We start from the raw sequence: 121816 nt of genomic DNA, 5'->3' as shown, positions 1-121816 counted from the left end.
CGCCACAGGCTGCCAGTGGCTGTTACGTAGGTGGGACGCTAGCCCATAGAGGTTAAATCACATCGCCTGTGGAGAGTGTGATCACACAGTCGTCCGGAACAGCTGATACTCTCATGCGTGTTTCAGTGTTACTTGCCTCGAATCGAGCATAGAAGTAATTTAGCTCGTCTGGTAGGCTTGTGTTACTGGGCAGCTCTCGGCTGTGCTTCCCTTTGTAGTCTGTAATAGTTTGCAAGCCCTGCCACATCCGACGAGCGTCAGAGCCGGTGTAGTACGATTTGATCTTAGTCCTGTATTGACGCTTTGCCTGTTTGATGTTTCATCGGAGGGCATAGCGGAATTTCTTATAAGCTTCCAGGTTAGAGTCACACTCCTTGAAAGCGACAACTCTACCCTTTAGCTCAGTGCGGATGATGCCTGTAATCCATGGCTCCTGGTTGGGGTATGTACGTACAGTCACTGTGGGGATGACGTCATCACTGCACTTATTGATGAAGTCAGTGACTGATGTGTACTCCTCAATGACATCGGAAGAATCCCGGAACATATTCCAGTCTGTGCTAGCAAAACAGTCCTGTAGCTTAGCATCTGCTTCATCTGACCACTGTTTTATTGACCGAGTCACTGGTGCTTCCTGCTTTCATTTTTGGTTCTAAGCAGAAATCAGGAGGATAGAATTATTGTCAGATATGCCAAATGGAGGGCAAGGGAGAGCTTTGTACGCATCCCTTTGTGTGGAGTAAAGGTGGTCTAGAGTTTCTTTCCCCGCTGGTTGCACATTTAACATGCTGGTGGAAATTTGGTAAAACTGATTTGTTTTCCTGCGTTAAAGTCCCCGGCCACTAGGAGCGCCGCCTCTGGATGAGCGTTTTCCTGTTTGCTTATGGCGGTATACAGCTCATTGAGTGTGGTCTTAGTGCCAGCATCGGTCTGTAGTGGTATGTTGACAGCTACGAAAAATACAGATAAACTCTCTAGGTAGATAATGTGGTCTACATCTTATCATGAGATGCTATACCTCAGGCGAGCAAAACCCCAAGACTTCATTTGATATCATGCACCAGCTGTTGTTTACAGATACATAGACCGCCACCCCTTGTCTTACCAGAGGCTGCTGTTCTATCCTGCCGATACAGTGTAAAACTCGCCAGCTGTATGATGTTCATGTCGTCGTTCAGCAACGACTCGGTGAAACATAAGATATTACAGTTTTTAATGTCCCGTTGGTAGATTCATCTTGCTCGTAGATCATCAATTTTATTTTCCAATGATTGCATGTTTGCCAATAGAATGGACGGCAGTGGAGTTTTACTCACTCGCCTACGAATTCTCAGAACGCAGCCAGACCTCCTCCTTTTTCTCTGTCTTCTCAGAACGCAAATGACGGGGACAGTTGACAGTGCAAAAACCAAGCCACGAGGTCGAAGGAATTGTCCATAGAGCTCCGAGACAGGATTGTGTCGAGGTACAGATCTGGGGAAGGGTACCAAAACATTTCTGCAGCATTGAAGGTCCCCAAGAACACAGTGGCCTGAGCAATCGGGGGAAAAGGGCCTTGGTCAGGGAGGTGACCAAGAACCCGTTGGTCACTCTGATAGAGCTCTAGAGTTAATCTGTGAAGATGGGAGAACCTTCCAAAAGGACAACCATCTCTGCAGTACTCCACCAATCAGGCCTTTATGATGGAGTGGCCAGACGGAAGCCACTCCTCAGTAAAAGGCACATGACAGCCCACTTGGAGTTTGCCAAAAGGCACCTAAAGACTCTCAGACCATGAGAAACAAGATTCTCTGGTCTGATGAAACCAAGATTTAACTCTTTGGCCTGAATTCCAAGCGTCACGCCTGGAGAAAACCTGCCACCATCCCTATGGTGAAGCATGGTGGTGGTAGAATCATGCTGTGGGGATGTTTTTCAGAGGCAGGGACTGGGAGACTAGTCAGGATCAAGGGAAAGATGAACAGAGCAAGCTATAGAGAGGTCCTTGATGAAAACCTGCTGTCATGACGTTGGCCTCTGAGTACAGGGAGGACAGTTGACCCCCCTCCCCCCCTTTGCATCATCCCCCAACCTACCTTCCCCCACCCAGTCCCTGTGTGAAGGAGTGGTAAAATTCCAGGAGAGTCTCTGGCCACATGGCCCATAGAGAGACACAGGAAATTCTTCCAACTCACAGAATTGGGGAGCCAAGCGACATTTGTGTTCTGGAGAAGGTATGGAAGACTGGTGAAGAATCCAGCTACGAACTGGTCCGCTTGGTACAATTTTGTGATACTCAGAAGAGACAATATAGCCATATTACCATAAAACGGTTTATATAATAGCCTCAGCCTTGAATTCACATGGTTGTATAGAATGTATTAATAAGGATAAAGCTATTTGTAATACATTGAGATGCTATGTACTGTTGTTAATGTGATAGAATTATATTTCTGTACCAAGCTTAACTCAGTCATTTGACAAGCCTGTTCTATGGTCACTATAAAACTATACCCTGATTTACATTTCTCCAGACCCCGGCCTCCACTCCATTGCGAGTTGGCCAATAGGTTTGACCATCCAAGTACTCTACTGAAAGTGAACTATACCACGTGGTTAACTTTTAGACTATTGATACTGACAGAATAAGAACAAGTCTTTGATATTAATTATTAGTCTGCAGCTAAGTAAATTATATCATTGAACGCGAAGACCAACGAAACATCCATTCTATGACGACATTAATGAATGTCGCTTTGAAAGATCCATCATAACCGAGAGAGAGAACGCGGACAAAACTCTCCAACGGGGCGACGCTCCAACAAGGATCCCGACGACACACTGAGCGTAAATATATATTGATTGCAATTGTTCCCGAATGAGTGAGCGTTCAATTGTCAATTGTTAATATGAATGAACTCTGTGTACCTCCTCAGCTGCCCTTTATGACCCATTGTTCAACAAGACACCAGCCATGCCTGTTTAGACCACTAGGGCACATTACTCTACCAATTCTTTGTGATGATAATTACTGTCTGTATACTTTATGTGAATTACTTAGTTTAGTAAATAAATGATTTTAAGACAATTGATGTATGGATGACTCTTAGTAAAGACTGGGTTCGTGCAGATACAACAATTTACGACGTTTGGAATGAGACTGGACGCGAGGTAAAATACACCATTTAAACCAGAAGATAATCGGCCTATACTATAATAGAATATAATATATAATGTTATAATATAGGAAAGTTAGATTAGGAAAATTATAACTTTGTAATCTGAATATTTTCCTTGGTGCCCCGATCTCCTAGTTAATTACAATTAAACGATTAATCGCGTGATAATAATTACAGGAAGTTAATTGATAAACATGTCTTCAGTTTAATGGTACCCCAAAGACACGACACTGCTCAAGAGCGCTCAGGACCTCAGACTGGGGAAAAGGTTCACCTTCAAATAGGACAACGAACCTTAGCACACAGCCAAGACAATGCAGGAGTGGCTTCGGGACAAGTCTATAAATGTCATTGAGTGACCCAGCTAGAGCCCGGACTTTAACCAGATCGAATATCTCTGGAGAGACTTGAAAATAGCTTTGCAGCTATGCTCCCCATCCAACCTGACAGAGCTTGAGATGATCTGTAGAGAACAGAATGGGAGAAACCCCAAATACAGGTGTGCCAAGCTTGAAGCGTCATACCGAAGACTCAAGGCTTTAATCGCTGCCAAAGGAGCTTCAACAAAGTTCTGAGTAAAGGGTCTGAATACTTATGTAAATGTGATATTTCCATTTTTTATTTGTAATAAATTTGCTAATATTTCATAAAACCTGTTTTTGCTTTGTCATTATGGGATATTGTGTGTAGATTGATGAGGGGAATTTCTTTTAAATCAATTTTAGAATTAGGTTGTAACCTGACAAAATGTGGGAAAAATCAAGGGGTCTGAATACTTTCCGAAGGCACTGTATATGGGCCAGATTACGATTGAGGAAATTACGCCTTTCATATGCATGCCTTTCCAATGCACTTCCCATTAGTTGGTATTCAGACTTGCCTTATGAAAGTGCCTAAGTGCATTTATCTTGCTTTTATGTCAAAAATGTTATAAAATGATTTGCATTTTAATGAGGGAAATAAGTATTTGACCCCTCTGCAAAACATGACTTAGTACTTGGTGGCAAAACCCTTGTTGGCAATCACAGAGGTCAGACGTTTCTTGTAGTTGGCCACCAGGTTTGCACACATCTCAGGAGGGATTTTGTCCCACTCCTCTTTGCAGATCTTCTCCAAGTCATTAAGGTTTCGAGGCTGACGTTTGGCAACTCGAACCTTCAGCTCCCTCCACAGATTTTCTATGGGATTAAGGGTCTGGAGACTGGCTAGGCCACCCCAGGACCTTAATGTGCTTCTTCTTGAGCCACTCCTTTGTTGCATTGGCCGTGTGTTTTGGGTCATTGTCATGCTGGAATACCCATCCACGATCCATTTTCAATGCCCTGGCTGAGGGAAGGAGGTTCTCACCCAAGATTTGACAGTACATGGCCCCGTCCATCGTCCCTTTGATGCGGTGAAGTTGTCCTGTCCCCTTAGCAGAAAAACACCCCCAAAGCATATAATGTTTCCACCTCCATGTTTGACGGTGGAGATGGTGTTCTTGGGGTCATAGGCAGCATTCCTCCTCCTCCAAACACGGCGAGTTGAGTTGATGTCAAAGAGCTCCATTTTGGTCTCATCTGACCACAACACTTTGTCCTCTGTTGTCCTCTGAGTCATTCAGATGTTCATTGGCAAACTTCAGAAGGGCATGTATATGTGCTTTCTTGAGCAGGGGGACCTTGCGGGCGCTGCAGGATTTCAGTCCTTCACGGCGTAGTGTGTTACCAACTGTTTTCTTGATGATTATGGTCCAAGCTGCCTTGAGATCATTGACAAGATCTTCCCGTGTAGTTCTGGGCTGATTCCTCACCGTTCTCATGATCATTGCAACTCCACGAGGTGAGATCTTGCATGGAGCCCCAGGCCGAGGGATATTGACAGTTCTTTTGTGTTTCTTCATTTTTGAATGATCACACCAAATATTGTCACCTTCTCACCAAGCTGCTTGGCGATGGTCTTGTAGCCCATTCCAGCCTTGTGTAGGTCTACAATCTTGTCCCTGACATCCTTGGAGAGCTCTTTGGTCTTGGCCATGGTGGAGAGTTTGGAATCTGATTGATTGATTGCTTCTGTGGACAGGTGTCTTTTTTACAGGTAACAAGCTACGGTTAGGAGCACTCCCTTTAAGAGTGTGCTCCTAATCTCAGCTCGTTACCTGTATAAAAGACACCTGGGAGCCAGAAATCTTTTTTGATTGAGAGGGGGTCAAATACTTATTTCCCTCATTAAAATGCAAATCAATTTATAACATTTTTGACATGCGTTTTTCTGGATTTTGTTGTTATTCTGTCTCTCACTGTTCAAATAAACCTACCATTAAAATTATAGACTGATCCTTTCTTTGTCAGTGGGCAAGCGTACAAAATCAGCAGGGGATCAAATACTTCCCCCCCCACTGTACATGCAGCTTCTCTTCTGTCATTATATGTTGCCCTAGAGGACTAAATAAACCCTTGCTCACCAGAATAATAAGAAAATTTTTCAAAAAGCAGTTTGACCAGTTGTAAGCTGTGAAAACTACCCAACATGTTTCTGATAAGATTTCAGTTTGGCTTGGATGCATATTTAAAGTGGTTGAAATACGATCAGCTTTTATGATGCTGATAATAGCACCTCTACAGATGGTCCCTAAATGTGCATTAACATTCTTTCAAGATGCTGAAAGAAAGAAATCTCTCTACTCCTGTGTCAAAATGTACATTTGGTGTGTACTTTTACTGCAAGAAATGTTTAATTCTGCATGAGTTAGTCTTTAACATTACATGACAGAGGAGGCTGGTGGGAGGAGCTATAGTAATGGCTGGATTGGAATTTTTGGGATGGTATAAAACTCAAACATATGGAAACCACATTTGACTCCATTCCATTTATTCCCTTCAAGCCATTACAACGAGCCCCTCCTCCTATAGCTCCTCCCACCAGCCTCCACTGGAGAGGTTATAGACCTACAGTCAGTGACCAGATTTAAGTTTCCATTTAACCCATCAGAACAGCAGGGTACAGTTCTCTTGACGTACCATAGGCCTATTTGAAATCCCCTTCTTGTGACTGTCTAATTTGTATAGCGCCTCACAATCACACATAACATAAGCACTGCTATCATCGTCTTTTAACACTTAAAATCTTTCCCAAACATTACTTTTCTGGCTCTCCCTTCTCTTTATTTTCAACTGCATATTTTCTCTTATTGAATTCAACTCAGACATTGTCCTTTTTGCCTAAGTGGATCAATGTTAACTTTTACTGGCCATTCCCAAAACCATTTGGCTATTTGGCATGGGTACTTCTGTGCTTGCAAACTCCCTTAAAATACCTTCACTTTAAAAATTAGAAAAAAGCTACAATATACACTAATGTTCAAAAGTTTGGGGTCACTTAGAAATGTCCTTGTTTTTGAAAGAAAAGCTATTTTTTTGTCCATTAAAATAACATAAAATTGATCAGAAATACAGTGTAGATATTGTTAATGTTGTAATGACTATTGTAGCTGGAAACGGTTGATTTTTAATGGAATATCTACATAGGCGTACAAAGGCCCATTATCAGCAACCATCACTCCTGTGTTCCAATGGCACGGTGTGTTAGCTAATCCAAGTTTATCATTTTAAAAGGCTAATTGATCATTAGAAAACCCTTTTACCATTATGTTAGCACAGCTGAAAACATTTGTCCTGATTAAAGAAGCAATAAAACTGCCCTTCTTTAGACTAGTTGAGTATCTGGAGCATCAGCGTTTGTGGGTTCGATTACAAGCTCAAAATGGCCAGAAACAAATAACTTTCTTCTGAAACTCATCAGCCTATTCTTATTCTGAGAAATTACGGCTATTCCATGAGAGAAATTTCCAAGAAACTGAAGATCTCGTACAACGCTGTGTCCTACTCCCTTCACAGAACAGCGCAAACTGGCTCTAAACAGAATAGAAAGAGGAGTGGGAGGCCCCGTGCACAACTGAGCAAGAGAACAAGTACATTACAGTGTCTAGTTTGAGAAACAGACGCCTCACAAGTCCTCAACTGGCAGCTTCATTAAATAGTACATGCAAAACACCAGTCTCAACGTCAACAGTGAAGAGGCGAATCTGGGATGCTGGCCTTCTAGGCAGAGTTCCTCTGTCCAGTGTCTGTCCAGTTGACCAACTACAGACAAGGGGGCATAACTTCGGCTTCCCTCAGGTAAAATAAACCTACCAAACACCAAAACGTCACAGAATTTTGCCATAATATATGTGCAAACTGTTTTGACTGGTAAGCATGCGACAGGCTTTAGAATGCTATCCGGAATCCTTGGGACGTCTCAGCCCGTTGAAGTTGGTTAAGTTTAGTAAGGGCAGTACTTGACTTGGACTGATAAGTTCCGGTACTCATTTTGGCTTTATATTTCAGTGCAGGAGCTCCACAATACTTTGAGATAATATTCTATAAGAGGAACAGGAGCTCAAGCAGTAGAACATTTGAGGTGCAGGTACTCAGCTCCAGTGAGCTCCTGCCCAAGTCAAGGGTAAGGGTTAAGGTCAGGGTTTAAGGTAGGGAGGCAGAATGAGCAAATGTGTGCGCTTATTTTAAATGGAAAATTTCAGCATTATTGTGTGGAAAAAGAGAGGAAAAATGTGTTGTTTCTTTTTTTTTTATTGAGAAGAGAAAGAGCACGTAGGCTGCAAAGCTCCCTGAAATCAGATTAAGAGCAGTTCAACAGATCAAACAGTTTCCAGCAGAGTCGTGCCACTGGGATTGGCAATTTACAAAGCGCAAGACTCAAATGTGATTCATTTAAACAGCGGTGAACAGAAGCGTTACTTACAAACAGATGAGCGATGTGCTTACAAAACACAAATCAACAAGCAATGATTAAAAAATGTCTACAGTTGTCCCAAAAATAAAAACATCAAACATACTTATTAAATAGTTTCCTTTCATTAATATATATTACTTATTTACTCTCTATAGAGAGTTAGTTTTTTGCTAATGCTAGTAAAGCTGTAGTCTAATACAAAAGTACTGCTTTGAATGAAGCCTCCCATGAGATAGTGACTGTCTCAATACTGCCCACTAGCTTATTTTCCTTATGTCCTGCCCTCCATGATCACTGACATGTCAGGTGACAGGACAAGACTGGTGAAAGCCATTAGTGGAAAAACCCTCCTGGTCCTTCAAGCCATTTGTGGTCATGAAGGAAAGGAGTAAAAGAAAGGGACCCATAGAGGAGTTGAGAGACAACCATCCACTGACCTGCCTAGAAAAGTTCACTTGCAATAGGAGACCCCCTGGGCACCACTGTTGGCTAATGCGAGACACACACACATTTTTCACAATGTAAATAATGTAAAGTATGAGAGTACCTTGAATTACATTTTGTGTTGTGCAATGTTTCGCAAACGGTCATTATTATAGAGGATGTTGCAATATCTTTATAACACCCTGTTATTAAAAGCATTCAAAGAACAATGCTATCAGTCCAACTAGGAATGGCTGGTACAGCTACAGTACAGCATAAGCTTGTACCAAAGACGCAATGTTCAAATCTCCATTCATTCAACATTTCCATTTTACTACATACTATCCATCAGAAGTATTTTGCAAATAAAAAGTAATCATTTGTTATATGCACATGCCCCATTGTGTAATATTAACATAGTTACAGTATATTTTCCTTGACCGAGTGACAAAAAAAGTGAAAGTGCCTGAGATGCAGTCTTTTCCAATTCCATAATGCCATCTGTGCACCAAACTATAAGCAATATACAGCAAACCAAAAGCATTTAATCGGATTGTGAATAAGATCATTAGAGACAGGTGGCATTAAACAAATTAAATGCTGCATGCATCCAAACATGAGGCATTCAAATAGTTACACAATAATAGCTTTAGTAGAATGAATAGGAAATCCCTAGGCAATGCAGACATGGTATATAGTTAGAACTCATGGGCTGCATTTACATAGGGAGCCCAATTCTGATTTGTTTTCAATAATTGGTCTTTTGACCAATCCCATCAGATCTTTTTCAAAGCTGATCTGAGTGGTCCAAAGATCAATGAGTGAAAAAAAGCAAAAGAATTTGGCTAAAAATGCAGTCATAGAGGCACGGATACTTTGTTCCAGAGTTTGTGGGATGAAACGTCATCAAATCCTCTTCTTTGGTTTAAAAATAAATAAGAAGCTTTTGAGGAAGCCTTTGGCTGGGTTTACACAGGCAGCTACTAATTGGTATTTTGACCAGTCAGATTAGCTGCGAAAAAGATCTGATGTGAAAAGATCAAATTGGTCAAAAGACTAATTAGTGGGAAAAATATCAGAATAGGGCTGCCTGTTTAAACGCAGCCTTAGTGTCATATCATATGACCTGTGGACATGCCTTAGCAGTAGAGATACTGAGGTCACGTGGAGGTAAGCAGAGGGGAAACATTGGACAGGGAGAGACAATTAGATAATAAGCGATATGGTACTATCTCCACATTTCCCTCCGATAGGCTAGGTGGACTTTTAGGTGCCTAGGGGGTAGGGGGGCTAAAGGTTGTTTCTGTCCAGTCGAGGTGGTTGGGTTGTAAAGCTGTGTGTGCATACAGTAGTGATTCTACAGGGATCGGTGAGGGTAAATATCGTGTTTTCGGGGTCTACAGAGGGAAAATATACATACATAAGTGATAATTAGGGCCAAGAGTTTTTCCTAACCACATGATCTAATCAGGAAAAAACTATGGGCATTACTTATAGTTTACAAACTTGGGGCCTAGAGGTATTCCAGGTGCACACATCGGGGTGTGTGTAGGGGCCTAAGTAAACGTGTTTGTATGAGACGTGTGGGTCTGCCCCATCAGGATGTCCAGGACTGCATGTTGCGCAGCATAGCCTCAAAGCGCTCCATGTTGGGGGCATAGGCGTGGGCCAGCTGGTCGGTCAGGCGGCTGTATAGGCTAAACGACTTGAGCTCCAGCCAAATGAAGCCGAAGCGGTCCTCATCAAACAGGATAAAGAGGCCAGGCGTGCGCTCCGGGCTCGTGAAGCCGTGGCCGGCAATCAGGCCTGTCCCGTAGAAACTGAAATCGATGAAGAAAAAAATCTATCAAGATATCCTGTTGCGTAGCCTACATGTTGCGATCCAATGTTTCAGATGGCCGGAGTGTTGTGCTTGTAACACTTGAGTTGTGTGGGTCTGACTCCCACATGGGCAACATATACTGAATACATGCATTAACTTTAAGTCCATTTGGATGAAGGAGTCTGCTAAATGACCATTATATTCTATTACAAGTGTACATGCATGTGTGAGTATCTCATCTCACTCTGCTATACAGCTAGATTTCACAGGCACTCTTGGCTATACGAGGACATTTGCAATACAACTTGAACACGTGTGAGATTGATGGACTCACCACATCTTGCAGGTACGGGGGTACACCTCGTTGCGGGCCATGACCCCCAGAGGCAGGACAAAGGGCTGGGCCTCCGAGGAAGCACTGCTGCTGCTGCTACTGGGCCCAGGCTGGGGGCTCTCTGATTGGGCTTCCATAGCCAACTCCAGACCCTCTGCCCCGCCACCATCCGCAGCAGCAGCCCCCTGGGGGGCCAAAGCCCCATCTCCAGCAGCAACCCCCTGGGGGGCCACATCTGGGCTCTGCGCCTCCTGCTGCGCCTCCTCATGCACCCCCAGCACCAGGCGAGACAGCTCCTCCACACTGCGCTGGTGCTCGAGGTCCGGAAGGTGCACAGGCCGATTCAGGTCCACATCGAGCGTTAGCTGGCCTGCTGGAACGTTGGGGTCCCCCTGGGAGGGAGGAGAAAGGACAGGGGCATGTTCAGTAGGGGGAAAAAGTTTTGAAATGGAAGAGGTACTACCCAAACATCGGTAATAAGGACGTTTGATGAGACAGCCTACAGGGAGGAGATGAGGGCCCTGGGAGTGTGGTGCCAGGAAAATAACCTCACTCAATGTCGACAAAACAAAGGAGCTGATCGGGGACTTCAGGAAACAGCAGAGGGAGCACCTCCCTATCCACATCGACGAGACAGTAGTGAAGGTGGAACGTTTTAAGTTCCTCGGCGTACACATCACAGACAAACTGAAATGGTCCATTCACACAGACAGTGTGGTGCTGAAGGCGCAACAGTGTCTCTTCAACCTCCGGAGGCTGAAGAAATGTGGCTTGTCACCCAGAACCCAGACAAACTTTTACAGATGCACAATTGTGAGCATCTGTCGGGCATCACTGCCTGGTACAGCAACCGCAGAGCTCTCCAGAGGGTGGTGCGGTTTGTTCAAAGCATCACCGGCGGCAAACTACCTTTGACCTTCCCTACAGGACCCGATGTCACAGGAAGGCCAAAAAGATCATCAAGGACAACAACCACCCGAGCCACTGCCTGTTCACCCCACTATCATCCAGAAGGCGAGGTCAGTACAGGTGCACTGTTCCAGATCTCCGGCAGCCTCTGGAACTGCCGGTCTGCGGCCAACAAGGCTGAGTTCATCTCAGCCTATGCTACCCTCCAGTCCCTAGACTTCCTGGCGCTGACGGAAACATGGATTACCACAGATAACACTGCTACTCCTACTGCTCTCTCCTCGTCTGCCCACGTGTTCTCGCATACCCCTAGAGCATCGAGCCAGCGGGGTGGTGGCACTGGAATCCTCATCTCTCCCAAGTGGACATTCTCTCTTTCTCCCCTGACCCATCTGTCTATCTCCTCATTTGAATTCCATGCTGTCACAGTTACCAGCCCTTTCAAGCTTAACATCCTTATCATTTATCGCCCTCCAGGTTCCCCTGGAGAGTTCATCAATGAGCTTGATGCCTTGATAAGTTCCTTTCCTGAGGATGGCTCACCTCTCACAGTTCTGGGTGACTTTAACCTCCCCACGTCTACCTTTGACTCATTCCTCTCTGCCTCCTTCTTTCCACTCCTCTCCTCTTTTGACCTCACCCTCTCACCTTCCCCCCCCCTACTCACAAGGCAGGCAATACGCTTGACCTCATCTTTACTAGATGCTGTTCTTCCACTAATCTCATTGCAACTCCCCTCCAAGTCTCTGACCACTACCTTGTATCCTTTTCCCTCTCGATCTCATCCAACACTTCTCACTCTGCCCCTACTCGGATGGTATTGCGCCGTCCCAACCTTCGCTCTCCCTCTCCCGCTACTCTCTCCTCTTCCATCCTATCATCACTTCCCTCTGCTCAAACCTTCTCCAACCTATCTCCTGATTCTGCCTCCTCAACCCTCCTCTCCTCCCTCTCTGCATCCTTTGATTTTCTTTGTCCCCTATCCTCCTGACCGGCTCGGTCCTCCCCTCCTGCTCCGTGGCTCGACGACTCACTGCGAGCTCACAGAACAGGGCTCCGGGCAGCCGAGCGGAAATGGAGGAAAACTCGCCTCCCTGCGGACCTGGCATCCTTTCACTCCCTCCTCTCTACATTTTCCTCTTCTGTCTTTGCTGCTAAAGCCACTTTCTACCACTCTAAATTCCAAGCATCTGCCTCTAACCCTAGGAAGCTCTTTGCTACCTTCTCCTCCCTCCTGAATCCTCCTCCCCCTCCCCCCACTCCTCCCTCTCTGCGGATGACTTCGTCAACCATTTTGAAAAGAAGGTTGACGACATCCGATCCTCGTTTGCTAAGTCAAACGACACCGCTGGTCCTGCTCACACTGCCCTACCCTGTGCTTTGACCTCTTTCTCCCCTCTCTCTCCAGATGATTGCCTACGGAGCTGTGAAGGGAACGGCACCTCCATACCTTCAGGCTCTGATCAGGCCCTACACCCAAACAAGGGCACTGCGTTCATCCAGCTCTGGCCTGCTGGCCCCCCTACCTCTGAGGAAGCACAGTTCCCGCTCAGCCCAGTCAAAACTGTTCGCTGCTCTGGCACCCCAATGGTGGAACAAGCTCCCTCACGACGCCAGGACAGCGGTCAATCACCACCTTCCGGAGACACCTGAAACCCCACCTCTTTAAGGAATACCAGACCCACCCCCTTAAAAGATTTAGATGCACTATTGTAAAGTGGTTGTTCCACTGGATATCATAAGGTGAATGCACCAATTTGTAAGTCGCTCTGGATAAGAGCGTCTGCTAAATGACTTAAATGTAAAAAAAATGTAATGAAATCTCGCGTCTTGTGACGGCCGGCCGCCCAACAACCTGCCCACTTGACCCTATCCCCTCCTCTCTTCTCCAGACCATTTCCGGAGACCTTCTCCCCTACCTCACCTCGCTCATCAACTCATCCTTGACCGCTGGCTACGTCCCTTCCGTCTTCAAGAGAGCGAGAGTTGCACACCTTCTGAAAAAACCTACACTCGATCCCTCCGATGTCAACAACTACAGACCAGTATCCCTTCTTTCTTTTCTCTCCAAAACTCTTGAACGTGCCGTCCTTGGCCAGCTCTCTTGCTATCTCTCTCAGAATGACCTTCTTGATCCTAATCAGTCAGGTTTCAAGACTGGGCATTCAACTGAGACTGCTCTTCTCTGTGTCACGGAGGCTCTCCGCACTGCTAAAGCTAACTCTCTCTCCTCTGCTCTCATCCTTCTAGACCTATCTGCTGCCTTTGATACTGTGAACCATCAGATCCTCCTCTCCACCCTCTCCGAGCTGGGCATCTCCGGCGCGGCCCACGCTTGGATTGCGTCCTACCTGACAGGTCGCTCCTACCAGGTGGCGTGGCGAGAATCTGTCTCCGCACCACGTGCTCTCACCACTGGTGTCCCCCAGGGCTCTGTTCTAGGCCCTCTCCTATTCTCGCTATACACCAAGTCTCTTGGCTCTGTCATATCCTCACATGGTCTCTCCTATCATTGCTATGCAGACGACACACAATTAATCTTCTCCTTTCCCCCTTCTGACAACCAGGTGGCGAATCGCATCTCTGCATGTCTGGCAGACATATCAGTGTGGATGACGGATCACCACCTCAAGCTGAACCTCGGGAAAACGGAGCTGCTCTTCCTCCCGGGGAAGGACTGCCCGTTCCATGATCTCGCCATCACGGTTGACAACTCCCTTGTGTCCTCCTCCCAGAGTGCTAAGAGCCTCGGCGTGACCCTGGACAACACCCTGTCGTTCTCCACTAACATCAAGGCGGTGACCCGATCCTGTAGGTTCATGCTCTACAACATTCGCAGAATACGACCCTGCCTCACACAGGAAGCGGCGCAGGTCCTAATCCAGGCACTTGTCATCTCCCGCCTCGATTACTGCAACTCGCTGTTGGCTGGGCTCCCTGCCTGTGCCACTAAACCCCTACAACTCATCCAGAACGCCGCAGCCCGTCTGGTGTTCAACCTTCCCAAGTTCTCTCACGTCACCCCGCTCCTCCGCTCTCTCCACTGGCTTCCAGTTGAAGCTCGCATCCGCTACAAGACCATGGTGCTTGCCTACGGAGCTGTGAGGGGAACGGCACCTCCGTATCTTCAGGCTCTGATCAGGCCCTACACCCAAACAAGGGCACTGCGTTCATCCACCTCTGGCCTGCTCGCCTCCCTACCTCTGAGGAAGCACAGTTCCCGCTCAGCCCAGTCAAAACTGTTCGCTGCTCTGGCACCCCAATGGTGGAACAAGCTCCCTCACGACGCCAGGACAGCGGAGTCAATCACCACCTTCCGGAGACACCTGAAACCCCACCTCTTTAAGGAATACCTGGGATAGGATAAAGTAATCCTTCTAACCCCCCCCCCTTAAAATATTTAGATGCACTATTGTAAAGTGGTTGTTCCACTGGATATTATAAGGTGAATGCACCAATTTGTAAGTCGCTCTGGATAAGAGCGTCTGCTAAATGTCTTAAATGTTAAATGTTAAGGTGCATCAAAGTTGGGATCGAGAGAATGAAAAACAGCTTCTATCTCAAGGCCATCGGACTGTTAAATAGCCATTACTAGGCGGCTTCCACCTGGTTACGTAACCCTGCACCTTAGAAGCTGCTGCCCTATATACATAGACTTTAAATCACTGGTCACTTTAATAATGGAACACTAGTCACTTTAATAATGTTAACATATTTTTTCTTTACTCATCTCATATGTATATAATGTATTCTATTCTACTGTATTTTAGTCTGTCACTCTGACATTGCTCATCCTAATATTTATATATCCCTTAATTCCATTCTTTTACTTTTAGGTTTGTGTGTATTGTTGTGAATTGTTAGATATTACTGCACTGATGGAGCTACAAACACAAGCATTTCACTACACCCGAAATAACATCTGCTAAACGTGTATGTGACCAATAACATTTGATTTGGTTTTCCATTTCAAAAACTGTTGGTTTGGAAACATTAGGGGCCAGTTGGGGTGGGAGCCCAGCCGGGGTGCGGTGGAGGTGGGGGACTCACGGTGAGCTTGGTGGCCCTGGCGCGAGGCCCATGGAAGCTGAGCATGATGATCTCCAGGCCGTGGCTGCCGTAGGTGCCTTTGAACAGGCCCGGCTGCAACAGATCAGAGGGCAGTCGTGGAGGGAGGTAGATCCGCCGGTACGTCAGGCAGTTACTGTCAGAAAATAACATTACAGCATCATCAACATTAATGAAGCCAACTAGATGGTAATTTTCCATGACGAAAAATTGTGCAACTTGCTTCAGCTCTTTGAAAAAATATTTTTATGGTGGTGGAAGTTTAAAACATTTTACTTAAGTGAAGCGGTGAAATACTGTCAGTGAAATATATACAAAAAAAATCTGGTCTGATAGACAACATTTACTTTAGAGTGTGGGGCAGTTGGATCACATATTCCATCACAAATAATACTACTACACTTTCAAATTCTCCTACTAGAAAACCAAAGTATGTACAAACTGTAATAATTACGCATAAGGAATTAGAAAAGTTTTATGCTATCATTTGGGGAGGGAAATTCAATGGTGCCTCTAGTAGAAGAAGTTTAGAAGTTTGTTTTAGCTATATTAACTAGAGGTCTTCAGGGATATACCTTAACCCGATTACCAACCAGATACAGTGGGGAGAACAAGTATTTGATACACTTTTTTTGCAGGTTTTCCTACTTACAAAGCATGTAGAGGTCTGTAATTACTTATGTCATGCAATAAAATGCAAATTAATTACTTAAAAAATCATACAATGTGATTTTCTGGATTTTTGTTTTAGATTCCGTCTCTCACAGTTGAAGTGTACCTATGATAAAAATTACAGACCTCTACATGCTTTGTAAGTAGGAAAACCTGAAAAATCGGCAGTGTATCAAATACTTGTTCTCCCCACTTTATATGAACAGCTCGGATCCAAAATTCTGCAGTTGACCCTCGGATCCCGGGTTGGATCACGCTCGGCGGCCACGGACCTCGGATTTGTCGGAAAATATGTGAAATATTGACCAGATCCGAAATTATATTTGAAGACAACATCCTGATGAAAATAGGCTTAAATATCCTCTTTAAATCACATTTGCTACGCATGGCGGTTGGTTCAGTCAAAAGCATTATGCTCTCCTCTGCCTGTCAACCTCTCTTGGTCTGGATGGAGCTTTCCCTATAGCAAACTTGCAACATTGTTTCAACTGGGCCCTCACCGTTTCCCGCGCCAATGAGCTCTGAACAGACATAACTGTAAATGTTCAGATAGCCTATTTTATGACATTCCCACTGGAGATATGGGATCAGCAATATGTTGCTATTTCACACTGAAGCACGGTGGTTACTTAGGCCTATCGAGAAGGACCCACTGGGCTCAGACGTCAGTTCAACGTCTAGTTTGGATTTACATTCGGTTGAGTTGTCAATCAACAACAAATGTCACCATGGCAATGGAATTAGGTTAAAAGTTTGGTGAAAAAAAAGAGTCTAAATGCCCTTACATTGATTACTTTTTGCAAACACAATCAGTTTTCCACATCACTTGACTTGGGCGGTATCCAGATTTTCATAGTCATGGGCTCGTTAAATATCTCATTCCAAAATCATTGGTATTAATATGGAGTTGGTCCCCCCCTTTGCTGCTATAACAGTCTCCACTCTTCTGGAAGGCTTTTCACTAGATGTTGGAACATTGCGGCGGGGACTTGCTTCCATTCAGCGACAAGAGCATTAGTGAGGTCGGGCACTGATGTTGGGCAATTAAGCCTGGCTCGCAGTCGGCGATCCAATTCACCCGTAAGGTGTTCAATGGGGTTGAGGTCAGGGCTCTGTGCAGGCCAGTCAAGTTCTTCCACACCGATCTCAACAAACCATTTCTGTATGGACCTCGCTTTGTGCACAGGGGCATTGTCATGCTGAAACAGGAAAGAGCCTTCCCCAAACTGTTGAAAACAAAGTAGGAATCACAGAATCATCTAGAATGTCATTGTATGCTGTAGCGTTAAGATTTCCCTTCACTGGAACTAAGGGGCTTAGCCCGAACCGTGACAAACAGCCTCAGACCATTATTCCTCCTCCACCAAACTTTACAGTTGGCATTATGCATTAGTGCAGGTAGAATTCTCCTGGCATCCGCCAAACCCAAATTCGTCCGTCAGACGGCCAGATGGTGAAGCGCGATTCATCACTCCAGAGAACGCATTTCCACTGCTCCACAGTCCAATGGCGGTGAACTTTTCACCACTCCAGCCGACGCTTGGCATTGCACATGGTGATCTTAGGCTTGTGTGCGGCTGTTTGGCCATGGAAACCCATTTCATGAAGCTCCCGACTAACAGTTATTGTGCTGACGTTGCTTCGAGAGGCAGTTTGGAACTCGGTAGTGAGTATTGCAACCGAAAACGGATGATTTTTACAAGCTATGTGCTTCGGCGGTCCTGTGCTGTGAGCTTGTGTGGCCTACCACTTCATGGCTGAGCCGTTGTTGCTCCTAAATGTTTCCACTTCACAATAATAGTACTTACAGTTGACGGGGGCAGCTCTAGCAGGGCAGAAATTTGACGGACTGACTTGTTGGAAAGGTGGCATCCTATTATGGTCCCACGTTGAAAGTCACTGAGCTCTTCATTAAGGCCATTCTACTGAAAATGTTTGTCTATGGAGATGGCATAACTGTATGCTAGATTTTATACACCTGCAGTAATGGGTGTAACTGAAATAGCCAAATCCACTAATTTGAATGGGTGTCCACATACTTTGTATATATAGTGTACCTTCCTTCTCTTATTTTCTGGGATTTACAGTATTACTGGCATGGCACACAAGGGGGTGCTAAAAATGAAAGAAAAGCCCATTGGGCCTCTATTAGCAGACTGCTAACAGAATTTGCACAACTAATAGCGAAATCACATAGACGCTGCTAGCTAAATGCTAACGAGCAAAAATTAAAAAATAAATTGCAAAGACAAGCAAATCCAAAGTTATACAAGCATAGCTAGTAGCTACCGAATATTATTTTCTGTGAGTTTTATTTATTTCACCTTTATTTAACCAGGTAGGCCAGTTGAGAACAAGTTCTCATTTATAACTGCGATCTGGCCAAGATAAAGCAAAGCAGTGCGGCAAAAACAACAACAGAGTTACACATGGAATAAACAAACGTACAGTCAATAACACAATATAAAAAATCTATATACAGTGTGTGCAAATGAGGTAAGATCAGGGAGGTAAGGCAATAAATAGGCTGTAGTGGCGAAGTAATTAGCAATTAAACACTGGGGTGATAGATGTGCAGAAGATGAATGTGCAAGTAGAGATACTGGGGTGCAAAGGAGCAAAAGAATAAATAACAATATGGGGATGAGGTAGTTGGATCGGCTATTTACAGATGGGCTATGTACAGGTGCAATGATCTGTGAGCTGCTCTGACTGCTGATGCTTAAAGTTAGTGAGGGAGATATGAGTTTCCAGTTTCAGAGATTTTTGCAATTTGTTCCAGTCATTGGCAGCAGAGAACTGGAAGGAAAGGCGGCCAAAGGAAGAATTGGCTTTGTGGGTGACCAGTGAAATATACCTGCTGGAACGCGTGCTACGGGTGGGTGCTGCTATGGTGACCAGTGAAGAATATGAAGCGATGGCCAGCCAACGACAGCATACAGGTCGCAGTGGTGGGTAGTATATGGGGCTTTGGTGACAAAACGGATGGCACTGTGATAGACTGCATCCAATTTGCTGAGTCGAGTGTTGGAGGCTATTTTGTAAATGACATCGCCGAAGTCAAGGATTGGTAGGATAGTCAGTTTTACGAGGGTATGTTTGGCAGCATGAGTGAAGGATGCTTTGTTGCGAAATAGGAAGCCGATTGTAGATTTAATTTTGGATTGGAGATTTTTTATTTATTTATTTACCTTTATTTAACCAGGTAGGCAAGTTGAGAACAAGTTCTCATTTACAATTGCGACCTGGCCAAGATAAAGCAAAGCAGTTCGATACATACAACAACACAGAGTTACACATGGAGTAAAACAAACATACGGTCAATAATACAGTAGAAAAATAAGTCTATATACAATGTGAGCAAATGAGGTGAGATAAGGGAGGTAAAGGCAAAAAAAGGCCATGGTGGCAAAGTAAATACAATATTGCAAGTAAAACACTGGAATGGTAGATTTGCAGTGGAAGAAAGTGCAAGTAGACATAGAAATAATGGGGTGCAAAGGAGCAAAATAAATAAATAAATAAATAAATACAGTAGGGAAGAGGTAGTTGTTTGGGCTAAATTATAGATGGTCTATGTACAGGTGCAGTAATGTGTGAGCTGCTCTGACAGCTGGTGCTTAAAGCTAGTGAGGGAGATAAGTGTTTCCAGTTTCAGAGATTTTTGTAGTTCGTTCCAGTCATTGGCAGCAGAGAACTGGAAGGAGAGGCGGCCAAAGGAGGAATTGGCTTTGGGGGTGACCAGAGAGATATACCTGCTGGAGCGCGTGCTACAGGTGGGTGCTGCTATGGTGACCAGCAGGCTGAGATAAGGGGGGACTTTACCTAGCAGGGTCTTGTAGATGACCTGGAGCCAGTGGGTTTGGCGACGAGTGTGAAGCGAGGGCCAGCCAACGAGAGCGTACAGGTCGCAGTGGTGGGTAGTATATGGGGCTTTGGTGACAAAACGGATGGCACTGTGATAGACTGCATCCAATTTATTGAGTAGGGTATTGGAGGCTATTTTGTAAATGACATGGCCGAAGTCGAGGATCGGTAGGATGGTCAGTTTTACAAGGGTATGTTTGGCAGCATGAGTGAAGGATGCTTTGTTGCGAAATAGGAAGCCAATTCTAGATTTAACTTTGGATTGGAGATGTTTGATGTGATTCTGGAAGGAGAGTTTACAGTCTAACCAGACACCTAGGTATTTGTAGTTGTCTACCTATTCTAAGTCAGAACCGTCCAGAGTAGTGATGCTGGACGGGTGGGCAGGTGTAGGCAGCGATCAGTTGAAGAGCATGCATTTAGTTTTACTTGTATTTAAGAGCAGTTGGAGGCCACGGAAGGAGAGTTGTATGGCATTGAAGCTCGTCTGGAGGGTTGTTAACACAGTGTCCAAAGAAGGGCCAGATGTATACAGAATGGTGTCGTCTGCGTAGAGGTGGATCAGAGACTCACTAGTAGCAAGAGCGACATCATTGATGTATACAGAGAAGAGAGTCGGCCCAAGAATTGAACCCTGTGGCACCCCCATAGAGACTGCCAGAGGTCCGGACAAGAGGCCCTCCGATTTGACACACTGAACTCTATCAGAGAAGTAGTTGGTGAACCAGGCGAGGCAATCATTTGAGAAACCAAGGCTATTGAGTCTGCCGATGAGGATGTGGTGATTGACTGAGTCGAAAGCCTTGGCCAGGTCAATGAATATGGCTGCACAGTATTGTTTCTTATCGATGGCGGTTAAGATATCGTTTAGGACCTTGAGCGTGGCTGAGGTGCACCCATGACCAGCTCTGAAACCAGATTGCATAGCTGAGAAGGTACGGTGGGATTCGAAATGGTCGGTGATCTGTTTGTTAACTTGGCTTTCGAAGACCTTTGAAAGCCAGGGTAGGAGAGATATAGGTATTTAACAGTTTGGGTCTGAAGTGTCTCCCCCTTTAAAGAGGGGTATAACCGCGGCAGCTTTCCAATCTTTGGGGATCTCAGACGATATGAAAGAGAGGTTGAACAGGCTAGTAATAGGGGTTGCAACAATTGCTGCGGATCATTTTAGAAAGAGGGTCCAGATTGTCTAGCCCAGCTGATTTGTAGGGGTCCAGATTTTGCAACTCTTCCAGAACATCAGCTATCTGGATTTGGGTGAAGGAAAAATGGGGGAGGCTTGGACAAGTTTCTGTGGGGGGTGCAGGGCTGTTGACCGGGGTAGGGGTAGCCAGGTGGAAAGCATGGCCAGCCGTAGAAAAATGCTTATTGAAATTCTCTATTATAGTGGATTTATTGGTGGTGACAGTGTTTCCTAGCCTCAGTGCAGTGGGCAGCTGGGAGGAGGTGCTCTTTTTCTCCATGGACTTTACAGTGTCCCAGAACTTTTTTGAGTTTGTGCTACAGGATGCAAATTTCTGTTTGAAAAAGCTAGCCTTAGCTTTCCTAACTGCCTGTGTATATTGGTTCCTAACTTCCCTGAAAAGTTGCATATCGAGGGGGCTATTCGATGCTAATGCAGTACGCCACAGGATCTTTTTGTGCTGGTCAAGGGCAGTGAGGTCTGGAGTGAACCAAGGGCTATATCTGTTCCTGGTTCTAAATTCTTTTAATGGGGCATGTTTATTTAAGATGGTGAGAAAAGCACTTTTAAAGAATAACCAGGCATCCTCTACTGATGGAATGACTTCAATATCCTTCCAGGATACCCGGGCCAGGTCGATTAGAAAGGCCTGCTCGCTGAAGTGTTTTAGAGAGCGTTTGACAGTGATAAGGGGTGGTCGTTTGACTGCAGACCCATTACGGACGCAGGCAATGAGGCAGTGATCGCTGAGATCCTGGTTGAAGACAGCAGAGGTGTATTTAGAGGGCAGGTTTGTCAGGATGATATCTATGAGGGTGCCTGTGTTTACAGATTTGGGGTTGTACCTGGTAGGTTCATTGATTATTTGTGTGAGATTGAGGACATCTAGCTTAGATTGTAGTGTTAAGCATGTCCCAGTTTAGGTCACCTAACAGTACAAGCTCTGAAGATAGATGGGGGGCAATCAATTCACATATGGTGTCCAGGGCACAGCTGGGTGCAAAAGGTGGTATATAACAAGCGGCAACGGTGAGAGACTTGTTTCTGGAAAGGTGGATTTTTAGAAGTAGAAGCTCGAATTGTTTGGGCACAGACCTGGAAAAGTATGACAGAACTTTGCAGGCTCTCTCTGCAGTAGATTGCAGTAGTTCTATCTTGTCGGAAAATGTTATGTGGACTGTGGACATTTACAAGCGAAAGTGAATTGTGCAAATGAACAAAGTTGTGATGCCTGCTTTTCTGAAGAAAGAGCGACATGTACATGGAGCAAAGGGGAGAAGAACGCTAGTAGGAACCACAGGGAAAAAAGGCAGTTGTACAGACAACCCATCCAGTGGTCTTTGACTTCTGGCAGAAAGACATAAGATATGTTATGGCAAACATTTAGTATTGAATTGCATTCAAGTGTAACTTCATCTCCTCATATGTGCCGCACAACAGACTCGCCGAACTCTATTTAACTAGGCATGTCAGTTAAGAACAAATTCTTATTTTACAATGACGGCCTACCAAGGCCAAACCCTCCCATAACCCGGACGATGTTGGGACAATTGTGCGCTGCCCTAAGAGACTCCCGATCTCGACCGGTTGATATATAGCCCCGGATCGAACCAGGGTCTGTAGTGACGCGTCTAGCACTGATGCCTCTCGCACTGAAAACTATGAAATATCACTTTTTTTGGTTACCATGCGTGTTAAAAAAATCTAAATATATTTTAGATTTGAAATTCTTTAAAGTAGCCATGCTTTGCCTTGATGACAGTTTGGCACACTCTTGGCATTCTCTCAACCAGCTTTGAGGTAGTCACCTGGAATGCATTTCAATTAAGCAGCACTGTAGACTAGCAGCACTGTAGAAACTAATACATTACAACGGAACGATTTGATTAGTGTAGTGTTAGCTAGCTACATAGTTGTCTTTGCTGTCTTTGTATCTAAGATAATTGTGTAGTTTTAGAGTAATTATCGAGGTTAGCTAGCCAGCTATTTTCGTCCGCCGCGACGCCGTTCTCCAAACTTAGTAAACACACCTAGTCAACATCAAACCCACTGCTAGCTAGCCAACCTTTACCGACTAGCAGCACTGTAGAAACTAATACATTACAACGGAACGATTTGATTAGTGTAGTGTTAGCTAGCTACATAGTTGTCTTTGTCATAGTTTGATAATTGTGTAGTTTAGAGTAATTATCGAGGTTAGCTAGCCAGCTATATTCGTCCTCCGCGACGCTTTTTTCCAAACCTAGCCAACTTTTACCGACGAGCAGCATTGTAGAAACTAAATACATTACAAAGGAACGTCTTGATTAGTGTTATGTTAGCTAACTACATAGTTGCCTTTTATCATGATAAGGTGTAGTACTGAAAATATCGAGGTTACCTAGCCAGCTACACTTTCAAACAAAGTCAACAACGCAGCCACTGATAGCTAGCCTACTTCACCAGCCAGCAGTACTGTATCATTTTTAGTCATTTTAGTCAATAAGATTTTTGCAACGTAAGCCTAACTTTCTGAACATTCGAGATGTGTAGTCCACTTGTCATTCCAATCTCCTTTGCATTAGCGTAGCCTCTTCTGTAGCCTGTCAACTATGTGTCTGTCTATCCCTGTTCTCTCCCCTCTGCACAGGCCATACAAACACTTCACACCGCGTGGCCGCTGCCACTCTAACCTTGTGGTCCCAGCGCGCACGACCCACGTGGAGTTCCAGCTCTCCGGCAGCCTCTGGAACTGCCGGTCTGCGGCCAAAAAGGCAGAGTTCATCTCAGCCTATGCTACCCTCCAGTCCCTCGACTTCTTGGCGCTGACGGAAACATGGATTACCACAGATAACACTGCTACTCCTACTGCTCTCTCCTCGTCTGACCACGTGTTCTCGCATACCCCGAGAGCATCTGGCCAGCGGGGTGGTGGCACTGGAATCCTCATCTCTCCCAAGTGGACATTCTCTCTTTCTCCCCTGACCCATCTGTCTATCTCCTCCTTTGAATTCCATGCTGTCACAGTTACCAGCCCATTCAAGCTTAACATCCTTATCATTTATCGCCCTCCAGGTTCCCTTGGAGAGTTCATCAATGAGCTTGACAAGTTCCTTTCCTGAGGATGGCTCACGTCTCACAGTTCTGGGTGACTTTAACCTCCCCAAGTCTACCTTTGACTCGTTCCTCTCTGCCTCCTTCTTTCCACTCCTCTCCTCTTTTGACCTCACCCTCTCACCTCCCCCCCCTACTCACAAGGCAGGCAATACGCTTGACCTCATCTTTACTAGATGCTGTTCTTCCACTAATCTCATTGCAACTCCCCTCCAAGTCTCCGACCACTACCTTGTATCCTTTTCCCTCTCGCTCTCCTCCAACACTTCTCACTCTGCCCCTACTCGGATGGTATTGCGCCGTCGCAACCTTCGCTCTCTCTCTCCCGCTACTCTCTCCTCTTCCATCCTATCATCTCTTCCCTCTGCTCAAACCTTCTCCAACCTATCTCCTGATTCTGCCTCCTCAACCCTCCTCTCCTCCCTTTCTGCATCCTTTGACTCTCTATGTCCCCTATCCTCCAGGCCGGCTCGGTCCTCCCCTCCTGCTCCGTGGCTTGACGACTCATTGCGAGCTCACAGAACAGGGCTCCGGGTAGCCGAGCGGAAATGGAGGAAAACTCGCCTCCCTGCGGACCTGGCATCCTTTCACTCACTCCTCTCTACATTTTCCTCTTCTGTTTCTGCTGCTAAAGCCACTTTCTACCACTCTAAATTCCAAGCATCTGCCTCTAACCCTAGGAAGCTCTTTGCCACCTTCTCCTCCCTCCTGAATCCTCTCCCCCCTCCCTCTCTGCGGATGACTTCGTCAACCATTTTGAAAAGAAGGTTGATGACATCCGCTCCTCGTTTGTTAAGTCAAACGACACCGCTGGTCCACTTTCTACCACTGGTCCTGCTCACATTGCCCTACCCTATGCTTTGACCTCTTTCTCCCCTCTCTCTCCAGATGAAATCTTGTGACTTGTGACGGCCGGCCACCCAACAACCTGCCCGCTTGACCCTATCCCCTCCTCTCCCCTCCAGACCATTTCCGGAGACCTTCTCCCTTATCTCACCTCGTTCATCAACTCATCCTTGACCGCTGGCTACGTCCCTTCCGTCCTCAAGAGAGCGAGAGTTGCACCCCTTCTCAAAAATCTACACTCGATCCCTCCGATGTCAACAACTACAGACCAGTTTCCCTTCTTTCTTTTCTCTCCAAAACTCTTGAGCGTGCCGTCCTTGGCCAGCTCTCTTGCTATCTCTCTCAGAATGACCTTCTTGATCAAATCATATCCTCACATGGTCTCTCCTATCATTGCTATGCAGACGACACACAATTAATCTTCTCCTTTCCCCCTTCTGATAACCAGGTGGCGAATCGCATCTCTGCATGTCTGGCAGACATATCAGTGTGGATGACGGATCACCACCTCAAGCTGAACCTCGGCAAGACGGAGCTGCTTTTCCTCCCGGGGAAGGACTGCCCGTTCCATGATCTCGCCATCACGGTTGACAACTCCATTGTGTCCTCCTCCCAGAGTGCTATGAACCTTGGCGTGACCCTGGACAACACCCTGTCGTTCTCCACTAACATCAAGGCGGTGACCCGATCCTGTAGGTTCATGCTCTACAACATTCGCAGAGTACGACCCTGCCTCACACAGGAAGCGGCGCGGGTCCTAATCCAGGCACTTGTCATCTCCCGCCTGGATTACTGCAACTCGCTGTTGGCTGGGCTCCCTGCCTGTGCCATTAAACCCCTACAACTCATCCAGAACGCCGCAGCCCGTCTGGTGTTCAACCTTCCCAAGTTCTCTCACGTCACCCCGCTCCTCCGCTCTCTCCACTGGCTTCCAGTTGAAGCACGCATCCGCTACAAGGCCATGGTGCTTGCCTACGGAGCCGTGAGGGGAACGGCACCTCCGTACCTTCAGGCTCTGGTCAGTCCCTACACTCAAACGAGGGCATTGCGCTCATCCACCTCTGGCCTGCTGGCCCCCCTACCTCTGAGGAAGCACAGTTCCCGCTCAGCCCAGTCAAAACTGTTCGCTGCTCTGGCACCCCTATGGTGGAACAAGCTCCTCACGACGCCAGGACAGCGGAGTCAATCACCACCTTCCGGAGACACCTGAAACCACCGCTTTAAGGAATACCTAGGATAGGATAAAGTAATTCTTCTAACCCCCCCCCCCCCCCCCCCCTAAAAGATTTAGATGACTATTGTAAAGTGGTTGTTCCACTGGATATCATAAGGTGAATGCACCAATTTGTAAGTCGCTCTGGATAAGAGCGTCTGCTAAATGACTTAAATGTAAAATTAACAGGTGTGCCTTGTTAGAAGTTAATTTGTGGAATTTCTTTCCTTCTTAATGCGTTTGAGCCAATCAGTTGTGCTGTGACAAAGTAGGGGTGGTATACAGAAGATAGCACTATTTGGTAAAAGACCAAGTCCACATTATGGCAAGAACAGCTCAGATATTACCTCAATTACCTCGACTAACCGGTGCCCCCGCACATTGACTCTGTATCGGTACCCCCTGAATATAGCATCGCTATTATTATTTTACTGCTGCTCTCTAATTATCTGTTACTTTCATTTGTTATTTTTTTACTTAACACTTATTTTTCTTAACTGCATTGTTGGTTAAGGGCTTGTAAGTTAGCATTTTACTGTAAGGTTGTATTCGGCGCATGGGAAAAATAAAATTTGATTTGAAATTAGCAAAGACAAACAACAGTCAATCAAGGTCAGTCAATCTGAAAAATGTTAAGACCTTTGAAAGTTTCTTCAAGTGCAGTCGCAAAAACCAGCAAACGCTACGATGAAACTGGCTCATGAGGACCGCAACAGGAAAGGAAGACCCAGAGTTACCTCTGCTGCAGAAGATAAGAGGTGGTGGTGTGATGGTGCTTTACTGGTGACACTGTCAGTGATATATTTAAAATTCAAGGCACACTTAACCAGCATGGCTACCACAGCATTCTGCAGCGATACGCCATCCCATCTGGTTTACGCTTAGTATGACTATCATTTGTTTTTCAACAGGACAATGACCCCCAGGCTGTGTACGGGATATTTGACCAAGAAGGCGAGTGATGGAGTGCTGCGTCAGATGACTTGGCCTCCACAATCACCCGATCTCAACCCAATTGAGATGGTTTGGGATGAGTTGGACCGCAGAGTGAAGGAAAAGCAGCCAACAAGTGCTCAGCATATGTGGGAACTCTTTCAAGACTGTTGGAAAAGCATTCCAGGTGAAGCTGGTTAAGAGAATGCCAAGAGTGTGCAAGAGTGTGCAAAGCTGTCAAAGGCAAAGTCTATGAAGAATCTCAAATATAAAATATATTTTGATTTGTTTAACACTTTTTTGGTTACTACATGATTCCCTATGTGTTATTTCATAGTTTTGATGTCTTCACTTATTCTACACTGTAGAAAATTGTAAAAATAAAGAAAAACCCTTGAATGAGTAGGTGTGTCCAAAGTTTTGGCTGGTACTGTAAGTATTCAGACCCTTTACTTTGTTGAAGCACCTTTGGCAGCGATTACAGCGTCGAGTCTTCTTGGGTATTACGTTACAAGCTCGGCACACCTGTATTTGGGGAGTTTCTCCCATTCTTCTCTGCAGATCCTCTCAAGCGTTGTCAGATTGGATGGGGAGCGTCGCTGCACAGCTATTTTCAGGTGTCTCCCCAGAGATGTTTGATTGGGTTCAAGTCCGGCTCTGGCTGGGCCACTCAAGGACATTCAGAGACTTGTCCCGAAGTCACTCTTTTGTTTTCTTGGCTGTGTTCTTAGGGTCACTGTCCTTTTGGAAGCTGAACCTTCGCCTCAGTCTGAGGCTCTGAGCACTCTTTCCTTCCATCCTGACTAGTCTCCCAGTCCCTGCTGCTGAAAAACATCCCCACAGCATGATGCTGCCACCACCATGCTTCCCCATAAGGATGGTGCCAGGTTTCCTCCAGACATGACGCTTGGCATTCAGGCCAAATAGTTCAATCTTGGTTTCAACTGACCAGATAATCTTGTTTCTCATGGGTCTGAGAGTCTTTAGGTGCCTTCTGGCAAATTACAAGCGGGCTGTCATGTGCCTTTTATTGATGAGTGGCATCCGTCCGGCTACTCTACCATAAAGGCCTGATTGGTGGAGTGCTGCAGAGATGGATGTCCTTCTGGAAGGTTCTCCCATCTCCACAGAGGAAATCTAGAGCTCTGTCAGAGTGACCATCGGGTTCTTGGTCACCTCCCTGACCAAGGCTCTTCTCCACTGATTACTCAGTTTGGCCGGGAGGCCAGCTCTAGGAAGTCTTGGTGGTTACAAACTTCTTCCATTTAAGAATGATGGAGGTCACTGTGTTCTTGGGGACCTTCAATGTTGCAGAAATGTTTTGCTACACTTCCCTTCCCCAGTGCCTCGACACAATCCTATCTCGGATCTCTATGGACAATTCCTTCGACCTCATGACTTGGTTTTTGCTCTGACATACACTCAACTGTGGGACTTTATATACACACACAGGTGTGTGCCATTCCAAATCATGTCCAATCAGTTGAATTTACCAAAGCTGGACTCCAATCAAGTTGTAGAAACAACTCAAGGATGATCAATGGAAACTGGATGCACCCGAGCTCAATTTCAAGTCTCATAGCAAAGGGTCTGAATACTTATGTAAATAAGGAATCTGTTTTTTATTCTTAATAAAGTAGCAAACATTTCTAAAAACCTGTTTTCACTTTGTCATTATGGGGTATTGTGTGTAGATTGATGAGGGAAAAAAATATTTGTATACATTTTAGAATAAGGCTGTAACGTAACAAAATGTGGAAAAAGTCAAGGGGTCTGAATACTTTGCAAATGCCCTGTAGATTTTTTGGGGTTGATTCAAACAGTTTTTGCCCAGTGGGGAGAGGGTTGGGGTGATTTTTCAAATACAGTGAGGAACTATTGTCATTCGCAATGGATGTAAAACACTCTGACTTTCAGTGTGAGGTGATGAAAAAAATACTTTGAGAAGTTCCGCAGCTCAGAAATACTATGCTCAGTCATCCACATATAGGAACTTTTATAGGCCTACATTTGCGCACAGGATAGGTACTTCTACGCGTGCTGAAGCAAAATATCCTATATAAAAAAATACATTAACAAATGAAGGGCAAAAAATTCACACAATGATGCGCACGAATTAGCGGAAGACACATTCTGGAGAGAGATGCGCCTATAGTGAGTCTTCAACACACCCCTTCCCTTCTTCTTGTGTCGACATTTTAAATTAGGGATGTAATTTATGACAGGTCCAGAATAGAGGCTGGGAAACACACAGCATTAAATAGAGCCATGACAACATGGAACTCTCTGCCATCCCAGGTAACTCAAGCTAGCAATAAAACCAGATTCAAAAACCAGATAAAAGAGCACTTCATGGCACGATGGAGACTGTGAAGAGAGACATTTTTATTTATATGTATTGTATTATGTAGTAGTGTTGTGTATATTAAGTATTTTATTTGTTGTGGTTTGTTTCCTGTTTGGACCCCAGGAAGAGGGTATAATTGGGGAAGCTAATAAAATACTAAGCTGTAGTGTAAGTAGTGGCTCATAGGGCATGGCCCTATCTCCTGTTTCTGTAGCGTGGGGCAGCTTGATGTAAAAGTACACCTCCTGGACAGTACACTAGTTTATAGCAGGGCCTTACCCCTGATCCATCTCCTAGTGTAGACCACAAGTAAATTATTTTAGATAGGTCTACAACAGAAAATGCATGTGAAACGTAAACGTTCACTGCCTACCAGACAATTCAAAACAATTCTGCTGGCTTGCACATCAATAAAGCTTCATTTTTAATATTTCAGATCCATTTGGGTCCAATACAGACCCAACCCAATTTGGATCCGATTCCCTCTCATCTAGGACATATTTTGGGTCTGATGTGGTCCACCTCGGCTCTGAATCGGGTAATGATTTTAAAAGAAATGACCGGGTCCTGTCAGTGTCGGATGGGAATTTCACAGATCCAATTTAGTTCAGATCTCAATTTCAGGATCCAAGAAGACCTCTAATAGTAACCTCTCTTCAACCATACATTTATTTCTTAATCGAATGATAAAGCTGTTAAAAGAAAGTTATGACTGGATGGATAGATCAATAACTAGGATATACAGTATAAATAAAGGCAGAGATAAAGTAAGGACAAAGGATGAAACACCTAATGGATGAAGAGATGAATGCAAAGATAGGATATGGAATATGAATAAATTGACATTTTCAGTCAAATGGGAGTTGTGAATGTGTTGTGCACAAAGAATGTTTGAAATCAAAAGAACGTCGTCTCCAATCCTACTTCCGGGTTATAGTCAAGAAATGTTACAAGATTTCTTGGTTCTAGTAGGCAGCGAGCACAGAATTTTAGCCTACAGACCAGTCCTAAAGATAAAAGATAACTACATGCAGTGGTAGGCTAGTTTAGTGGGTTGGAGTAAGCTGTGTGGCATAATAAGTCTGAACATCGTTATAATTTGACGGTTCTGAAAAGTTCCATGGCAGTTAATTCAACAGTGGGAAGTCAGCTAAATTAGGTGATGCGATTACTAAAACAGCTGTACCTCTTGATTAGTAATAATATAATTATTTTCTGATTCCAGATTTAAATAGTAAAGAAGTCGAACAAGATGCCATACCCTTTAAGTTTTTGTTAGTATGCATAGCAATGGCACCGTTTAGGCTGCTCAATGATGAGACATGAGAAAGCTGTTAGTTGACATTAGCTAGCTTATTTTCGTCAATAAACTCCTACAAACAGCTGTAAAATAATTCTGTTCTGATTCCAGATTTGAATAGCAAAGAAGTAGAGGAAGATTTAATACGCTAAAGGTTGTCTGACTTGTTGGAGGAGTGGTAAAAACAGCAATTCTTTGGAAAAAGTTAGATTTTTTTTTAATGCAATTACTAAAACAGCTGTACGGTTAAATCCGTACTGGATATTTTTTGATGCTGGCCTTCTAGGCAGAGTTGCAAAGAAAAAGCCATCTCTCAGACTGGCCAATAAAAAGAAAAGATTAAGATGGGCAAAAGAACACAGACACTGGACAGAGGAACTCCACCTAGAAGGTCAGCATCCCGGAGTCGCCTCTTCACTGTTGACATTGAGACAGGTATTTTGCGGCGACTTGTGAGGCGTCTGTTTCTCAAACTAGACACTCTAATATACTTGTTCTCTTGCTCAGTTGTGCACCGGGGCCTCCCACTCCTCTTTCTACTCTGGTTAGAGCCAGTTTGCGCTGTTCTGTGAAGGGAGTAGTACACAGCGTTGTACGAGATCTTCAGTTTCTTGGAAATTTCTCGCATGGAATAGCCTTCATTTCTCAGAACAAGAATAGACTGATGAGTTTCAGAAGAAAGTTATTTGTTTCTGGCCATTTTGAGCCTGTAATCGAACCCACAAATGCTGATGCTCCAGATACTCAACTAGTCTAAAGAAGGCCAGTTTTATTTATTCTTTAATCAGAACAACAGTTTTCAGCTGTGCTAACATAATTGCAAAAGGGTTTTCTAATGATCAATTAGCCTTTTAAAATGATAAACTTGGATTAGCTAACACAACGTACCATCGGAACACAAGAGTGATGGTTGCTGATAATGGGCATCTGTACGCCTATGTAGATATTCCATTAAAAATCAGCCTTTTCCAGCTACAATAGTAATTTACAACATTAACAATGTCTACACTGTATTTCTGATCAATTTGATATGATTTTAGTGGACTTTTTTGTTGTTGCTTCATTCAAAAACAAGGACATTTCTAAGTGACGCCAAACTTTTGAACGGTAGCGCGCACACACGCGCGAGAGAGAACGAGATCTGGCCACGGACCCCCTGCAGTACCTGCACACACCCCTGACCCAATTTTGGGAACCCCTGGACTATGTCATAAGGAAAACCTACTCGTATTGGCTTGTGTAGATGAACTTCATGAGTATGAGCTCCTGCATGTGCTCATGGAAGATGTCCTCCAGTGTCCTGCCCCACTCCTCCTCAAGCCACGTCCGAAACTCCTGCCAACAGAACATCAAAAACCCACGGTCATGCCCACTTACCGATTCGCCCCAATCCCCTATTGAAATCAACTGTCACCACAGTATCTATCCTGTTACAATGCAAAGCAGTCACTCTTGCCTGCTTGAGCATTATTTACCATCTGCTGAATGACTTATTTCAACACAAATCTTAGACAATTGAAACACTTTCAGTATGATAGCTTTGAGGTTAAATGTTTTTGGGAAAAGTGCTATACAAATATGTGATTGTAGTTGTCTAATTAATTAATGAATTTATCAATCAATCAGAGTTGCCTCAGCCATGTGAGAACAATATACAAACTGTTGTGAAGTTACAAGAGATCGTTCTCTCCTCCTCACCTCCTGCCTCCCCCCTGGCATGCGGTGATGGTCTGTCTGGTTGCACTTGGTCGAGAACTCGTCCTTCTTCCCAGTCTGAAAATAAGATAAGACATCCCAGTTTTTATCATCAAAGCCATGGAAGACAGGGGACTACTTCACCACACAGTGAGTGCACCGGCTTACACATTACAAAAGGATAACATCAGTGATGATTATGACTATTTAAGCACAATAAGCGCATCATTATTTCCCTTATTATCGATGAATCAGTTTCCACCACGTCATCCCTTGTGTTACATTACATTTAAGTCATTTAGCAGACGCTCTTATCCAGAGCGACTTACAAAATGGTGCATTCACCTTATGATATCCAGTGGAACAACCATTTTACAATAGTGCATCTAAATCTTTTAAGGGGGGGGGGGTTAGAAGGATTACTTTATCCTATCCTAGGTATTCCTTAAAGAGGTGGGGTTTCAGGTGTCTCCGGAAGGTGGTGATTGACTCCGCTGTCCTGGCGTCGTGAGGGAGCTTGTTCCACCATTGGGGTGCCAGAGCAGCGAACAGTTTTGACTGGGCTGAGCGGGAACTGTGCTTCCTCAGAGGTAGGGGGGCCAGCAGGCCAGTGGTGGATGAACGCAGTGCCCTTGTTTGGGTGTAGGGCCTGATCAGAGCCTGAAGGTATGGAGGTGTTGTCTGTCTCACCTAACAGTCCCTCTTATGGGCACTACAAAGTTAGAAAAGCTATAGCAACAAAAACTTGTGACAAAAGACATGCAACATTTTAAAGTAGTCGACTGGGTGGGACTTGCTGGTTCAAAGAATGCCATCCAGGTCAGCAGATCAGTCAAATTATACTCCTGAGCAAACATTAAAGGGGCAATCCACAGTTGCTACATCCATTTTTTGACTTATAAATTAATGATACAGTATATACTAATTGATTAAAATAGAACTTAGAAATGTCTCGTAAGCTTAGTTCAACTGTCAAACCCCATCAGAACCCAAAATATCAGCTTGTTTAACTCAAATGTTTGTAAACATAAACACCATATAGACTCAAAATATGGTTAACACCATAATTTTGATATTGTGGATATTGTCCTTGCATCAATAGCTCATGAATTTAAGAGTGGTTACATTTCTCCAGGCCTATCCCTCAGATTTCTGCCAACTGCAGAATGCCCCCTCTAAAAAGAACTGCAGGTGGCTGTACAATAAATCACCAACGTTGGTTTCACGCCCATTCAAAGCACAAAAGAAGAAAATGGACTCACTTGGACGTCCCCCTTGTGAGGGCCCTTGTGTCCGTACATACACTCCACTGCTGCCTTGTTGCTCTCCAACATGTGGATGCGGAAGAGTGGCCGCCGCCTCATGGGATCCTCGACCCGAGGGTCGTGGGGGGGCAGATACATCCAGCCAAGGATGAAGAGCCCGTCAACCTGGAGAGGGATGGGTGTAGTACAGAAGTAAAGGGAGAGAAAAAAAGGAAAGAGTGATCACCACCTAACACAAATAAAATGTTGTGATGGAAAAAGACTCATTTTTACAACCAGGTGGGCTGAACAATTTAAAATACACTTTTTGTTTTTAACGTGACAAAGAAGGAACACAATAGTGTGTGTGTACTGATTACATACCACCACGTTGAGCAGCCCTCCGTATGGCCCTATGTCAGGCTGCCAAAGACCCAGGATGTGTCTGTATGGGTGCAGCACTGCAACACAACAGTGCAACAAAGGGTTAAACACTAAGTGGTGAACAGTTCAATCACAGGGTATCACAGCAATAGATAACAGAATTTGGACTGAGAAACTGATGACAACTCAACCCACCATAGTCGAGGTCTGACCTTAACTCATGGACAGCAGATATGGCAGAGGGGACACATTGTTATTGTACTCACATGAGAAGACGGGTGACACATGAAGCTATATCAAGGGCATGGTTTCCATTGTTCCAAAAGATTGCATGATGTAGACATATTAAACAGGGAGCTGTCACCAAAGACTAACCATGTTGACTAGCATGCTAAATGCACACATCACACATACGGTGATTTTTTTCAGTACCAGTTCTAGTAGTCAGATGTCCCAGTTAAGGTAAGGAGCAAAGTGCATTCACTTCAAAACCACATCACACAGTCAGTAAACAAATGGTATAAGTCACAACCGGCTGCAACAACATAAAACAAGTCCGTATGGGAGTCAGTCACACACTAGCACACGCGTGTCGATACAGTCAGGTCAGGCCTGTGCAGCAGTATATACAGTGCTTGTAGTTCATGTGCTCATAGTCCGGTAGGAGCTTCATAAAGAGGCCAGACTTAACCTGAAGGTTCACACCTGGACAGTTACACCACAACAGTGGGCAGACTAATCAATATGCTCTTGGAGATTGGTGAATATGCAAATACCAGTCAAAAGTTTGCTACTCATTCCATTTTTTTTTTTTTACTATTTTATACATTGTAGAATAATAGTGAAGACATCAAAACGATTAAATAACACGTATGGAATCATGTAGTAACCAAGAAAAAAAGTGTTAAACAGATCAAAATATATTTTATATTTGAGATTCTTCAAAGTAGCCACCCTTTGCCTTGATGACAGCTTTGCACACTCTTGGCATTCTCTCAACCAGCTTCATCTGGAATGCTTTTCCAACAGTCTTGAAGGAGTTCCCACATATGCTGAGCACTTGTTGGCTGCTTTTCATTCACTCTGCGATCCAACTCATCCCAAACCATCTCAATTGGGTTGAGGTTGGGTGATTGTGGAGGCCAGGTGATCTGATACAGCACTCCATCACTCTCCTTCTTGGTCAAATAGCCCTTACACAGCCTGGAGGTGTGTTGGGTCATTGTCCTGTTGAAAAACAAATGATAGTCCCACTAAGCGCAAACCAGATGGGATGGCATATCGCTGTGCTGGTTAAGTGTGCCTTGAATTTTAAATAACTTACAGACAGTGTCATCAGCAAAGCACTCCCACACCATCACACCTCTTCCTCCATGTTTCACGGTGGGAACCACACATGTGGAGATCATCCGTTCACCTACTCTGCGTCTCACAAAGACACGGTGGTTGGAACCAAAAACCTAAAATTTGGACTCCACCGGTCTAATGTCCATTGCTCGTGTTTCTTGGCCCAAGCAAGTCTCTTCTTATTATTGGTGTCCTTTAGTAGTGGTTTCTTTGTAGCAATTTGACCATAAAAGGCATGATTCACCCAGTCCCCTCTGAAAAGTTGATGTTGAGATGTGTGTTACTTGATCTCTGTGAAGCATTTATTTGGGCTGCAATTTCTGAGGCTGGTAACTCGAATGAACTTATCCTCTGCAGCAGAGGTAACTCTGGGTCTTCCTTTCCTGTGGCGGTCCTCATGAGAGCCAGTTTCATCATAGCGCTTGATGGTTTTTGAAATGTTCCGGATTGACAGACCTTCATGTCTTAAAATAATGATGGACTGTCGTTTCTCTTTGCTTATTTGAGTTGTTCTTGCCATAATATGGACTTGGTCTTTCACCAAATATATTTTTTGGTTACTACATGATTCCATGTGTTATTTCATAGTTTTGATGTCTTCACTATTATTCTACATTGTAGAAAATAGTAAAAATAAATAAAAACCCTGGAATGAGTAGGTGTGTCCAAACTTTGGACTAGTATGGATATATACACATACTGAACAAATATATAAATGCAACATGAAACAATTTCAAAGATTTTACTGAGTTACAGTTCATATAAGGAAATCAGTCAATTGAAATAAATAAATTAGGCCCTAATCTATGGATTTCACATGTCTGGGCAGGCGCGCAGCCTTGAGTTGACCTGTGAGGGCATAAGCCCAGCCAATCAGAATTTGTTCTTCCCCACAAAAGGGCTTTATTACAGAAATACTCCTCAGTTTCATCAGTTGTTCTGGTCTCAGAGGATCCCGCAGGTGAAGAAGCCAGATGTTGAGGTCCTGGGTTTGGCGTGGTTACACGTGGTCTGCGGTTGTGAGGCTGGTTGGACGTACTGCCAAATTCGCTAAAATGACGCTGGAGACAGCTTACAGTAGAGAAATGAACATTCAGTTCTCTGGCAACAGCTTTGGTGGAGATTCCTGAAGGCAGCATGGCAATTGCACTCTCTCTCAAAACTTGAGACATCTGTGGCAATGGATGGATTATCTTGGCAAAGGAGAAATGCTCACTAAAAGGGATGTAAACAAATTTGTGCACAAAATCTGAAAGAAATAAGCTTTTTGTTCATATGGAACATTTCTGGGATCTTTTATTTCAGCTCATGAAACATGGGACCAACACTTTACATGTTTATATTTAAATTCAGTATATATCCATAGTTCTGTACATCCTTCCGTCTAGTGTCCTGTCTGTTTAATTAGTCAGTGTGGAAAAAGATGCCTATTGTAGTCTGTAACTATTGCCCAGAGTTCTTCCAGGTCAGGTCACAGGGTCTGGTCAGGAAAAACTTAAGGTCCAAATAATATAATTTATTTTTCCATCTTGGGTGGAAAAACATGGAAACTGTGTTTGATACCATTCCATTCACTCCATTCCGGACATTATTATGAGTCGTCCTCCCCTCAGCAGCCTCCACTGTTAAATACCTCCCAAATTAAATGTTTAACTGTTACTGAGGTCTAAATCTTGTAAAACAACAGGGGGGTTAGTTCATTTGAATATCATACTCGATTTATTATTTAAAAGTGGACCATCATTCAAGTCAGGAGTGTGTCCCGAAGTTTATGGGTTTATTGATCCCCTCGCCACTCTCTGGAAGTCACGCTCTGAGTTTTGTCAGCAACATGGTTCAATGAAGGACCCTCCGAGCGAGTTGGTAGGGGCGAGGGAGTGGGTTGGGATTTACAGAGAGACTCACATTTGGCATAGAGCTCCCGACTGGACACACCCACCACTTCTATCTTGCGCAGGTCTTCCCTCATGCCAAACTCTGTGGGAGAGAGCGAGAGAGAGAGAGAGCGAGAGAGAGAGAGAGAGAGAGAGAGAGAGAGAGAGAGACAGACCATAGAGATAGATAGATGACTCATCTTTGTATCTGTGCCATTATATAAATTGACTACTCCATTTTGAAGTAGTCAATTTACTTCTTCACAATTGGCTAATCCCTCCTGATGACACAGTTGGACTTGACTCCAACAGGGTCACCAGGAGGGATCAGCCAATGAAGTTGGATGTCCCACCTAGTTGCCTCCATTGAAATAGTGGAAGCCCTCAACAGCTCTGCCCATGCCAATATGGACTTTTGGCCACTGGAGGCCTGTATCATTCTCTATAAAACAGACATGTGACACTGAAGGACAAAGTAGGTTGTGACAGTACCCTGGTCAAAGCTAATTGTGCATACAGATCTAGTGACCAGGCAACTGTGCAATACATGATGGCATGACAATAAAAAGTCAGGCGTTGGCTGAAGCAGGGGTTCCCAAACTTTTTAACTGGGGGGGCCCCCCTTCCAGCATTGTGGAACAATGTGTATTCATGTGATATTTGAGTGATTAAAATTGACAACAATATATATGGGCTAAAAAACCTAAATAAAACATTTTTAGCTGACATGGGCTAGTTGATCTGGAGATTTCTGACAAGTTATAAAACAGCTCTCTAAGGTATGCAGTGAAAACAATGTGGGGGGACCCCGCAGCCACCCTGCCGACCCACAGTTTGGGAACCACTGGGCTAAAACACATTCAGATCAAGCCCCCCAGTCTTGTATGAGATATGCACATCCCACATTTCAAAAGCAATACTGACCCAATAATGGATTGGATACTACGAATGTAGTAAGAAATCTAAATCCAAAACATACATGGTATATACCAGGCAAATTCAAATCTAGACCTTGAAGCCAATTCCTCTGCCGATTCATTCTTCCCCTCTAATCAAGGACTGATTTGGACCTGGGACACCAGGTGGGCGCAATAATTATAAGTTAAGTCAAAACCAGCAGTACTCTGGACCTCCGGGCTCCGATTTGAAGAGTTGACAGGAGGTATAGCTGCATGAACCCTTTTACAGTAATGTATGTCTATGGGTTATGATATTAAGATGGGGTTGTAGAAGACAAGGATAGTTGAGGCAATGTAGTCTTTCATAATGGTGTGTTCAAAGCAAAGGTTGGAACGGTGCATTGCATAACAGCAATCAAAAGTTCCTTCTCGGTGCCCGTAGACTGGTCGATAAGAAAGCTTTCAGAAAAATCTTAGATTGAATCTCTCGGGACCAAAGCACAATACATAAATAGTAACTGCAAAAACAAAAACGCAATACCCGGACCCTTCCCTGGCCCAACGTATAGACTAACCTACGTCCCAAATCATATAGGCTACTGTCAATTCCCGTTTGATAAAACGCCACATTTTGCATAGGACATGATAGAAGAATATCTGCAATGATGAGCGATCACCGCATTATTTACCCTCCGTGCATCGCCTTCTCCAGATGGTTTCCGTGTTGAGGATTTGCCTGAATGTCTTGCAGACGAGCGCAAGGTTTGGAAGCTCTGTGCCCGGCAGCGAGGAGAATATTCCCACCAAAAGCTCTGGGGGCAGATCCAACAGGGACTGCGGGTTCGGTGGTCCGGTGCTTGCACTTTGCCCATACGAAAGTCTGACATTTGCACGACCACATTCAGCAGTGGCTTCATGGGCCACACTCGGCCCTGCCGCGGCCGAGGGGTTTTCGGGGCCGCCAGTGACGGCTTGTGTCTTGCCCACAATCCGCACCCCTTCCTCATCGTCCATGTCGGAGTCACTTCCCTGGTCCTGTTGATTATGCCGCTGTCGCCGCCTGCACCTCCGCGACTGACCCACTCCGCAGAGCCTGGCACACACAGCCATCCGTAGAAGTCACCAAAAGGGTAACATTACATCACCACAACAACTGTACTAGCTGCAGTTTCGATTATCTCCCCCGTCCTTGCGTGCCTGGGCGGAAACCTATGACGCAAAGTCGACGTAGCTACGTAGGGACTTTCAATTGAATTGTCAATAAGGTTTCAACCAGATAAACGTGGATATACTGTATGCATATCTATGCATTTACACGCTTTATAAATGCGTGATGGAATGTAGTAATATCTGTTTAAATACAATTTACCTAGATGCGGGGGGAAAAAACGTGCTAGTCAGGAGTCAAACGCGTTATCAATTGGATATAACATTAGTCGAGGTCATGCCACCAGGAATTAAGAAGTTTAGCGAATTCGAGGGGCATTTGCTACGAAGGATCAACATGTATGGAATCCCGACACGGCTGACGTATTTAACCTTGAATTGTTGTTTTATGCTTTATTTTCCTTTAGTGTGAAAATCTTGAGAGTAGAATAGCATCGGGTTTCTTCCGACAGTCCTCGTTCCTCTTACCCCGTAAATCTGTCATCATCCATAACTTTTTATTGTGAAAACCGGTCTCTTTTGTCAAACCGTTCACCCTCTTCAGGATTCGAATTTATAGAAGTGTTGCCTAAATGTGGCCCAGCGTCGTCTGGGTTTGGCCGGGGTAGGCCGTCATTGTAAATAAGAATTTGTTCTTAACTGACTTGCTAAATAAAGGTTAAATAAAAACATACAAAAAACACCACAGGGGTTAAATCTTGTTTATCTCAAATAAGATAAATGGCTTAATCTATACATTTAATATCAAGTTCACATCTAAAAACCTAATGTTAGATAAGTTGTTTTGATTGTAAATCAATTGAAGACAGAATTGGAGGAAGACATGAGAATGACAAATATACAATAATTGTTTGAAATCAGTGCACATAGCACACAAGCAGGACACTTAAATAGTTTATACAATGGAGCATTCAAAAACGGACATTAATTGATCAAAATGTAATTAGAGAATTCAGCAAAGGGCTTTTTTGCTCAGAGTGAATTAAGAGGAAGGGGGGCATACTGTTGAGTAATACATCAATGAAAAATTATGCTGTATATACAGTTAAATAAACACCACAGAGGGACAAACAATTTAAATCAAATAATTACAATTATATATAATTTACTGAAAATGGAGAGCAACTGGAGTAGAGCAGAGGATGGGGTGACTGAGGGACAACCGAGCATAGGTGTGGAGGTCAAAGACAGGCCCAGTCAGGCACAGGTGTGGAGATCATGAACAGAGGCCCAGCTGGGCACAGGGTGTGGAGCCACAGCTTTTGTGGAGTGATAGATAACGATGCTTTGTGGGTGACAAGTTGTCGATCTGTTCAGAGGGTCCCTGACTCAAGCCCAGGTTGGGGCAAGGAGAGGGATGGAAGCAATACTGCTACAGAGAGTCAGTAGAAATAGTCTCTTAAGGTGCAGGTGGATAGCCAGGCTTTTCCACTGTCTCATGGCCTGGTGGTGGATGCTCCGTTATAGTCTGCCAGACGGAAGCGGCGAGAACAGGCAATGGCTGAAGTCCTTGGTGATCTTCCAGGGGACAGTGCAGCTGCCTTTACAGGTGGTGATGCAGCCAGACTGGATGCTCTCAATGGTGCATTTGTAGTAGCTGTTGTCTTTCAGGACAAGGCTCCCATCTGGTAACTTTTTGAAGATGGGCCACCATGTCTGCTATGGAAATAGGAGGGAGGATGAGTATAAGATGTACAATTTAAAACAGTGAGCTGATTGGATGTATAGATGGAACATTAAATGAATGGCATCTAACCTTTACCTAACATCTTAGCTTGCTCAGCACATTAGACAACACACACAGAAGTGCATGTTTATTCAATATAAAGGTCTTGCTAGCTAGCCACAGTAATGTTTAAGTAATTTCAAAGTATCCAACGTTAGATAGCTGGGTGTGACAAAACATAGGCCTACTATGAAATCACACAAGTATGGAAATATTGGGTCTGAGACTATTTTGATGATGATGTGACAAACTATTTAGACAACCTGTCAAAACACACAGCTTGCTACTGTTACTTTAAGTACTGTAGCTAGCTAAGTTGTTAGCCAACTGTACTAACGTGATGTAGCCTAATGCACTGATGTTACCTGCTAGCAAACAAGACATTCCACAGTTTAAGTGAATGTTTTCCCATATCTCGTCCGTCTGTTAAAACGTTACCTTGACACTGTCAGATAAATTATCCAGCTAACACCTGGTATACAACGTGGAAATATGCGTATTTCATTAGTTCATATAGCTAACTAGCTAATCGTTGGAAATTCGGGTTGCTAAATTTAATTAGTTAGTAGCTAACTCGTCTGCTTTTCTTTCTTTTTTTATTGTAAAGAAATAGACATTTGTAGGCAGCACATGGTGGGCGTTCCATACACACACAGAGCCAATCACTGGCATGCAAACATTGACAACAGGAAAAGGTTTGCTGGCGGGAATTTCGGTCGTCACTAGTTACTACAGCTACAAAGTCATCAATATGGCTAAATCCAGACTATTTCTAAAATGCATCTTCTTAAAATCTAACTTTAACCCTAACCACACTGATAACCTTATGCCTAACCTTAAATTAAAAACAAAAGGGACCTTTTTGTTTTTATACATTTTTACGATATTGACAATTCTGACTTTGTGAATGTGGTAACTAACTAGTCACAACGGAACTTCAGTTTGCTGCTAATTCGAAACGTTAGTAGGAGCTGGCATGCTAGCTACTGGTGAAATTGTCCGAAAAATAAAAAAAATAAACCGTTTTACTCGATACAATACAATTAGGACCCGCAAAGGTATGTTCAACCAAAGTAGTGGTATTGTAGTTTCACCTGAAAGTTCGTTCAATAACTTTTATCACACGACTGGAAGCGCGATAGCTAGCTATCCTAACGTGAGGTAGTTCATGTTATCTTAAAGCCAATGATTAGTAATGAACTGGCAGTGGTGTACCTAGCTAACTTTGTCAACGTTGTTATAATTTAACACCCTATTGGACATTGTGCAATACACTGCAAATCATATCAGAAAGTGTATGTCTTCTTTTACCTTGTAGACGTCCAACATGAGAGCTGACATCATGGAGAAGATAGTTTCGTTGTCTGATGGAGAGCGCATCCCTGAGCTGCAGCAGTACCTCTCATCCCTGACTGATGACCAGGTTACCAGTCAACACACATTTTACCAACACCCTACAACACAATTATGATAATGTATATTGTAATACACATTATTCATTTGACTACATCTCAATAATGTATTAATTGACACATTGTATTACTACTTTGTACATAACTAGGTATTGCATAGTCCCCAGATCTGTTTGTGCCATCTTGCCAACTGTCATTGTCATGCCATGTCAATTCCATAAGAAGTTTCCATAATAGAGCAGAAACAGAGTGGCAACCAGGCTAAACTATTTACCCAACTCTTGAATAATCTGGGTGTTTTCCCTCTAGCTGACCACTGTGGTCACAAACAGTGCGTTGAAGGGGAAGAGCATTGGAGCCATGGTCAAATCCATATTCAAAGGTAACCATGTGTGATATACAAAAAATGTTTTGACACTATGACCCAGGCCTTTGTCATTGTACCATGGTATTTCCTTTGGATGCTTCTTCAATGTTGGAGTATGGTGTCTCAAAGTGTGTGTGTTCTCTCAGGCTCTCTGCCCAGTGCCCCAGAGGGGGCGAGTCGCAGGCTGCTCCTGTACCAGCACTGCATCCCCCTGTGTGAGTCTGGAGATCTCCAGACAGAGGTGGCATCAGACATCATTGGACTGCTGATGCTAGAGGTACAGTGATATTTCTTAGAAAGGTTGTTTTGCGTGGGGCCATTAATTAGGCTACGCAGTTTCATAGGCAGATTTATTTATTCACAAACCGGAGGAGGGTTGTTTCTGCCTTTTTTTTCCCATGTTTAAACTTAAGTAATTTGGTATTGATAATTAGACTCATCTGTTCCAATAACCCTGTCCCTGTATGTTCTCATCCTAGACCCACAACCTGCCCGGCCCCTCTCTGGCACAGCTGGCGTCTCTCTTCGTTGATGCCATTAAGTTGGGTAAGATGGGCAGTGGCAAATCCCTGGAGCTCTTCCCCACAGTCCTCACTGCCCTGGCTGCCACTGAGGCTCTATCCTATGGCAAAGGTACAAAACCAAACTCAAAACCATGAATGCAGAAACCTGACCTTACAGAATTGTCTAAATCGTCTTCTATACCCTTATTTTTTGCCCTGATATATCGACAGGTGAGCTCAGTGGGGAAGAGTACAAGAAGCAGCTCATCAACAGCCTCTGCTCCAGCAGGTAATAGGGGGGCGATTCCACAGTAACAGAATTACGCATAGACTCAGATTTTTCATTTAAAATGTGTGCCAAATAAAAACCATTGATTTAAAAGTTTAACAAACTATATAATTCCATGCACAAGGACTACTTTTAACAATTTCACAGAAACGTTTACAAAAACATATTTACTGGAAGAACTGCAGAGGCAAAGTTTGGTATCAGAATTTCGGTAAAATCTACCTCTGTATTTTTCTGTGTCCACGTTTTCTAAAAACACTGTTAAATATCTGCTCCGAATTAAGATTCAGAATGTCTGCAGAAAGAATGCAGTGTCAGCTATCACATGACACTTTGAGTTTGAAAAAATCGATTTTGGTTATTGAACTACAGTAAGCAAAGTGGATTTGCGCTAACGGAATTTTATCATGGGTCCCTAATCTGTACTACACAGAAATGCATAATTATGGATATGAATGTCATTCTCTTCATGGTGATGTATCCTAAATAGGTACACAAATGTATAAATATGCAATATCCTCCTTTGCATATTTGGATATTATTCTAGACACAGCCTATTATTTTAATGAGCTTTGCCCCCTAACAAGTCTACATTTGGTTGGTCCAGACCAGACCAAATCTTAACCAATCATAGATGTCTATGTTTCACAAGTTTGGACATCAAAGTACAGCTCAGTAGAGTACAGCAGAGTACAATACAGGACAATTCTAGTGTGTTCTACTGTGCACTATACTGAACTTTACTGTACTGAACTATACTCTACTTTTCTTTACTGTACTACATTTACATTTAAGTCATTTAGCAGACGCTCTTATCCAGAGCGACTTACAAATTGGTGCATTCACCTTATAATATCCAGTGGAACAACCACTTTACAATAGTGCATCTAAATCTTTTAAGGGGGGGGTTAGAAGGATTACTTTATCCTATCCCAGGTATTCCTTGAAGAGGTGGGGTTTCAGGTGTCTCCGGAAGGTGGTGATTGACTCCGCTGTCCTGGCGTCGTGAGGGAGCTTGTTCCACCATTGGGGTGCCAGAGCAGCGAACAGTTTTGACTGGGCTGAGCGGGAACTGTGCTTCCTCAGAGGTAGGGAGGCGAGCAGGCCAGAGGTGGATGAACGGAGTGCCCTTGTTTGGGTGTAGGGCCTGATCAGAGCCTGAAGGTACGGAGGTGCCGTTCCCCTCACAGCTCCGTAGGCAAGCACCATGGTCTTGTAGCGGATGCGAGCTTCGACTGGAAGCCAGTGGAGAGAGCGGAGGAGCGGGGTGACGTGAGAGAACTTGGGAAGGTTGAACACCAGACGGGCTGCGGCGTTCTGGATGAGTTGTAGGGGTTTAATGGCACAGGCAGGGAGCCCAGCCAACAGCGAGTTGCAATAATCCAGACGGGAGATGACAAGTGCCTGGATTAGGACCTGCGCCGCTTCCTGTGTGAGGCAGGGTCGTACTCTGCGAATGTTGTAGAGCATGAACCTACAGGATCGGGTCACCGCCTTGATGTTGGTGGAGAACGACAGGGTGTTGTCCAGGGTCACGCCAAGGCTCTTAGCACTCTGGGAGGAGGACACAAGGGAGTTGTCAACCGTGATGGCGAGATCATGGAACGGGCAGTCCTTCCCCGGGAGGAAGAGCAGCTCCGTCTTGCCGAGGTTCAGCTTGAGGTGGTGATCCGTCATCCACACTGATATGTCTGCCAGACATGCAGAGATGCGATTCGCCACCTGGTTGTCAGAAGGGGGAAAGGAGAAGATTAATTGTGTGTCATCTGCATAGCAATGATAGGAGAGACCATGTGAGGATATGACAGAGCCAAGTGACTTGGTGTATAGCGAGAATAGGAGTGGGCCAAGAACAGAGCCCTGGGGGACACCAGTGGTGAGAGCACGTGGTGCGGAGACAGATTCTCGCCACGCCACCTGGTAGGAGCGACCTGTCAGGTAGGACGCAATCCAAGCGTGGGCGGTGCCGGAGATGCCCAGCTCGGAGAGGGTGGAGAGGAGGATCTGATGGTTCACGGTATCAAAGGCAGCAGATAGGTCTAGAAGGATGAGAGCAGAGGAGAGAGAGTTAGCTTTAGCAGTGCGGAGAGCCTCCGTGACACAGAGAAGAGCAGTCTGAGTTGAATGCCCAGTCTTGAAACTTGACTGATTAGGATCAAGAAGGTCATTCTGAGAGAGATAGCAAGAGAGCTGGCCAAGGACGGCACGTTCAAGAGTTTTGGAGAGAATGGAAAGAAGGGATACTGGTCTGTAGTTGTTGACATCGGAGGGATCGAGTGTAGGTTTTTTCAGAAGGGGTGCAACTCTCGCTCTCTTGAAGACGGAAGGGACGTAGCCAGCGGTCAAGGATGAGTTGATGAGCGAGGTGAGGTAGGGGAGAAGGTCTCCGGAAATGGTCTGGAGAAGAGAGGAGGGGATAGGGTCAAGTGGGCAGGTTGTTGGGCGGCCGGCCGTCACAAGACGCGAGATTTCATCTGGAGAGAGAGGGGAGAAAGAGGTCAAAGCACAGGGTAGGGCAGTGTGAGCAGGACCAGCAGTGTCGTTTGACTTAGCAAACGAGGATCGGATGTCGTCAACCTTCTTTTCAAAATGGTTGACGAAGTCATCCGCAGAGAGGGAGGAGTGGGGGGAGGGGGAGGAGGATTCAGGAGGGAGGAGAAGGTAGCAAAGAGCTTCCTAGGGTTAGAGGCAGATGCTTGGAGTTTAGAGTGGTAGAAAGTGGCTTTAGCAGCAGAGACAGAAGAGGAAAATGTAGAGAGGAGGGAGTGAAAGGATGCCAGGTCCGCAGGGAGGCGAGTTTTCCTCCATTTCCGCTCGGCTGCCCGGAGCCCTGTTCTGTGAGCTCGCAGTGAGTCGTCGAGCCACGGAGCAGGAGGGGAGGGTACTCTACTGTGTTGTTCAAATTGGTGAATCCAACTGTGGTTTGTGACTACTATGATTTCCCATTGTAGCCAATTCAATTGCAGAAATTCCATTACCGATTTAAAAATATATATATATTTTTTTTTTAAATACAATTGGGTAATGAAATTTAATCACTTAATAATTCATAAACAAAATTGATATCAGTAAAAACACGAACTAATTGATAGGTTTACCTTCTGTCATGAGGGAGAGAAAATATCTTCGATAAGTGGGTTTTTGTTACCGGAATTAAGGCAAAGTTTCTTAAACTTACAGAAGGCAGAAACATTTATCCATCATTTAAATTTGTGGTTATATTAGTTGTCGGGGGTCATTATTTCAACATTATTGTGTTTTGATGTATTTCTTATACTTTTTAAGACTTTCTTTTTTTCTGGTAGATGTTTTCTGAGACCCCTTTTCCATCTGTTTGAGCAGAAATCAAGGCCTTTGCTTATTCCTAATTTTTTGGATGGAAAATGGTTGAAAATGTATATATGCCAGCACATCCCAAACTCTGTCCTCGGGACCCCTAGGGATGCACGTTTTGGTTTTTGCCCTAGCACTACACAGCTGATTCAAATACTCAACAAGCTTTGATAATGTGAATCAGCTGTGTAGTGCTAGGGCAAAACCAAAACGTGCATCCCTAGGGGTCCCGAGGACAGAGTTTGGGAAACCCTGATATATACCTTAATTAAAAATAAATAAATATATATATATATATATATGACTTAGCTTTCATTTGATATGCTCCTATGAATTTCACGTTGCTGCTCATGGGTCCTTTTTCATGGAAATGACCAGGGCTAGCAATTGCCAGGGAACTCCCGATACGATATTATCACGATACTTAGGTACTGATACAATGTGTATTTAGATTCTCACGATTCTATATATATTTATATATAAATATTGCGTTTCAATACTGCTATTTTATTGCAATTAAATGTTTCAAACATATTGCTCACCATATGTCTGTTGCAGAGGGACAAGAGGGAGCTTTGAGAACACAAGTTTTGATCAGTCATTTAAATAAAATTGCTGGAAGCAAATTCTCACTATTTAAAAAGATGGAGAGCAAGCTATGCCGGTACAGCTGACTAGCGCAAAAATAATATTGCGATATATTGCCAAAAGTAATATCCCGATATGTAACTTGATTAAAAAAATAAAAATAATAATCTTATCACTAGCAGGTAAGGTCCTGGATTACACTGGAAATGACATTGAGTCAGCTCCCTCATGACATTGAGTGACACTCTTCTTCTAAGGGTTACCATACAAACAATTAATTCAGATCCTGACACCAGTCTTATAATGGCTTGTGTTTAAGGTGCTGTTATAATAGTCTCATATCAGAGCACTGTTAAGAGGGATATATTTCATATAAGGATATTTGATGTAAACAGTTGGATGTACTTCAGGGAGCCATGGTTGCTCACTGATATGGCACACAGAGCTTGTGGTCAATGCAACTTAGATGTATTTGTTCTGTGTTTACAGATGGGACCCACAGTGTGTGATCCACTTGACCACTATGTTCAGGTAAACCTGAAAGAATTGGGCTTCACTTGGTTTCAATAGAAATGTTTGATGTTAGTCGATGAGTGCATTTGCACTAAGTTAATGAGTGCATCAACACCCCGCCTTAAACAATCTTCTCCAGGGATGTGCCCTTGGCCCCAGAGGAGCTGCAGTTCCTGGTCGAGAAGGTCCTGAGGATGTTCTTCAAACTAGACCTGCAGGAGATCCCACCTTTGGTCTACCAGCTGCTGCTGCTGGCTGCTAAGGTGTGTGCGTGTTTGTATGTACAATGTCCTATATGTTTCCACATAGCTTGGTGAATGAACAACCTCTTGTGTTTGTGTTGTCTACCAGGGCTGTAAGAAACAGGTCCTGGAAGGAATCATCAGCTACTTTAAAGAGCAGGATCTTCGCCAGAAAGAGGAACAGAAAGATGGAGAGTGAGTGAGCATTATGACACCAATAATCCACAATGTCTAATTCAATGACAAGCTGTGTGTGAACTTCCTTGATGAGAAGACTCTACGATCTCTCTCTCTCTCTCTCACACACACACACACACACACACACACACACACACACACACACACACACACACACACAGGAGTATGGATGTGGAGGTTCAGTCCATTCCTCAGGACCAGCTGAGGCATGTGGAGGGCACAGCCATCCTGCATATAGTTTTTGCCGTGCGGCTTGACCAGGAGCTGGGGAGGGAGTTCCTGAAAAGTGTTAAGGTCCCACATACACTCTCACGTACTGTCTCACCCACCCCTTAAATAGATTGACAGTAATGATAAAGAAGGGGGGTTTTATTGGTGTGCTGTTCATACTGCTTTTGGAGTGAGGCTTTAAATTGTCTATAAATTGAAAATTGTTATTATCCAGATATTCATGAATTCAGTCACCCGTATGTATGTTGAATAGTGTTCAGTGTGGTGCTTAGACAGTGTTGACTGTGTGTTTGGTCTCTGTCCTCTGCAGGGGTCCCAGGGGGAGCTCTGTCCGTTCAGCATTGCTCTGCTGCTCTCGGTGGCCAGGATTCAACGCTACGAGGAGCAGGTAGGAACCCAGACAACCTCCAATCACAAAAATTATCTTTCTCAATTTGTCTTTCCTATGTTCCTCGCATCTTCTCTTTGCCTGCTTCTCAAAATGCATGGGAGGAGAAGATTTAGAGGGGAAGGAGCTTGAAACTACGTCTCCAATGAGGAGACTGTACGCAAGGAATCGAGGAAAGACCATTGGGGAAAGCCTCTCACCCTCCCTTCTCTCCTAACCCTCCCTGTTTTACCCTTTACCCCCTCCCTCCCTGGTGGTGTAGTTGTTTGATTTCTTGAAGGGGGCGATCACTAAGGGCTTCAAGGATGAGCAGCTGCAGCAGGGCTCCAAGTTCCTGCAGGACCTGCTGCCTCAGCGCTGCAGCTTTGCTCAGATGATCCTGGACACTGTCAAGAACAGGTCAGGGCTCGTATTCAGAAAGCCGTTTGGAGTAGGAGTGCTGATCTAGCATCAGGTCCTCCCTGTCCATATAATCTTATTCATTATGATCTAAAAGGGAGAACTGATCCTTACTCCAGCATCACCTCAGGGGGATGCTAGTGTGGTAACTAAGGACCCCATCACTGACCTTTGACCCCTGCAGTGTGTTTGGCTGGGACCATGTGACCCAAGGGCTGGTCCAACTGGGCTTCATCCTCATGGACGCCTTTGGCCCCAAGGCAGGGCCGTTCGGGAAGACTGCAACCGAAGGGGCCAACGCCACAGCCAAAACACCCACACAGCAGGCCTGTCGGCTGGGGGGACAGGTACTCTTGGAGGGCTTCAAGGTACGGTGACTATGACCTCCTCCCCTGGATCATTTAATGTAGACTGACAGTGATTAATGAATAGGTTATATAAGGAACAGGATCTGAAGTGACAGCCACGTGCTAATGTCATTATACTGATTATGATCAATCTGTTAGTTCTCAGCTGAAGCACTATATCTGATTTGGGATGATTCTGATCCCCAGTTGCCTTTCAAAGAGCTGATTTTGTTAGGACTAACCTGGTTAAACCAGACTGAATATTTCGCTCAGTGAAACAATGGTGAGCGCATAATTCAGTCTGCTTTAACCAGGCTATAATATTAGAGTGCTGTAACAGGCAATGTATTTTGGAAGACTGAATATTAAAGCAGCTCTCCTGTAAGATATCTCCTGTTCATCTGATATTTCAACCACTTTCTTTGGTTTATTTGAACAGATGCATGAGCCAATCAGGGGTGAGATTCTGGAGCAAGTCCTGAACCGATTGGTCACCAAAACGGCCTCCCCTGTCACTCATTACATAGGTAAATATACTTATCTTGTTCTCCTTGCGCTCTGATGGGATAGGTGTATTTTTTGGTTTGTTGCTATTTGGCATTAGGCCTTTTGCATACACATGTCCAATCCTCTCAGATCTCTACGTGTCCAGACGGTTGGGGCTAGGGATTGTTTCTGGATGTTGTCTGATTTCCCTCTCATCTTCATCATCAGATCTCCTCTCGGACATTGTGGTCTCGGCTCCCATGATCCTTCTGGAGTCATCATCCAAGGTGACAGAGACGTTTGATCACCTGTCCTACCTGCCACTGGCCACCGTGCAGGGGCTACTCAAGGCTGTCCAGGTAACACACACACACACACACACACACACACACACACACACACACACACACACACACAACACACACCAGGCCCAGTGCAGGGGCTGCTTGTGTGATCTCTCTCTCTGTGGTGTCCCCAGCCTCTGCTGAAGGTCAGTATGTCCATGAAGGATGCTCTGATTCTCGTTCTGAGGAAGGCCATGTTCTCCAGGTAAGTTCCCCCTCCCTCTGTCCTAACCATACATAGCTCTGATCAGAGATGGGGCCGTAAGTATCAAGTGTCTCAGAGTAGGAGTATTAATCTAGGATCAGGTCACCCCTGTCCATGTTGTCTTTTTCATTGTGATGTAAAAGGCCAAACTGATCCTAAATCAGCAATCCTACTCTGAGACACTTGATTCATACAGCCCCTGGGCTCGTACTCAATTAATCTTTCCTGTCATGTGACCCCTGCAGCCAGTTGGATGGGAGGAAATCTGCGGTGACGGGCTTCCTGCTGCTGCTGAAGAACTTCCGGGTCCTGGGTAGCATGGCTTCCAGCCAAGCCAGCCAGGCCATCTCCTCCAGCCAGGTGTGTGTGTCTCGGTCTGTCTGATATTAGTGTCTTGATATCAGTACCACCACTCATAGTGACTGAGTGCACACTGAGTGTACCTCTGCACTTTCGTTCATGTATTCAAGCCATTATGAGGGAATTTCTATTGGTCCATTCACCTGTGACTTGTCCTGTGCCCAGGTCCAGGTGGACGTTCACTCCCGCTACAACTCTGCTGCCAACGAGGCCTTCTGCCTGGAGATCCTCAGCAGCCTGCGCCGATGTCTGGGCCAGCAGGCCGACGTACGACTCATGCTCTACGAGGTCGGAACCCCCACACCACAACGTCTAGCCTGGTCCCAGATCTGTTCGTACCAATGACCATTACAAGACAGTGACCATAGGTGTTCACAAAACGGCACAAAAATATTTGGGATGAGGCTACACAATGTCAGCTTTGGCTGATAAGTATATACAAAAGTATATATATATATACAAAAGTATGTGGACACCCCTTCAAATTAGTGGATTCTGCTATTTCAGCCACACTGTTGCTGACAGGTGTATAAAATCGACAGCCATGCAATCTCCATATACAAACATTATTTATATCTGTAATAAAAACCTTTTCTAATTGGCTGGGCCTGGCTTCCCAGTGGCTGCACCCATGCCAATTCATGTCAAATCCATAGATTAGGGCATAATGAATTTATTTCAATTGACTGATTTCCTTCTTTCTATGAACTGTAACTCAGTAAAATCTTTGAAATTGTTGCATTTACATTTTTCAGTATACATATTATCTTCTAACACAAGGTTGTCATGTGTGCCTTATTTGTAGGGTTTCCATGATGTCCTCCGCCGCAACTCTCAACTAGCAAGCTCCATCATGCAGACCCTGCTCTCGCAGGTGTGTGTGATATCTTAAGGTGTAATTACATGTGGTATATTGCACTGTGATTTGACGCATGTGTTCTGTCTAGGTGAGGCGATACTATGAGCCAGAGCAGGACCTTCTGCCCCCAGTGAAGCTGGAGTTATGCATCGGTGCTCAAGGAGACCAAGTCTTCCTCCAGGAGCCTCTGGTATTAACTTTTACCTATTATGTCACGTGCGCGTGTGTGCGTGCATGTGTGTGTGTGTATGTGTGTGTGTGCAGAAGTGGCCCAACTAGTGAGCAGCACAGTCCACTCTACTGCTTTTCTCTCCCTTGTCTGGCATGCTTGTATGTGTGTGGCGTGCGTCCACAAGAACATCAAGACATTGATGCTTCCTGTTCCTCTCAGGCCCATCTGTTGAGTTGCACAGTCCACTGCCTGCTGTGGTACCAGGGAATGCGCCGTTCAGCCCGGCCCAACGCAGGCGGGAGTGACGATGATGATGATGATGAAGAGGGGGGATTTCAGAACGAGCTGCAGAGCATCCTGGAGAGCATCATGCGCCGGATGATCAAGTGTGAATTGGAGGACTTTGAGCTGGTGCGTATCAGAGTAGTGACTTTAATAGAACAGTGTGTGAAGCACCTTAAATATACTTTGTATCCCTCATTTACTCAAGTGTTTCCATTATTTGGCAGTTACCTGTATATACAGGTAGGAGCAGATCCAGGGCTCTACGCTGACCTATTTTACAAGGACCATGTGTGTGCCTCAGTTGAAAAATGTAGGCGTACACAAAGAAATGTAGGAGCACAATGAAAACTATTTGAGGTAATAAAGCTAGAATTCAGAATTTTTCTAGGCTCACTGATGTTCCTAAATTTAATTTCCAGGTCGCACAGCAAAATATTTAGGCGTGTATGCGAGTAGAGCCCTGAGATCTGCATATTATATTACAGCAGGTCACATACAGAAAGTCCTGTTTGGTCCACACGCGTCGCAGTATGCCATCTGTACTGTTAGGTTCTCATTTTTCAGAGTAAATAACCCACGGACACTATAGAAACTTTAACCAAGTTTAATTATTCCCAAAGGTTCTGTACAGCTGAAATCAGACAGCAAAACATTTCAGACATCACAGTTTATATGCATCCTACTTAAGACACTCCTCCTTACAGTTTATGGCTCCACAGGAAAGAAGGTAACCAGATACTAACCCTGATTACTCCCTTAGGGGAACTGACCTCACCTCCTGACCTCAACCCCTCCTTCACCTAATCCACAGATATCCATTTGTCTTCCCTATATCAACACATCGCTCTCCTCTCCTCCATCAAACACATTCCAAAGCCTTCTGTCTTTCTTCAGAGAACCATTAACTTCTAACACAACAGCCAGTCTCTTTCATTTCCTATCATTCATTTGCTACCTCAATGATCAAAGTTTAGCTGATTCCAACAGTATCTCTACAAGCCTTTTTGTCTTTTTTGGGATTCTACCTGCCGTTCAAGGGCCTTTTTTCAACCTTCTCTCAAATAAACATTTAAAAATATGTAGTTATGGTTAGTTTAGTTTATCATAAGGAGTACTGTAATAATATTTTAAAGGTTGCAGTTAGTGGTAGTGTAATCTGTGGTTAAGGTCAACTCTGTAAGAAAATCTTACAGGGGGAGAGAAGTGGAATGCTTTTGAGTGGTAGAATGAACAACAGTAGAGTATTTTATTAGGGGTGCTGGCAGCGATGCTGTAAGCAAGCAAACCTATTATTTCTGATGGAATTCTTTCTTTCGCACTTGTCGCAATGTCTCAATGCCCGATTGGTTAAAAAGTATACTTTGGCTATATCAACACTGCTACTCTCAGACACCAAAAATGTCACCAATTGGTTTAAGTTTAAGGCTCAGCCCCTTCACCCCGTTTGACGTACAACCACAAAACTTGGTATAGCATTGTTTCTTGTCATAAGGACCACATTTTCCTCAAGGCATCTTTATAAAAAAAAAAACATATTTGTGTCCTCAATTAAACCCTAATAACTTAACTTCTCTTCGCTCTATCAACTTGAAACTTGCACATAGTGTTTTGAATTGTACGTTTACACGAGGGATGATGTATAATGCTTCCTTATTTAACCTTTATCTATACAGGTAAGTCAATTAAGAAATATTTGTATTTACAATGACGGCTTGTCCAGTGGCAGAGATTACAACAACAGTACACTGTGACTGAAGTGATGTAATCTCTGCAACCCCCCCCCTCCAGGATAAGTCGGCTGAGTTCTCCCTGTCCAGTGTGGGGGTGAAGAATAGCATCTACGCCATGCTGGTGATGGGAGTGTACGAGGTGCTCATCGAATACAACTTCACCAAGGCCAACTACAGGTAACCTGAAGAAGACTGGCTCACTGGATCTGTGGGAGAAGCCACTGTATCAGGGTTTTGAATAATGAACTTGTGTGCTCAGATGCTTAAATCAATGTTTACAAATTAGGAACGTTTTTTCAGGATGCTCCGTCCCCGTGAAGTAAAAGAGTGGGAAACGTGCTGAATAGGATTTTTATTTATTTCAATGTGTCAAGCGACAACTCTTGAGGATGTGTAGGACTAGGATGGATAGTATGCTACATTGTGAGACGGTGAGTGAATTTGTCTTTTACTATGACACTGTGTGTTGCAGTAAGAGTCTTTTCGAGGAACTGCTGGAGCTGTTTAGTCGCTATAACAAGCTGTCTGAGATCCTGAAGGAGAAGTCTGGAAAGGGCAAGAACAGCAAGAGCCCTCGAAGCCTGCTGTCTATGGGCTTTGTGTCAACACTGCTCACTGCACTCTTCAGGTGTGTGTGTGTATGGGGGAATGTATTTTCTGTCAAGGCTGCATAGACAAGTGCCACATTTTAGTTCAAAGTCATACAGTACCTGTGTGTGTCTTGCACCTGAAAGTGTGTGTGTTCTTCCAGAGACAGCGCTCAGAGCAGAGAGGAGGCTCTGTTGGTGCTGCGCTCTAGTGGGGACTTCCTGCGTTACGCTGTGAGCGTGGCTCTGCAAAAGATTACACAGTTGGAGGAAACTGGACACACTGACGGCCCCGACGGACAGAACACAGACAAGACCTTCCACCACCTCTGTGACATCACTAGGTCAGATTCTATCTGAGAGATCAGCAGGTTATATTCTCTGTGACACCACCTAGTAAGATTCTCTATGACATCGCTTGGTTAGATTCTCTGACATCAACTGGTCATATTCTCTGAGACCTCAACTGGTTTATCCCCCGCCTCCCCCAGTGTCTTGATGTGGCGGTACACCAACATCCCGTGTGCAGTGGAGGATGCTGGGAAGAAGGAGAAGCGTTGCAGTGTGTCGCTGCTGTGTCTGGAGGGCTTGCTGAGGATCTTCAGCACCGGGCAGCAGCGCTACCCAGCCAGGGTGGCCCAGCTCCTTTCTGCCATCGGTGGGACACACACAAACTGCTCTCATTCTCAATGCGTCACACCAAGGGGTCTTCTGTAAAGCTCAAATCCTGAAATGAGATACTTTAAAGTTTCAACTATCTTTCAAATAATCTATTGATATCAATGCAAAACCACAGTGGATATCCCATTTGAAATACAGAATATATTTTATAAGGGAGAGCTGGCCAAGATGTCTCCAGTTTAAAAACACATGATCATACTTTCAGAACAGACACAATTAAGAAACTTTGCGACCACAAAACTAAAATCCCCAGACAGCTCTCATTCACAATGCTTTCAGAACAGGGAGTTTACTTAAGGCCCAAGTCTTGACTCCACACACTTTGAACTACCACACAGAACTGTTCATTCACACTCGTCAATTGAATGAATTAAATAAGTTATTGTGAATGGCTTCCTCGTCAAAGTCGGTTCCTGTAGATATGATTTTGTGAATAACAGATGTCTTGTCCGTAACAGTTTGTAAAAACATATAATGTGGTGGTTTCCTTTCAGATGTCTCTGTGGAGGAAGGGAGTGATCATGGGCCAGGGAATGCCAGCGTCACAGAGAAGACTGCTTTCTACATTCGCCAGTTCCAGGTGTGACTGAAGTGTTAAAGTATACAGGATGTGACCTTGGACAGATTCTAGATCATTCTGTTCAAGTCAAAATCAAATAAAATGTTATTTGTCACATGCACCGAATACAACAGCTGTAGACTTTACAGTGAAATGCTTACTTACAAGCCCTTAACCAGCAATGCATATTTAAGAAAAATACCTAAAAATAAATGAAATTAACAAATAATTAAAGAGCAGCAGTAAAATAACAATAGCGAGGCTATATACAGGGGGTACCGGTACAGAGTCAATGTGCGGGGGCACCGATTAGTCCCGGTAATTGAGGTAATATGTAGGTAGAGTTATTATAGTGACTATGCATAGATAATAACAGAGAGTAGCAGCAGTGTAAAGGGGGGGGGGGTGCAATGAAAATAGTCTGGGTAGCCATTTGATTAGATGTTCAGGAGTCTTATGGCTTGGGGGTAGAAGCTGTTTAGAAGCCTCTTGGAACTAGATTTGGTGCTTCGATACTGCTTGCCGTCGGTAGCAGAGAGAACGGTCTATGACTAGGGTGGCTGGAGGCTTTGGCAATTTTTAGGGCCTTCCTCTGACACCGCCTGGTATAGAGGTCCTGGATGGCAGGAAGCTTGGCCCCAGTGATGTACTGGACCAAACTAACTACTAGAGTTCGACCGATTATGATTTTTCAACGCCGATGCCGATTATTGGAGGACCAAAAAAAGCCGATACAGATTAATCGGCCGATTTAAAAATAAATAAATAATAATAATAAAATATTATAATTTTTTAAAAAAAAAAAATAAAGGATCTATATATATTTTTTTATATATTTGTAATAATGACAATTACAACAATTCTGAATGAACACTTATTTTAACTTAATATAATACATCAATAAAATCAATTTAGCCTCAAATAAATAATGAAACATGTTCAATTTGGTTTAAATAATGCAAAACAAAGTGTTGGAGAAGAAAGTAAAAGCCCAATATGTGCCATGTAAGAAAGCTAACGTTTAAGTGCCTTGCTCAGAACATGGGAACATATGAAAGCTGGTGGTTCCTTTTAACATGAGTCTTCAATATTCCCAGGTAAGAAGTTGTAGTTATTATAGGAATTATAGGACTATTTCTCTCTATAAGATTTGTATTTCATATACCTTTGACTATTGGATGTTCTTATAGGCACTTTAGTATTGCCAGTGTAAGTGTAGCTTCCGTCCCTCTCCTTGCTCCTACCTGGGCTCGAACCAGGAACACATCGACAACAGCCACCCTCGAAGCAGCGTTACCCATGTAGAGGAAGGGGAATAACTACTCCAAGTCTCAGAGCGAGTGACGTTTGAAACGCTATTAGCGCGCACCCCGCTAACCAGCTAGCCATTTCACATCAGTTACACCAGCCTAATCTTGGGAGTTGATAGGCTTGAAGGGGTGGGTATAATTTGTGGAACGTTCCAACAGGAATCTGTTCCAAAAAACGTAAAGTAAAAGGTTGCCAACCAACAACGCATACAAAGTAGCAACCCATACAAACCTAGCTAACTAGCTGCCGAATAGGCATCAACTCACCACGTAGCTTATTCTTAATGTTTGTCCGTAGGCAACCAGAGTGAGGACAGACATTTTTCAGAATAAACGTGACAAGTGAAAAACGCAATGAAATAGACCACTCCCTACCTGGTATCTTATTCTGCCGCTATACAACTTTGTATGCGTTGTTTTATGGCAACCTTGTTATTTACGAAGTTTTTGGAAAAGATTCCTGTTGGAACGTTCCACAAATTATACCCACCCGGCTTGAAGTCATAAACGGCTTGAAGCACAGCGAAGAGCTGCTGGCAAAACGCACGAAAGTGCTGTTTGAATGAATGCTTACGAGCCTGCTGGTGCCTACCACCGCTCAGTCAGACTGCTCTATCAAATCATAGACTTAATTATAATATAATAAACACACAGAAATACGAGCCTTAGGTCATTAATATGGTCGAATCCGGAAACTATCATCTCGAAAACAAAATGTTTTTTTCTTTCAGTGAAATACGGAACCGTTCCGTATTTTATCTAACGGGTGGCATCCCTAAGTCTAAATATTCCTGTTACATTGCACAACCTTCAATGTTATGTCATAATTACGTAAAATTCTGGCAAATTAGTTCGCAAAGAGCCAGGCGGCCCAAACTGTTGCATATACCCTGACTCTGTGTGCAATGAACGCAAGAGAAGTGACACAATTTCATGTTAGCAGGCAATATTAAGTAAATATGCAGGTTTAAAAATATATACTTGTGTATTGATTTTAAAGAAAGGCATTGATGTTTATGGTTAAGTACATTGGTGCAACGACAGTGCTTTTTTCGCAAATGCGCTTGTTAAATCAACACCCGTTCGTCGAAGTAGGCTGTGATCCAATGAGAAATTAACAGGCACCGCATCGATTATATGCAACGCAGGACACGTTAGATAAACTAGTAATATCATCAACCATGTGTAGTTAACTAGTGATTATGTTAAGATTGATAGTTTTTTATAAGATAAGTTTAATGCTAGCTAGCAACTTACCTTGGCTTCTTGCTGCCCTCGCGTAACAGGTAGTCAGCCTGCCATGCAGGGTCCTCGTGGAGTGCAATGTAAGGCAGGTGGTTAGAGCGTTGGACTAGTAACCAAAGGTTGCAAAAACGAATCCCCCCTGAACAAGGCAGTTAACCCCCGTTCCTAGGCCGTCATTGAAAATAAGAATGTGTTCTTAATCTGACTAGCCTAGTTAAATAAAGGTGTAAAAACATTTTTTTTTAAACGGCAAATCGGTGGCCAAAAATACCGATTACCGATTGTTATGAAAACTTGAAATCGGCCCCAATTAATCGGCCATTCCCATTAATCGGTCGACCTCTACTAACTACCCTCTCTAGTGCCTTGCGGTTGGAGGCCGAGCTATTGCCATACCAGGCAGTGATGCAAGTCGTCAGGATGCGCTTGACGGTGCAGCTGTAGAATCTTTTAGGACCCATGCCAAATCTTTTCAGTCTCCTGAGGGGGAATAGGTTTTGTCGTGCCCTCTTCATGACTGTCTTGGTGTGCTTGGGCAATGTTAGTTTGTTGGTGATGTGTACGCCAAGGAACTTGAAGCTCTCAACCTGCTCCACTACAGCACCGTTGATGTGAATGGGGGCGAGCTCGTTCCTCCTTTTCCTGTAGTCCACAATCATCTCCTTTGTCTTGATCATGTTGAGGGAGAGGTTGTTGTCCTTGCACCACACGGCCAGGTCTCTGACCTCCTCCCTATAGGCTGTCTCATCGTTGTCGGTGATCAGGCCTACCACTGTTGTCATCGGCAAACTTAATGATGGTGTTGGAGTCGTGCTTGGCCACGCAGTCATGAGTGAACAGGGAGTACAGGAGGGGACTGAGCACACACCCCTGAGGGACCCCCGTGTTGAGGATCAGCGTGGCGGATGTGTTGTTACCTTCCCTTACCACCTGGGGGCGGCCTGTCAGGAATTCCAGGATCAGCGAAGTTCTGTTCAGCAATGGGAAGGATGCGCACACACAGCCAACATCAGCTGGTGAGAGCAAGCAATGAGTGTGGGCAGATAGGCTGTGCTCCAGATCTGATTATACACATCGCACAGGCGACTGTCTTGCTTCCCCGTAGCTAACCAGTCACCACCAGCCACTACCCTTTGCCTGGTTAAGAAACTGCTTTATGAAATGAAAACAATAGCAGCATTGAGTTTAATAGTAAACAACAGTCTAGCTATGTTTGTCACTCCCTTGAGTTTCGAAAAGTAGGCTGTCTTTGCATTTGTAGTCTCACTCAACCCTCCCACTTTCCCCACTGCATTTCATAGCCAGGTTATGTAGCCAACGTAGCCAAGTCTCCCTCTTTTACCCAGAAAAAGGCTTGAAGATTAACACACAAAAAAATGTACCCATAATACCGGCGCTACATTTTTTTTATTTCTATTGTGCAATGGTGGGCCACATTTTATATTCATAAAGCGTATCGCGGACCGTTCTAAAACTAGGCTACTTGCGGACCGGACTGTTAACCATTTGTTAGGCTACACCTTGTTCAGTCATGTTACTCCATTAGCTAGCTATAGCTAACAACCTGGGGTGCGTTCAGCAGGATCCAACGTTTTGGAACGTTCAGATGGAAGTATGCTATGTAGAACAAACATGCCTCAGACATGTTGAATAAGGAATAACGTTTGCTCTATTCATGGAATTTCTATCTGCAAAGTTCGAGAACGTGGCACAGAAAGAACTCTGACTTGGACTCTGACTTGAGCACAGGGGACTTGGGACTCGATTCGTACTCAGTTTAGTGACTCGACTACATCACTGGGCGAAACACTCATTAGCTCCCATTCTACTTCTGGACATCAATGTGTCTGCAGCGTCTGTGGAACATTGATTACAATGACAATGACACAACCGACTGACGGAGGTGCAACTCATACTACTTTGACAATACTTTGCAGCACCATCTGGTGATTTTGCTTCTGTCTCTCTGTGCTTGTGTGTGTCTTTGTTTTGTATGTAATGTGCAATATCTAAGTAGGCTGAATTAGACATTTACATGGCCAGATAACTATTATATGGTCCTATATATTTTTGTAATATTTCTGCGGTTGGGAAGAGAATAGGATGTAATGCATACAAATATGTTGGTAGGACAAGGGTATGTACAGTACCAGTCAAAAGTTTGGACACACCTACTCATTCCAGGGTTTTTCTTTATTTGTACTATTTTCTACATTGTAGGATAATAGTGAATACATCAAAACTATGAAATTACACATATGGAATCATGTAGTAACCAAAAAAGTGTTCAACAAATCGAAATATATTTTATATGAGATTCTACAAAGTAGCCACCTTTTGCCTTGATGACAGCTTTGCAAACTCTTGGCATTCTGTCAACCAGCTTCATGAGGTAGTCACCTGGAATGCATTTAAATTAACAGGTGTGCCTTGTTAAAAGTTCATTTGTGGAGCCAATCAGTTGTGTTGTGACAAGGTAGGGATGGTATACAGAAGATAGCCCTATTTGGTAAAAGACGAAGTCCATATTATGGCAAGAACAGCTCAAATAAGCAAAGAGAAACGACAGTCCATCATTACTTTTAAGACAAGAAGGTTAGTCAAAGTTTCTTGAAGTGCAGTCACAAAAACCATCAAGCACTATGATGAAACTGGCTCTCATGAGGACTGCCATTAGAGTTACCAGCCTCAGAAATTGCAGCCCAAATAAATGCTTCAGAGTTCAAGTAACAGACCAATCTCAACATCAACTATTCAGAGGACACTGTGATTCAGGCCTTCATGGCCGAACTGCTGCAAAGAAACCACTACTAAAGGACACCAATAAGAAGAAGAGACTTCCTTGGGCCAAGAAACACGAGCAATGGACATTAGACCGGTGGAAATCTGTCCTTTGTTCTGATGAGTCCAAATTTGAGATTTTTGGTTACAACCGCCGTGTCTTTGTGAAACGCCGAGTAGGTGAACGGATGATCTCCGCATGTGGTTCCCACAATGAAGCTTAGAGGAGGTGGTGTGGGGGTGCTTTGCTGGTGACACTGATTTATTTAGAATTCAAGGCACACTTAACCAGCATGGCTACCACTGCAGCGATACGCCATCCAATTTGGTTTGCACTTAGTCCCACTATCATTTGTTTTTCAACAGGACAATGATCCAACACCTCCAGGCTGTGTTAGGGCAATTTGACCAAGAAGGAGAGTGATGGAGTGTTGCATCAGATGACCTGGCCTCCACAATCACCCAACCTCAACCCAATTGAGATGGTTAGGGATGAGTTGGACTGCAGAGTGAAGGAAAAGCAGCCAACAAGTGCTCAGCATATGTAGGATCTCCTTCAAGACTGTTGGAAAAGCATTCCAGGCGAAGCTGATTGATAGAATGCCAAGATTGTGCAAAGCTGTCGTCAAGGCAAAGAGTGGCTACTTTGAAGAATGTCAAATATAAAATATATTTTGAACCAACACTTTTTTTGGTTACTACGTGATTTCATGTGTTATTTCATAGTTTTGATGTCTTCACTATTCCACAATGTAGAAAATAGTACAAATAAAGAAAAAAACTTGAATGAGTAGGTGTCCAAACTTTTGACTGGTACTGTATGTTTGTGCACATGGAATGAGGCAATACAAAATGTGATGTGACTAAAATTAAAATACATTTACAAAAATGATTAAGACTAGGCTAAATCTAAAAGAAAAGTGCCAAAATTAACACTGTTGCCCTGTCCATCCACAGAGGGCACTGTTCACCCAGCTGAGTGGAGGGGAGGAGGACTTCAACAGCAAGGAGGCTCAGCTCCTGGTAAACATCCTGAGTGTGCTCTCACGCCAGCTGGAACCCTCCTCCCAGCAGGTAGGCACCCTCCCAAGTGCACTTCATAGAGCCAGTGATGATTTGGATGAGTGGGCTAGGCCTCCTGCTCACTCTCTCCTCTCCCCTCTCTCTCTCTCTCCCTCACTCCCAGTTTGTTCAAATGATCACCTGGACAGTGAAAATCTGCAAGGAGACCAGCTTTGGTGAGTAAATGGCAACAGTCAAGGTAAAGTGTTACAGTTTCGAACCCTAGGCCCAAGGCTGCCTGATATGGGCAAATAATCAAATTGCTTTTATTTTTTTTGCCAGCTATTGTGATTGTGATTTCACTTGTGATTTAGATTAAAACCCTTTGGTGAATTGTTGGAACCATAGAAATAAAATATGTATTCCGATTCTATGGTTGGTGTTGTTTGGCATTACAACAACAAAAAGCCAGGTACAGTAGATGTTGTAGGAACCAAAGTGTTGGTCAGAGTTTCCCAGGGGACCCTTATTAAGTTAGAATGTTACTCTCATGGCATGAGATATTGCACATATCAATATTGCAATTTTGATAAAAATTCAATGAATTGATTTTAAAACACTGCCGATTGAACAGGTCTGAACTGACACAATGGAGCCATTTGAATTCTGTCACAACATACGCAAGAGCTTTTGTTCCTAAGAATCAGTTTGGCATTAATGCTGCTAAGAGTTCTGCATTTAATAGAACGGGAAGTGGTTATGTCTCTTTTTCCTTTCTTTTCCTCATTCATTCACTCCCTCCCTCTTTATTTCTCTTACTCCCTCCCTCAATCTTTCACTCACTCACTCCCTCCGGCTTCCTTTTCCTCCCTCCCTCCAGAGGACGTAGCGTTCAGTAAAGGCCTGCTCTCCCTGCTCTTCAGTGTGCACGTGCTCTACAAGAGTCCCGTCAGTCTGTTGTGGGAGCTTTGTCAAGACATACACAGTCAGCTGGGAGACATCGACCAGGTACCGACTGCTACAGACCGCATTGTATCACCAGGCAATGTCACTGACAACAACCTTCAGACGGTCATAGTATTTCACCCAAAAGAAGAAATCATTATGATCAGAGAGAAAATGTCAGCGCTGTTTTAGCCTTACTGCAGGGTCGGGGTCAATTTCAATTCCGTTAATTCAGGAATTAAACTGAAATTCAATTTCTTCCTGAATTGAAGTGGAATTGACCCCAATCCTGCCTTACTGTAGCCATACTGTTGTGGTTTAATTATACAATAACAGGATTTGGAAGTGGAGAAGCAGTCTCACTTTGCCATCGTCAACATGAAGACCGCTGCGCCGACAACAGTGAGTGGCGCTTACCTACCTGCCTTTTAAATGCAAAGTGTTATTGTGTCTCACCCTTCCTACCTGATTGACCCTTACCCCTAGGCACGTGTAGATCTAAAAGTAAATTCTTGGTGTTAACTTCACAGTTATGTCCATTGTCCATTTAGCTTTTGGGATGCTCAGCAGGATTTTAGACAGATTATACCTATCCCATCCCTCAAGCTCTACAAGACGTACCTTAGCACGTTTCTCACACTGGCTTTAGCCACGGAGGGAGCAGGGCCCTCGGAGGGTCTGCATTGCGTGACAAATTCCCATGATTTGTGTATCTGTTCGGACCAAACACCTAGCGCGACAGCTAAAATGGATTTGAAAAAGTTTGATTTCAGTTAATAGGGAGAAGTATTTAACAAAATAACTACATGATGGCCTTCACTAATCTGTAACTGTTTATATACAGTGCATTCAGAAAGTATTCAGACCCCTTTTCCACATTGTTACGTTACAACCTTATTCTAAAATGGATTCAATATTTTTTTCCTCATCAATCTACCCACAATACCCCATAACGACAACGCAAAAAGGTTTTTAGAAATTTGTGCAAATGTATTAAACATAAACGGAAATATCACATTTACGTAAGTATTCAGACCCTTTACGCAGTACTTTGTTGAAGCACCTTTGGGTTCTTTGGGTCACCCCCCCCCTGACCATGGCCCTTCTCCCCCAATTTCCTAGCTCTGGCCGGGCAGCCAGTGCTAGGTAGAGTCTTGGTGGTTTCAAACTTCTTCCGTTTAAGAATGATGGAGGTCACTGTTTTCTTGGGGACCTTCAACGCTGCAGACATTTTTTGATACCCTTCCCCAGATCTGTGCCTCTGCACAATCCTGTCTCGGAGCTCTACGGACAATTCCTTCCACCTCATGTTTGTTTTTTGCTCTGACATGCACTGTCAACTGTGGGACCTTATATAGACAAGTGTGTGCCTTTCCAAATCATGTCCAAATCAGTTGAATTTAACAAAGGTGAACTCCAAGTTGTAGAAACATCTCTCAAGGATGATCAATGGAAACAGGATGCACCTGAGCTCAATTTCGAGTCTCATAGCAAAGGGTCTGAATACTTATGTAAATAAGGTATCTGTTGTTTTATACATTTTCTGAAATCTCTAAAAAAAACAGTTTTTTGCTTTGTCATTATGGGGTTTTGTGTGTAGATTGATGAAGAAAATTGTATTTTAGCCATTTTAGATTTAGGTTGTAATGTAACAACGTGGAAAAGGTGAAGGGGTCTGAATACTTTCCGAATGCACTGTATAATAGACATTTCAGTACATTTGTGGACAAAATTCATACTTAACCTTTTAATGTCCTATTTCTCTTCTTTCAGCTCCTGGTGCTGTCTCAGGTGGGGAAAGTATTGGATGAGGTGGACTGGCTGATCACCAAGAAGAAAGGCCAGTTGGTCCCTGACAGGCTCAGCTCTGGTACGGTACACACACAGCATGACTAGTCCTCAACTGGGAAGGATGAGTAGCAGGGTAGAGGATATCTCTACATGTGTAACCTGTGTGTGAATGTGGTACTTGCCCTAGTCCGTCTCTGTCCGTCCCTGTCCTGTCTGCACACACACACACATGCACCATCTTTGTCCTTCATCTTCATGTGTGTGTTTCCAGATGATACCACCCAGGCTGTGGGCCAGCAGGACCCAGTGGAGAAGGCGCTGACGCTGCAGCTGGGGACTCTCCTGACGGCCCTGAACGAGCTGGTCCAGACCGCCCTGCCATCTGGAGTCTGCACTAACACACTGCTGGGAGAGCTGAGCCGTACATACACCATTCTCACCACTCTGGTCAAATATGTAAGTGTGACTTAACTGTTAAGTTCATGTTTTAAGTATCCCTATATTTCTGTTATTACGGGGCTATCACTCTGTTATTAGTTGTTGATGAACCTGGCCTGAGTGCAATGGCAACCATGTAGTTTGCTAATATGGTTTAGTAAACGTTGTTAAACTGGAACCTTGTCGTTGTGTCATTTCGAGTTAACATTAACTATACCCACATACACCATCCTCACCACCCTGGTCAAATTTGTAAGTCTGACTTCACTATACCTACCTACTATATTCCCTCTAAAATGAATTACCCACTTATCTTTTCCTTTGCAGTATATCCAACTGTGCTCAGGCCAACAGGGCCTGCTCCCAGCACGCGTGGAGAAGCTGGTGAGTCTGCAGCATTGCCCTCAATGTACATTACTGTTTTACCTGTCATATGAGCCCCAGATGTGTGTGTGTGTCCACTAAAATCCCTAATACCCCTGTATTTCCAGGTCAAGCTGTCCGGCTCTCACCTGACTCCACAGTGCTACTCCTTCATCACCTACGTGCAGGTATAGCCTCGTGTTGACGTAATCTAGCCTCCCCATCAGCCATTGTCTGCCAGCAGGTGGCATCGTTTGTTTCTGTCCTCGACATTTGACAGTATGGGCCAGATTTACTAAGTGTCTGCACCTGTTTTTTTGAGCAAGGGATAGACTTTCACCCGGTGCAAATGCTAAAAAAACCTTTCTTGTTGACACTGTCCTCTAGCTAGGAGGCCTTTGTTGTTATGACCTTGTGAGATGTGTGTTTTCCTGCAGAGTGGTGAGCTGGCCGGTGGAGGTGCAGATGATAAAAAGAAGAAGAAAAAGGAGGGGGAGGCCACTGCTACAGCATCAGTAAGAGTTTCTGTTAGACCTTTTATTTACAACCACTTCAACTGATCTTCGGAGTCTTGGTCTAACTAAAACCATGTGTGCTGTTCTCTCATTCTCAAGGCCAAACTCCTACGTGAGACCAAGGCCATTCCCAACCTGATCTACAGTATAGAACAGTATGAGAAATACCTCATCACCCTCTCCAAGAAATCAAAGGTATGTAAGGGAGTGGTTTGGGATGGGAGATTGTCTCACATTGAATTGATGAGTGTAGCTGCTTGTAACCAGACAACTCAAGATCTGGAATGGAGGACACAATAGAAGATATAGAGCCGTATGGGCACTTCTCAGTAACAGACCAAGCTCCAGAACTAACCAAAGCACTGCATTATTGTAACAGTGAGAAACAGGTGTCTGGGTGTTATTGTTGTGTAGGTAAACCTGATGCAGTACATGAAACTGAGCACGTCCAGAGATTTCCGCATCAACGCAGCCACTCTGGAGGCAGTGCTGCAGGAGCACGACAACAGTCAGCAAGTGAGCATCAACCATACCACTGACACATACTGCATAGATGACGGCGATCTAAAACTTTGATTTAGTCTCCTATTCACTCAGCTCCATCATGACTTGTCACACCAAATTCACTAATGCTTAATTAGTCCTGTCCATACTCCCGCATTCCTCACATCTACTGCTATCGCCCACATTCAAAAGTTAGAACTCCATGGATCGTTTTTGTGTCTTTCCCAGACCCAATGGTCTGAGCTGAAGTCATTCATTTCGTCAGTGTCTTGACACCACATATCCAAGTGAGTTTTGAGGAGGATACCTGTGTAAGTGCTGGTTTGTCTCTCTCCCTTCAGACCATAGCCTCTCAGGAGCCAGAGCAGAGCCAGGAGCCCAAGAAGAAGAGGAAGAAGCAGTAATGGAAATCAATAATACCCTGGCCCTTCTAAACCTCTCAGTACACTCCTCTCTTAAGTTGCCCCCATTCATCCGGATGCGTTCTCATGATCTGCTGAGTTGGGTTGTGCTCATTAGGCCACACTGTAGCAAAATGTTTTGCAACAGAAAACAAAAGTGTTTCTTATTGGACAAGTTCAGATAGCCCCGCTTCGGACCGTTTTCTTCTATTTAGTGCCTTATTATCATGAACCTGCATAGAACCATTAGTTCCTATTGACGTCATTGGTTTGATGACTCAGTGCCTGGGTTGGGGCAGCTCTGGAGGACCTGTGTATCTATCCCATGAAGCCTCTGGCTGCACTAGCTACATCAGAGGACTGCTCGTTTCACCCTGTTATTTCCCTTTCCCCAGAGAGCCTTTGGTGATGTCTGATTTGGTATATGTTCAGGGCTTCACCTGTGAAGAGTCAATGTGTTGTTATTCAAGGTATACATACTGTACAGAGAAAAATAAAAAAAACGTTTGTATTATGATTATTTGTTAAAAGCTTTTACTAAGAAGATTGAGAGCATTTCTGCTGTATTTATTAATTTACAGTACAAATGCCACTATGTAAACATGTTTCTTACTTTACAAGCTTAAGAATTATACATTAAATGTAATTGTGTGAAATAGATTTTTTTTTTTGCCCATTTGTGTGTTCACTGCCAGTCAACACTACTTCCATCTGGTATCAGTGCTTTTTTTCTAGTGTTTTGAACAGCCAAAGCTGCTGTATACAGTTTGAGGTAACATGGTTTGTAAAAGCAACACAATACTTTATATACTGAATTAAAAGATAAAGGCAACGTGTAAAGTGTTGGTCACATGTTTCATGAACTGAAATAAAAGATGCCAGAAATGTTCTATGCGCACAAAAATCTTATGTCTCAGATTTTGTGCATAAATTTGTTTACATCCCTGTTGGTGAGCATTTCTCCTTTGCCAAGATAATCCATCTTCCTTACAGGCGTGGCATATCAAGAAGCTGATTAAACAGCATGATCATTACAAAGGTGCACGATATGCTGGGGACAATAACATGCCACTCTAAAATGTGCAGTTTTGTCACAACAATGCCACAGATGTCTCAAGTTTACAGGGAGCGTGCAATTGCCAAGCTGCCTGCAGGAATGTCCACCAGAGAGCTGTTGCCAGAGAATTTAATGTTAATTTCTTTATCACAAGCTGCCTCCTACGTAATTTTAAAGAATTCGCCAATCACATGTAACCACGCCAATCGAGGACCTCCACATCCAGCTTCTTCACCTTAGGGATCGTCTGAGACCATCCACCCGGACAGCTGATGAAATTGAGTATTTCTGTAATAAAGCACATTTGTGGGGAAAAACTCATTCTGATTGGCTGGGCCTGGCTCCCCAGTGGGTGGGCCTATGCCCTCCCAGGCCCACCCATGGCTGTGCCCCTGCCCAGTCATGTGAAGTCCATAGATTAGGGCCTAATGAATTTAAATTGACCGATGTCCTTATATGAACTGTAACTCAGTAAAATAGTTAATTGTTCCATGTTGCGTTTATATTTTTTGTTAAGTATAGATCTGATTGCCATCACATGCACACTACAATATTGCAACGTAAAGCCTTTAAAGAATGAAGTACAATGATGATATACATGACACCCTGTGGCAGGCAATATCTGCACTCCAGCCCTGTGGGGTTGGAGGGAGTCACACAGTCCATGGTCACCTCCTTGCTCAGACACTGGTCAATGTCCACGGCACTGAAGAAAGCCAATGACTGGGGCATGTCCTGCATACTCGGGGCATGTCTGCATACTCAGCGCATGGGCAAACATACACTTTAAAGCACTACGATAAAAGATGGACGAACACATAGGCTGCTTATTGAACAGATGTTTGAGACATTATGTAAAACGAGTAATTCACGGGCTATGAATGACAACACTTTCAATTTTAACTTACAATTAGCTACATCCCAACCATTTAAATGACCGCATGGTCATTTATGTATTATTTAGCCTGACAAGACCAATGATGTTAGATCTTTTGCTATGGTGACCTGGCAAGAGGTCAGCAGGAGACAGTGTATGAGCCAGGGCAGTACTACTGCCCGTGTGAGCAGGTTGGTGATCTGCAGAGCCAGTGCTGTCCAGTTGCGGTCTTCACTGAGGACCAGGTAGCGCACCTCGTTGTGGATACTAATACAGAAGCATCTGTCAATGTCATGCTCCTCCATCAGTCAGCGTATGGCCACCAGCATAAGAGTGGGGGTAGTCCACCGCCGAGCTCTGTACCACCCAGTTCACCCTGCTGGTGATGAACTGTCACACGTTAATCTCTTCATCTATAACAAGTGTGTGTTTGAGTGTCAGACAGTCTGTCTTATGATTGAGTGTTATGTGTGTGTGTTATAATTATGTAAATGTTATGTGCTTTTATGATTGTGTTTGCATAAGTTCTCCAGACCTCATCCTTCACGGTCTGAGGCTCCAGTGCTCTGCTGATCCTGCAGCCCGGGACAGGGGTGGCCGGCTGGGCTGAGTGGGCAATGTTCTCCAGCTTGTTGAACGTACCGCCAAACCACAAACACTGGCCTGCCACCTCCCACTTCCTCTTTCGAGAACTGCACACCCAAATAATGAGAGGGTGAGGTAGAATGTGAAAGTGTGTGTTCCTAGCCAGATCTACAGGGGTATCTAAGGGGGAAGGGCTACTGGGTCGATTTGGAATTCAGGGTCAGTGTTTGTGAAGGACTTCAGTTCATACAAAGCTGACATTACTGCCTGGTTCAAAAATACACTACATCACCAAAGGTATGTGGACACCCCTTCAAATTAGTGGATTCGGCTATTTCCGTCACACCCGTTGCTGACAGGTGTATACAATTGAGCACACAGCCATGCAATCTCCAAAGACAAACATTGGCAGTAGAATGGCCTCAGCTACCTTGTCCCGGACCTGCTGTTTTCGATTCTCTCTCTGTACCGCACCTGCTGTCTCTAACTCTTAATGATCGGCTATAAAAAGCCAACTAACATTTACTCCTGAGGTGCTGACCTGTTGCACCCTCTACAACCACTGTGATTATTATTATTATTATTTGACCCTGCTGGTAATCTATGAACGTTTGAACATCTTGGCCATGTACCGTTAGTCTCCACCCGGCACAGCCAGAAGAGGACTGGCCGCCCCTCAGAGCCTGGTTCCTCTCTAGGTTTCTTCCTATGTTCCTGCCTTTCTAGGGAGTTTTTCCTAGCCACCGTGCTTCTACACCTGCATTGCTTGCTGTTTGGGGTTTTAGGCTGTGTTTCTGTATAGCACTTTGTGACATCGGCGGATGTAAAAAGGGCTATATAAATACATTTGATTGATTGTCTTTCAACGTGACACCGTCATAGTAGCCACCTTTCTAACAAGTCAGTTTGTCAAATTTCTGCCCTGCTAGAGCTTCCCTGGTTAACTGCCCCTTAGTTCCAGTGAAGGGAAATCTTAACGATACAGCATACAATGACATTCTAGACGATTCTGTGCTTCCAACTTTGTGGCAACAAAAGTTGTTTCAGCATGACAATGCCCCCGTGCACAAAGCAAGGTCCATACAGAAATGGTTTGTCGAGATCGGTGTGGAAGAACTTGACTGGCCTGCATAGAGCCATGACCTCAACCCCATCGAACACCTTTGGGATGAATTAGAACACTGACTGCGAGCCAGGCCTAAACAGCTAACATCAGTGCCCGACCTCACTAATGCTCTTGTGACTGAATGGAAGCAAGTCCCCGCAGCAATGTTCCAACATCTAGTGAAAAGCCTTCCAGAAGAGTGGAGGCTGTTATAGCAGGCAAGGGGGGGAATAAGATGGTCGACGAGCAGGTGTCCACATACACTACATGACCAAAAGTATCTCTAACCACCATACCTTCGTTTTTTTGCAGAACTGAAGGAACCTGATCATGATGATCATCAATCACTCATGAATTTCACTTTTTCTTCCTGTATTTATTGTCTGTATGTCCTTTGATTATGTGTTTTTATGTATGCACAAAGCCGCAAACCACATTTCCCCATGGGGATTATAAAGTAATTATCTTATCAGGGGTTCCCAAACTTTTTCACTCAGGCCCCCCGTCCAGCATTAGGATTCATCCCGCGCCCCCCATGCACACACCACATGTATTTCTATGGGACAAGCACTGTTCATGACAGAAACTGTTCACATCCCTCTTCTTGGTGGAGAGAACATTTAGCAGGTTTAAAGCTTATTTCCTGCAATTCTACACATTTTGTCATGCGGTGCAGAGAACATTTTACAGTTTTAAAGCTCATTGTCTTGCAATTATATACATTTTGCCATGTCTAATATGTATTCATTTGATATTTGAGTGACAAACATTACAACAAAATCTATGGGTTAAAAAACCTAGCTAAAAAACAGCTGACATGGGCTAGTTGATTTGGACATTTCTGACAAGTTATAAATAGTTCTAAGGTCTGCAATGACTGACATGACAAGAACAAAACTGATGATGCACTACCCCATTTCGAAGTTGCACCTTGTGCAGTCTACTATTACAACTTTCAAGAGCAAGTTGAAAGCCGAACTGAGCATCCCAAACATGCTCAATGAGTAACATGTCTAGTGAGTATGTAGGCCATGGAAGAACTGGGACATTTTCAGCTTCCATTATCATGCTGAAATATGAGGGGATGGCAGCGGATGAATGGCATGACAATGGGCCTCAGGATCTCGTCACGGTATGCCATTGATAAAATGCAATTGTGTTCATTGTCCGTAGCTTATGACTGCCCATACCATAACCCCACCATGGGGCACTCTGTTCACAACGTTGACATGAGCAAACCGCTCACCTGCACTATGCCATCTGGCTGGTACAGTTGAAACCGGGATTCATCTGTGAAGAGCACACTTCTCCAGCATGCCAGTGGCCATCGAAGGTGAGCATTTGCTGAAGTCAGTTATGACGCCAAACTGCAGTCAGATCAAGACCCTGGTGAGGACGAAGAGCATGCAGAGAAGCTTCCCTGAGACGGTTTGTGACAGTTTTTGCAGAAATTCTTGGCATGCTTATGTAACCAGTGTGAAATGGCTAACAAGTTAGCAGGGTACGCGCTAAGAGCGGTTCAATCGGTGACGTCACTCGCTCTGAGACCTTGAAGTCTCTGAGGCTCTGAGACCCTTGCTCTGCAAGAGTTGTGGCTTTTGTGGAGCGATGTGTAACAATGCTTCAAGGGTGACTGTTGTCTTGTGTGCAGAAGGTCCCTGGTTCGAGCCCAGGTTGGAGCAAAGAGAGGGACGGAAGCTATACTGATACACTTACACATGGTCTGTGGTTGTGTGGCCGGTTGGACATACTGCCAAATTCTCAAAAAAGATGTTTGAGGCGGCTTATGGTACAGAACATTAAATTATTTGGCAACAGCGCTGGTGGACATTCCTGCAGTCAGCATGCCAACTGTACGCTCCCTCAAAATGAGACATCTGTGGCATTGTGTTGTGTGACAACACTTTTTAGAGTGGCCTATTGCCCCCAGCACAAGTTCCACCTGTGTAATGATCATGCAGTTTAATCAGCATCTTGATATGCCACACCCGTCAGGTGGATGGATTATCTTGGCAAAGGAGAAATGCTCACTAACAGGGACGTAAACAAATTTGTGGCCAAAATTGAGTGAAATAAGTTGTGCATTTGGAACATTTCTGGGATCTTTTATTTCAGCTCATGAAACCAACACTTAACATCTTGCGTTTATATTTGTTCAGTGTAGATGCATTTATAGTGCTTAGATCCAAGCTTACACCTCCAAAAGAGCAAGCAGAGATTACTTTATGACTTTCACAGTATAGCTCTAAACTGCCATAATCTTAACCATCCTATACCCCTCTGTGATACTACTGGTAGTGGATGAGGTGAGTCACCCCTGCCCTTAGATCACTAGGTCTGCATCTGAAATGGTACATTCTATTTCCAAGCGTGACATTTCGGACACAGAGGGTCATCACTAACTAAATCCGATCCACCACTATCCTTCCTGTACCTGCTTAGGCCCTTGAGGGCATACATCTGCCGGGTTGCTGGTGGCCTCCGGCTGGCTAAGGTTGAATTGCAGGCGCTTGGCGAAGGGCTGCCCGGCTCCGTAGATGCGCCTGTAATTGAAGCCCTTGACATGCTCGCGGCTGATGCCCACCTTGTCGGCGGTGCGGCTGTACAGGTCAGTACCCTGGCTCTTCTTGCTCTGCAGGGTCATCCAGCCGAACACTGTGCAGCATGGACATTCAGTAACATAATGAACTGGCTACATGTATTATTGTCAATGGATTTCTCAAGTATCCAGATATAGGCCACCTTTTGTAACATGATGCATGTTGTGTAAAAATATATCTGTGACACAAAACGCAAACAGATACAAAACATTCCCAGTCAGAATATTTAAGTAACACGAGTTCCCCATTAGATTGCCAACTTTCTTGGGCACATGCATAAACATTGTTTGGAAGTTGTCAGAAACTCACATTTCTGATGATTCTCATAACAAAATGAATGCTGCATCAATCTTAGTATCAGTGCCAGGAGTGAGGTCTCACCGTGCATGCCAGCGAAGTGGGCCTCTCCCAGCCCGGTAGCGATCCACAGCTCCTGGCAGTCCACGTCCATCCCCACCAGGTGGTACCCAGGGGGCACCTGTACCATGGCCTTCAGCTCACTGCCCACTCGATCCCGCTGCACAGACAGCATGCAAAGTCTATATCAGTGGTTCCATTAAAAGGCTGTATTGCCCAGTCCACTTACGCCCTTCCCCCCCATATTTTTTTCTCTCTATTCTCTTACCTGAGTGTTGCTGACAGTCAGCCACGTTGGTTTCTCAGCCCTGCAGGTGACGGTTCCCTCAGTGAAGACCTGGGGCAGATGGCGCCATACTGCCCCTCCTCCTCATACTCTTCATGCCTGCTGACAGTGCGATGGAGCTCCCCTTTCCTCAGCCACACCACCTTCTGGAAGCTGCCAGGACACAGACATGATAACAACTGTACTTTAACCCCGTAGGATCAGTCATTTCAGATGTTTTATTGTGTATGATCATGATGATTAGCAATGTAAATGCAGTATGTCTTCAACCATTGTTTTCTCCATTAAATCAATTGAATTCCTATTTATGAAGTCATTCTTACATGCAACTGTCCACATACAATGGAGCCTAGGTGATTTTCTGAGTGTTCCTCCAGAAGGAGATCTTATTGATCTCCAAAGCCCGGGTGGCGTTGGTGCCCCCGGTGCCCCCCTGCCCCGCCCTCAAGGTCCCGTCCTCCATCTTGGACAGAAAGTCATTGGAGAAGGGGCTGCCCACGTTGTCGTCGTTTCCATCCTGTAGCCAAAACAGTCTCTTAAGCATTTATGAGGGCAACAGCGCCTCTTCAACCTCAGGAGGCTGAAGAAATTCAGCTTGGCCCCTAAGACCCTCAAACTTTTACAGATACACAATTGAAAGCATCCAGGCGGGCTGTATCACAGCCTGGTACGGCAACTGCACCGCCAGCAATTGCAGGGCTCTCCAGAGGGTGGTGCGGTCTGCCCAATGCGTCACACTGCCTGCCCACCAAAGGTGGTACCGAGAGGCTGAAAAACAACTTCTATGACAAGGCCATCAAACTGTAAAATAGCCATCACTAGCCAGCTACCACCCGGTTACTCAACCCTAAAGATCATTGCGGTAATAGTTGGTGTAGCGGTGGACCAGAGAGATTGAGCAGTGTTTCCCAAAAGTACACAATTTCATTGTCCAGGGCTACAAACTCATTGAGGGCTTGATGATTAGTTAACAAGGTGTGCTTGTCCAGGGTTACAATAGAAATGTGTACTGTTGGGGGTACTCAAGGACCAGGGTTGGGAAACACTGAGATAGAGGGTGCACTTGCCACAAGAATCGATCAATGTCAAAGAGAGGTGTGCCCTCGTCCCATCTCTATGGAGAGGAGAGTTCACCTCATTTCTCTTGGTCCTCGTCACGCTGCCGCCATTCTCCTCTGACACACTCAAGGTGACTCAACTCAACCTACAGGTCAGCACAGGAAAGACAGCCACCTGTTGAACTATTTGACAGAAGAGCATATTTGATATTTGCACAGAATTCCTAGTTGATATGGGCAGTTCATTTTCTGTGTGTACTTCTTTATTACACAGTTATCATTCCAGCTATTAAAACGGTAATCCAGGAGGTGTCATTAAGACAGACCAATCCTGTGTGCACGCGTGTGCTTGTGCGACAGGGTCTGCCACAGCGAGCTGTCGGTCAGCATGAGGTCATCAGAGAGGCTGTTATCCAAACACCTAGGCTGCTCCTTATCTTTCTGCTCACAGTACAGTCGTGGCCAAAAGTTGAGAATGACACAAATATTAATTCACAGTCTGCTGCCTCAATTGTATGATGGCAATTTGCATATACACCAGAATGTTATGAAGAGTGATCAGATGAATTGCAATTAATTGTAAAGTCCCTCTTTGTCATGCAAATGCACTGAATCCCCCAAAAACATTTCCACCGCATTTCAGCCCTGCCACAAAAGGACCAGCTGACATCATGTCAGTGGGTCTTTCGTTAACACAAGTGTGAGTGTTGACGAGGACAAGGCTGGAGATCACTCTGTCATGCTGATTGAGTTCGAATAACAGACTGGAAGCTTCAAAAGGAGGGTGGTGTGGAATCATTGTTCTTCCTCTGTCAACCATGGTTACCTGCAAGGAAACACGTGCCATCATCATTGCATTGCACAAAAAGGGCTTCACAGGCAAGGATATTGCTGCCAGTAAGATTGCACCTAAATCAACCATTTATCGGATTATCAAGAACTTCAAGGAGAGTGGTTCAATTGTTGTGAAGGCTTCAGGGCGCCCAAGAAAGTCCAGCAAGCGCCAGGACCGTCTCCTAAAGTTGATTCAGCTGTGGGATCGAGGCACCACCAGTACAGAGTTTGCTCAGGAATGGCAGCAGGCAGGACGTGAGTGCATCTGCACGCACAGTGAGGCGAAGACTTTCGGAGGCTGGCCTGGTGTCAAGAAGGGCAGCAAAGAAGCCACTTCTCTCCAGGAAAAACATCAGGGACAGACTGATATTCTGCAAAAGGTACAGGGATTGGACTGCTGAGGACTGGGGTAAAAGTCATTTTCTCTGATGAATCCTCTTTCCGATTGTTTGGGGCATCCGGAAAAAAGCTTGTCCGGAGAAGGCAAGGTGAGCGCTACCATTAGTCCTGTGTCATGCCAACAGTAAAGCATCCTAAGACCATTCATGTGTGGGGTTGCTTCTCAGCCAAGGGAGTGGGCTCACTCACAATTTTGCCTAAGAACACAGCCATGAATAAAGAATGGTACCAACACATCCTCCGAGAGCAACTCCTCCCAATCATCCAGGAACAGTTTGGTGACAAATAATGCCTTTTCCAGCATGATGGAGCACCTTGCCATAAGGCAAAAGTCGCTCGGAGAACAAAACATCGATATTTTGGGTCCATGGCCAGGAAACTCCCCAGACCTTAATCCCATTGAGAACTCGTGGTCAATCCTCAAGAGGCGGGTGGACAAACAAAACCCCACAAATTCTGACAAACTCCAAGCATTGATTATGCAAGAATGGGCTGCCATAAATCAGGATGTGGCCCAGAAGTTAATTGACAGCATGCCAGGGCGGATTGCAGATGTCTTGAAAAAGAAAGGTCAACACTGCACATATTGACTCTTTGCATCAACTTAATGTAATTGTCAATAAAAGCCTTTGACACTTATGTAATGCTTGTAATTATACTTCAGTATTCCATAGTAACATCTGACAAAATTATCTAAAGACACTGAAGCAGCAAACTTTGTGGAAATTAACATTTGTGTCACCCTCAACTTTTGGCCACGACTCTACTCTCTGCACACACTCTCGATGGCCCTGCAAGTCACAGCAACATAGAGGTAACTACACACACACACACACACACACTTCCTCTGGTGGATGCACGTATAGTACACCCAGTGATGTACTACTAAAAAAAAATTAAAAAAAATAAAAATAAAAATAGGTTGACTGATTCATTAATTAAAACTAATTCATTCAGTAATGCACTTATTGTCTCATTGACTCATCCCTGTGCTGCCTTTGTCTTTTGTCTCCATTTCCCCTGGTGCCCGTGTCCCCGAGCTGTTTGTTGTTCTCTGACCTACCTATGGGGCACACAGGCTCCGTTGCATCCTCCCCCTGGGGCTCCATCATGTTGTCCCTGCAGCCAGGCACCAGGTAGCCCCATGAAAAATTAAAGGCGAGCCGCACTCTTGGAGCTCAGATGCAATAATTTAACTACCTAATAACCAACGTTTCAAAAGACAAGCTGTCTTCATCAGGGTATAATGACAAACACTGTGGGGTGACTAGTTTATATAGTGTCAAAGGACACACACAGGTGTCTGTAATCATGGCCGGGTGTGGCCTGATATCATTGGTTAATTCTCAGATATAAAAATGACATACCAAAAACATGAAAGGATAGCATACGATCATAGATACAATTTGGCTACATAGGCCTACAAACATTTACAACAGAAAAATCACAATAATCACAAGAATGGCTTCAGATCAAAGTCTACGTTGAGGCCGAAGGGAGCAAGGATCTTTAAATTAAAGATCCAGGCAGCCTCTCGTTTTATTAACAATAAATGGTCGAGGTCACCCCCTCTCCCAGGGAGGGTTACATGTTCGATGCCGATATAACAAAGGGACTAAATCGAGTGGTTTGCTTCCAAAAAAGTGGGTCGCAGCTGGGTAAGTCGAGTTTTTGCACCTAATAGTGCTACGATGCTTTGAGATTCGTATTTTTAATTCGTGCTTTGTTTTACCCACATTATATTTACCACAAGAACAAGTTGTAAGATAAATAACTGCCTTAGTGGAGCACGTGATAACATCTTTGATTGGGATCTGTTTCCCTGTGTCACGATTTCCCACGAAGGTGGCTCCTCTCCCTGTTCGGGTGGTGCTCGGCGGTCGTCGTTGCCGGTCTACTAGCTGCCACCGATCCTTTTTTCTTTTTCGTTTGGTCTTGTCTGTTTTGATTGTGCACCTGTTTCTTGTTTAGGTTAATTAGTGTGGTTATTTATTTTCTCCCTACCCGCTTTGTTTCGTGCGGGTTTATTTTTGTTTCCCTGTTTCTATGTTGGGCAACATTATTTTTGTTCATGTATATTCATTCAGGTTTTTCCCTAGATTGTTATTTCTAGTGGTGTTAACGGACTGTATATTTAGGTCCTGGGCCTGTATGTTTTGGATGGATTCACTTTTTGCATCTACTCCTCTCCTGCGTCCGACTCCTACACCCACCTCTCGTAGAGAGCTCTGACACCCTGTTTGGGGGTGTTTTGAAGGAACTACATTTATAAGTGTCATTGCATTGAGCGCAGCCATTACACTTGTAGTTTCCATCTGGTAGGGGCCCAAATACAGTGAGTGAAAAAAGTATTTGATCCCCTGCTGATTTTGTACGTTTGCCCACTGACAAAGAAATGATCAGTCTATAATTTTAATGGTAGGTTTATTTGAACAGTGAGAGACAGAATAACAACAAAAAAATCCAGAAAAACACATGTCAAAAATGTTATATATTGATTTGCATTTTAATGAGGGAAATAAGTATTTGACCCCTCTGCAAAACATGACTTACTCCTTGGTGGCAATCACAGAGGTCAGATGTTTCTTGTAGTTGGCCACCAGGTTTGCACACATCTCAGGAGGGATTTTGTCCTACTCCTCTATGCAGATCTCTCCAAGTCATTAAGGTTTCGAGGCTGACGTTTGGCAACTCGAACCTTCAGCTCCCTCCACAGATTTTCTATGGGATTAAGGTCTGGAGACTGGCTAGGCCACTCCAGGACCTTAATGTGCTTCTTCTTGAGCGACTCCTTTGTTGCCTTAGCCGTGTGTTTTGGGTCATTGTCATGCTGGAATACCCAATTTGAAGAATGAGATGGGGAAAATAACATTAGTGGGTGTTGCCTGATGTATCTCACAGCCACAGCTTTCTGTACCAGGGTGTTAGTGTGCTATATTAGTTAGCATTTAGCAAGATGAAGCTCCACAAGGGGCCCAGTCCTGCCCAGCTCACCCAGGATGTCCAGGCATTCATTTGGGAAGCCAGCTGACCGTCTCCTTCAGCCTCTCCACAGCCTCCCTACTGGGGCACGCCCCTGCAATCTCCTCCTTAGTGGGAGGGACCTAGGTCTGACAGCACAACACCACAGCTAGAGTAGTATCTTTTTTTTTAATTCTTTTTTTATACTTTGTTTTTATTGAGGAACACAAAGAAAGTACAAATAAAGTAAAAGAACAACAAAAAAGATCTGGCAGTTATAGTGCACATCATACCTTCATCATATTAGTTACATTGACATCTTTGAATTAGACCATTTTCAAGTACGAAACCCATTTTTCCCAGTATTCCTGACCTCTCTCCTCTTGAGTTCTTAAAGCAAAGGTCATTCCCTCCATGTGGTATATTTCTCTTACAATGTCTATCCATTGTGTCACGGTGGGAGGGTCTTTTTGTAGCCATTTCCTAGTGATAGCCTTTTTACTGGCTGCCAGTAGGACCTTCAACAGGTACTTTTCTCTATTGTGTAAGTTATCAGGTATTTCAAGTACAAAGAAATGAATGTTTGTTCTATGTCAAATCCCATTATTTTTCCAATGTTAGATCTAATTTCTCCCCAGTAGGTTTCGAAGTCCAAAAGATATGAGAGTGATCCACCCTTGATAGGCCGCATTCTCTCCAACAAGGATGTAGGGAGCCAGTCTGGTTTTGATTTCAGTTTAGGTGTTATGAAGAAACGTACAACATTCTTCCAACAGAATTCTCTCCATGACCTTGAGTTGGTGGCGCTTTGTTGAGTCTCTAATATGTTCAACCATGTTTCATCAGTTATTTCAATGTTAAGTTCCTCCTCCCATTTCTTTTTAATATAGTTTGTAGAATGTTTCTTTGAGGCTTGAATACCCAATTCAAGATAGTTTTTTTGTTACTCCCCAAGTTGTATGCGTTAGTGAATACTTGGATTAATTTTGGAGGCGCTTGAGGGTCAATCACTTTTATCTCCCTTAAGAAATAGTGTCGAACTTGTAGGTATCTGTAAAAATCTTGTTTATCCAAGCCATGTTTTTTACTTAGGTCCTGGAAGTTATCTAGGTCCCCATTCCTTATAATTGTACTGAATGATGTAATGCCTTTCTGCGTCCATTGTTTAAATCTGCTGTCCTGAGTTGCAGGGATGAAGCTGGGGTCGTATGCGGGCCAACTCAGCAGTTTGATCTCTCTGTCTAATTTATTTTGCTTAACTACCCTAAACCATGACTTCAGAGAGAAATTAATCCACTGATCTTGTCTACTGTATATTTCTATTACCATGTCCTTATTTCCCAAAACTGACTGTATGGGTAGCTCTGTCAAAATAGTCTCAATGTCTTTCCATTTGGATTCGTATTCTGAATTGCACCAACAGAGGTCTCAATTGGGCTGACCCAAAATAATCTTTTAGGTTTGGTAAGGCCATACCCCCACTGTTTTTTTGTAATTGTAATGTTGTATATCTAATTCTTGGTCTCTTACTGTTCCAGATAAACCATGATATCTGTTGATCCCATTCCCTAAACTGTTTAAGCGGGATTTCTATGGGCAGTGATTTGAACAAATACAATTACCTCGGCAGGATGTTCATTTTGATTGTTTCAATTCTACTACTAAGATCCAAGAGAAGTGAATTCCAACTGTACAGGTCATCATTTATTTTCTTTTGATGTGATCGTAATTCATGTAATACAGTTTGGGTGTATCTTTTGGTAGATATACTCCAAGACATTTAATGGATGAAGAAGTCCAGTGGAAGTTATACCTACTCTTCAGCTCTTCCTGTGGGGTATAATTATATACTAGGGCTTGGGTCTTGTGTACATTAAGCACATACCATGAATATGTTCCAAATGTTTGTAAAACATCCATCAATCTAGGTACACTTGAGCCTGGGTCTTTAAGGAATAACAGAACGTCATCAGCATACATGCATATCTTATGTTCACTGCCTCTTATTGTTATTCCCTCTAAGGTTGGGTCCTGTCTTATTGCCTGTGCTAATGGTTCGAGGTACAAGGAGAAGAGCGTGAGTGAAAGATTACAGCCTTGTCTGGCCCCTCGCTCTAATTTTATCGTTCGTGACAAATGTCCATTTATCTTTATTCTAGCAGTCAGACATGAATACAGTGATTTGATGCACTGTATCACTTCTTTATTGAAACCAAATCTTTCCATAACTTGGAATAGATAATCCCATCCCACTGAATCAAATGCCTTTTCTGCATCTAGACTGATTAATATTGCACTTGTCTTATTCTGAGTAATGTGGTCCATGACATGTAGTGTTCTCCTTATGTTGTCCTGTGTCTGCCTATTTTGGATGAAACCAGTTTGATCTCCGTCAATCAATTCTGGGATTATGTTCTCCATTCTTTTGGCTATTATTGATGCATATAATTTAAGATATGTTAAGAATTGCGATAGGTCTATATGAACTGCATTCCTTCTGATCTTTACCCACTTTTGGGATTACAGATATGATTGCCTCTCTCCACGATGGTGGAAGACCCCCTCCCGTAGAGTCCAGTTAAAACAGGCCTTAAGTAGAGGTGTTAGTTGTTCTCTGAAGGTCTTGAATCATTCTGCAGGGAAGCCATCAGTGCCTGGAGACTTGTTTACTTTTAGTTGAGATATTGCTTTATTAATTTCTTCGGTGGATATTTCTAAAGTTAGTCTATCATTTTGCTCTGTCCCAATTGAGGGGAGATCAAGTGAGTTCAAAAAATGCTCTATTGTCTGTGTATCTGCCTTCTCTGGTTGCTTGTACAGATTTGTGTAATATGATTCAAATGCATTCTGTATTTCATCTAATTTGCATGTGATCTTCTTTGTTATGGGGTCTTTTATTTTGAAAATGCTATTCTGTGTTTGTTGTTTCCTGATTCTCCATGCTAGTAATTTGGTTGCCTTTGAGCCTGCTTCATAATATCGTTGTTTCAGGAACCTGAGCTTTTTCTAAACTTCTTCTCTATAAATCTGGTCAATTTCATGTTTTACCTTTTGAATCTCTCGTAATATAAGAGGATCTTTGTATTGACTATGAGATCGTTCTAAGTTTCTTAATGTTTCCTGTAATTTCAGCAGTTTCTGTGCTTTAATCTTTTTCTTGAGAGATGATGTGGCTATGATCTTTCCTCTTATAACCACCTTAGCTGCATCCCACAATGTAGCAGGAGATACTTCCCTGTTATCGTTATTCTCCAGATAGATGTTCAATTCTGTCTTTATTGATTCCTTGAATGCTGGATCATTCAGCATGCTTGTATTACGTCTCCATAGAGTATTTCTTGGTTTGCTATCAAGGTGTAGAGTAAGGTAAAATCCATTATGATCTGATAAGTCGCTCTGCCCGATCCTACAATCCTTAAGCCTGTGTCTATCTGCACTGTACATGAAAAAATAGTCTAACCTGGAGTATTCAGTGTGGCGGGCTGAGTAAAAAATATATTCCTTATCGGTCTTGTGGGTGTCACGCCATACATCGAGCACTCCTAGATCCTGCAATATCCTATTGATCTTTTTAGCAACTAGACTCATTTTCCTATTTTGATTTGTGCTGTCCAATTTTGAGTTTAAAATTGTGTTAAAATCTCCTCCACAGATAAGAGTGCCAGAGGATTCTGTGGCAATTAAATCAAACACCTTCCTGTAGAAGACCATGTCACTCCCTGGGGGTGCGTATACATTAAATAATGTAACTTCCTTGTTATCCAGTTTAAATTTAACAAGTATAAATCTACCCTCCTTGTCTTTTATTTCTGACAAACTCAAAATTAATTGAATTTGAGATCAAGATTGCAACTCCCCTTCCACCAATTTTGTAAGAAGAAAAAAAAGTATTCCTATATCCCATTTTCTTGAGTTTCTCTTGTTCAGGTGTGGATAAGTGAGTTTCCTGCCAGAATAGTATGTCAACTCTCTCGCGTTTCATTTTTGCTATTACCTTACTTCTCTTGATGGCACTCCCCAGTCCGTTTACATTGAGACTTATGACCTTAAATTCCCGATGATGGATCGATATAAATAAATAAAAACTGTGCACCATATCTGCCTGCTTATCTTGAGCCTAAAAATGAACGAAAAATCAAGAACGATAATAAAGTAAACCAAAGTGGGAAAATACTTAGATATTTGGACTCCAATGTCAGAGGACTGTCTCTTGCCTCTGGAGTTTGAGGGGATGAGCCTGTCCGCAGGAGGGACCCCTCTCTCAGTTATGAAAATGCGTGACGTAATCACAAACATGACCTGTTGGAAACGAAAATAATAAGTGCGCCTATTTCGTCGCTTATACACATCGGTTAATTACAAGTGAAAACTATATCGGTCATGCGTGCATATCATATTTCCTCCCCTTGATATGCCCTTCTGTCACCCCGTTGTCAATGTGTCATTAATACTTAGTTAATATATATGTTATTAATGTGACGCTACTTAGTGTGTTCATAAAGAACACATACTTTTGGCTACTCACCCTTGTTCTGCATTGGGGGAAAATTGGAGAGATATTTTACCTATTGCAATGTCAACCGTAACAACCCAACGTCTTAACAGCTCACGGTAACTATTCATTCTGTTAAATCCTCTTCAGTGTCTTCCATCTTCGCGATGGAAATGCCTGAGTCTCTCTCGGATGTGAACGTCCTCTCGCCGAGGTGGTTTCCCTCTTTTTCCATGACTCTGCTTGTCGATAACGATCCATGGGAGAGCCTGCTCGAGTCTTTCCGCCGGTGATGTCGCCTTTCTCCTGGCGGTATACTCCACTGGGATGCCCCTCGACTTCAGAGCATGCTCGTATGTAACCGGGCCATTTTCCAGAAATACCCGCATTTTTGCCGGCAATGGTGTTTGGAAGCATATACCCTTCTCTTTAAGTGCTTTCTTAATGGGGGTGTATTCTTTCCTTCTTTTCAGTATCTCTCCCGCGTAGTCATGATCAAAGAACACTCGTTGGCCTTGGAAGCTAACAGGCTTTTTCCAGATTGCATGTAAGACTTTTTCTTTGACTGAGAATTTTAGGAACCGTACAACTAACTATTGATCTTGGTGGGGCGCCGCTGGGGGGTTTTGGGGCCAGAGCTCCGTGTGCTCTCTCAATTCCCAGGTCAGTGTCGTCTTCAAGTATGTCTTTGAATAGACCCTCCACGAATTTGGGCATTGAGTCTTTTTCTGCGCCCTCTACTACGTTATAAAGTCTAATGTTTCGACGTGAGAAACCTTCGAGTTCTGTCACTTTTGCCTGTGGTGCATGTTGGTTTTTCAGTGACTGTTCAAGTATTTTCTTGACTGCGGAGTTCCATGTGTCCGTTTCCCCAATGCGCTGTTCTGTGTCCCCCATTCTTGTAGATATGCTGTGAAGTTCTAATTTGTTTTCTTAAAGTTTCTGGTTAATGTCTTTCTTGAACTAATTTAGTTCCTTTCTTACATCTTCTCGAAGTTCCTCTCGTAAACCTGTGAGCGCCTCGCCCAATTCCTCCTTTATCACCTCACGAAATTAGGGTTATTTTGCTGCTGCTATCTTATTTGCGCTAGCATTAGCCATCTCGGGTATATCGACGATTATATCTTCTGCTGTCTTGTTACGCGCTGTTGTTGTAGCTCCACAAACTTTTCCTATTTTCCCGTTTTCCTTAAGTTATTACAATGCTCTGAGTAAATACTTGAATTTAGGGGGAAATACCCAACCGATGTGCAGTACGAAAAACTTGGCAGCCATTTCTTAAGTTGCATCACCGGAAGCCCTAGAGTAGTATCTTTGATGACAGTTGTGTTTGTGATGCTAACGTTAGCTCACGAATGTGAGGATGTCTGAGTTGGATAGCGTGCACTGCAGCACAACGGGAAGCTGTGAACCGGATGATTTGATTACTGCGGGCGGTGATTAGACTGTACCAGGCAGTGGTCCCGTGTGGGCAGGGTTGAAATCAAAACCCAACTCTCATGTAAATTGTGACATCCTCAGTTACACAGATCTCATAAAATTCAGTTTTGGAATATACTGACTTTGTGACCAAAATTATTAACTATGTAGTCAATTTTGACACTAGAATAAATGTTTAATTCATATCGATGCCACACAGGTCGTTTCCCACCAGATAAGTTGTTTTTTCAGTTCAGTCGCTCTTTAATGCTTTGGTTTGGCCATATATTTTTATCCTGACATCTACTTTGAGCGGATGGGCAATCTACTCTGCGATTGCTATATACATAATTTTTCTTTTAAATAAATGATATCATACAGTTGAAGTCTGAAGTTTACATACACTTAGGTTGGAGTCATTAAATGTCGTTTTTCAACCACTTCACAAATTTCTTGATATTAACAAACTATGGTTTTGGCAAGTCGGTTAGGACATCTACTTTGTGCATGACACAAGTAATTCTTCCAACAATTGTTTACAGACAGATTATTTTACTTCCAGTGGGTCAGACGTTTACATACACTAAGTTGACTGTGCCTTTAAACAGCTTGGAAAATTCCAGAAAATTATGTCATGGCTTTAGAAGCTTCTGATAGTCTAATTGACATCATTTGAGTAAATTGGAGTTGTACCTGTGGATGTATTTCAAGGCCAACCTTCAAACTCAGTGCCTCTTTGCTTGACATCATGGGGAAAATCAAAAGAAATCAGCCAAGACCAAAAATTGTAGACCTCCACAAGTCTGGTTCATCCTTGGGAGCATTTTCCAAACGCCTGAAGGTACCACGTTCATCTGTAGAAACAATAGTACGCAAGTATAAACACCATGGGACCACGCAGCCGTCATACCGCTCAGGAAGGAGACGCGTTCTGTCTCAGAGATAAACGTACTGTGGTGCGAAAAGTGCAAATCAATCCCAGAACAACAGCAAAGGACCTTGTGAAGATGCTGGAGGAAACAGGTACAAAAGTGTCTATATCCACAATAAAACGAGTCCTATATCGACATAACCTGAAAGGCCGCTCAGCAAGGAAGAAGCCACCGCTCAAAAACCGCCATAAAAAGCCAGACTACAGTTTGCAACTGCACATGGGTACAAAGATCGTACTTTTTGGAGAAATGTCCTCTGGTCTGAAGAAACAAAAATAGTACTGTTTGGACATAATGACCATTGTTATGTTTGGGGGAGGCTTGCAAGCCGAAGAACACCGTCCCAACCGTGAAGCACGGGGTGGCAACATCATGTTGTGGGGGTGCTTTGCTGCAGGAGGGACTGGTGCTCTTCACAAAATAGATGGCATCAAGAGGAAGGAAAATTGTGGATATATTGAAGCAACATTTCAAGACATCAATCAGGAAGTTAAAGCTTGGTTGCAAATGGGTCTTCCAAATGGACAATGACCCCAAGCATACTTCCAAAGTTGTGGCAAAATGGCTTAAGGGCAACAAAGTCAAGGTATTGGAGTGGCCATCACAAAGCCCTGACCTCAATCCTATAGAAGATTTGTGGGCAGAACTGAAAAAGCGTGTGCAAGCAAGGAGGTATACAAACCTGACTCAGTTACACCAGCTCTGTCAGGAGGAATGTGCCGAAATTCACCCAACTTATTGTGGGAAGCTTGTGGAAGGCTACTCGCAACGTTTGACCCAAGTTAAACAATTTAAAGGCAATTCTACCAAATACTAATTGAGTGTATGTAAACTTCTGTGTAACGGTCGTCGTAGGAAGTGGACCAAAATGCAGCGCGTACGTGAATGCTCATATTTATTTTGTTACGAACACCACACAAACACAACAAAACGAACGACAGCTAACAGTTCTGCAGGCTAAACATAGCAGTGCACGAATACATCTTCCCACAAAGGGACAGGTGAAAACAGGCTACCTAAGTATGACTCTCAATCAGCAACAACGATGTACAGCTGTTCCTGATTGATAGCCATACCAGGCCAACACAAAGAAATACACAACATAGATAGAACCTAGAATACGACACATAGCACATAACCCAAAAACCCCGGAATACTCAAACCAAACACCCCTCTACATAAACACACACCCCCCGAACCACATAAAACAAATACCCCCCTGCCACGTCCTGACCAAACTACAATAACAAATGACCCCTTTACTGGTCAGAACGTGACATTCTGACCCACTGGGAATGTGATGAAAGAAATAAAAGCTGAAAGAAATAATTCTCTCTGCTATTATTGACATTTCACATTCTTAAAATAAAGTGGTGATCCTAACTGACCTAAGACAGGGAATTTTTACTAGGATTAAATGTCAGGAATTGTGAAAAACTGAGTTTACATACACCTTAGCCAAATACATTTAAACTTCTGACTTCAACTGTACATATTAATGCCCATGATTTTGGAATGAGATGTTCGACGAACAGATGTGCACATAGTGTTGGTCATGTAGATTATGTCATATAAGCACTCACCACTAACTAGCTAAACTCAGCAAAAAATAAATCCTCTCACTGTCAACTGCGTTTACTTTCAGCAAACTTAAGATGTGTAAATATTTGTATGAACATAACAAGATTCAACAACTGAGACATAAAGTGAACAAGTTCCACAGACATGTGACTAACATAAATGGAATAATTTGTCCCTGAACAAAGAGGGGGTCAAAATCAAAAGTAACAGTCAGTATCTGGTGAAGCCACCAGCTGCATTAAGTACTGCAGTGCATCTCCTCCTCATGGACTGCACCAGATTTGCCAGTTCTTGCTGTGAGATTTTACCCCACTCTTCCACCAAGGCCAATATCGACATACAAACACGACAACAACATTCAAAACCATTTATTAACCATAGAGTTTATTTTGTAACTTCGGATTCGTGAAGGAAATAACCAAAGCCAATCAAGGGAAGGAGAGCTGAGGAACGAGCTTGTTAACTGATAGATAGGCAACAACAACATTTCTACAAGTATGGAACCATTGCAAATCAATAGTTTTCTGTGTACTTCTACTAATCGTGAGGCTAGAAGACAGAGTACTGATCATGGGCCCTTCCTCCCGGCAAGGCCGACCCACTTTCTTAATGTGTTCTTTGACCTCCTGGAGGCCCCGCCTCTTGCCGTGCTTGTTGGCGATGCACAGCGTGAGCTGGAACCCAGTCAGACCAGAGATGGCTATGTGGAGACTCATTGTGTCCAGGAAACTAGCCTTAGAACCCTGTGGGACAGAGAACATATACAGAGGCTGCTGCCTACCTGCTTCCACTGGAAGCATCCTTGAGGATTGGGAAACAGCATAGAGATTGATAAAGGGCTCTCTTATCTGTATTTTTTAAAACTGCATTGTTGGTTAGGGGCTCTTAAGTAAGTATTTCACTGTAAGGTCTACACCTGTTCTACTCGGCGCATGTGACTAATAAGATTTGATTTTTAGTGTCCAGAAGGCAGTATTATCATGGGCAGTGCCATTGAGGGCTTCCACCAGAGTTGTCCGGGTCTCCAAGGGGATGAGGTCTGCAGGCATCAGCTGGCTGGATCAGGAGTATCTCTCCTCTATCAGACGCTTGCTGGACCACGAGTACCTGTCAGGAAACAGAATGATAGAATACAGAGTATTCAGTGAAACTGCAATCCACTCCGGCTCAGAATAAATAGTCCTTGTTAAATAACTGTAATCATTCCTGCCCAGTCCCAACACAATATTATACACCATCTATTAACCTCACTACAAAAGCCTTTCAGTATTTTTTTACATTTACGAATCATTTTTACATTTACAGATCATTTTACAGTTACAAATACTAAGAAGTGATGTAAACTGTCCTGTACTGAAATAAAGTAGTAATTTCCTCCAGCGTAAAACCCTCCCTCCCACAGTAGAGGGTCTTGGTCCTCTCTTTCAGTCTCACCAGGCAGTGGGGGACACGGCCACAGCCAGTGTGGCCTGCCTCGTCGGGGAAATCCACCTGTCTGGCCTCCCCATCCGGCCCGTAGCGTATCCAGCCCACCTCCCACACCCAGTCCTGGGGCATGGGTGGCAGCGGCACCTGCTGAAACTTACTGGCAGCCTCCAGGTAGGGCAGGCTCTGTTTTTGGGCCCTCAGGCGGAAGTGGCCGTTGATGTCCTTCCCTTCCATGTGGGGCAGCTGGAGCTTCATGCCAGGGAGCAGAGACCTCTTTCCCCACAGCTGGTGCCTCTGCAGGTGCCGCTTCACCTTCTCGTCCTCGTACTCCTGCTCCGCACCGCGGAAGATCTGCTCCTGGAGGTTTTGGGGCAGCATCTGGATGTTGAGGGGGTTCAGGTGGGTTTCTGGGGGGTGGGAGCCCTGGAGAGAATGGGGCTGCTGGGTAGAGTAGGAGGTGCGGCATAGTGTCCTCCATAGGACAAAGGCCTCCAGAGGGGACGAAAATGCAGAATTGTCTCACTAGTCCTGACTGTCAATTGTTCCTCCCCTTGGACTTTGGTCAGGAGCATGATGAAAACCTTAATGGAGAGATAGTCAGGATGCAACTTTGTAACCATAACGAAACCATCCAATAAAAGCCATAAAATAATCAATAAACATTAAATGTAATATTAAGATCATCAACATGAAAACATGATGATTGCTAAATAGGCCTACTTTAGAAAACTGCTATAACTACAAGCGGCATTGCAGAGAATGGTCAAAATGCTATGTTTGCAACAGAATAAAAATATCGCTAAAATTCCTAGCTAACGTTTTGCAATCCTCAACTCGCCTCAATGTGACAGATATAAACAATGTTTATCGGGATTTTCCAGGCATGGATTGTGAAACATTGCAGCAGACCAGCTATCTAGCGATATCCAGTGGCAGGGATGACCTCCCCTTGCCGAAGTGTGTAAGATAAAGCGAATGTTTTGCAAAGAATATGGCCAGTATTTGACGAAAATATGTTAAACAAATCAGTCACTAGCTAAAACTACTAATAATATCGAATATTATAGCGTGTTTTCAAAAAACGTTTATCGGCCTCGTGGCCTAATGGATAAGGCGTCTGACTTCGAATCAGAAGATTGCAGGTTCGAGTCCTGCCGGGGTCGGTTTTTTGGGAAATTCTTGACGGATAGTCGGATAATGACCTAAACATACACGAATTGCTTCGTCAATAAATGTGATGATCACTGATACAATCATACAACAGGCTATATAGTATGAGAATCAACGATATGTTCGTCTCTTTAGTTATTCCTGAATAGAAAAATCACTCTTGATAATTCTGTGTAGCTCATGCTCTTTGCAAAGTAAACTTGCTGGGCTATTCAATTGATTTGGCCTTTATCCATAAACAAAGTATGATTTAAAAATTAAAACGATTCTTATGGAAAACCATCGCTAGGGGTCAGTCTGTTCATTCAAACTGAGAATATACCTCCCATTACCCTCTGCATGAAGGAAGGCACACAACAATAACAAAATCTCAGAACTAATTAACACAACTGTGCTTTCATTGCTCGAATTAGATAGGCCTACATTCATGATACAAAGTCATGATGGTAATAGGCCCAGTAGAATGACCTTACGTTTATTATATATCCATTTCTCATGGCATAAATTTGCATTCAACTAGTTGGACTACATGTGGGCATGTTGTAAGAATTTTTTTTCATAATTTGTCAAATGTAGGTCTACATAAAAAAATCAAATGCATTAAAATGTTGCCACTGTGGTGCAAAGGGAGTGGAATGCGTGGACACCAGTAGGTCAGTCTTGGAGCGCTGGTAGGGTCACCGGCAAGAACTGGGTTAGCTGACAGCGTCACGAACGATGAGCATACATCAGTGGGGCAGAAGTCCATGTATTGTTGTGATTCTGGATGGTCAGATAGCTAGCAACAATGACAAGAAACTGCCTGCCATGTGTTGAATCATAAGTGGCTCGTTTGATCTTGTTCTTGATACCAAGTCTTGTTTTGACTGTCACGTCTATGCAAATATGGCTAACATGTGCTAGCTAACCAACAACTGTAAGGATGTATTTGTGAGAAATGTGTGCATTGTGCAAATTTATTTATGTTTTCAATAAACATTGGAGACAAAATATAGCTTAAATGTTGTCAACAATCTGAGAAGGGGGTTATCAAGTCACAAGGCGAGACCCAGATGCAGACACAGATGGTTGGAGTCTTACAATGTTTAATAATCCAAAGGGGTAGGCAAGAGAATGTCGTGGACAGGTAAAAACCAGATCAGAGTCCAGAAACAGGCAAGGGTCAAAACCAGGAGGACTAGAAAAAGGAGAATAGGATAAGGAGTACGGGAAAAACCCGCTGGTTGACTTGACTAAACATACAAGATGAACTGGCACAGAGAGACAGTAAACACAGGGATAAATACACTGAGGAAAATAAGCAACACCTGGAAGGGGTGGAGACAATCACAGGAGCAGGTGAAACAGATCAGGGCGTGACAGTACACACTGGAGTTGGTCTTGAGAATAGCCGCCCTGGCTCTTCTCCAGGTATGTTGACAGCGGTGGACAAACATCTGGGCCAAGGGTACGCTGACCTCCTGCTCTTGTTCCGGAAAGAGTGGAGGCTGATTCACGTTTTGAGTGCTCCATGGGGCGAGTTCCATGGCAGAACTGGGAAGGGTGTTCCGGGCATACTCCACCCAGACCAGTTGACGGCTCCAGGTAGTGGGGTTGGTTGAGACCAGGCACCTTAAGGTGGTCTCCAGGTCTTGGTTGGCTCGCTCCGACTGACCGTTAGTTTGGGGATGGAATCCGGATGACAGACTGACCGACGACCCAATAAGGGTGCAGAATGCCTTCCAGAACGGAGACGAGAACCCCGATCGGAGACCATGTCTACTGGGAGTTCATGGATCCGGAAGACATGCTGCACCATAAGCTGGGCCGTCTCCTTGGCAGAAGGTAGTTTGGGGAGAGGGGTGAAATGGGCGGCCTTGGAGAACCGGTCGACTACTGTCAGAATGACAGTGTTGCCATCAGACGGAGGGAGCCCAGTGACAAAGTCCAGAGATATGTGACCAGGGAGGATGAGGGACCGGTAGTGACTGAAGGAGGCCAGAAGGAGTTTGCCGTGGAGTCTTGTGCTGAGCACACACTGTGCATGCGGCGACGAAGGCAGAGACGTCAAGGACCATTGTGGGCCACCAGAAACGTTGTCAGGGGAAGGCTAGTGTACGACGGGACCCAGGATGACAGGTCAGCCTGGAGGAATGAGCCCATTTCCAGGACCCGGGACTGGACTAGGGACAAACAGCCGGTTAGCCGGGTCCCCTTCATGGCTGGGAGTGTTGTGCCTCACGGACCAGGTTCTCAATAACCCAATCCACAGTGGTAGCAAGGCATGAGGTAGGGAGAATGGTTTCAGAGGTCGAGGGCGTGGCAGAGGAACTGTATAGGCGGGAGAGGGCGTCAGGCTTCACATTTTGACCCTGGGCGGTAGGAGATTAAGTTAAATCTGGTGAACAAGAGGGCCCACCGGGCCTGCCTGGAGATGAGGCGCTTGGCTGTACAGAGATATTCCAGGTTTTTATGGTCGGTCCAGACCAGGAACGGCTGTTCTGCTCCTTTCAACCAATGCCTCCACTCTTCCAACGCCATCTTCACCGCCAGGATGCTTCAGGTTCACAAAGGCTTTGTTGACAGCAGGAGACCATTTGAACGGTACCTTGTGAAAGGGGTTGTGCCGAAAGGGGGGCCGCCAGGGTGCTGTAATCCCGAATTAAACGCCGGTAGAAGTTAGCAAAACCAAGAAACCGTTGCAACTACACCCTGGATGTTGGCTGAAGCCAATCCACCACTGCTTTCACCCTTCCAGGAGCCATCTGAACATTGCCCTCAGCAGTGACATATCCCAGAAAGGTGATTGTAGAGCGGTGGAACTCACTTCTCGGCTTTCACAAACAGTTGGTTCTTCAGGAGGTGCTAAAGGACCTGTCTGACATGAACATGTTCTTGTGCAGATTGGGGGGGGAAAAAACAGGATGTCGTCAAGGTACACGAACACAAACCGGTTTAGCATGTCCCGAAGCACATCATTGACCAAAGCCTGGAAAACAGCAGGGGCAAGTCCAAATGGCATGACCTGGTACTCATGTCCACTGGCTGTGTTGAAGGCTGTCTTCCACTCACCCCCCTCGCATATCCGAACCAGGTGGTAGGCAGTACGAAGGTTCAACTTGGAAAATATGGTGGCCCCCTGGAGAGGTTCAAACACCGAGGAGAGGTAGGGGGAAACAATTCTTGACAGTAATGTCATTAAGTTCCCGGTAGTCAACGCAGGGTCTTGTCCTTCTCCACAAAGAAAAACCCTGCGCTGGCAGGAGATGCAGACGGACGGATGGCCCCAGTGGCCAGAGACTCTATGTACTCCTCCATAGCTTTGGTCTCTGGTCCAGACAGAGAATACAAATCAACCCCGAGGTGGTGTAGTGCCTGGGAGAAGGTCAATTGCACAATCATAAGGACGGCGCGGGAGAAGGGAAGTAGCATGTGCCTTACTGAACACTTCCAGGAGGTCATGGTATTCCGTGGGAATAGCAGAGACATCCACAGTCTTGTTAGCATCCAGAGGAAGATGACTTGAGGAAGGCTGTGCTGCTTGAAAGCAGTGGGAATGGCAAATGGGCTCCAACCCAGGATGGACCGGGAGGACTAGAAAAAGGAGAATAGCAAAAGGAGTACGGGAAAAACACGCTGGTTGACTTGACTAAACATACAAGACAAACTGGCACAGAGAGACAGTAAACACAGGGATAAATACACTGGGGAAAATAAGCAACACCTGGAGGGGGTGGAGACAATCATCGGAACAGGTGAAACAGATCAGGGCGTGACAGGGGGTAGCTGCATCCCAATATGGCGATTGGAGTATGGGCGAGTGTGTGTGTCGAAAGGAAATTAGTGGGCGTGGAAAGGAGTGGGTGTGTCAAAAGTGCTCTGCTATACATTTGCCGGTTTTGATTGAGCTGTGTTTTTTGGGGGTCTCTCAACTAGGACGTTGTAGCGATTTTTGTACACCAGTAATGCCATTTGATGTGGACTTCAGTTAGAAGAACAGTTTGGGCTGACCGAGTTTGAAGTGGAGGGAGTACAGGGCTTAGCATGTCTCTCAAGGAGGCTAAAAAGAGATTTTGGCTTGGAAAAGTAACATTTTCAGAAGGAGGCGATAATTGGTTAAGGGCGGAGAAAGTAGCCACACTATGATGAAACTGGCTCTCATGAGGACTGCCACAGGAAAGGAAGACCCAGAGTTACCTCTGCTGCAGAGGATACATTCGTTAGAGTTAACTGCACCTCAAATTGCAGTCCAAATAAATGCTTCACAGAGTTCAAGTAACAGACACATCTCAACATCAACTGTTCAGAGGAGACTGTGTGAATCAGGCCTTCCATGATTGAATTGCTGCAAAGAAACCACTACTAGAGGACATCAATAATAAGAAGAGACTTGCTTGGGGCAAGAAACATGAGCAATGCACATTAGACCGGTGGAAATCTATCCTTTGGTCTGAAGAGTCCAAATTTGAGATTTTGGTTCCAATCGCCATATCTTTGTGAGACGCAGAGTGTAGTTCCCACCGTGAAGCATGGAGGAGGAGGTGTGATTTTCCCTGTGGCTCAGTTGGTAGAGCATGGTGTTTGCAATGCCAGCCTGGTATGTGCAACACCAGGGTTGTGGGTTTGATTCCCACAGGGGGCCAGTACATAAAAATAAAAAATTAAATGAAATGTATGCATTCACTACTTACTGTAAGTTGCTCTGGATAAGAGCGTCTGCTAAATGACTAAAATGTAATGTAAAATGTGTGATGGTGTGGGGGTGCTTTGCTGGTGACACTGTCAGTGATTTATTTAGAATTCAAGACACACGTAACCAGCATGGCTTCTGCAGCGATATGCCATCCCATCTGGTTTGTACTTAGTGGGACTATCATTTATTTTTTAAAAGGACAATGACCCAACACACCTCCAGGCTTTGCAAGGGCTAGTTGACCAAGGAGAGTGATGAAGTGCTGCATCAGATGACCTGGCCTCCACAATCACCCGACCTCAACCCAATTGAGATGGTTTGGGATGAGTTGGGTCGCAGAGTGAAGGAAAAGCAGCCATCAAGTGCTCGGCATATGTGGGAACTCCTTCAAGACTATTGGAAAAGCATTCCAGGTGAAGCTGGTTGAGAGAATGCCATTAAAGCAAAGGGTGGCTACTTTGAAGAATCTGAAATCTAAAATATATTTTGATTTGTTTAACACTTTTTTGGTTACTACATGATTCCATATGTGTTATTTCATAGTTTTGATGTCTTCACTATTATTCTATAATGTAGAAAACAGTAAAAAGAAATAAAAACCTTTGAATGAGTAGGTGTGTCCAATTTTTAACAACTGGGTGTAGAAACTCTGGTAATAGTGCTCACTTTTGCCCCTAGTGGCTAGTTTTGAAGGCATTTCCTGACGTCCTCAGGACATGCATAGACATCCAATTTTGACGTCAATCTTGAACCACCTGGCTGATTGGCGATACAGTTAAACCATGCAAGGTGGTTAACTGTAGGCTACATGCTCACAGTTTTTTTGTGAGATAGTCATGTCCCTTTTGACAGGAAATTAATATCCAAGCTCGAACAGTTATTTGGACACAGTCATTCTCAAAACATCACTCATATAGGCTGTTTCAACCCGCATTAGTCATCTATTTAATTGGAAAGTTTATAGGGACATATATTCAACGTACACCACAATAAGTGTTGTTTGTGATCACAAACAAAATAAACACCAGAACATTGGACCAACTACTGAGAGAAAAGTCATAATTTCATTCATGGCAGATTAGTCAAATGGAAGAATAAAGTCTGAGTTCAAATTCCACCAATTCAAATAATATAATGGCTTCGAACGTCAGGGAAACAAATATAAACTCCCATATAGGAATTGAGTCATCATTCAGCCACAAAGTAGTTAGAATTTAATGTTACTGAATTAGGCTACTATGACATTAATCAATCACCTACGTGTACGTTGCCATATTGTAATCAATGTTGCTGGATGAAAAATCGCATTTTACGCACCAGTTAGGCCTACGCATAAATTATTATAGCTATCAAGTGAAATTTACAAATACCTCTTAGTTTTCTGTCTGCGTAATGGCTTTCCCTATATGGCTACGTGATGGCCTACATTTATAGAGTATACATGAGTCATAACGTTTGTTGTAAGAAGCCATAACTGGGAATCACCAAATATATTATACTGTAGATTGCTCCGTGTAGGTTGCATTGCCTTATCATAACCGCAAGCATACAATAACGCTTCAATAACCGGCACATTTGGATTCCCAAGGTGTAGCAATTGGCACTGACTTGATAATGGAGTAACTCAATAAGTGTTAATAAGAAATTTAAAGACTATGTACCCGTGGCTCCCATGCACCTTACTAACACATGCGCACATAAAAACCTTTGGTTACATCTGGTTCTGTGATTGGACATAAAACAAGCTGCCACTGGAATGACGTCACGGCGGCCGTAAATTGTCAACAGAAGACGCACTCAGCAGGCGAGTAGAGCTCGGAGGACTAGTGAAGGAGACGGACTAACCCGGAGAAGACGGTGCGTATTAATCCAATGATTGGATCGACAGATGAAGAGTGAGCCCGCGAATTAACCACACATACGCACTTGGAGGGAAGATAGAACTGAAGACTGAATAAAGGGGATTCCAAAAATATATTTCTTCCTCTTGGACCTAAAACATAAGTAAGCCATATCAGCATCACTAAGAACTGACATGGTATTTTATTCCATGGATTGATTGCATCTTACAATGAATCTGTTCTCTAGTCATGTCCATGGTCTGCCTGCTACCTTGGATGTGTCTGATTTGCTGGTGGTCGCCTTTTACTTACAATTGTCGGTTTTTAGTTGTGCCATGTTCAGAAATAGGCGTGCGCTTTTGGCATCGGTGACATTGAGCAGATTGGGGTATATGTTATTTCTTTACATCAAATATAAAATAAGCCTACATTATTGTCCAAAGGGTTATAACAATGTAGGCCTACTGTGTTATTTTCAGTAATAGATTACAATACAGTAATTTTGTAGGCTATAGCCTTGCTTTTGATGAGAATAGCCCTTGGTTCAGAAAACAGGTCATTGGCACGAAGTTTCATTAAAAGTGACCAGGCCTAGAAGCACACAAAGGCAACTCTGCAATCATATGACAGTCTGTTAAATAAGTCTCCTTTCATGTCTTGTATGTTTGTAAACGGGTCGGTAGTTTTTAGATCGGAACGTGGTTGAACCGAAGCATGGCAAAGGGCCGAGACCCATACGATCTGTTCTCCATTTTTTATTACACGTCCAAGTCATCCTCTAAATATGTTAAACTTCTAAAAAGCTATGAGCAAATTAGTCTTTGAAGCTAGTATGCACAACTAGGCCTAGTGTTGTTGTTCTTAAAATTATATACACAACAAATAAGTATTGCGATTAAGAAGACTCCCAGAATACAAGTAAACCTAGGCCTGCTTTCAATTGTCTATATGCCTATGTAATTTGATTATAGACAAGGACTTGTTAAATTTGGTTGAAGTTCTGTAACCTGTTTATTAATGTATAGAAGGAAAATAACTGTCCAAATGCAAACAAAACCAGTACGCCCTATGCAGCCTAAACCCTTACACAACTAATTAGTAATTTCGTAAATAAAAATGTAATTTTGCCTTTTTTTCAGTGGAAGTTCAATAGTTTAATTTCTGTGTAAGTGTTGTCCAATTATTTTAGCCAAATTAAATGTAACAAAGCACCTGTTGGTTAGGTCAGTGTCATGCTAATTAATCAACACTTTTCACATCACATTTACTGAATTGCCTACCAAGATTACAATTGTCATTTTTAAGATATAACACAATAATATACTATTGTACTAGACTATGATTTCATACTAGACTACAGGAAAATATACATTATTTTTCTCTCTCCGAGATAAATGAAAACATCGACAAGGAAACATCTCCAAAATGTTGTCGAGATATCTCCTAAATTACGATACTTGATTAATTTAATTTGGTGACAGAGAACTATAGGCTCAACATAAACCAGGTCGCATGCACATATGATACAAACACTACGTAGAACAAATGATGAACCTCTCTGTTCGTACTGTTTTTTTAATTTTGTTTTTGTTTTGGTAAGCTACAAATACATATATTTTTTTATTCAATCAAAGGCAATGTAGTTTTTAACTCGAATCGATTGTAGCCCTAGATATTTTATAGGCTACTTGTTAATGGAACTTTAATATTGATTATGTTTTATTTTGAATCTATTATAGATATTAGAAAAGTAAATATAATCGAATGACATACATTATTATTAATAGGCATATCAGTAATAGGCCTTTTTGTTGTCATAGCCTGAAAGAAGTGGTGCTATATTGTAATTACAGGCTAAACTGTATAAACCCACTTAAAGTCCATGTTATTCCAGGTCTTATTGGTCTTTTAAAAATTACTTTGTTGCTTTGCTGTCAGTGTCCTGTCTTCACGCCACATAGACATCTACGAATAGAATAAATTGACATCTCTAGAATAGAGAATAATTCTTCCCCTCTTATTTTTGGCCATCATTTTAAAGGAAATGTATAGCCTAATTGTCATAAACATATTTAAATCATACATGTCATTCCTTCCTCTCTTAAGGTGTCTGATGAAGCACGCGATCACTACCCGCTCACCAATCCGTCATGAGTCTGAGGCAGCAAGACAAAGTAGTCTACGAAAATGTGAACCGGAGGTCGTTTTCTGTCTTTGGTTATCTAGCTGTATGAGTGTTAAATACCTGTCATAAAGCTAGATAACCGAAAGTAGAAATTACTTCCACATTCTTGTTCTGGTGGAAAATAAGGCCTAGGGTATGCCTACAACTAAGTTAGGCCTTTTGACAAGTTTCGCCAAGTTCCACCTCAAAGGTAAGCAACACGTCATGTTGTTAATTTTAAAACAATTAACATATTTGTTGTCACACTGCTTACAATGAAATTGGTACAAAAGTATGGTCTTTTAATATTTTGTAAAACGCTTACAAATCGAATCAAATCAACAATAAAAAATTGCAGACTTTTTAATTTAAGACAAAAAAATATGAACAGATGTACGCCTAGCCTACTTTTCTCCCAACTCACTGACATCGTAAAACATTTCTTAGTTTTGATATGGCCCTCTCGACAGTTTCTCTTGGCATATTTGGCAGTTTCCTAATGACTATGTTTGTGGCCTAATAAGGACTACAGGCCTCTCTTTACATTTGTAATAAATAAATAGTTAAACATCGTTGCATTTTTTATTATGGATTGGTGCTACCATAAAAGCTATTTATACAGGCACATGACTCAAATAATTTGGTGGGACATATGTAAATGTTTATACTAGGGCCTGATGTTGACAAATGTTTTTCGATTTCGATTTAATTTTGGTTGGTGGCATTAGTCGGGGTTGTATGAATCTGTTTCGATTGGTTGGATTAGTTTGTCTTCTTGGGGCGATTATCCGCGGAGCCTGGCCACTTGGGAGCTGTCCCGTCCCTTCTAGAACATGGTGCTGAATGCTAAACAGCTCGCGCCCACTCGGAGAGAACGGCGCGCGCTCTCTGGCGGCGTTTCAACTTAAACCACCACCCTGCCAACACTTTGTCATCACCACCAATGTGTACACAATTAGGCCTCCTAACTGAAATTAATCTATTTTACAATTTGGCCAAATTTTACAGTAGGCCTATTCCTTATTCAAGCCATTAGGAAAACAAAAAATGTAAGGATGTTTGAAATAATGGTCAAAGCACTAAGTGTTTCAGGCAGTGTAGGCTATTTGAATAAACAATACACTAGCAATGCAACTGAAGTTGAATGGTTTAGGCCTACTCTAAGAATACACCCATGGGTAAGAAAAACACTTGCAGACTGCAGTTAAAATGAAAGTGCATCTGAGAGCTTGGGAGTAATTTTACCAATACCTTGACCTCTCAATAACAAGGGCAGGGGCATCCAGGATACAGGGCTTGAACATCTGAACTTGGTTCTTCACCTACTCTGTATGCTTTGGGCAGAGAATTAAGCAACTGAGATTGTAAAGCCTAGAGAGCTCTAAAGTGAGATGAGTTTTCATTCATCCCCTTAACTACCTGCTGCAGCGAAGCTCACTGTCAGCCCATGCCTGGCTAATTGCTTTGATTCAAATAGGGAGATTGGATTTATGCGAAAAGTCCAAGGTCTTTTCCCTTGCAGGCATGGACCAAAGCTTTCACTCAGTGTGGTCTTCACAGTATTCTGGGAATTCTGTATGCCATCACAAAATCACAAAATCTTGCAATAATATAGATTTTCTTTGATTCCATTAATTGTGGTGTTGTTAGCCTGGTTGTATGATGTAACAATTATGATTTGGGGAGAGGCTTCTGGGAGAGGCGTGTGTGCGTGTGCTTACCATACGATCTTCCAGAGGCAGCTGACAGAAAATTCACCTCTGTGTTAGTAGAATGTGTGTAGAAGTATGGTATGAAATAATTACTAAATCATTGTGTTAGTAGAATGTGTATTAGACGTATGGTATGAAATAATTACTAAATCACTGTGTTAGTAGAATGTGTATTAGACGTATGGTATGAAATAATTACTAAATCACTGTGTTAGTAGAATGTGTATTAAACGTATGGTATGAAATAATTACTAAATCACTGTGTTAGTAGAATGTGTATTAGACGTATGGTATGAAATAATTACTAAATCACTGTGTTAGTAGAATGTGTATTAGACGTATGGTATGAAATAATTACTAAATCACTGTACAATTGGTTTCTGTATGTTATCATTATAGTGAACTAAAGGAACAATACAGGAATGTTGTGTTCACATTTGTCTCTTATAAATAAACTGCAGAGGTAGTTGCCATGGTTTCATATCTGCAATGATAACCTCATATCATAGTGTCTGTTTTTAGTATTAATTCTCATGTCCTCTCTCCTCCACCTGCCTAACTCACAGGCGACTCGTTCACAACATGGTGTGTTCAAGGAGCACAAATAGGGGACAGAATCATCAACAAAAAGCGAATGAGGAGGTGAATTGCCACACAATACCCCACCCCCTTTACCCACCGGCCTCTAATGCCATCTGTACTGCAAAATGGGAGACAAGAGACGCCGTGCCTATGCCAAGAGGGGGACAAAGCCAGATCTCCAGAGGATGGGCACGCTGAGAGCAGAGAGAGGAGCCATCTTGGGAGACATTGCTGCAGAACCTAAGATGGCTGGGCTGGCATAAGACGTGAGTTGCATTTTGGTCCTGTGTTTGGTATCAGCGGTGGGGGTGAAAAATAGTTAGGGGGTGATGAAGGGAGGAGGGTGTTCCCTATTTCCTCACACCTCACACTTCTTCCCTCGCCTATCTGATCCTACTAATTTGAATAGAAGGGGTTGGGGCGAGGTGGAGGAGGCAGAGGGCTGGGAGGCAAACAAAATGAATGAGCTGGCACCGATTGGAGGATTGCAGGAAAGCCTGCCATTTTCTCTTGTCATGGCAGCTTTTTGCTCTTTACACCCCTCCCGCCCCAACGTCTTTTCCTAGTTTACAGTAGAGGAACACATGCTGAAGGCCTATTCCTCCCACTCAAGTAGAATATGTTATTCTGAGAAGCCCTTGATTATGTTATGTAATAATGTAACCGTATTTTGACAATATAGTTGGTTATTCTTTGTTGTGTATTAGAGGGTGGCAGGGACATTTTTGTTCTGAAAGGCTAAAGGCTTTGTGCTCTATGAAAATATGCTAGCGTGGGTTGTGTTGATGGTTGGTTTGTTTGATGCAAATAGTTATTAATTAATTCTCAATCTTCTTTGACTTTTTCTCATTATGTTTTTGTTCAGATGAAGACTAATATACAGTACAGTTGTTGTATCTTACTACATCAAACACACACTACTGTGTAATTGAATGATAATTGATCTAGAATAATTATTTAGATATTGTGGGAGATTATCAAACACACATCAAGCACGATTTACATTTACATTTTTTTGTAATTTAGCAGATACTCTTATCCAGAGCGACTCACAGGAGCAGGTTCGATTGTAAAACAGGAAAGGCTCATACTCAGCTGTTAATTGTATTGTGTGTTGCCATTCTCAAATTATTATTTTGTTAATATTAATCTATATAAAAAAAATGGAATCAAATGTGTGTGTGTGTGGTGTGTGTGCATGTGTGCGTGTCTGCATCTGTGTGAGCATAGTTTACTCACAAATTACTCCCACATTTCTGTATATACTCTACTCCCAAATATTGGTGATAAGACACGGAGCCATTATCATCACAAATATTATATAAATAGCATTGCATATATTGCTCAACTGCCTTGATTCATGGTGGTTGCAATGGTTGTGTGTGTTCGCAATCCTAATCAAATGACTTCCAATGTATCCACTACTGTGGTAATTAAGCTCTATGAACATGCAAAACACACTCACACCAAAATCAGACTTGTGTCTGGTATAAATAACGCCCTGTGCCCCTGGCGGTTTCTGCCACAACCTGAAACGGGGAGAGAGAGAGTGTGCTTTAAGGGCCAATGTGTGCAGCTGCAGCCTGAATTCGCGTGTTAATGAACAGAGCCTTCCGTTTTCACATTATCATTCAGCCCCACTTTCTCTCCCCCTCAATGGCTGTTCACCCACCCCTACCCCCTCTTAACACACCCCACCCTTCAAAAAAGCCCATGCTTTCCCACCATTGTAAGGGCTGGTGGTGCGGCGGGCCCTGGGTCTGGAGGGCCTGGGGCCGGGGCAGGGTGGGAAAGGCCCTCCAGACTAGACTATGAGCAGATGCTACAGACATTAGACTTTCACAGCCAATCAGAAGGGTCTTGTGACCGACTGAGTTTAATGTGTGTGTGGTGTGTGTTTAATATGTGCGTTTGATATGTTGGTGGGTAGGTTTACACAGGTTTACACACCAGAGTGCCACCTGACTATTCAATCTGCTCTGCATGTCTAAGAGGGGTGTAAATCCTGTGGACTGGGACATTCTTTGACAAACGTATAGGAGATTTTACTGCCATTATATGTACGCTGACAATATATACAGCACCAAGCAGGCATATGATAGAAATATAAGTTGCAATACAGGTGAAATGTTACTCATCACTCTTATTTTGATTGTATGAGAAACATTGTATTTTGCATTGTGGATTGTGTTGCCTTAAGTGATAAAATAGATTTGGAGACAAAGCCAGGGAGTGTTTCAGTATTATCAGTGGGTCTGACGTGCTTCCTCTCTGCCAAGTTCTCCTCCTCTACCTAATGTTTCTCTGTTTATCTCTGGGGCGCATGGTACAGGTTCCACAAAGGGACCAGGTAAAGATAAAGAAAAGACACTGAAACACTGGATGCATCAGAGGGAATCTAATGGTATAGTAGTCAATTTGGGTGAAGTAGATGAAAAGTGATGTATTGATTGACTGAGCATTGTCAGCAAACCTGTGTGTTTAAACAGCGGACTAATCATCCAAATTCTTCATCATGCAGGTTTAACGAATGTGTCGTTTATATTTAGAAGGCTGGTTTCTCAGACCCAGATTAAGACCGGTCCTGGACTAAAATACACTTTAAATAGAGAATCTCCATTGAGCATGCTTTTTAGTCCAGGAACAGACTTAATCAGAACCAGTGTCACACTTGTCTTCAAGAATGGACCAAGGCGCAGCGGGAATGTGGATACTCATAGTTTAATTCCAAACACAAGTAAAGCATCCACAGGGAAAACAATAAACGGTACTCACAAAGACAGGAACAGTTTTGCAGGCACACAACACGCAGTGCAAAAACAACTACCCACGAAAACCAAACAAACACACACCTACTTATAGGACTCCCAATCAGAGGCAACTAGAAACACCTGCCTCCAATTGAGAGTCCAGCACCCAAAACTACACATAGAAAAACAAACCTAGAACCTATACCAAACTAACACACCCCACTACACCACACACAAAACCCCATAATACAAAACAAATATACCTCTGCCACGTCCTGACCAAATATAATAGAAATAATACCTAAATATTGGTCAGGACGTGACAACCAGCCCATAAAGTATTGCCCTTTTTATTCAGATGAATGATACTCACAGCTCTATATATACTGTAACTGCATTACGGCGATTTGTTTTATGTATATACAGCATAAGTGCAGCTATGATGGAGACAAAAGAGAGAGACAATTTGCTCATATTATACTTAATCTCTTTTTCTAATAAAGTGGTGTACCGCGTTATAGCAAACAAAGAGAGAAAGAAAACCTGTTTGACAGACAATCTGCTTTTTGACAAGGTAAAAACAGCTATAGAATGCCATTTCTGATGACAGTTGCTCATCGAAAAGGGGGAAAGACAGATGGGTGGAAAGGAGTGGAAGAGGACAGGGAGAGAGATGCAGCGAGATGCTAAGGGGGAGGAGGAGAGAGACAAGTGACAGTGTGTAGAGGGTGAGCTGCCATCTTTCTTCCCTCTGTCTCCCCACGTAGAGCACAAGCTACTGTAAGTAGAGGAACAGTGAGACACACGCTCTTCCAAAGGATCTCAATGGGTTGAATTGCATGTCAGTAATGGAGCATTAGGGGGGGATACGTGTGTGTGTGTGTGTGTGTGCAGCTCTATGTGACAGATGGTACAGTCGTTGGCAGGGGCACAGTGGCGACCGAGGCAGATTTGTCAGGCGATCTAAATGTATTCATGCTCACTCTACTAGTATTTAGGGAGACAGGTTTTTCTTTCAAATACTGGAAGCGTGCATGCATGCATTTAGACCCCCCATCCAGCCCCAGTACTGTCCATGCATATCTGTTCAGTGTTCACAGACATGCACTGTTCCCCTATGTGTTTTCTTTAATGATATACTAAGCCATCGTTGCATTAAATGAAGGAAAGAACACAGTTAGTTCATATGAAATACATTCTGTCCAACAGTTCCAAATCATATGAATTTGGTATGGAAGTAAAACCTCAATTGTTATCTAAACAGAAATCAACTCTAACACAAAATACCAAAATGATCCAAAACAAGTCAAATAGCTTGATGGTCATTATAACGTGCTGGTATTGAGATGCTTAAGGAGGAAGACTTAAATCTGTTCTTAAACAAAGACCCAGGTTTCAATCAAGACTGTGGTCATGTCCATTCAGTGATTGGTCATGGAGGTCAGTGGCACTAAGACATGGTGTCAAGAGGATTTGGGATCTAAATGTTCCCAAGATTCCCCCTCCTGTGTATGCATACCTCAACCATAGATTTGACCTTAATCTGAACAAACGTAGCTATCCATATAGGGGATGTAATGTGTGGGCTTTGGTGACCATCACAGAAGGAATTAGAAAATATATTATAGCCAAGCATTAATTGAATCATATAACTGTTGTTTGAGGTTTTTGGATCTGTTGGATATTTTTTCTAAATTGATTTTATTATTTGAATAAAGTATTTTCTAATGTTTGGAGTTATTTCAGTGATTGAGAGTCATACCAAAAAGTGATCATGTTTATTTATTGAAATAGGCAAGTCACGTCTTATTTACAATGACAGCCTACCCCGGCCAAACCCGCGCCGCCCTATGGTACTCCCAATCACGGCCGGTTGTGATACAGCCTGGAATCTAACCAGGGTCTGTAGTGACACCTCTAACACTGAGCTGCAGTGACTTAAACCACTGCGCCACTCAGGAGCCCAAATATGTGTGTTCTTACACTTCCCATTCTCTATATGTAAGTTAAGTAGTCCACAAACAGGTAATGAAATAAGTACAGCTCCCCAGTTTCCTCTCTGGACTGCTCTCTCGCGCTGTGGATAGTATAAACGTTCACTCTGATATACACTGCTCAAAAAAATAAAGGGAACACTAAAATAACACATCCTAGATCTGAATGAATGAAATAATCTTATTAAATACTTTTTTCTTTACATAGTTGAATGTGCTGACAACAAAATCACACCAAAATAATCAATGGAAATCCAATTTATCAACCCATGGAGGTCTGGATTTGGAGTCACACTAAAAATTAAAGTGGAAAACCACACTACAGGCTGATCCAACTTTGATGTAATGTCCATAAAACAAGTCAAAATGAGGCTCAGTAGTGTGTGTGGTCTCCACGTGCCTGTATGACCTCCCTACAATGCCAGGGCATGCTCCTGATGAGGTGGCAGATGGTTTCCTGAGGGATCTCCTCCCAGACCTGGACTAAAGCATCCGCCAACTCCTGGACAGTCTGTGGTGCAACGTGGCGTTGGTGGATGGAGCGAGACATGATGTCCCAGATGTGCTCAATTGGATTCAGGTCTGGGGAACGGGCAGGCCAGTCCATAGCATCAATGCCTTCTTCTTGCAGGAACTGCGACACACTCCAGCCACATGAGGTCTAGCATTGTCTTGCATTAGGAGGAACCCAGGGCCAACCGCCCCAGCATATGGTCTCACAAGGGGTCTGAGGATCTCATCTCGGTACCTAATGGCAGTCAGGCTACCTCTGGCGAGCACATGGAGGGCTGTGCGGCCCCCCAAAGAAATGCCACCCCACACCATGACTGACCCACCGACAAACCGGTCATGCTGGAGGATGTTGCAGGCAGCAGAACGTTCTCCACGGCGTCTCCAGACTGTCACGTCTGTCACATGTGCTCAGTGTGAAGCTGCTTTCATCTGTGAAGAGCACAGGGCGCCAGTGGCGAATTTGCCAATCTTGGTGTTCTCTGGCAAATGCCAAACGTCCTGCACGGTGTTGGGCTGTAAGCACAACCCCCACCTGTGGACGTCGGGCCCTCATACCACCCTCATGGAGTCTGTTTCTGACCATTTGAGCAGACACATGCACATTTGTGGCCTGCTGGAGGTCATTTTGCAGGGCTCTGGCAGTGCTCCTCCTTGCACAAAGGCGGAGGTAGCGGTACTGCTGCTGGGTTGTTGCCCTCCTAGGGCCTCCTCCACGTCTCCTGATGTACTGGCCTGTCTCCTGGTAGCGCCTCCATGCTCTGGACACTACGCTGACAGACACAGCAAACCTTCTTGCCACAGCTCGCATTGATGTGCCATCCTGGATGAGCTGCACTACCTGAGCCACTGGTGTGGGTTGTAGACTCCATCTCATGCTACCACTAGAGTGAAAGCACCGCCAGCATTCAAAAGTGACCAAAACATCAGCCATGAAGCATAGGAACTGAGAAGTGGTCTGTGGTTACCACCTGAAGAACCACTCCTTTATTGGGGGTGTCTTGCTAATTGCCTATAATTTCCACCTGTTGTCTATTCCATTTGCACAACAGCATGTGAAATTTATTGTCAATCAGTGTTGCTTCCTAAGTGGGCAGTTTGATTTCACAGAAGTGTGATTGACTTGGAGTTACATTGTGTTGTTTAAGTGTTCCCTTTATTTTTTTGAGCAGTATATATTAACCCTGGCTCATGGGTCGTCTCTGGGTGTGTGCGCATTTATTTGTGGGTCCAATGTGGGTCAGGCTGGCCTCATCAGGCCTCCTTAATGTAACTCTTGCCGAGACTAATCTAGCACAAAGCCTTGTCCTTAAGTATCTTATAGAGGAAGACACAGGAGAAGTTTCTATATCCAGGACTTTTCAGATTATGTCTGTCTGCCCCTAGTAGTCCTGGAGCAGGGGTCTTCTGTGCTCCAATGAAAGTAGATAAGAATTAGGTGACTGAGCTTACAGTACTCTTATGCTGTATAATCACACTAAGGGAAGATGAAGTTTGGAGGAGGGAGGATGGGGTGACCTGTTTTTTTTAAATCTTTGCGTATCTCTTAATCTGATTTGAAGATGTATAGCTACTGTATAGTATTATCTACAGTTCCGTAATTATTGTGTTTTTCCTTCTCTGAAATACTTCAGGTTTGCGAACTGAGAGAAGCGGGGAACACTTAGAAAGAGGAGTGTCAGTTTTCCAGTGTCAAGTACAACACTGTATAGATTTCTAACGCTCAGTTCTTACTGATACTGCATACTGGTTCTTTCTCCATTTTGATCATTCTACTACTGATTCTATATTATTTGACCCGATTTATATTTGACAAATATCACCGTCTTATCAAAAGTTATATAATGAGCAGGCTTTTTTGTTTCTACATTTTTTTGTATTATTAGTCAAGTTCGTCAAGTTCATGTTCATGGCTGTCAAGCTGCCTGGTCTCTGGCCAGTGGGAGAGGTGGTCTTGGAGGTGGTGCGGAGGAGTTGTTTTTCCCTTTGACCCCTGTGGAGGTTGCTAGGGGAGGGAAGTGCACCAGTGAGAAGGCTGAGCTGTCAGAGCTGTCTAAGACACATCAGCCCCCACCACACACACACACGACACAGGCCCAGAGCTGGGAGATGTCAGCTCTGAGGGAGGGAGGGCTTTATGCTCATCAGACACCTCCTTACCACAACTCCAGTCTATCCCACCACCCCACTACAATTCCAGTCTATCCCACCACCCCACTACAACTCCAGTCTATCCCACCACCCCACTACAACTCCAGTCTATCCCACCACCCCACTACAACTCCAGTCTATCCCACCACCCCACTACAACTCCAGTCTATCCCACCACCCCACTACAACTCCAGTCTATCCCACCACCCCACTACAACTCCAGTCTATCCCACCACCCCACTACAATTCCAGTCTATCCCACCACCCCACTACAATTCCAGTCTATCCCTCCAACTCCACCCCACTATAATTCCAGTCTATCCCCCACCCCCACTACAATTCCAGTCTATCATCCACCTCCACCCCACTACAATTGCAGTCCGTCCCTCCACTTCCACTACAACTCCAGTTACCCAACCCCCACTGGCACCCCAACTTCAGACACACAATCTAGCCCACCATAGGCACACAGTTCACCCCCAAAACCCAAGTACTCAGTCTACGCTCCATAGCTCCAGTCTGGCCCCTCCTTCAATCTACCCCTCTGTAGATCTGTGTAGGGTAACCCCCACCCTTGGTCTCTGTCTAGACTCTACCTCAAAGTCTACAACAACACCCTCACCATATAGAAGAGAATCATGCATCCTCGGCCCTATATTAAAACTTTTCCCTCTGCCACTCACTGCATGCTTTGCCTACGCATATTTGAAGTAGTATGCTTCTGTTGTATTGTCTTATATTGTTGTGTTGAATTGAGGATTCATTTGGATGGCATAATCCTCTAGTGTTACAGATCCACCTTATGGCTGTGGTAAGGCCAGGACAGATAAGTTTTACTTTTCAGTGTAAAATAACTGGTATGTCAGTCTGTATGTGCCAGTGTTTGCGTTTGTAAGTCTGTTTGTGTGTGAGTGTGGTCCCCTTCGAGGTTGTACCCGTTCAGGAGAGGGGTCTTGCGAATGAAAGGGTCTCTATTTGCATACGCTGCATGCCGTCTGAGAAGAGGGAGCAGTCAAAAAATATATCAGAGGTGGACAAAGAGAGAGAGGACAAACCCTGCATTGTGGGGCTGGTGAGAGAAAGAGACTGTTTGAATGGGTGAGTGGGTGAAAATTGACAGAGAAAGAGTTTGGGCTGGCTCCCTGAAGTGATTAAAGCCTACAGAGCTCCATTCATACAGAGTTAAAATGGAGGAGAGGAAACGCACACAGCGCAGTGCATGCAGGGCCTATTTGCCGAAATATTGAAAAATACTGTTTGCATTTTCAGGCTTGAATAAATGTTTGAAAGTGTCTAAAATGAACAAAAAATAAAGATGAATTATGTTATGGTAGCCTAAATAATGATTGTGGACTGTGGAGGTGGCTATCATGTTGACCAAGGATCTGGCATTGTTATGGATTGTGTAAGTGTTTCGGGTAGGCAGTGAAATGCATTTCTAGTCAAACCTTGTAGGGTGTCGTTCTGCTTGATTGAACATCTGAGCTTCCTATAAGCTTGCCAATAAGCTTGCATACATTCGTGTGTGCATGTGTGTGTGTGCTCGTGTGGTTGTCTATTAACGCAGGTTTTGTAGCTCTTGTCCTCATTCTAATGCTAATGATTCTTAACCATTATTTCTGTCCTATATTCTCAGGTTTGGATGTGGAGTGGTCAGTAGGGAGGGAGATTCTGCATACTCTATTGGTGTTCCGGTACAGTATGGACCAAACCACTAAACAACCATCAGACTGTTGGAAACCATCTCTGTCACTGTCATACAAAGTTTATACAACCAGAGGACCACGACAAGGAAGAGGGAAGATTTGTGCAATTTAGTTTTATTTGTGTGTTTTTTGTTAGCAATAGTGTAATGATTCGATTTTCTTTTTTACTACAATTTGTTTCTATTTGTCTTTGTTACTTCTTTTTTATATTTATTATTTGAGTCTTATTTTTGTATATATTTATATAGTTTTAAATACTATGATTATTTGTGTTGTTCCAAATGTCTGAATAAAAATTACAGTTAGTGCAGAATGGTGCTGCTTTTTGTGTGTGGGGGGGCTGAACAGGGGGTTCACCCAGGGAGCCATACAAGCTAGAACCGCCACTGCTTAAGAGATACGTTGCCCCCCCCACCCAAAAAATAAAATAAATAATCTCCTTCTATAGAAGAATGGGGGCGGGACAATGTCTGAAAATACTAATCTCAGCACCCAGAACCAAATCACAAGAGACTAGAAAATACTGGAGAAATCTGATATTTCTTTCATGGAATCCATTCACACTTTGACTTTCATTCTTGATTCATTTTGTTGTTCTTTTACTGATTCAATTAAATAATCATGAAAAACATTATGAACCCACTTATGCTCTCAAATCACAAGTGACAGTCATATACTCAGCTGTATTTGATGTAAAAGTACTGCAAATGTATGCGCGTACGCCTGTATGCAAGTACAGTGCCTTTTGTAAAGTATTCAGAACCCTTTACTTTTTCCACATTTTGTTACATTACAGCCTTAATCTACAATGGATTAAAAAAAAAATTCCCCTCATCAATCTACACACAATACATTTACATCATTTAGCAGACGCTCTTATCCAGAGCGACTTACAGTAGTGAATGCATACATTTCATTTCATGCATTTTTTGTACTGGCCACCCATGTCAGGTTGGATGGAGAGCATGGATGTACAGCTTTGTCCGGGCTCTGGCTGGGCCACTCAAGGACATTCAGAGACTTGTCCCGCTTGTCCCACTCCTGCTTTGTCTTGGCTGTGTGTGTAACCGATGTGAAATGGCTAGCTAGTTAGCGGTGGTGCGCGCTAATAGCGTTTCAATCGGTGACGTCACTCGCTCTGAGACCTGAAGTAGTTGCTCTGAGACCTGCAAGGGGCGTGGCTTTTGTGTTGCGATGGGTAACAATGCTTTGTGGGTGTCAATTGTTGATGTGTGCAGAGGGTCCCTGGTTCAAGCCCAGGTTGGGGCGAGGAGAGGTACGGAATCTATACTGTTACATGTGCTTAGGGGTGTTGTCTTTTTGGAAGGTTAACCTTAGCCCCAGTCTGAGCGCTCTAGAGCATGTTTTACCAAGGATCTCGCTGTACTTTCCTCCGTTCATCTTTGCCTCAATCCTGACTAGTCTCCCAGTCCCTTCCGCTGAGAAACATCCCAACAGGGATGGTGCCTGGTTTCCTCCAGACGTGACACTTGGCATTCAGGCCAAAGAGTTCTATCTTGGTTTCATCAGACCAGAGAATCTTGTTTCTCATGGTCTGAGAGTCCTTTAGGTGCCTTTTGGCAAACTCCAAGCGACCTGTCATGTGCCTTTTACTGAGGAGTGGCTTCCGTGTGGCCACTTTACCATAAAGGCCTGATTGGTGGAGTGCGGCAGAGATGGTTGTCCTTCTGGAACTCTAGAGCTCTGTCAGAGTGACCATCAGGTTGTTGGTCACCTCCCTGATCAAGGCCCTTCTCCCCCGATTGCTCAGTTTGGAAAGGAGACTAGCTCTAGAAAGTCTAGGAGTCTTGGTGGTTCCAAACTTCTTCCATTTAAGAATGATGGAGGTCACTATGTTCTTGGGGACCTTCAATGCTGCAGAAATGTTTTGGTACTGTTCCCCAGATCTGTGCCGTGACACAATCCTGTCTAGGAGCTCTACGGACAATTCCTTCGACCACATGGCTTGGTTTTTGCTTTGACATGCACTGTGAACTGTGGAACCTTATATAGACAGGTGTGTGCCTTTCCAAATCATGTCCAATCAATTGAATTTACCACAGGTGGACTCCAATCAAATTGTAGAAACATCTCAAGGATGATCAATGGAAACAGGATGCATCTGAGATCAATTTCGAGTCTAATAGCAAATGGTCTGAATACTTATATAAATAAGGTATTTCTATATTTTTTTTTTTCATTCTAAAACCAGTGTTTTGCTTTGTCATTGTGGGGTATTGTGTGTAGATGCTGAGGATTTTTTTTCTTCAATCCAATTTAAAATAAGGCTGTTACACAAAATGTGTAAAATGTCATTGGGTCTGAATACTTTTCCAAAGGCACTGTATGTGGATGACATTGCTGTATGTGTGTGTGCATGTACGTGTGCATGCGTGTACGTGTACATGCATGCAAGTATGTGGATGACATTGCTGTTTACAAACCCTGAAGAAAGTGATTTCGCATTATTTTCAATAAAATTATGCAATTTGCATTGTACAATGATCATTTGTGTCTTGCTTCATGTTAATCAATATTTTAAGTGATGGCAAATGTAGGGAACCAAAATAACACATTGGGTGGGGAGTAGGACTAAGGACACCTGCACCAAACTGGAATTAGAAAAGTAGCACAGGAGTATGGTGATGAAAACAATTGTAATCTACCATGCTGCAAAATAACTTTGAAACTGGCCAGTGTCAACTAAGCAAGCAACCTATAATTTAGCCGTCATGTTTAAGTACATTGGTACATTGGACAGCGCCACACAAACAACAATGTTGAAATACAATTGGTTAGGCTTCAGCTCTTTTCTTTTGCATTTAGGCTTATAACACAATAATTTATGCAGGTGGGAGTAAAAAAACAATTGTGGACGAGGCGGACGATGCGTTCTGGAAGTGGTTCGTATCAATCAGGTTGTCTGGTATTTTGACAGATTCACACGCAAATGTGTGAGAAAGTGTCTCCGCGTGACCCCACCGCCAGCTGCCATTAGGCTACTGAATGGCAGTGACGTGAGGACCAGACGTTAGGACGTGCACGGAATCTACCCCAAACATTAGGCCTTCCAAGCACATGCCTTACTAAATTTCCCCTGATATTAAAATGGCATTTGCAGGGTGGCAGGGTATTTTGTACTGTGCTAAAACGTATGCCTAGACAACATACGAAAAAGTGCTAGAAAATACGAATTCAGTATTTGTTGTGTGAATTTCTATGCCTCAGACACGTGATAAAATGTCAATTAGTAGGCTAAATCTAATGTATTAGAATATTCTCATATTTAACGTTATAATTTCTGAAATAGGTCAAATCTGAAGTTAGAATCATGTTTTGATGTAGTTGTTTACTCTGACAAGAGACTGCTCCTAATTCTTGATTTAACAGATTTGATTAGTGACACCATTTTTTTTTTACACCAAATCTGGATTAGGATTATAGTGTAGGTCTGATTCGATGGACCCTACAATATCTCACCCTTGACCTCAATCAGTCCAAATTCAACAACACGTGGACAGGAGTAAGGTCAAGAGGGGATTATTTATTTGTGTTTTATAGTCAAAACATGTTTGTTGGTGACAGACAAAATGTAGTAAATTAATGCTTATCATTGGTATTGTTGATAACACTTACAAAGTTGTCTAGGATATTGCTTAATTTAGATTGAAAAACGGTGCAAATATTGATGTTTTGTTGGAGTGAAATTATTGAAATACATTGAAATGTAATACAATTGCAGAACTGTTATAAACTATGATTATTCACTTAGATTTTTTTCTAACAAATATTTTCTTAAATTGATAAATCATGATATTTTCTTGCATCTCCCAAAGACAGAATTTACACAACTGCACAAGTAATCTTACAAATTGTGCATTGACTGTGATATTACACATGTATTTCACATGTATAAAAATATTTCCTGAAATATAAGGCAGCAAGCTCTCTTCATCATGAATATAATAGTCTGTATTGTAGTTTATGATCACAAGTGGACGTAATTTGTCTCATTTGACTGGACAACAAAGGAAAACACAGAAAAATGTATATATGTATATTATTATAATTTAATGTAATGTAATATTTATTTATTGTAAAGTATGCCTACTCTCCACCTCCTTTGTTAGTATTGAGTCAGTTAAATTAGCAGCTTGAGGTGATGAAAGCATACTCCTTGATGAAACAAAGTGGGTCCGAGGCACAAGGACCTGTTGATATAATGTCCTTGTGGCGGCTAGAGGTTGGGGTCAGGAGGTCAAGCTCTGGACAGTCCCCCAGAGGACAATAAACAGTGCCAGCGAGATATCAAGGTCAGGGGTCACAGCCAAAGATCAAGGGCCAGTAATTAAGTGGCTATTTCCTGCCATTCCCCAGTGACCGCTTGGCTGAGATTGACAGGCAGAGGCTTGGGGAGGTCTTTGATGACCAGGCTTTACCAAACACTACATGGTGATGAACTAACTAAACTAACTAGTGATTACAGCCTATTCACCACAATCAGGAGACTACTGGAGGGAGCAATACTGGGACATTTTTCTGGGATATTTACCACACAGTATTTCAAGCATAATATGTGGTAATCTGTATAATACTGTAGTAACTACAATTTTGTTTATTTTATGATTGATAATTGATGATTGCATAATGTTAAAATCATGTTGTCTTGTGAAAAGGTAATAATTTTACATTTTTTATATGGCAAGTAGTAAATGAAAGAATCGGAAGATTGTGTTTATTTTCCAATTCAGCAGTCAGTGGGGGCTGGAAGTAAGTTTCACAGTGAGAGAATAGGAATTGTTTATGTTTCTATCCAGTGAGTGTATCAACCGTTAGCATGAGAATAGGCATGGGTCCTGTGAACTTCTCTGACCCATTGACCTCTCTCCCGGGATGTAAATAGTACCACTCGAGAGCTGCCCGCTCTCTCCGTCAGACCTGAGTCATGCCTAAACTCCTAATCAGGCTGATGTAATGTATCCTACAACCCCCTTCTACACATCCTCACCCCCCACTTCTTCAGACTGGGGGTACAGCAGTTTGTTTAAGGCATACACCAACCCCAATCCCAAACTATAGGGTACCCCACCCTCATCCAGTTTATGGGCATCTGGACTTTGACATTGGAGGAGTCTGAGGAGCTGGTATGAGACAACAGGGGCCCCTTTCTCTTCCTAAAGAACCTGGGCCTTCACATAATCACTAAGCTGTTTGTAGCTAATCCTAATTAGAATGGTAAAAGTATCAGACTGGTGTCACTCTGATGATAATCACTCATTTCACATTCAATACCAAAGTGTCACTGAACTGGAACAGCTAATTCAAAGGTGTGAATTATAATAAGGATAACATGCAATGGGCATAAAACGTGATGCAGAAAGCTGGTCTGAGAGGATGATATTTGTATCAAAGAGATAGTGACAGAGCTTCAGTGAAATGTTCAATATTCTCAGCAATGGAGTCTCAGATGCAGTCATTGAGGGCTGGCTTGAAAGACTGACACCTTTCAGGCATGGAGAAGAAACATTTCAGGCTGTAAAATCCAGTGTCTCATGAATGTCAGGAATATAGCTAAAAAAAAGCCCTTCATAAGAGAGAATGTGCATCTTGGCCTATTTAATTACACCTTCTGAGAAAATTGACTTAATTTAAGCTTCCTTGACAACTTGTGCCTTGTACCTTTAATTCAGGACATCTCATTGTTTGCAATTGGTTTGAATGAAATATTGACACAAAACATTAGGCCACTTAACCAGCAAAACCTTATTTGTAGCCAAGGCCTATTGGGAGAAAGGGGAGATTAATTAGCAATACAACTACATATGTCAGATTGGCTAATTTATGGTATGGATTCGAAGTGCTGAAAGTAACCACATAAGATACTTCCAATGAATCTGTAACTGGCTTACAATTCAGGACCGGACACAAACAGTGAAGGCCTATTTCATCTGTATTTATGCACATGATATGGTTCCAGTTTGTGTCTTTATATATTCAATAATAACCGTTTTATTTAGGTCGTATGCGTTTTCATCATTAATTGTTATGAAATCGTCGAATAACTTGCAATAAATGATAGATGCAATTAATGTAAGGTCACAATCAATTAGTAAGAATGTCAGACATCACTCTCTCAATGCATTAGATTGGGTAAATGCTCTTAAGTCCGTGGCACTTGCTATACGATACAACGTAAGCCTCACTCTCAGAATAATTGCAGCGCTGTTAGTAATACAGTTAAACTGGAACAGTTAACAGCTGGGTAATGTAGCCCTATTGGAGGCGAGCGATGTCTGGCTCTCTTCCCAGAGCATAAGTAGGGCTCAAAACAAGGTGTGAATATAATGTATTCAACATGGTTATACATCATTGTCTTAATAAATCATATTATTTCATACCTTACCTTAGATCTGTAAAATTGGTACACAACATGTAGGCCTATAATATGAATAGCTCCTTGTCCTCAAACGTTTTGCTATATTTGGAATATAAATGTTGTATATTACATTCTCGCATTTCTTACGAAATTACAGTATATTGTTCGAATTGATTTTCGTACAGTTACACTTGCTACAACACAATGGCAAATCAAATAAAAGTTTGTTCCCATTTCATTTCTTGATTGAATCCTCACATTAGCAATTAATGGTAGGGCTAATTGTTATCAAACTTGGAATATGTCAACGAAACGTCTTGAAAAGCCTTTCTGCAAGTGAAAGTGAATGTTCTGCTGCTCTCTTATTCAATTGAGAAACAAAACATTTTAGTCGAAAGTGGGCTACAAATATTTCACAGTCAAATAATTGACGTTTATTAGTGCAATTATTTCTCAGACTGTTTTGTTCTGGCTGTTGTTCAGGCCTTTCCTTCTGATGAAGGCAACATAACCTAGGCCTACACAATGTGTGAAACGTAAATGCTATAAAACGAAAACAAGAGGGAGAGAGGGAAATAGAGATTTTGGCACACATTTTCGTTAATTCGCTTCCAGTATATTGTAAATTAGTATTTATATATATATATATGTTTTTAATCTTCGTATTTATACTTGTTTACAAAGCAATTTCTTATGGCGCAAAACTGCCTTAAATATGACCAAACGTAAAAAATAAAAAAGGCACAAAAAATCTCTAACGTTGATCAACCCCTGAATTATTTGGAAGTATAAAAGGATTTTATTGTTTCTAATTTAATCGTGTGATTTTATAAATCCCATGGTCTTGAATTGACAGAGATAATAAGGGAGAAAAGTGGTTGCTGATCCACCTTTTCCTGTCACTCCCTGACACCCACGTCTATAAGGTATGCATGATATACACTGAGTATACAAAACATTAGGAACACGTGCTCTTTCCATGACATAGACTGACTGGTGAATCCAGGTGAAAGCTATGATCCCTTACACTTCAATCAGTATAGATGAAGGGGAGACAAGTTAAATAATGATTTTTGCCTTGAGACAATTGAGACATGGATTGTGTATGTGTGTCATTCAGAGGGTGCATGGGCAAGATGAGAAATGTAAGTGCCTTTGAATGGGGTATGGTAGTATGTGCCAGGTGCACCGGTTTGTGTCAAGAACTGCAACACTGTTGGATTTTTCACATTTTTCGCTCAACAGTTTCCTGTGTGTATCAAGAATGGTCCACCACCCAAAGGACATCCAGCCAACTTAACACAACTGTGGGATTCTTTGGAGTCAACATGGGTCTAATGTTGATGTCCAATAGTGGAGGAGAGGAATGCAGAGTACACTCAGCCTCCCTCCTTCTTACAGCAAGAGACAAACAAATAGCCCATTACTGCTTGTAGGCTATGCACTAAGGAGGTTGAATGAGAAACGTGCAATATCATCCGCCACTCTAGAAAACAATCCAGCCAATTTGAGTAACTCATTAAGGGTGTATTCAGAAAGGTGAAACATTCCAAACATTGCATATAGAAATGTGCTAACGGGATCCCTCCTATTCAACATGGCAGACAATCTGATTTGTTCTACACAGTACATTTCTATCTGAACGTTCTGTAGCGCTGCAACCCTGAAAAGAGCTCAGGATTCATTAGAGCTATTCATTTATTAGCCAGTGAATAAGAGGTAGATTCATGTTGTCTGTGTTTGCCCCTGGCTTGAAATGTGTTTGGATCGGTGGCATATCTCCGAATGTTATCTTAGCTCTTAATGGCAGGATTTATCTTCCAGAGACAAAGAAGGAGAAAGAGAGGGAAAACAGAGACACAGAGAGAGAGAGAAAGAAAGAGAGATAGATGGAGAGGAGGAGAGAGAAAGAAAGGATGCTGACAGTCAGGGAGAGGGGGAGCCATCTGAGCTACATGATACATGGACTGACCAGGTGATCAGTGCAGAGAGGATGAAGCCCATCCTCTCTGTTAAAGATCAGTCACAACAAAGAGGCAGGGATGAGAGTGAAGTATGGATTGGTTGAAACCAGGGGGAGTCACCAAAGGTAAAAGGTAGAGTGTATTTGAGCTATGAGTTATGGATTCAGAAACAGAATAACGTTACTAAGAACAGTGGCTGAAACTATGTATATTTAATAGCAAATAATAATAAATAATGAAATTGAATAGAAAATTGTCTATCATATTTTACAGGTCTGAGGTCACTTTATTTTATTTATTTAACCTTTATTTAACTAAGCAAGTCAGTTAAGAACATATTCTTATTTACAATGACGGCATAAATATAGGACAAAACACACATCATGACAAGAGAGACAACACTAAATAAAGAGAGACCTAAGACAACAACATAGCAAGGCAGCAACACATGACAACACAGCATGGTAGCAACACAACATGACAACATGGTAGCAACACAAAATGGTAGTAGCACAAAACATGGTGCAAACATTATTGGACACACACAACAGCACAAAGGGCAAGAAGGTAGAGACAACAATACATCACGCAAAGCAGCCACAACTGTCAGTAAGAGTTTCCATGATTGAGTCTTTGAATGAAGAGATTGAAATAAAACTGTCTAGTTTGAGTGTTTGTTGCAGCTCTTTCCCAGGGATGTGTGTGCTTTGGGGACCTTTAACAGAATGTGACTGGCAGAACGGGTGTTGTATGTGGAGGATGAGGGCTGCGGTAGATATCTCAGATAGGGGGGAGTGAGGCATAAGAGGATTTTATAAATAAGCATCAACCAGTGTGTCTTGCAACGGGTATACAGAGATGACCAGTTTACAGAGGAGTATAGAGTGCAGTGATGTGTCCTATAAGGAGCATTGGTGGCAAATCTGATGGCTGAATGGAAAAGAACATCTAGCCACTCGAGAGCACCCTTAGCTGCTGATTTATAAATGATGTCTCCATAATCTAGCATGGGTAGGATGGTCATCTGAATCAGGGTTAGTTTGGCAGCTGGGGTGAAAGAGGAGCGATTACAATAGAGAAAACCAAGTCTAGATTTAACTTTAGCCTGCAGCTTTGATATGTGCTGAGAGAAGGACAGTGCACCGTCTAGCCATACTCCCAAGTACTTGTATGAGGTGACTACCTCAAGCTCTAAACCCTCAGTGGTGGTAATCACACCGGTGGGGAGAGGGGCATTCTTCTTACCAAACCACATTACCTTTGTTTTGGAGGTGCTCAGAACAAGGTTAAGGTTAGAGAAAGCTTGTTGGACACTAAGAAAGCTTTGTTGTAAAGCATTTAACACAAAATCCGGGGAGGGGCCAGCTGAGTATAAGACTGTATCATCTGCATATAAATGGATGAGAGAGTTTCCTACTGCCTGAGCTATGTTGTTGATGTAAATTGAGAAGAGCGTGGGACCTAGGATTGAGCCTTGGGGTACTCCCTTGGTGACAGGCAATGGCTGAAACAGCAGATTTTCTGACTTTATACACTGCACTCTTTGAGAGAGGTAGTTAGAAAACCAGGCCAAAGACCCCTCAGAGACACCAATATTCCTTAGTCGGCCCACAAGAATGAAATGGTCTACCGTATCAAAAGCTCTGGCCAAGTCAATAAAAATAGCAGCACAACATTGCTTAGAATCAAGGACAATGGTGACATCATTGAGGACCTTTAAGGTTGCAGTGACACATCCATAACCTGAGCGTAAACCAGATTGCATACCAGAGAGAATACTATAGACATCAAGAAAGCCAGTCAGTTGATAATTAACAAGTTTTCCAACACTTTTGATACAGGGCAAAATAGAAATAGGCCTATAACAGTTAGGATCAGGTTGATCTCCCACTTTAAATAAAGGACGAACTGTGGCTGCCTTCCAAGCAATGGGAACCTCCCCAGAAAGGGGAGACAGGTTAAAAAGTTTGGAGATAGCCTTGGCGGTGATAGGGGCAGCAACCTTAAAGAAGAAAGGGTCTAAACCATCTGACCCAGATGGTTTTTTTGGGGTCAAGTTTCAGGAGCTCCTCTAGCACCTTGGACTCAGTGACTGCCTACAGGGAGAAACTTTGTAGCGGGGCAGGGGAAAAAGAGGGAGAAGCATTGGGGATAGTCGCATTATAAGGGTTGGGAGATGAGGAAATGTTGGACGGGCAAGGAGGCATGGCTGAGTCAAATAGGAATCCTGACTTAAAATGAAGTGGTGATTAAAGAGCTCAGCCATGTGCTTCTTGTCAGTAACAGCCACATCATCAATTTAAAGGGACATAGGCAGCTGTGAGGAGGAGGGTTTATTCTCCAGGTCTTTAACCGTTTTCCAGAACTTCTTGGGGTTAGACCCACAGAGAGAGAACTGCTCCTTAAAGTAACTAACTGTGGCCTTCCGGATAGCCTAAGTGCACTTATTTCTCATTTGCCTTAACGAGAGCCAGTCAGCCTGAGTATGCGTGTGCCGAGCCTTTCGCCAAATGCAATTCTTGAGGTGGAGTTACTCTGCAAGATCACAGTCGAACCAGGGGCTGAACCTGTTTTTAATTCTCATTTTCGTTATGGGGTTGTGA

The 121816-nt window shown here is 43.5% G+C and overlaps 2 protein-coding genes, 2 long non-coding RNA genes, 1 other non-coding gene and 1 pseudogene across 6 annotated transcripts; 3 read left to right on the top strand and 3 right to left on the bottom strand.

The window, feature by feature from the left end:
• Positions 1–7750: 7750 nt before the first annotated feature.
• On the bottom strand, positions 7751–39494 carry LOC106561277 (F-box only protein 31). The gene is made up of 9 exons (XM_014125054.2): positions 39074–39494; positions 37517–37588; positions 34265–34341; positions 33899–34066; positions 32640–32714; positions 32167–32276; positions 15470–15623; positions 10511–10902; positions 7751–10174 (listed from the first exon to the last, which is right to left on the bottom strand). The coding sequence occupies exons 1-9, from the start codon at positions 39492–39494 to the stop codon at positions 9952–9954; spliced, it is 1692 nt and encodes a 563-aa protein (XP_013980529.1). The 3' UTR covers positions 7751–9951.
• On the top strand, positions 39374–68559 carry fanci (FA complementation group I). Of its 2 annotated transcripts, none has more exons than XM_014125052.2 (38): positions 39374–39514; positions 42596–42700; positions 42999–43071; positions 43203–43333; positions 43536–43689; positions 43791–43848; positions 48259–48300; positions 48422–48545; positions 48634–48719; positions 48884–49016; positions 49264–49341; positions 49604–49740; positions 49925–50108; positions 50527–50614; positions 50802–50932; positions 51052–51122; positions 51368–51482; positions 51648–51770; positions 52288–52356; positions 52430–52531; positions 52733–52924; positions 54587–54705; positions 55001–55156; positions 55280–55459; positions 55607–55773; positions 56291–56376; positions 62649–62765; positions 62878–62929; positions 63574–63701; positions 63975–64040; positions 65412–65508; positions 65701–65885; positions 66195–66251; positions 66359–66418; positions 66668–66745; positions 66845–66940; positions 67160–67261; positions 67591–68559. In XM_014125052.2, exons 2-38 carry the CDS (start codon positions 42605–42607, stop codon positions 67651–67653), a joined length of 3996 nt encoding a protein of 1331 aa, XP_013980527.2. In that variant the 5' UTR covers positions 39374–39514; positions 42596–42604; the 3' UTR covers positions 67654–68559. The 2 variants fall into 2 exon arrangements, with proteins under 2 accessions (XP_013980527.2, XP_013980526.2); XM_014125051.2 differs by lacking the exon at positions 39374–39514 and adding an exon at positions 42029–42335.
• Positions 40238–41779, bottom strand: LOC106561278 (uncharacterized). The gene is made up of 2 exons (XR_001318756.2): positions 41643–41779; positions 40238–41210 (listed from the first exon to the last, which is right to left on the bottom strand). It is a non-coding gene; the product is annotated as an uncharacterized lncRNA (long non-coding RNA).
• Positions 68028–90134, bottom strand: LOC106561337 (DNA polymerase subunit gamma-1-like; annotated as a pseudogene).
• Positions 90135–90711: 577 nt separating this feature from the next.
• Positions 90712–90784, top strand: trnar-ucg (transfer RNA arginine (anticodon UCG)). The gene has a single exon. It is a non-coding gene; the product is annotated as a tRNA-Arg (tRNA).
• An 8632-nt stretch (positions 90785–99416) lies between these two features.
• LOC123724505 (uncharacterized) lies at positions 99417–111124 on the top strand. The gene is made up of 3 exons (XR_006757064.1): positions 99417–99679; positions 101747–102028; positions 110804–111124. It is a non-coding gene; the product is annotated as an uncharacterized lncRNA (long non-coding RNA).
• Positions 111125–121816: the final 10692 nt, after the last annotated feature.

Source organism: Salmo salar, chromosome ssa10 (genome assembly GCF_905237065.1).
Source record: "Salmo salar chromosome ssa10, Ssal_v3.1, whole genome shotgun sequence".
Lineage (NCBI taxonomy): Eukaryota > Metazoa > Chordata > Actinopteri > Salmoniformes > Salmonidae > Salmo > Salmo salar.
Note: the sequence above shows the minus strand (reverse complement) of the source record. Positions and strands in the feature narration are given on the sequence as shown.

Bases quoted from the DNA above. Each gene is read 5' to 3' on its own strand.
- fanci (XM_014125052.2), top strand. From the start codon at position 42,605: ATGAGAGCTGACATCATGGAGAAGATAGTTTCGTTGTCTGATGGAGAG. The intron at 51,771-52,287 runs GTCGGAACCCCC...CCTTATTTGTAG, and splicing joins TACGACTCATGCTCTACGAG to GGTTTCCATGATGTCCTCCG. The intron at 56,377-62,648 runs GTGTGACTGAAG...GTCCATCCACAG, and splicing joins TCTACATTCGCCAGTTCCAG to AGGGCACTGTTCACCCAGCT.
- LOC106561277 (XM_014125054.2), bottom strand. From the start codon at position 39,494: ATGGCTGTGTGTGCCAGGCTCTGCGGAGTGGGTCAGTCGCGGAGGTGC. The intron at 34,067-34,264 runs GTATGTAATCAG...ATCCCTCTCCAG, and splicing joins GAGGGCTGCTCAACGTGGTG to GTTGACGGGCTCTTCATCCT. The intron at 32,277-32,639 runs GTGAGGAGGAGA...TTCTGTTGGCAG, and splicing joins TGCCAGGGGGGAGGCAGGAG to GAGTTTCGGACGTGGCTTGA.